We start from the raw sequence: 139991 nt of genomic DNA, 5'->3' as shown, positions 1-139991 counted from the left end.
AGGCGACGCTAATACTATAGCTAGATATCGTATCGAATTAATACTAGATCTCGAGGACCTTTATAGCCGCCTTATCGGCGACGTCGTTATAGAAAAGGCTAGTAGCGATATAAAATACCTTAAGAGGCTTCGCGATAGTCGATCCTTCTACTAGCTACGATTCGAATATCTACCTAAGGTCTAGCTTCCGAGGGACGATACTAAACGAAGGAAATAAGCTAAACCGCCGTAGATCGAGAATCCTCTATAGCGGGCTAAGTAGTAGCGAGTCTTACTATATCTTTATAAAGAAAACTACCGACTCTTACGGTAATTCCTACCGAGTACCGTAAACCTCCTCGTACTAGAATTGTTAGCCGCTATATCGGAGTACGACCGCTACTATACTACTTACTATAGCTTTCTATACCTCGGACCCTTTAAGACTATAATCTTAAGCGTACGTCTTCGCGAGTATTACGGCAGGCCTCGAGAGACTACGATAGGTAGTTAGTAGCGGGCCCTCGTTAGATCTATACCGGTACGACGCGAATAAGTACCCGGCGGCTAGGGGAGTTAGATCGAGGTCGGTTCTAGTAGAGTCTATAATAGTCGATCGCGATATTAGGTTATTATAGTAGCAATTAATAACCGCGCGCCTACTAAAGTCGTTATATCTCCGGACGTAGGCGCGTTATACGCGGCTACTATAGTTATATACGTAATGCGCGCTTTCCTTAGGATTCGCGAGCGAAGGATACCGTAATTTCGTATAGCTTCTCGAAGGCCGTAGAGGTCGATAGAGCTATAATAGCGACTAAGAGGGTCGATAGTATCGTATTTATAAGACCCTAATAGCGGAGCTCGCGATAGTAGGGCCTCGGTACCGGTCGTACGTACTAAATTACGCTTCCCGTAAGGCTACTAGCGCGATCGAGTATACCGCTTCGAGTAAATACCGCCGGATAAGGTATATACGACGAAGACGCCCTTTTCGAGACTACTATCGAAGTTATAGCTCGTCGCGGTATATACTACGACGTCTACGCCCTTCCGAATCGCTAAGGTATTAACGTTCCTCGCGTCTACTAATTAGAGGCCGCGGTTAGCCCGTTTTAAGCCGCACTAAGCCTAAAGGGGCCCTAACTTTTATTAAGTTGTTATATTTTAGACTAGTGTTTATATAGCTCGAAGAGCTATAAGTAAAGGCCGAAGAGCTATAAGTAAAGGCTAAGGCGACGAGCGGGGTAGGGTAAGCTAGATTCTAGAAGATTCTATAGCGGCTATTGCTATACCGCGCTAGGCAATAAGGCGGAAATCGTTACAAATCGCACTTTTTAAATCGCGCGCCTTTCTAATAATAACTTTAGGTATTAGAAAACACTATTTAGAAACGCTTATAGTAAGTACTATTAAAAACGCTTATAGTAAGATAGTCTAAAATATCTAAAGTAACTACTTCCGGAATACGCCTATAGTAATTACTATCCGGAATACCTATAGCGAGTACTATTCGAAATATCTATAGTAGATAGTTCTTTCTAAGTAGAAACGCTTATAGTAAGTACTATCTATAAGGCGTATAGTAAGTCTAATCTAAAACGCCTAAAGTAATTTTAATCTAAAATACTTATAGGAATTCTAATTTAGAATACTTATAATACTAAGTACTATTTAGAACGCGTATAGTAACTCTAATCGGGAGCGCTAATAGTTAGTACTACTATCTATAACGCTTATACTAAGTTTTATTTAGAACACGCTATATAGTAATTCTAATCCGAAACGTATATACTAAGTCCTATCCGGAACGCGTATAGTAAGTACTATCCGGAACGCGTATAGAAAGTCTAATTCGGAACGCTAATAGTAAGTACTATTAAGAACGCTTATAGTAAGTAGTACTATCTAAAATACCTATAGTAAGTACTATTTAGAATACTTATAGCAAGTTATATCCGAAACGGTTATAGTAAATACTACTAAAAACGTTTATAGCGAGTACCCTATATAACGCCTACTACGAGTACCCTATAAAATGCCTATAGCGAGTACTCTATAGAATATCTATAGCGAGTAGTACTATCCGGAACGCGTAGGATAAGCCTTATTTTAAACGCTTAGTATAGTTAGTTCTATATAGACCGGAACGTTTCGAACTGTTTATAGTAAGTACCTTATATAACGCCTACTACGAGTACCTTATAAAACGCCTATAGTAAGCACTCTATAGAATATCTATAGCGAGTAGTACTATCCGGAACGCGTAGGATAAGCCTTATTTTAAACGCTTAGTATAGTTAGTCCTATATAAACCGGAACGTATATAGCAAGTCTAATCCGAAACGCTTATAGAAAGTCTTATCCGGAATATAAAAAGTAAGTCTAAGTCTAATTCGAAACGAAATGCTTTTATTAAGTACTATCCGGAAGGCCTATAGCGACGCAACGCTTATAGCAAATACTATCTAAAACGCCTATAGTTAAACTATCCTAAATAGCATTCGAACTGTTTATAGCGAGTACCCTATATAACGCCTACTACGAGTACTCTATAAAACGCCTATAGCGAGTCCTCTATAGTATACCTATAGCGAGTAGTACTATCCGGAACGCGTAGGATAAGCCTTATTTTAAACGCTTAGTATAGTTAGTCCTATATAAACCGGAACGCGTATACTAAGTCTAATCTAAAACGCTTATAGAAAATCTTATCCGGAATATATAAAGTAAGTCTAAGTCTAATCTAAAACTAAATACTTATATTAACTACTACGAACTATTTATAGCGAGTACCCTATATAGCGCCTACTACGAGTACCCTATAAAACGCCTATAGCGAGTACTCTATAGAATATCTATAGCGTACTACTATCTAAAATACCTATAGTAAGTACTATTTAGAGTACTTATAGCAAGTTATATCCAAAACGCTTATAGTAAATACTACTAAAAACAGTTATAGCGAGTAGTAGTATTCGAAACGCTTATAGCGGTTACTATCCGAGATATCTATAGCGAGTAGTACTATCCGGAACGCTTTAGAACGCGCTATATAGCAATTCTAATCCGAAATGCTTATACTAAGTCCTATCTAAAACGCGTATAGTAAGTACTATCCGGAACGCGTATAGTAAGTCTAATTTAGAACGCTAATAGTAAGTACTATTAAGAACGCTTAGGCTTATAGCAAGTAGTACTATCTAAAATACCTATAGTAAGTACTATTTAGAATACTTATAGCAAGTTGTATCCGAAACGCTTATAGTAGATACTACTAAAAATGCTTATAGCGAGTAGCAATATTTGAAACGCTTATAGCGGTAACTATCCGAGATATCTATAGCAAATAGTACTATCTAGAACGCTTATAGTAAGTCTAATCTAAAACGCTTATAGAAAGTCTTATCTTAAATATATAAAGTAAGTCTAAGTGTAATCCGGAACTAAATACTTATATTAAGTACTATCCGGATTCCGGAAGGCTTATAGCGAGTAGTACTATCCGGAACGCTTATAGTAAATACTATCTAAAGTGCCTATAGTAAATAGTATTCGAACTGTTTATAGCGAGTACCCTATAAAACGCCTATAGCGAGTACTCTATAGAATATCTATAGCGTACTGCTATCTACAACGCCTATACTAAGTTTTATTTAGAACGCGCTATATAGTAATTCTAATCTAAAACGCTTATAGAAACTCTTATCCGGAATATATAAAGTAAGTCTAAGTCTAATCCGAAACTAAATGCTTTTATTAAGTACTATCCGGAAGGCTTATAGCGAGTAGTACTATCCGGAACGCTTATAGTAAATACTATCTAAAACGCCTATAGTTAAATAGTATTCGCACTATTTATAGCAAGTACCTTATATAACGCCTCCTACGAGTACCCTATTAAACGCCTATAGCGAGTACCCTATAGAATATCTATAGCGAGTAGTACTATCCGGAACGCTTATAGTAAATACTATCGAAAACGCCTATATTCGAACTACCTATAGCGAGTAACCTATATAACCTCTACTACGAGTATCTTATAAAACGCCTATTATTAGCTAGTAACCGGCCCTACACACCTGGGCTGAGTTTTGAGCCTATATAAGAGGCCTCCTTCTGCATTATAGATAGAGCACCAACCTCGTATAGCACATTGTTTATGTTACACTTCTACAATACCTATATTGCAGGGCTCTAGTCTTCAGCCTAAGCGACCGTCTTATTATCCTATTATGCTAAACATAGCTGTCCATATTGCTATGGGTTATGTTACCCTCGGTGGCCTATACTATTACTACAGGTAGTAGTAGTAGTGTTAATTTCCGTCCTTTATTAGAGCCGAAGGTAGGGCTATCTCTTTATATCTGACAGGTTCGGGTATATTGAAGGTGGTCTCTAGACACGAATAGCTATAACCGAAGCGAGGGCACGATAAGAGCCTACGATACGGACGATACCGAAGTATCTTAAGGGGCTATTACGATAAGCAGAGAAACCTCTTAATAAGGGCATCGCTTTGACCCCGAAAAGCTGCAAACCCTTAGGACTATTACAGCTTAGGGCCTAGTCTATAACTATAGCTAGCTTCTAAGGACTCGGCTCCGGGTCGAAGACCTATTTAGCACCGCTTGCTCGAGATAAGCCCCGCCTAAGGAGGAGATAGACTAATTACCTATCGGCCTTGCTTAGTTTACTAAGACTATCAATTGATAGCAAATACGGCTTGTAGGTCGGATAGCCGGGGAGTCCCCTGTTAATCGGGTAGGGCGTTCCTAGATTCGTAGCCTCGCTTAGACAGTGCTTAGCCTTCTACTAGAAAAAGAAGGCTACCGCCCCCCCGCCTAGCTAAAGGAGATACGAGCTAGTTTCTAGGATCTAGGTGTGAACAGAGATTGCAGTCTCTCCCTCCGAGCGGCTTTTGTCTAAAATCTACTAAACTAAGCTCCTAGAGGTAGTTAGGCGACCCCTAGGAGGCTAAATCCTAATGCTACCCCGGGGATAACACTAGGAGAAACCGCCTAATACACTACTCTCTCGCACAGCAACATTACAACAAACCAAACAAACCAAAGACACTAAAAATACATTTATACAGCATTCTATTTTAACTTTATATAACATTCCATTTCAGCCATTTCAACTATTTTATAACAATCGAATAAGCTCTAGCGCTAGCGAAAACGAGCATCACGAATTAGTAGAATCTTCGGAATCCGAAAACGCCCCTAATCCTATTAACGAAGAAATTAGGCGGCGACTAGTTAATATAAGTAAGCCTCCTACGCCTTCTACGCCTAAGGCGCTCTACAATATTATTATAAAGATAATAGAGAAGTAAACTGAACTTCTCTATTAAAGCAAGCGTCGCCCGCTAGAACTAGGGAGCACTACAAACCCTTTGTTCGAAGGGTGGAACGCTATAGTATATATTAAGCGCTTTAAGGAAGGCTTAGTTAATTACGAGCTCGATAGAGAATCCGACTAGTACAAGATTCGGTCCTTTACGAGGACTACCTCCTCTAAGCTTTACCGAACCCTCAAAACCCTAGTTAGCTACCTAGAAAAGGACGATAAGTCTAATACTAACTAGGAGACCTTCAAGGTAGCCTTTATAAGGGAGTATCGGGAGCGCGATAGCCGTCGCATTAAAGGCAGTCGTACGTAGCTCGAGACCCTCTGCTCGGTAAGGCGTACTAAGGATAACGACTTAAAGGGGTATATCCGCGAGTTTGTCGAGTTAGCGGACGGCATCGAACAGAGTAACCTCGAAAACTCTTAGAGAACGAGGCTGCTCCTCTAGGGATTGCCGTAGCCTATAGCTTAGCGTATCTTCCGTCGCTACAAGCTTAGCGAGTCCGATCCTAAGAGTTTTAGGAAATACAAAGAGGTCCTAGTGTGTATTAAGGCCGACATTAATAGTATAGCCGATACGAGGAAGTTTATCTACGGCGAAGACCGGAATAACCTAGCGCAGGTTAGGAAAGAGGCCTTAGGAAACAAGGGACCCAAGTTCCTTCCTAAATCGCAAAGTAGTCCTAAGACCGTAACTCCTACTATTACTAAGTACTCTTAAGATGTCGCGGACTTAGCTAAATCCCTAGCCTAGCTAAACCTAAATACGAAAGCATTGCAGCGAGTTAGGGAGGTTATTAATGCTACTATACTAGGCGATGTACTACTAGTCTACTAGGTTTTAGATCCCAACTACCCTAAAGCCCCTTTAGTAGATGTCTACGCTATACGGAAGATCCATTCTGACTTAGATAGCAAGTGCTAGATGTATAGCGGGTTTAAACATGTCTAATCGTCCTGCCCTATCTAGAAAGAGCTTCTTAAAAGGAAGCTTATTATGCAAGTAAATAGCCGATTCTACTATATAGACACCGGCGACAAGATTGATTTCGAATGGGATCGGAGAGCCCCGAAGCTGCCTTAGCTAAAGACCCTTCTAGAAAAGAAGTATAGCGGCAAGATCGAGTTTAAGGACACTAGGAACAGTACCCTCGCCGCTATTGCTAAACGAGAAACTTAGAAGGTTAGGGCAAAACAGGTTGAGGAGCGAAGCAGTAACGGTACTACTAAGCCTATTAAAGTCAACTTTGTTTCTTAGGATCCGGACGTAGTTACTAATGTTTACGCGGTTACTAAGAACAGTGTAGATGTCTACGCTGCTACGCGGTCTTAGACCTAGTCCTAAAACAAGGGCAAGAGCCCTTAGAACCCCACTCGCCCTAGTGCGGCAGCCCCTACTAGGGTACTAAAGAACAAGGCGGCCGATAAGGCTAAGCAACAGCGAGAGTCAACCGCTAAAACTAAGACTCTCTAGACAGCTACAGACCGTACTACCCGATCTAGCGCCGCACCTAGCAGCCTACCTACAGAAAGCCCAGTCGTCCTAGAGACTCTAGAGGTCGATATAGAGGATGTTGCTACTGACATTAGTAGTACCTTAGGTCTAGCTAACCTACCGGCCTATAAGCGAAAGTTATCCGATCTAAAGAGCTTTCGCTTTAATAGGTACATAAAAAAGTACGGTACTAGCCTAGCTGACTCCTTAGACACAAAGGCAAACGCTCTCTTCTAGGCTTTATAGTTCCTAGACCTTAAGTCTAATATATCTATAGGAGAGCTACTAGTATACGGTTTGCCTACTAACCTGTTCTAGAGCCGAATCCCTAACGATACTACCTTTATAAAAGACCTCGCTACCCTCCGAAGGAAACAGGGACGAGAAGACTATATCGACGTCTCTTCCCTACAGTTCCTTCCTGAATTTTTAGGTACCTAAGAGTCAGTAGAAGGCGAATCGGTAACCTACGAGAACTAAGAGACCATCGATAATGCTAACGAAGAGGGAGTTAAGGAGATAGGCCGAGGGGATAGTAATAATCCCGACCCTACTCTAGTTTTAGTTTCTATTAAAGCTATCCGATTTACTAGCTAATAGATCGGTCGAGTAGGACCTCCTCGACCTAAGGAACTTTACTCTATCCCTAATAATATAGACCTTTCCGTAGTTACCCGTTCCTTCGCCGTCGTCCCTGCTATCTATATTTAGGTTACTATCGGGAGCTATAGTTAACAGATACTAGCAATGCTTAATGATAGTTCGGAGTCACTTATTATAAGTAAGCGTTAGGCTAAACAACTTAGGCTGCTAATAAACAGAGACATTTCCCTAGGTATATAGGGAGTGAATAGAGAGGTTGCGCTAGTAGGTGCTTGCTATAATATTATAGTAGACGCCTTCGGTATATACTTTTCCTTTACCTTCTAGATTGCCGCCGACCTAAACACGCTAATCATTCTAGGTCGACTATAGTCTCGCATAACTCGTAGTATCTAGCGCAACTGCGACAATAGCTCCTAGGAGGGAACTATCGCTAACTAGAAGGGCAACCGAGTCGTATTTACTAGTTATATCGGCAATACTAGCTACAAGTCCTACGAGGATATCCTTACTGCTTCTAGACGGTCTTCGGGAAACGCTACGGCGCGGTTATAAGACCGGCAATCTGCGCTATAAGTTAGTATAGCTTAAATAGGTTATTTCTAGAGATGCGCCGCTCCGTACGTTAAGGCAAGTTTCTAGGTTCTATACTAAGAAGACGAGTGCTCGAAGCGATAGCGAGTATAACATAACGACTACCTACACCTGCTGCATAAGTTAAGGTAATAATGCTATCTTATGCATCGTTACCGGAGGCATTACTACCGGACGCGGGTCTACCCGAACTGACTAATTAGAGCGCGAGTCTAATGCTACCCCGGGGGTGTTATTACGAATCCAACGTTTTCGCCGGCGTTATAAATTAGGACTACTAGCTACACACCTATCGACTCAAGGAAACTTCTAAAGAAGTTTACGCGCTGTTTTGTTGCGCTAATCTCTAGGCCTAGCGACAAAGAGAGAGAGCTCGGGTTCGACAATCGATTAGTATACATACCCTGTATAAGAGGGTAGCTAATAAGATCAAGCCCGTAAAGGGCAGCGTATACATTACCGATAGGTCCAATCCTAGCGGAAATCCTAACTAGTAATAGAAGTGCCTTAAGTAGGAGGCGACACTACTACCTAGGGATAGTCCGTACGATTAGAAATACATTACTAAAAAGTTCTCTACTATCCCTAGGGGGTTAAGGCTAATAGAGGAGAAGCTTGCGAAAATTAAACCTAGCATCGAGCTTTCGGATCGTGAACTAGATTTGCTATACGAGCTTCTATACAATCGCGAGGCCGTATTAGTATATAACTTCACTTACCTAGGTAGGATAAATCCGGAGGTTACCCCTCCGCAGAGGATCCGAACGATCGAATATAAGCCTTAGGCCTATCTAGGTTTCAAGTTGAACCTAAGCCTACGAGGTATAGTTAAGGATATAATACGACAGCGTATGAAGGCTAGCACCTTAGAACCTTCCTATGCCTCGTATCGCAATCTATACTTCCTAGTTTAGAAGAAGACAGCTCCTAGGGAACCAAAGAAGTACCGCCTAATTAACGCTATACAAAAGTTTAATGCGGTTACGATTAGAGATACTAACCTCCCTCCGGAGACTAATAGGTTCTCGGAAGCTTTTACTAACTGTATTGTAGCCTTACTAGTTAATGTTTTCTCGGGCTACGACTAGATCCCTCTCTATCCTAATAGCCGCGACCTTACTAGTTTCGAGACACCTCTTAGGCTATATAGATAAACCACCCTTCCCTAAGGGGCAACTAACTCCGTAGCCCAGTTCGTTCGCATTATAAACTAAGTCCTCGCAGCCTATATCTCCTATATAGCGATGCCTTTCCTCGACGATATCGGCATTAAGGGCCCTAAAACCAGGTACGACAATAAAGAAGTAGAGCCTAGCATCCGTAGGTTCTTTCTCGAATACATTTAGAACCTCGATAGTGTCCTCTGCGACCTAGAGCGAGCTAACCTAACGGTATATAGGGAGAAGCTTCAGCTCCTATACAAACGAATAAACATTGTCGGGTTTGTGACTAATAAGAACGGCCGCTATCCTAATAATGTACGGGTCCTAAAGATAGTGTCCTAGCCGGATCCTACCTATTAGAAGGATGTCCGAACCTAGCTTAGAGTAGTCTCCTACTTCCGCATCTAGGTCGAGAACTTTGTATTAGTATGCAAGCCCTTATACGCCTTGCTTAAGAAGGATACTGAATTCGAATGGACCTCCGTTTACTAAGCGGCTAAGGATACGGTAACTAAGGCGCTCGTTAGCGCACCTACACTAACATCTATTAACTACTTAGAGGGTACGGGTTTAATAATTGTTGCTATCGACTCGAGCGGGGAAGGCTATAGCGAGATACTAATATAGTATAACCGTAAGGAGCTATCCTTGCGTTATCCTATTAGGTACGACTTAGGGCTATAGAAACCGATCGAGGCCCGGTACGATGCTAGTAAGCGAGAGTGCCTTAGAGTCTATAAGGCTCTAAAAAAGTTCCGACTATAGCTCTTTAGTGTATTCTTTCGCTTAGAAATCGATGCTTAGACGCTAGTCTATTAGCTTAACCGTATAGCCTCCGACCTGCTAAACTCTGCGATAGCTCGGTAGGTTACCTAGATCTATTTGTTTGATTTCGATGTCTTCTACGTTCCTAGCAAGAAGCATACTAGACCGGATAGCCTTTCTAGAAGGCCCGCTATAGAAGAGGACATCGCCGAGATAATAGAAGAAGAGGATATCGATACGGTAATTAACCGCACCTTCTTCGCTGCCTTCTATATCAATGCTATACTAGCGATTACTAGGCCTACTGCCGACGACCAACCTAGCGACTAACCTAGTAACTAGCCCGACGAGAGCCCTACTACTAACGATAACGACTAGGCTAAAGCTAAGGCGGATAAACTAGAGAGGGATAATATCCTTAATAGGGTCTACTCCGACGACTCCTATTATATCGCCTACTTCCTAACCTATGCGAAGAAAGCGCCTAGCCTATTAAAGAGTTAATACCGTCGGGTTATTCGCCATTCTCGACGATTCCTAGTTAAAGATCGAATCCTTTAGCGACAAGCGATAGTTAATGCGCCTCTCTAGCGTGTTATTAACGACCTAGCAGCCCGATAAGAGATCCTTCGTTCCGTTTACGATAAGCTCGGCTACCGGGCGGCGGAGGGCACCTTCGATGTCCTTCGTCGGCGCTACTAGTAGGATAGCGTATAGGCCGATGTCTCTCGCTACTATAAGAGCTATCCTAAGTGCAATTTCAGGAATAGCCACCGTCGGCTAGGCGAGCTGCGTATCCCCGCTGCCTAATCAGTTAGTAAGCGATAGTACGGTAATAGGGTTTATCTAAGCCGAAACAATAGCCTCTATATTATTCGGGAAGGTCTTTCTCGATAGCCTAAAGCCCATTATTTCCACAAGGGCTACGGCGCTATCAATGCTCGTAATATAGCCACCTTCCTATTTAAAGATCTCTTTTACCGCTAGGGAACGCCCTACGAGATTATCTTAGACAACGCTATAAACAATATAGCTAAAGAAGTTTAAGCACTGCTTGTTTCGTATAGGGCGAAGAACGTTCGTATCTCCCCGTACTATCCTTAGTCGAATGCTATTGTTAAGCGTAGCTATCGGTCTTTAATCGATGCCCTATCTAAGATAACTAATAGAGGGGATAGGTCCGTTCCTATCTCTACCCGCGTTCCGGCCCTTCTCTAGGCGGATCGAACTACTATTGTCGACACGACTAGACTTACGCTAGTAGAGCTCATAATTGGGAGGGACGCCGTTCTTCCTATTGAGTTGTCTTATCGTATATATAGCGTTTACGACTAGGGGTCTGTTCGTACTAGAGCAGATCTCCTTACCCTACGCGCTAAGGCTCTTAAGGACATAACTACTACTTCTTAAGAGGGTCTTGCTCGACAACGGCGCCTCCGTAAAGAGGCCAAGCAGTATTTTAATAACTATAATGCTGTTGATTAGGAGCCTCTAAAAGTTAGCGATATAGTTCTCCTATACCGGTCCGAGTTAGAGTATAGTTACTCCTATAAGCTAGCCTTTAAATAGAAAGGGCCTTATAGAGTATAGGAGGTCCTTTACGATAGTTCTACGTACCGGCTTTAGGAACTTAATAGTGCTACCTTAAAGCACTCGCACCCCCGGGCCAACCTAAAGAAGGTCGTCGAGTTAAGAGAGCCTACCCGTCCTCCCCCGACCGAGGAGGAAGTCAATGCCTCTACAGACCCTCTACCGACCTTAGATGCCTATCGAGAGGAGGATCCTACCGCGATTATAGATCCTGTTCTACCCGACAACTATACGCATCCCTAGATACATCTTAGTAAGCTATTAGGAATGACTTATAAACAAAGGGAGGGTTATGTACGTATTAATTACGCGCAGAGCATTTCCGATATTAATTCCGATAGTGAACTAGACTTCTAGCTATCTAACTCTAACTCCGAGGAGGAGCTCGACTAGTCTAGCGACGAAGACCGCCTAGAATCATAGCTAGATCCCGAGACTAAATGATTGCTTGCTCTTCCTTGCCTCTATCTGCCTTTACTGCGTTACTTCCTTACTCTTATCAATCGTTCTCCGCGCTGTTAATGCAGTACCGCCCTATAGCTTTAGTCCTTACTACTTATTCCTACGGTATTAATACTTATAGTTGTTGCCCTCTTTTGCTTTTACTTTGTCTATTGTTTTGCTCTTTAACCTTCGAGATATTGCTGTAACCTTATTCCTTTGCTCTTGTTTCCTTAGATAGAACTGTACGAGGCGTGTTTTCCTAATAATACCCCGGGGGTAACATTAGGAAAACGGCCGAACCTAACCCTCTCCCTTCCTAGCTCTTAGATAGACACAGCAACCTAGGCCGATAGCCTCTAAGAATAGGGACCTTAGGCTATTAAGCTTAGCGTTTAGAAGAAGGAAGAAGGAAGAAGGTAAACGTACAGACTACCTTTACGTGCTTGCTAATGTAAAAGGTAATGCTGCATCTATAACGGTAGTACTATAGGCTAGCGCACTAACGAATTAGCTACGCTAGGCCTAGGCGACTTGCTCCTCGTTACCGAGCATCTCTAGAGAAAAGCTAATGCTACCCCGGGGGTGTTATTAGTCCCGCTAGCTTCACTACTATAGATTTCTACTAAGGACTCGAACTAACTAGTTACATTTCGAGTACGCGAGAATCTACGATAGCTAAAGGTCAACAAAGGCGCGTAGTCGCTACTAGCAATTGGCTAGATCGATTGTTAAACTTTAGCCTGCCCTAATAACAAAGAGGTCTCGCATACAGCTTCACTTTTATATATAGCCGTTATCCGTTTGCTTCACTAGCGCGGAACATACGGACTACGTTACCTTCGTACTATATTTAAAGCGAGCTTCCTAAGCTCCTTCTTCTACTCGATTACTAACTAACTCGCTACCGCCTAACTACCCCCCCTTCTATCCGAACCCTTTAATTATTATTATTAAGCAACGAATACACTTGCAAACTCGTTTATAACCTACTTCCGCTTCGGTCGACTATGTCTTCCGGCGCCCCGAATCCGCTAGGCGCTAGCAGCAGCAACGACCTACCTGCCCCTATTAACCTAAGCCTAGCCGCCCTAGTTCCGATCGAAGCCCTATCCGACAGCGCCTTAGCTACTATAACCAGCCTCGAGTACTGCTTCTAGATCGTTACCGCCCTTAAAGACCCTTAAGAGAAGATCTAGAACGCTCGCACCCTACTACGCGTTATTAATAGGAACATTAAGAAGGCTACTATCTTAGTTGCGTACGGTATAAACAACTTGCGTTAGTCTATCGGTAAGCGTATCTTCAAGCGCAAGGTTCTTAACGATATAGATATTGAATAAGCCTTTCCTATCGTCTATAGCCTCGAGACTGCCGGTACCTAGATTCGCTTGCGCTTTAAGACCCTCGACTAGGCCTTCGAACATTAGGGAGGACCAAGCAGTCTTTCTAAGAGCCTTATTAACTTCGCCTACGGTAGACAAGAGCGTACTAAGCAGGTCTCTTCGTTCGTTAATAAGTATAAGGTCCGTCGTTAAGGCGCCGAGTATCTTTCCCGTACTATAATCTATCGTATATCTACCGCTAGTAAGAAGGTAGGCAAGTAGCTACTCAACTTGTCCTTTGCGCTTAACGACTTTACGATAGCCTACTAGAAGAAGCACTACGATGCGATTGTCTAGGTCGATCTTAACGTATAGATAACTAAGGATCTACTAAAAGAGAAGGGCTATCGTATTAATAGTGTAGGCTTTATTGTTAAGGGTTAAGAGGCTCCTATCGTTAATATCCTTAAACGCAAGGCTCTTCGCCTAGAAACCGAGGCCGATACGGCTACTAGTCTTGCGCTCGCTGCAGAAATGTAGGCTAAAGATCGTCGCTCGACCCGCAACCGTAAGGTCCCTTAAGAAGTTTAAGACGAGCGCGCTAAGGCCGAAGTAGCGCGTAAGAAGGCATTGCATACTCGCTAGGCCCTCCGTAAGGCTATTAAGAAGTACAGTACTCCTTCTAGTACCGACTAGGGTACTAACTATAGTACTAACTATAGTAACTCGGATATTAATATACTAGATGCACTACTAGAAGATGTCTCCTCTAAAGGCTCCTTTAGCGAGCGTAGAGATAGAGGCCTCTCGCCGATCCTGTTAACTAAGAACATCTATAGTTCTTACAAGGGCGACTCTATTACGCACCTTATTACTAACATCGATATAGTTCTTAAAGCCGATATAGGCAAAGCTCCTACTGCCCTGTCTATCTATTAATAGCTCGACGACCTTAGTAAGCTAGGTAAAGAGCGGTTCACTATATATGCTAACTATGTTAAGAAGGCTGCTAAGGTCTGTAGTCTCTATACTAGTGCTAAGGCGAGTGTCCTCGTCGGTCGCCTATTAAAGATTAGTCGCGAGGTTGCTAATTAGGATACCTTTACTACCCTTAAGACTAGTTATGCTAACTAGTTTCCTAGACGTCCTACTACCGCCCCGACCTCCCTAGGACTCTACGTATTCAACCCTACTAGCACTATCACTCGCGATCTCACACTAACTAAGCGTCGCTACAAGTTAATTACTAGCATTCTCGGACAAGGCACCTCCTTCGACCGCTTTCGTTAGACTAGCAATGCTATCTTCCCTCGAGTCTTCGGTTAGATACAGTCGCCTCGTAGAGCGCACCTTCCTCTTATCGTCGACCTAATGTAGGAGGAGTTTCGTATATTCTTCTAGTATATACGTAAACTGCCTAAATCTAAGTAGGAAGGCCGCAATGCCCTTCAAACCTATAGAGTAAGCAACCAAATCGTCCGTTAGCATCCCGCCTTGTAGCTCTTAGCCGTTACCCTTCGACCTGATTACGTATACGAGCTTATCTCCGTCCCTAAGCCTGCTAAGTACTTTAAGGTAAGTAACGGTGGTTATAAGAACTGCCCTACTAAGGAGACTTCTCGTCTCGGACAAGATATAGTTAAGCTCGTAGCTAGTAAGGGTGCTAGCTATCTGCGTATTAAGGTTTCTCTTATATCTAAAGATAAGACTGCCTATTTAACTATTATCGAGGGCATACACGAACTAGAGGTCTTCGAGAACTAGGTTAAGAAGCTTAATACCCGTAGCCTAGTTCCACTAAACAAGATTGGCAAGCTTACTAACAAGCACCTTACTAACGACGACCTCGGCTATATGTTCGATAGTTAGCCTAACGAAGGCGAGGCAGCTTAGTAGATCCTCAACCCTCTAAAGGAATGCGAAGTCTCTATTTAGATACTATACCTTCCGCATAGCGATCTAAAGCCCGAGAGCGACCGTATATTAATCGACCCTAGCTACTCTCGTGTCATCGACGGCACTAAGATTAAGGGCTACGACAACTTAACCGTCGCTAAGGTTGCTAAGGCGCACCGCAATCTGACCGCCCTTCTAGGTTCTAACACCTTCGTACCGTTCGCCTTCCCTACCGCTATCTTAGTCGAAGGCCTTAGTTACATTTCCGATGCCCTAGTCGGTAGAATTCCTTAGTTAAGTTACGTTGTTTAGAACGAAGTTAAACAAATCCTCTAGTTTAGTAAGGAGGAGCTTAAGGACTATCTACGCGAGTAGGAGAACGCTATATAGGAGAAAGCTGCTAATCTCCTCGTTAATTAAGCTCGCTTCGAGGTAGAGTACTTTAGTGCTAACAGCTTTAACACCTGCGGAGGAGTTTAGGACAGTCGACTAGCTAATAAGGTTATTGCTAGTAAGGATTACGGTACATTGAAGCAGCAGTAAGTTAGCGTAGTAGATTGGATGCTTAGGAAGTTGTTTTTGCATATTAATGGAATCTAGGAACAATGCTATCCCGGGGGTGTTATTGCGGAGTCTCTAAAAGATAGCCTTAGCTAAGATACCTAAGGTTACTATATAACTGTTTGTTTTAAGCGCGCAATATAAAGCGTATCTAGTCAGACACGAAGAAAGGGAGGGATATTAGCTAGTAACCGGCCCTACATACCTAGGCTGAGTTTTGAGCCTATATAAGAGGCCTCCTTCTACATTGTAGATAGAGCACCAACCTCGTACAGTACATTATTTATGTCACACTTCTATAATGCCTATATTGCAGGGCTCTAGTCTTCAGCCTAAGCGACCGTCTTGTTATCCTATTATACTAAACATAGCTGTCCATATTGCTATAGGTCATGTTACCCTCGGTGGCCTATACTATTACTACAGGTGGTAGTGGTGGTATTGGTTTCCGTCCTTCACTATAGTAAGCACTCTATAGAATATCTATAGCGAGTAGTACTATCCGGAACGTATAGGACCCTATAAAACACCTATAGCGTACTACTATTTATAGCCTATACTAATTTTTATTTAGAACGCGCTATATAGTAATTCTAATCCGAAACGCTTGTACTAAGTCTTATCCGAAACGCGTATAGTAAGTCTAATTCGGAACGCTAATAGTAAGTACTATTAAGAACGCTTAAAGCAAGTATATACTAAGTCTTATCCGGAACGCGTATAGTAAGTCTAACTCGGAACGCTAATAGTAAGTACTATTAAGAACGCTTATAGCAAGTAGTACTATCTAAAATACTAATAGTAAGCACTATTTAGAATACTTATAGCAAGTTATATCCGAAACGCTTATAGTAAATACTACTAAAAACGCTTATAGCGAGTAGCAATATTTGAAACGCTTATAGCGGTAACTATCCGAGGTATCTATAGCAAATAGTACTATCCGGAACGCTTATAGTAAACACTATCTAAAACGCCTATATTCGAACTACTTATAGCAAGTACCCTATATAACGCCTACTACGAGTACCTTATAAAACGCCTATAGCGAGTACTCTATAGAATACCTATAGCGAGTACCCTATATAACGCCTACTACGAGTATCCTATAGGACGCCTATAGCGAGTACTCTATAGAATATCTATAATACTAAGAATAAGTCTAATTTAGAACGCTTATAATACTAAGTACTATTCGGAACGTATATAGTAAGTCTAATCCGGAGCGCTAATAGTTAGTACTACTATCTATAACGCTTATACTAAGTTTTATTTAAAACGCGCTATATAGTAATTCTAATCTAAACGCTTATACTAAGTCTTATCCGGAACGCGTATAGTAAGTCTAAGTTAACTGTCTAACTCGGAACGCTAATAGTAAGTACTATTAAGAACGCTTATAGTAAGTAGTACTATCTAAATTACCTATAATAAGTAGTACTATTTAGAACACTTATAGTAAGCTATATCCGATACGCTTAGCCTTTCGAGTATACCGCCTCGAGTAAATATCCCCGGATTAGGCGTAAACGACTATATAGCCTCGAGTAAATACTATCGGATCGGGCGTAAAAGATATATATAGTATCGGAAATACTACTATTATAGCGGCGAAGCCTTACGATACGTACTACGACTACTATGTCCTCCGAACCGGTCGCGAACTAAGGAGTTTTAACGTTCCTCGGATATAGCTAATTAGAGGCGGCTTTTAGATCGTTTTAAGCCGTACTAAGCCTAAAGTAGACCTACGGTTTATTAAGTTATTATTATATTAGAGATAGCGTAACCGCGCAATACCGCCGCGAGCAAATACCGCCGGATTAGGCCTAAAAGTTAGATATACCCTTCCGGAATACTACTATCGCGGCGGCAACGCGTTATAATATAGACTCCGCGTAATACCGCCGCGAGCAAACACCGCCGGATAAGGTATATACGACAAAGACGCCCTTTTCGAGACTACTACCGAAGTTATAGCTCGTCGCGGTATATACTACGACGTCTACGCCCTTCCGGATCGCTAAGGTATTAACGTTCCTCGCGTCTACTAATTAGAGGCCGCAGTTAGCCCGTTTTAAGCCGCACTAAGCCTAAAGGGGCCCTAACTTTTATTAAGTTGTTATAGACTCCGCGTAATACCGCCGCGAGCAAACACCGCCAGATAAGGTATATACGACGAAGACGCCCTTTTCGAGACTACTATCGAAGTTATAGCTCGTCGCGGTATATACTACGACGTCTGCGCCCTTCCGGATCGCTAAGGTATTAACGTTCCTCGCGTCTACTAATTAGAGGCCGCGGTTAGCCCGTTTTAAGCCGCACTAAGCCTAAAGGGGCCCTAACTTTTGTTAAGTTGTTATATTATAGACTAGTGTTTATATAGCTCGAAGAGCTATAAGTAAAGGGCGAAGAGCTATAAGTAAAGGCTAAGGCGACGAGCGGGGTAGGGTAAGCTAGATTCTAGAAGATTCTACGGCGGCTATTACCGTACCGCGCTAGGTAACAAGGCGGAAATCGTTACAAATCGCACTTTTTAAATCGCGCGCCTTTCTAATAACAACTTCTTCTACTTACTACTACTTCTACTAACAATACTTCTACTACTACTACTACCTTCCCTAATTTAGTAACTATATCTACCTGCTATACTAGCGAGTATAGACACTCTTAGTAAGATCTCGAGCGCTACCGGTAAGTTTAACATTATCGCTAAACCTTTACAACCGCGTCGCTAATAGTATTAGTCGCTTAAGTGTTTAAGGGTAAGGAAGTTATCGATCTCGCCGGTACGTCCTCTAACGAGTCTCCCCCTTGCTTTACGAAGCGAGTTCTAGCTAAGAAGACCGGCTCTAAGAGGGTCGCGACTCTAGTAAGTCTCGTTTATAAATCTATATTGCTAGATATACTAACCCTTAAAGCTCGTCGTAGGCGAAGTCTTTATACGTTTCGTTAGTAGCGTAGTGCGCTGCCTTACCTTTAACTATACCGTCGTCCTCTAAGAGGGCGCTAAGACTATCGAGTACTAGTAGTCGCTAGGCACCTCGACTATTAACGCGCAGTCGTACGCTACCCTCCTAGGATTAGACTTTACCTAGGACTTCGGTACTAGCTCTCCTTTCGTCTAGATAGGACCTAGGAATCGATTTGCTATAGGAATCTATATCGCCGCTACTTAGAAGAACGCGATAATCTAAGAATAGTATACTAATTAAGAAGTTGAAAGTTAGAAAAAGCGAGAGGAAATAAGATAAGATATACTATCTATACTATAGAGCGCGGACCGATATATATACTCTACGGAGGTTAGTTAGCCCTCTATAAAAAATGAAATCTATAAAGTAACTTATAATCTTCTCCTTTCTATTTTTATCTCGTCTACCTGTATAATAGATATATACTAGGCCTATAATATCGGTTAGCGAAGCTAGCAATGTTTAATCTCGCGTTTCTTAGTACGTTACCGCCGTTGTTACTATTCGTATTATAGTCGGTTTGAAATGTATACCTAATCTAGTTAAGTCCGCTTTACTACCGCGACGACTTCTATACGAGCTCGCTTACTATCTGTTTTCTATATATAACCGCTTACAATCTCGCTAATACTCTCGTAATATATATCTCGAATATACTACGTCGGAAACGTAGGAGAATTAGAATATAACAATTCCGCTAGAAACTCGAAGAGTTGCTAGAGCTATACTTCGCTTATACTTCTCCTAAGTTCTTCCGCTTTCTAAGACACTTCCGGGGTAAAGTCGTATTCCTACTAGTAGCTAGCATCCTTAGTAGAGATAGTCTCTTAATATTCTAGGGTATCCTCTTCCTATTCGTACTCTATAGATAGAGGTCGAGTATTCGATTTCGAAGCCCGCCCGCTATCTTCGAATTCTAGTAATACTACTCTCTTCCGGTTATAGTTTATATAGCTAGTATAGCTCCTAGGATCTCCTTTATAAGCGCAATTACTATATAGTAGCTTTAGCGCTAGGTTATAGGAATAACGGCACGTTTCGAAATAACTACGGTTAGATTCGTAAGTTCTATATTTCGAAGGAAAGGGACAGTTTAGTATAGCGCAACTTCTAGCGTCTACGCCGAGGATATAGACTAGCGCCGCTCGCCTCGCTCTTTTATCGGTACCCTTCTACGTTACGCCTTTTCCTAGTATACGTATATAGCCCTCTCGAAATACTAGATCTCGCCCTTTACCGCTTACGATTTTCTTTGCTAGCGCGTAGTCCGTAGTTCTAGTTTCCTAAATTTTACCTTTTTAATATGCTTCTACTACTACTTATACGAACTGTTATGCGTAATCCTTTCCTACTTTAGGTATAATATTAAGGCTCGACATTGTATTAGCGCTAGGAATATAGTAGAGAACCCGAAGAGAAAGGAGGATAACTAAGAGAACTGCCGGGAACTTAGCTTATATAAATAGGAGATAGGCGGCTAAATAACAAGGTTCTCGGTGCCTCGGAGAAGTAGTAATACGCTAACCGTATTTAGGTAGCTAAACTCTATACCTAAAGAGAAAAAAATGCTAGTATAGATAGAGAAGTTTTATATATATATCTTATAGAGAATAACTACTAATCGCAGCCTAAAAGTCTTCTATATCGAAGTCGAGATCTGCGTCTTAAAGTATACTAAGGATCTTAGCTTCTTGTTTATATACGATAACCGGAGCCTTTGCCTTAGTAATATCGCCTAGCCTTAGAGTGCGAGGTAGTATTAGAGCGTATAGTATCGAGGTCGGAGTAGAGACTTAAGTATAGGATATAGGCTTCGAGAGCAATACGGGTTGTCCGGGTAGTCGCTTCTTAGAGAACGAAGGACCTAGAATAGGCGTAGTATCCTTAGAAATCTGTTAGATTGTACGTGCCGTAGATATAGAACGAGGTATCGGTATAGGTACTAGCGTAGGTAGTGTCGACGAGGCCTTAGTTAGATCTACCTACGCAATCTCCTTCGAAGGTATTATTTTAGCCGTAACTTGTATTATCTATTAGGCGTTACTAGGACCTAGGGCTAAGTTCTAGAGGTAGACTAAGGAGTCGTCTAGTTAGTATCTAGGAAGTTCTACGAATAACGGTCGGCGCAAAGTTTTCGCTAGTACTATAGTTAGCGCAGTTTCTCGCTAGCTTAGCTATCGTCCGACTCTAGTATTAACTAACGTCCTATCTTTGTCGTTACCTAGTACGAATGCCCTAGGACCCCTTTCTACCCTACGCGGAAGGCTACTATCGCTACCTACTTCGCGGTCTAGACTCGTAAAGTTTCGAGTATACTAGTTAGGCTCGTCTTCGGGTTCTATAGCGTCTCGAGTAGAACCGGTAGGCGGTTTAGCGATTTCGGGAATATACGCTCGAGGTACGTAGTTAAGTGTATCCTACGGGCGTCGCGGTTGCTACGCTAGTCTAGTAGAGCTAGTAGGTATAGCGTATATCGCTCCGCGTAATAGGACGTTCGAGGTTATACCTATAAACAGATTTCTATCCTTGAAAATAAAGTCGTAGAGACGCTTAGGTAGATATAATAGAGCCGAGCGAAATACCTTATTTAGGGAGTCGCCGCCCTACGTTAAAGCATACTTTCCGTTAATAAGTACGCGGAGGTTATATACGTCCGTAACGCGTAAGAATGCTACGAAGAATTAGCCGTAGCTAAATACGGGCCGTCGAAGGTCGATACTAATATATACTAGGGATTAACCCTAAGATTTATTTATCGTTATTGCGAAACAAGGTCGAAGCGGAAGTTAATATCGCTTAAGGGTAAACGGTAGGCCTTTGTTCGAATATATCTAGATTCGCGGTATCTAGTACACTTCCTAATTATCGTTGTTAAGCAGTTTCCGAACTTTAACCCCGAACTAGAGTGTTTTTACGACGATAACCCGCGTTCCGTTTACGAGTCCTACGGTCTTATAGATATTCCGTATAATTATTATTAGTATACCTACCCGGATCCGTAGGCAAGGAATCTAGAGCTCGGTGTTCTAGATAGATTTTAAAAGGCTTAAGATTTCCGGAGGCTAGTCTTTATCGCTAGGTAACTTCTCTATCTTATCCTCGTAGCGATATTCGCGAATTGCACTATACGGTAGGTCGTCTACGATACGTTCGTTAATCTCGTAGGCGGTATCGTTCGTTATATAAAGGATAGCTTAAGAACGATAGAATACTAGGTCGTACTTAGCCTTAATAATACCCTGTCTTAGAAAGACGAAATCGATAAGCTCGCTAAGGTCCTAGACTCTTCCGACGTATATTAGTAGCTTAATAAATCGATCGAATACGTTGTCGTATATAATATAGAGGGTCTAGCGGTAGAAGTCGACGTTCCGCGGATTGCTATCTACGAGCCGTATATTTTGCTAGAGATAGAGTACCTTAATCTTGTTCTAGATTAGGAAGGCTTTAAATGTAATCGCTATTACGTCTGCTTCCTTCGAAGACTTCTTATACTCGGGAAGCACTAGAAGAGTCTATACCTAGTCGCCGCCGAATACGACGGGGACTTTCGCGAAGAATAGTTCGTTACCCTAGCCGTTACTATCTAATTATAACTTGTAAAAGAGTCGATATATAGCTATAATATCGCGTCTATTCTATATCGCGGCTTCGTCCTAAATAACTAGATAAGTCTTTCGGATTAGCTTAGCGTCTATTATATCTTACGTAATAGGATAGTCCTACTACCCGGTATTACTTAAAGGAAGTTTGAATCGGGAGTGCGCTATACGACTACTAGGAAGCAGCTATACGGCGATACCTAAAGACGCGATATATAGCACGATAAGGCTACGTACTCTATAGGTCGCTACGAGTATATAGTATAGGAACGTCTTCCTATAGCCTCCTAGACCTTAGATAAAAAAGTGCGCCGTTAACGGATTCTAGTCGATATCGTTCGTAATATCGGTAAAGGCTCGCCTTTAACTATTATTAAGAAGGTAGGCGTTTTGTTATACGTAGAGTTTGTTCCCGTCTTCGTTTCCTATATCGACTAGCGCTTCTTCTTAAGCGATAGTATTATTACTACTACGTATTTTCGCCTACGAAGGATCGGGACTCGGTAGTCTATAGCCCGATACCTTATATCCGTTAGCAACCAATTCGGTATATAGCTACTACTTACTATAACTTTTAGTAGTAGCATTTATCTCCTTATACCTTCCTACGTAGCCTCTACGCCGCAGTTCGATATATAGATCTTTATATATATCCCTCTATAGAAGACTCTACTATCGCGTAGAGTCGGCTCCGGATATCGTATCCGTTAGGATAAGTAGTACGAATATAAGACGCAATTGTCGAGAGGTATATATCTTCTCGGCCTCCTAGAACGTATCGAGCTATTTATCTTCCGATCTTATAAGACTAGATACAATCGCCGCCGCTCGAAAGCTCTTATATATAGTACCGCTATATATCCTTAAGTCGCGGAAACATTTAGCACCCCGAACGATATAGAGCAATTTAATTAAATATAGTATCTCGCCTTTAGGACGTAGGGGCGGGTTAAGACGCGCGATAGAGTATACTACGCGCCTAGAACGTTTCTTCTACGCTTTGTTATATAGCGTATAGTGTTTTAGAAACTTAAGATACGTTAAGCGCCGGCAAGATACGTCGTTATCTAGTAGCAACGCGTTATACCGAAACTACGCGACGAGCGTAGTGCGTTATCGTCTATCGCCGTATAGGTCCGCTATCGTCGCGTTATAGTTAAATACGATATTATCCCTAGGGCGCGGTAGGTAGACGTCTAGTCGAATAACCGCGGGCTATTCTTTATAGCGCTTGCCTCCTAAGATGTTATATATCGCTATCGTAGGACTAATATATCGTATATTAACGTAGTTAGCGATCTCGTTACTAGGAATCTCGAGGTAGGTAGTCGTACGGTCGGCGCCCTTATAAATGTACTTATTAATATATTTAATCGCCCGCAATAAGCGGACCTACTCGACGTTAATATAGGCGTTAAACCGCTTTAGTAGATATAGATTGTATAGTACGATATAACGATTGTCGAAGAGGAACGCGCGATTCCTCCTCTTATTCTATATCCTCCCGTTACGGCGTCTGCGATATTTCGGAAACGCGATATTAGTTACTACCGTCTCGTCCGAGAACTCTATAGGGAATCCCTTAGAATACGTCCCTTCGGAGTATCGAGGTAACTATATATACGGGACGTATAGAAAGCCCGCGCTATAGGGTCTATAATATATATATTCCTTAACTAAGTTCGTTACGCTGCTATCCGGGTCCTCGGCTAGGCTCGGAAGCTTAGCGCGGATAAAGTTGTCGATCTTAGATATAGTATCTAGCGCTTAATCGGGCGCGATCTATAGTAAGAGGTAAAGGTAAGGGAGGCTACGCTTCTAGTATTCGACCGTCTAATATCTCGCGATATAGCGACTAAATACGTTCCTATAGCAGACCTCGTATAAAAACTCCCTAGCTTTCTAAATAAAGACCCTTATCGTAATATCCGGGCGGTCTATTGCGTCCTAATAGTCGAACAAATAACGCTTAATCTCCGGCTAGTTAGGGTTAGCTATAAACGTAATAAAGTACGTAGGGACGCCGAAGTAGCCGACGATAGCTATAGAATCTTAGTAGCACTATAAAATCTACCGATCGCCGCCGACGTACGAGAACGGGAGAACTATTCGTAGAGCTTATAGGATGCTATCGGATAATAGAGCTCCGTTCGTAGAGACGACTAAACGGTTCTACTATAGCAAACTATAACGTACGCTTCCCTCGTATTCCTCGTACTATACCTTAGTTCGAAGAACATCGTAACGTAGGTCTTCGCTAATCTATCGAGACAACTCTCGTTAGATATCGTGTTTATTCTTATTACCTAATAGTACGCGCGTACTACGCTATTTCGGTTATTTCAAGTCGTACGTATCCGCCTATACTTCTTTCTAATAGTTGCCTAGGAAAAGTAGGTCGTTTAAGTCTACTATAGTATATACGTCGACGTACAATTATTATAGGAGCCGGCGACTATAGAAGATAGTAGGAAATTAGTTTAGTCGATAGTGCAAAATGTACCTAAAGTAATCCCTAAGCGTAACGTGCCTCCTACTACGCGTACGAAACTAGTTCTTCTACGAAAACCTAGGAGTTCTAGCCGCTTAGAGAAGGACGTAATATATAGGGAAGTAGTATAGATAGTAGCGATTTATACGATATAGAGTAGTAGATACCTCTCCCGTACTTAACCGCTCTACTACTATAAAATCCCTTATTCCGCTAATAGCTTCTAGATCGTAATCCGGATAGAGGGCGGCTACTTCGTTTACAACTAGCTTGTTATATCGACGCGCGTCCTATATACCTTCGTAGACTAAACTAAGGTCTATAGCCTTAAGAACGAGGCGCCTAGGTCCTTAGGAGGATATAAACATTTCCCGAGCCGCGGCGAACTTATAATATAGCGCGTTATATTACGTAATTATCTTATATAACGCGATTATAGTGCCGTAGTCTAGCTACGGCGATAGTATAGATTTCTAGTTCCGGCTAGTATGTCTACGATCGCCGGATTTCTATATACGCCTCTTAGTAGTATATACGGGGTCGTAAAAGTATAGCTACGCGTATTAGGGATCTTCCGTCGGAGCGAAGAGACCGCCGCCTAAATAATACGCTTCCCCGTAGATCTAGAACGAACTGTATCCTAATACCCGTATATTACGCTTAGCTATAAAGAAAGTTATTGCGAGGCGGCAATTATAGGCTCGAATGTTCTCCTAGAACGTTCTTGCTTCTATATCCTTAGATAGATCTATAGTAAGTAGTCGCTATAGTAACGGAGGTAGTTTAGGGATCGGAAACATACCTTTTACCGCGCTACTACCGCAATATATTATAAATACTATACCGTTCTTGTCCGTAGAAGAAGACGGTTTGCTATCTACTCGGACGTTCGATACTTTACGGATCTAATACTTAGCTTAATAGTATTAGTAGGTATATACTATATTGCTAATATTAAGTGTTACTACCTCGTATAGTATCGAGATATACGCCTTAGGAAGAGTAGACCTCTCTAGGCGTAAGAGGTCGGCGTTAGTAGCCTACGATCGACCTAGGCTACGGTACGCTTCGGCGACCGCCGTAGGGAGGGTATTATAATCGTTTAGACGTTTAAAAGATATCCGCCCTAGAGAAGGCTAACTAGCTCGTACCTAAGGACTAGAACCGCTAGCTCTAGCCCTACTAGTAGGGGCAGTAGTAGTATCTGTCGGTATAGCTCTAGGGGTAAAAGGAAGGCTTAGTAGAAGTAGCGGTTAGATAGGCCCTAGCGACGGAGCTCTAGGCGCGATAGAGCTACTATTCTTAATTAAACTCGCAGAGTTAGCGTTATAGGAAGGCTCCGTAAATTCAACGTCTATCGGTCTAGAAGGATCGAGAAGGTCGCCGAAGTCGTAGTAATTATCGAAAGCGTCTAGACCGTATTTATTAGGGGCCTCTATATCTAGTAGCGTCGGACCTTGCCTCTCGGCGTCCTATATAACAGTGTCTCTAGATAAGACAGACTAATCGTCCTAGTTATAGTCGCGACCTATCGGACTTAGTAGAGTGTAGATACTAGAAGCGCCGCTTACTAATATAGATATAGAATCGGACCTACGACTAACGCTCGGAATTGTAATAGTAGGTAAACTCTACGCTAAATGCGATAAAGGAGATAGTATTAGACGTAATAGGTCGATAGTATATAACTCGTATATAGGCGGAGTATAGGGACGCTTAGTAGAAGAAGATATAAGAAAGAGAGAACGATCGGATAGCGTTTTAGATAAAACATCTTACGTATATAGCGATAATATACTAGGGAGGTCGCGCGTCGTCCCTAACGCCTCTAACGTATCGTTAACGATAGGACTTACTCGACGTAACCTAGGTAATAGTCCGGTAGATACGTCGTCGTACGCTAACTATAGATATATAGTATTAGAATCGTAGTTACTACGGGTAGAAAGTTAGGCTTTCTATTAAAGTTAGGGAATGTTATCGCTCGAATACTAACCTACGCGCTAATATACTACTAGAGTATAGACCCTATAGAATCGTCCGTTCTTCCTCTAGAAGTTAGATACTAGTTTAATAATCTAATAGAATTTGTATTAACGTAGTTCGACTACTAGTCTAGGAGCGGGACTAGTAACGGGAATACGGTTATACGGAAACGATAGCCTAGCGGAAGATTAGGAGATACCCGCTCTATACTTCGTCTCTTTATCTCTATACGATATCGTTTAGAACGGATTATCGTCTTATACGACGTTTATCCCTATCGATATTTTAACCGGTAACGAGGAACTAGATCTCCGCTTCGGCTTCGGCTATCGTCGCGAACGCTACAACTTAGATAGACTATCGTCCGATATTAGATTAATCGTAAAGTTAGGCGGTACGAAAGAGCTAGGTATCGCTCGCTTCTTACCTTTCCTCGCGCTCTCTATATCTAGTAGCGTAAGTATCGGGCGCTTAGATCTAGAAGAAGATAGAGTAGATAGAGAAGACATTTTAAGTAAGGAAGAGCTAAGCGAGTATGCCGTACTATAGAGTTCGAAGAATCGCGGCCTTTTATACGAAAAGCGAGGTAATTACGACGTACTATTAGTAAACCGACGATATCGAGGCGTCCTTATATACTACCTCTCGGAGATAGGGACAATTCTAAGAGCGAGCCGTTGTTTTCTCGTAGAGATCGTCGATAATATAAGCGTTAAGGTACGCCTCGGAAATTAGGATCCTAGAGCGGTATAAGGTATACGAATCGTAAAGAGTCGATATTAAGGATGTTAGTTAGAAGGGACCGCGGCTATTAGCCTACCTACCTCTAATGCTTACTAGTCCTAAGTTGTTTATAGATAGAATAGCTAGATATTCGATATTACGAAAGAAGTCTAAGATCTAGGGAGGACGAATTGCGAAGAATCGATAGCGGAGACCCTAGTTAGGAGGACCTATACGATTAGTACTTGCTTACGAATCGTAATAATTCGGAAATTAATACTAGGAAGTTCCTTTAACGGAGCTAGTTAGATTATTAGAATCCGTAGATTAGAAGATTCCTAAATCCTAAGGTAGTATTAGCGGAGTATATAGATTAAATAAAGGTTACCCGGAATACTACTCCTATACGAGCCCTCGAGATCTAGTTTAGACAAATTATCCCTAACTAGTTAATTAAATCTAGGGTATATAGTTTGCGAGAGTAGTAGGATACTCGCCGGCCGAGATTACGGAGGAGGACTAAGTACGAATAGTAGGTTCGTATAGGGTAGTTCGTATAGAGGGGAGAGAGAGAGCGAGAGTACTCGGTAGATAGGCGCCTCTTTAACCGATCCTAAGAAAGCTCTACGTTTACCGGCGTAATCTAGTCTTACGTAGTATCGATCTCGCAATTTCTCGACGCGGAAAGGCTATAGGCACCCTATAGAGCGCCTAAAGTTAGGAGACTAGTAGGATAGCTACTAGATTCCTTAGGCGTTAAGTAGATTGCTCTATATAGGTCCTACCGGGAGTACTATCCTCTAGTCGCCGATTATTAAAGAGAGATACGTATATAGCTAGGGGCTATTTAGAAAACTAGATCCTACTAGAGCTAGTAGTGTTAGTAACAGCCGATTAGAGGTATTAGGCGAGGATGCCTATAACTCGCCTTTAAGCGTCTAAGACATTAGCTCGCTAAACGATAGTCCGGCATGTCTAGAGACAGTATCGTAGGCGGCGGATATAGAGGATTTTAATATAGAAGAAGGTAAAGAAGCTATAATAGTACCTACTACGCCTAAAGGAAGGCAGATCGCGGTTAAATATATAGACTAAGCGCTAGTTAAGACTATATATTCTAGGAGGGCAATTTCGGTATTAAAGGCCTAGATTAGCGATATAGTACGTATACGCTAGCTCGGATAGTATATTCTTCGGCTTAATTTCCTATACTCGGCGCTCTTAAAGAGCGATATTCGTTCGGGTAGTATCGCGCAATTCTAAAGACCTTTATTTCGAAACCCCCTAGTCCTAAGTGCATCTCGAAGTAATATACGCGCCGCGTATACGTAGCTACCTGTTTGTTTATACACGTAACGCGATCTAGAAGTAATATATTAACGCGATTGTTAATATAAACTTAGAGCGCGATACGGACATTAACCGTTATTCTATCGACCGCTGCCCTTCTATATACTTCGCGTAGTCTAGTACGACTATTTCCCCCTCGATTTCCTTCGCCGATACTATTATATTAGCGATTAGAACGCGCGCGATAGTAGACTAGGAGAACGTCGATTTTATAGCTATTTAGTAGTAGGAGCTAAACTTCGCCGCTAAGTCGCTCTATAACGAGAATAACGGCGTTAAGGCGGAGACTAGCCCTATCTTCGATCGCCTAAGGGAGAACCGTAGAATAGGCTAGTAACTAGATATAGCGTACCGCGATAACCGCCGCTACGATATATACGCTAACGAGATCGTAATAGCGGTTAATAGAAGGATAAACGCGAAACTAGATACTAAGTTTGTAAGTGTTAGCGCTACGTATAGATATCGAAACTAGAGCTAATAGTAACTAGACGTACTAGTACGAAATAGTAGATAGCGGCGTAGTCGAGCTTACCTTTTAGCCGAAGGACGATAGCTCTCCCTACCCCTTCGATCGTTATAACTTCTTAGAGGCGGATAGCAAGATTCCGGCCCTAAAGAGATTCGTAAGTTAGCCCGTCGGGAAGGATTGCCTATTTTTAATCTCGTACTAACCTCTATAGGCTCGGATAGGTATATTAGGGCGAGCTCCGTTTCCGGACTATCGCCGTAGAAGACTACCTTCTCGCCGAATACCCCCTCCCGCTTCTCGTATACTCTATCCTCGATCCGCGGTTGCCTTCCTTCGAATTAGTAGGTAAGGTATAGCTATTCTATACCTTCGACCTAAGATAGCTAAGCTATATCTCGACTAGCGGACCTAGTACTAATCTAACCCTACCTAGCAAACAGGCCCGCCCGTTCTATTTTCTAGTAGAAGGTACTCGAGACCTCTAATATAATATTGCGTTCCGCTCTATATAAGATAGAGAGAATAAGTATCGGCCCTAGTATTAGCTAGTAACCGGCCCTATACACCTAGGCTGAGTTTTAAGCCTATATAAGAGGCCTCCTTCTATATTGTAGATAGAGTACTAACCTCGTATAGCACATTGTTTATATTACACTTCTATAATGCCTATATTGTAGGGCTCTAGTTATTAGCCTAAGCAACCGTCTTATTATCCTATTATACTAAACATAGCTGCCTATATTGCTATAGGTTATGTTACCCTTAGTAGCCTATACTATTACTGCTAGTAGTAGTAGTAGTGTTAGTTTCCGTCCTTTATTAGAGCCGAAGGTAGGGCTATCTCTTTATATCTAACAGGTTCGGGTATATTAAAGGTGGTCTCTAGGTACGAATAGCTATAACCGAAGCGAGGGTACGATAAGAGCCTACGGTACGGACGATACCGAAGTATCTTAAGGGGCTATTACGACAAGTAGAGAAACCTCTTAACGAGGGCATCGCTTTAACCCCGAAAAGCTACAAACTCTTAGGACTATTACAGCTTAGGGCCTAGTCTATAACTATAGCTAGCTTCTAAGGACTCGGCTCCGGGTCGAAGACCTATTTAGTACCGCTTGCTCGAGATAAGCTACCGCCTACCTAAGGAGGAGATAGACTAATTACCTATCGGCCTTACTTAGTTTGCTAAGACTATCAAATTGATAGCAAATACGGATTGCAGGTCGGATAGCCGGGGAGTCCCCTATTAATCGGGTAGGGCGTTCCTAGATTCGTAGCCTCGCTTAGATAGTACTTAGCCTTCTACTAGAAAAAGAAGGCTACCGCCCCCCCGCCTAGCTAAAGGAGATACGAGCTAGTTTCTAGGATCTAGGTATAAACAGAGATTATAATCTCTTCCTCCGAGCGGCTTTTGTCCGAAATCTACTAAACTAAGCTCCTAGAGGTAGTTAGGCGACCCCTAGGAGGCTAAATCCTAATACTACCCTAGGGGTAATACTAGGAGAAACAGCCTAATATACTACTCTCTCGCATAGCAATATTATAACAAACTAAATAAACTAAAGACACTAAAAACACTTTTATATAGCATTCTATTTCAATTTTATATAGCATTCTATTTTAACTATTTTAACTATTTTATAAGCAATCGGATAAGCTCTAGCTCTAGCGAAAACGAGTATTAAGAATTAGCGGAATCTTCTAAATCCGAAAACGCCCCTAATCCTATTAACGAAGAAATTAGGCGGCGACTAGTTAATATAAGCGAACCTCCTACGCCCTCTACGCTAGAGGCGCTCTACACTATCCTTATAAAGATAATAGAGAAGCAAACTAAGCTTCTCTATTAGAGCAAGCGTCGCCCGCTAGAACTAGGGAGTAGTGCAAATCCCTTATTCGAAGGGTGGAACGCTATAGCATATATTAAGCGCTTTAAGGAAGGCTTAGTTAATTACGAGCTCGATAGAGAATCCGACTAGTATAAGATTCGGTCCTTTACGAGGACTACCTCCTCTAAGCTTTACCGAACCCTTAAAACCCTAGTTAGCTACTTAGAAAAGGACGACAAGTCTAATACTAACTAGGAGACCTTTAAGATAGCCTTTATAAGGGAGTATCGGGAGCGCGATAGCCGTCGCATTAAAGGCAGTCGTACGTAGCTCGAGTCCCTCTACTTAGTAAGGCGCACTAAGGATAACGACCTAAAGGGGTATATCCGCGAGTTTATCGAGTTAGCGGATAGCATCGAACAGAGTAACCTCGAAAACTCTTAGAGAACGAGGCTACTCCTCTAGGGGTTGCCGTAGCCTATAGCTTAGCGTATCTTCTATCGCTATAAGCTTAGCGAGGCCGACCCTAAGAGCTTTAGGAAGTATAAAGAGGTCCTAGTATATATTAAGGCCGATATTAATAGTATAGCCGATACGAGGAAGTTTATCTACGGCGAAGACCGGAATAACCTAGCTTAGGTTAGGAAAGAAGCCTTAGTAAGCAAGGGACCTAAGTTCCTTCCTAAATCGTAAAGTAGTCCTAAGACCGTAACTCCTACTATTACTAAGTACTCTTAGGATGTCGCGGACTTAGCTAAATCCCTAGCCTAGCTAAACCTAAATGCGAAAGCATTATAGCGAGTTAGGGAGGTTATTAATACTACTATACTAGGCGATATACTACTAGTCTACTAGGTTTTAGATCCTAACTACCCTAAAGCCCCTTTAGCAGATGTCTACGCTATACGGAAGATCTATTCTAACTTAGATAGCAAGTACTAGATATATAGCGGGTTTAAATATATCTAATCGTCCTACCCTATCTAGAAAGAGCTTCTTAAAAGGAAGCTTATTATGTAAGTAAATAGCCGATTCTACTATATAGACACTAGCGACAAGATTGATTTCAAATAGAATCGGAGAGCCCCGAAGCTGCCTTAGCTAAAGACCCTTCTAGAAAAGAAGTATAGCGGCAAGATCGAGTTTAAGGATACTAGGAATAGTACCCTCGCCGCTATTACTAAACGAGAAACTTAGAAGGTTAGGGCGAAACAGGTTAAGGAGCGAAGTAGTAATAGTACTACTAAGCCTATTAAAGTTAACTTTGTTTCTTAGGACCCGGACGCAGTTACTAATGTTTACGCGGTTACTAAGAATAGTATAGACGTCTACGCTACTATACGGTCTTAGACCTAGTCCTAAAACAAGGGCAAGAGCCCGTAGAACCCTACTCGTCCTAGTATAGCAGCCCCTACTAGGGTACTAAAGAACAAGGCGGCCGATAAGGCTAAGCAATAGCGAGAGTTAACCGCTAAAACTAAGACTCTCTAGATAGCTATAGACCGCGCTACCCGATCTAGTACCGTACCTAGTACCGTACCTAGTACCCTACCTATAGAAAGCCTAGTCGTCCTAGAGACTCTAGAGGTCGACATAGAGGATATTGCTACCGATATTAGTAGTACCCTAGGCCTAGCTAACCTACCTACCTACAAGCGGAAGTTATCCGACCTAAAGAGCTTTCGCTTTAATAGGTATATAAAGAAGTATAGTACTAGCCTAGCTAACTCCTTAGATACAAAGGCAAACGCTCTCTTCTAAGCTTTATAGTTCCTAGACCTTAAGTCTAATATGTCTATAGGAGAGCTACTAGCGTACGGTTTGCCTACTAACCTATTCTAGAGCCGAATCCCTAACGATACTACCTTTATAAAAGACCTCGCTATCCTCCGAAGAAAACAGGGACGAGAAGACTATATTAATGTCTTCTCCCTATAGTTCCTTCCTAAATTTTCTTTAGGTGCCTAAGAGTTAGTAGAAGGCGAATCGGTAACCTACGAGAACTAAGAGACTATCGATAATACTAACGAAGAGGGAGTTAAGGAGATAGGCCGAGGGGATAGTAATAATCCCGACCCTACTCTAGTTTCAGTTTCTATTAAGGCTATCCGATTTACTAGCTAACAAATCGGCCGGGCAGGACCGCCTCGACCTAAGGAGCTTTACTCTATCCCTAATAATGTAGACCTTTCCGTAGTTACCCGTTTCTTTACCGTCGTCCCCGCTATCTATATTTAGGTTACTATCGGGAGCTATAGTTAGTAGATGCTAGCAATACTTAATAATAGTTTAGAGTTACTTATTATAAGTAAGCGTTAGGCTAAACAACTTAGGCTACCGATAAACAGAGACATTTCCCTTGGTATATAGGGAGTAAATAGGGAGGTTGCGCTAGTAGGTACCTACTATAATGTTATAGTAGACGCCTTCGGTATATGCTTTTCCTTTACCTTCTAGATTGCCGCCGACCTAAACACGCTAATTATTCTAAGTCGACTATAGTCTCGTATAACTCGTAGTATCTAGCGCAACTGCGACGATAGCTCCTAGGAGGGAACTATTACTAACTAGAAGGGCAACCGAGTCGTATTTACTAGTTATATCGGCAACACTAGCTACAAGTCCTACGAGGATATCCTTACTACTTCTAGACGGTCTTCGGGAAACGCTACGGCGCGGTTGTAAGACCGGTAATCTGCGCTATAAGTTAGTATAGCTTAAATAGGTTATTTCTAGAAGTGCGCCGCTCTATACGTTAAGGCAAGTTTCTAGGATCTATACTAAGAAGACGAGTACTCGAAGCGATAGCGAGTATAATACTACGACTACCTATACCTAATGCCCGAGTTAAGGTAATAATGCTATCTTATATATCGTCGCCGGAGGCATTACTACCGGACGCGGGCCTACCCGAACTAACTAATTAGAACGCGAGTCTAATACTACCCTAGGGGTGTTATTACGAATCTAACGTTTTCGCCGGCATTATAAATTAGGACTACTAGTTATATACCTATCGACTTAAGGAGACTTCTAAGGAAGTTTACGCGCTGTTTTATTACGCTAATCTCTAAGCCTAACGACAAAGAGAGAGAGCTCGGGTTCGACAATCGATTAGTGTCTATACCCTATATAAGAGGGTAGCTAATAAGATTAAGCCTATAAAAGGCAGCGTACACATTACCGATAGGTCGAATCCTAGCGGGAATCCTAACTAGCGATAAAAGTGTCTTAATTAGGAAGCAACATTGCTACCTAGGGATAGTCCGTACGATTAGAGATATATTACTAAAAAGTTCTCTACTATTCCTAGGGGTTTAAGGCTAATACCGGAGAGGCTTGCGAAGATTAAACCTAGTATAGAGCTTTCGGATCTTAAACTTAACCTGCTATATAAGCTTCTACATAATCGCGAAGCCGTATTAGTATATAACTTTACTTACCTAGGCAGGATTAACCCGGAGGTTGCCCCTCTATAGAAGATCCGAATAATCGAATATAAGCCTTAGGCCTACCTAGGTTTTAAGCTAAACCTAAGCCTACGAGGTATAGTTAAGGACATAATACGATAGCGTATAAAGGCTAGTACCTTAGAACCTTCCTATGCCTCGTATCGCAATCTATACTTCCTAGTTTAGAAGAAGACAGCTCCTAGGGAACTAAAGAAGTACCGCCTAATTAACGCTATACAAAAGTTTAACGTAGTTACGATTAGAGATACTAACCTTCCTCCGGAGACTAATAGGTTCTCGGAAGCCTTTACTAACTGTATTGTAGCCTTACTAGTTAACGTTTTCTCGGGCTACGACTAGATTCCTCTTTACCCTAATAGCCGCGACCTTACTAGTTTCGAGATACCTCTTAGGCTATATAGACAAACTACCCTTCCTTAAGGGGCAACTAACTTAGTAGCCTAGTTCGTTCGCATTATAAACCAAGTCCTCGCGGCCTATATCTCCTATATAGCGATGCCTTTCCTCGACGATATCGGTATTAAAGGCCCTAAAACTAGGTACGACAATAAAGAAGTAGAGCCTAGCATCCGTAGGTTCTTTCTCGAATATATCCGGAACCTCGATAGCGTCCTCTGCGACCTAGAGCGAGCTAATCTAACGGTATATAGGGAAAAGCTTTAGCTCCTATATAAACGAATAAATATTGTCGGGTTTATAACCGATAAAAACGGCCGCTATCCTAATAATGCACGGGTCCTAAAGATAGTGTCCTAGCTAGATCCTACCTATTAGAAGGATATCCGAACCTAGCTTAGAGTAGTCTTATACTTCCGCATCTAGGTCGAGAACTTTGCTTTAGTATATAAGCCCTTATACGCCTTACTTAAGAAGGATACTAAGTTCGAATAGACCCCCGTTTACTAAGCGGCTAAGGACAAGGTAACTAAGGCACTCGTTAGCGCACCTACACTTACGTCTATTAACTACTTAGAAGGTGCGGGTTTAATAATTGTTGCTATCGACTCGAGCGGGGAAGGCTATAGCGAGATACTAATATAGTATAACCGTAAGGAGCTATCCTTACGTTATCCTATTAGGTATAACTCCGGGCTATAGAAACCGATCGAGGCCCGATACGATACTAGCAAGCGAGAATGTCTTAGAGTCTATAAGGCTCTAAAGAAGTTCCGGCTATAGCTCTTTAGTATATTCTTTCGTCTAGAAATCGATACTTAGACGCTAGTCTATTAGCTTAACCGTATAGCCTCCGACCTACCTAACTCTACGATAGCTCGGTAGGTTGCCTAGATCTATTTGTTTGACTTCGACGTCTTCTACGTTCTTAGGAAGAAGCACACTAGACTAGATAGCCTTTCTAGGAGGCCTACTATAGAAGAAGACATTGCCGAAATAATAGAAGAAGAAGATATCGACGCGGTTATTAACCGCACCTTCTTCGCTACCTTCTATATTAATGCTATACTAGCGATCGCTAGGCCTGCTACCGACGACTAACCTAGCAACTAACCTAGTAACTAGCCCGACGAGAACCCTACTACTAACGATAACGACTAGGATAAAGCTAAGGCAAATAAACTAGAGAGGGATAATATCCTTAATAGGGTCTACTCCGACGACTCCTATTATATCGCCTACTTCCTAACCTATGCGAAGAAAGCGCCTAGCCTATTAAAGAGTTAATACCGTCGGGTTATTCGCTATTCTCGACGATTCCTAGTTAAAGATCGAATCCTTTAGCGACAAGCGATAGTTAATATACCCCTCTAGCGTATTATTAACGACCTAGCAGCCCGATAAGAGATCCTTCGTTCTGTTTACAATAAGCTCGGCTACTAGGCGGCGGAGGGTACCTTCGATATCCTTTGTCGGCGCTACTAGTAGGACGGCGTATAGGCTAACGTCTCCCGCTACTATAAGAGCTGTCCTAAGTGCAATTTTAGGAATAGCTACCGGCGTCTAGGAGAGCTACGTATTCCTACTGCCTAATTAGTCGGAGAGCGATAGTATAGCGATAGGGTTTATCTTAGTCGTAATAACAGCTTATATATTATTCGAGAGAGTCTTTCTCGATAGCCGGAGGCCTATTATTTCTATAAGGGCTACGGCGCTATTAATGCTCGTAATATAGCTACCTTCCTGTTTAAAGATCTGTTTTGCCGCTAGGGAACACCTTACGAGATTATCTTAGACAACGCTACGAACAATATAGCTAAAGAAGTTCAAGTACTGCTTGTTTCGTATAGGGCGAAAAACGTTCGCATCTCCCTATACTATCCCTAGTCGAATGCTATTATTAAACGTAGTTATCGTTCTTTAATTAATACCTTGTCTAAGATAACTAATAGAGGGGACAGGTCGGTTCCTATATCTACTCGAGTCCTAGCCCTTCTCTAGGCGGATCGAACTACTATTGTCGATACGACTAGACTTACGCTAGCAGAGCTTATAATTAGGAGGGACGCCGTTCTTCCTATTAAGTTGTCCTACCGTACGTATAGCGTTTACGACTAGGGGTCTATTCGTACTAGAGTAGATCTCCTTGCCCTACGCGCTAAGGCTCTTAAGGATATAACGACTACTTCTTAGAAGGGACTTGCTCGGCAACGTCGCCTTTGTAAAGAGGCTAAGTAGTATTTTAATAACTATAATGCTATTAATTAGGAGCCTCTAAAGGTTAGCGATATAGTTCTCCTATACCGGTCCGAGTTAGAATATAGTTACTCCTATAAGCTAGCCTTTAAATAGAAAGGGCCTTATAGAGTATAGGAGGTCCTTTACGATAGTTCTACGTACCGACTTTAGGAACTTAATAGTACTACCTTAAAGTACTCGCACCCCCGGGCTAACCTAAAGAAGATCGTCGAATTAAGAGAGCCTACCCGCCCTCCCCTAACCGAGGAGGAAGTTAATGCCTCTATAGACCCTCTACCGACCTTAGATGCCTATCGAGAGGAGGATCCTACCGCGATTATAGATCCTATTCTACCTAACAACTATACGTATCCCTAGATACGTCTTAGTAAGCTATTAGGAATAACTTATAAACAAAGGGAGGGTTATATACGTATTAATTGCGCGTAGAGCATTTCCGATGTTAATTCCGATAGTAAACTAGATTTCTAGCTATCTAACTCTAACTCCGAGGAGGAACTCGACTAGTCTAGCGACGAAGACCGCCTAGAATTATAGCTAGATCCCGAGACTAAATGATTGCTTGCTCTTCCTTGTCTCTACCTGCCTCTACTACGTTGCTTCCTTGCTCTTATTAATCGTTCTCCGCGCTATTAATGCAGTGCCGCCCTATACCTTTAGTCCTTACCTATTATCTGTTCCTACTAATGTTTATACTCTCGTTTATTGCTTTTAGCTTATCTTATTATTGTCTTTTGCTTTTGCCTTTACCTTCGATTAATATTGCTATAACTTTATTCCTTCGCTCTTGTTTCCTTAGATAGAACTATACGAGGCGTGTTTTCCTAATAATACCCTAGGGGTAGCATTAGGAAGATAGCCGAACCTAACCCCTCTACCCTTCTAGGACTACTTCCCTCTAGATTCCCGGACTCTAGCAACTATCCTTAAGTAATAAGGATAATAAGATACTCTACTAGAGGATGTTCCTACCCTAATTAGTACTAGTTACATAGGATACTAAGAAAGGGAGGATCCCTCTCCCTTCCTAGCTCTTAGATAGATATAGCAACCTAGGCCTATAGCCTCTAAGAATAGGGACCTTAGGCTGTTAAGCTTAGTGTTTAGAAGTAGGAAGAAGGTAAACGTACGGACTACTACCTTTACGTGCTTGCTAATATAAAAGGTAATGCTACATCTATAACGGCAGTGCTATAGGCCAATATACCGACGAATTAGCTACGCTAGGCCTAGGCGACTTGCTCCTCGTTACCGAGTATCTCTAGAGAAAAGCTAATGCTATCCCGGGGGTATTATTAGTCCCGCTAGCTTTACTACTATAGATTTCTGCTAAGGACTCGAACTAACTAGTTATATTTCGAGTACGCGAGGATCTACAATAGCTAAAGGTTAATAAAGGCGCATAGTCGCTACTAGCAATTAGCTAGGTCGATTGTTAAACTTTAGCCTACCCTAATAATAAAGAAGTCTCGTATATAGCTTTATTTTTATATATAGCCGTTATCCGTTTGCTTTACTAGCGCGGAACATACGGACTACGTTACCTTCGTACTATATTTAAAGCGAGCTTCCTAAGCTCCTTCTTCTACTCGATTACTAACTAACTCGCTACCGCCTAACTACCCCCCCCTTCTATCTAAACCCTTTAATTATTATTATTAAGCAACGAACACACTTGCAAACTCGTTTACAACCTACTTCTACTTCGGTCGACTATGTCTTCCGGCGCCCCGAATCCGCTAGGCGCTAGTAGTAGTAACGACCTACCTGCCTCTATTAACTTAAGCCTAGCCGCCCTAGTCCCGATCGAAGCCCTATCCGATAGCGCCTTAGCTGCTATAACTAGCCTCGAGCACTACTTCTAGATCGTTACCGCCCTTAAAGATCCTTAAGAGAAGATCTAGAACGCTCGTACCCTACTACGCGTTATCGATAGGAATATTAAGAAGGCTACTATCTTAGTTACGTACGGTATAAATAACTTACGTTAGTCTATCGGTAAGCGTATCTTTAAGCGCGAGGTTCTTAACGATATAGATATTAAATAAGCCTTTCCTATCGTCTATAGCCTCGAGACTACCGGCACCTAGATTCGTTTACGCTTTAAGACCCTCGACTAGGCCTTCGAACATTAGGGAGGACTAAGCAGTCTTCCTAAGAGTCTTATTAACTTCGCCTATAGTAGATAAGAGCGTACTAAGTAGGTTTCTTCGTTCGTTAACAAGTACAAGGTCCGTCGTTAAGGCGCCGAGTATCTTTCCCGTACTATAATCTATCGTATATCTACCGCTAGTAAGAAGGTAGGCAAGTAGTTACTTAACCTGTCCTTTACGCTTAACAACTTTACGATAGCCTACTAGAAGAAGCACTACGATACAATTGTCTAGGTCGATCTTAACGTATAGACAACTAAGGATCTACTAAAGGAGAAGGGCTATCGTATTAATAGTACAGGCTTTATTGTTAAAGGTTAAGAGGCTCCTATCGTTAATGTTCCTAAACGCAAGGCTCTTCGCCTAGAAACGGAGGCCGATACGGCTGCTAGTCTCGCGCTCGCTACGGAGATATAGGCTAAAGATCGTCGCTCGACCCGTAACCGTAAGGTCCCTTAAGAAGTTTAAGACGAGCGCGCTAAGGCCGAAGCAGCGCGTAAGAAGGCATTGTATACTCGCTAGGCCCTCCGCAAAGCTACTAAGAAGTATAGCACTCCTTCTAGTACCGACTATAGTACTAACTATAGTACTAACTATAGTAACTTAGATATTAATATGCTAGATATACTACTAGAAGATGTCTCCTCCGAAGGCTCCTTTAGCGAACGTAGAAATAGAGGCCTCTCGCCGATCCTATTAACTAAGAATATTTATAGTTCTTATAAGGGCGACTCTATCGCGTACCTTATTACCGACATCGATATAGTTCCTAAAGCCGTAATAGGCGAAGCTCCTACTACCCTCTCTATCTATTAATAGCTCGACGACCTTAGTAAGCTAGGAGAAGAGCCGTTCTCTATATACGCTAACTATGTTAAGAAGGCCGCTAAGGTCTGTAGTCTCTATACTAGTGCTAAGGCGAGTGTCCTCGTCGGTCGCCTATTAAAGATTAGTCGCGAGGTTCCTAATTAAGACGCCTTCGCTACCCTTAAGGCTAATTAGGCCTATACTAACTAGTTTCCTAGACGCCCTATTGCCGCCCCGACATCTCTAGAACTCTACGCGTTTAACCCTACTAGTACTATTACTCGCGCCCTTACGCTAACAGATCGCTAGAGTAAGTTCGTTACCGGTATTCTTAGCTAAGGTACCTCCTTCGATCGCTTTCGCTAGACTAGTAATACTATCTTCCCTTAAGTCTTTAGTTAGTTACAAGAGCCTCGTAGAGTATATCTTCCTTTCCTTATCGACCTAATATAGGAAGAGTTTAAGATATACCTTTAGTATATGCGTAATATGCCTAAGTCTAAGTAAGAAGGCCGCAATGCCTTTTAAACTTATAGTGTAAGCAACTAAATCGTCCGCTAGCACCCTACCCTATAGCTCTTAGCTATCGCCCTTCGACCTAATTACGTATACGAGCTTATCTCCGTCCCTAAGCCTACTAAGTTCTTTAAAATTAGCGGTACTTACGAAAACTGTCCTTCTAAGGAGTCTACTCGTCTCGGATAAGATATAGTTAAGCTCGTAGCTAGCGAGGGTACTAGTTACCTACGTATTAAGGTCTGTCTTATATCTAAGGATAAGACTAGCTACTCTACTATTGTCGAAGGTATATATTAGCCCGAGGTCTTTACGAACTAGGTTAAGAAGCTTAAGGCTCGTAGCCTAGTTCCGCTAAGCAAGATCGGCAAGCTTACTAACAAGTACCTTACCGGCGACGACCTCGACTATATATTCGATAGTTAGCCTAATAGTAAGGGGCGCAAAGCGGAGTAGATCCTCAACCCTCTAAAGGAATACGAAGTCTCTATTTAGATACTATACCTACTATATAGTAACCTAAAGACTAAAAGCAACCGTATATTAATTAACCTAGGCTACTCTCGCGTTATTAACGGTACTAAGATTGAGAGTTACGACAACTTAACCGTCGCTAAGGTTACTAAGGCGCACCGCACTCTAACCGCCCTTCTAGGTTCGAACACCTTCGTACCGTTCCCCTTTCCTACCGCTATCTTAGTCGAAGGCCTTAGTTGCATCTCCGACGCCCTAGTTAGTAGGATTCCTTAGTTAAGTTACGTTGTTTAGAACGAAGTTAAATAGATCCTCTAGCTTAATAACGAGAGACTTAAGGAATATCTATACGATTAGGAGAATACTACGAAGGAAAAGGCTACTAACCTCCTCGTTAATTAAGCTCTCTATAAGGGACAGTACTTCGGTGCTAACAGCTTTAACGTATACAGAGGAGATTTCGAGAGCCGACTAGTAGATAAGGTTATTGCTAGTAAGGATTACGGCGCGTTAAAGCAGCAGTAAGTCGGCATAATAGACTAATTGCTTAGGATTGTTTTTGTATATTAATAGATTCTAGGAACAATGCTACCCCGGGGGTGTTATTAGGAGTTTGTAAAAAATAGCCTAGCTAAGGATACCTAAGGTGCCCTATATAACTGTTTGTTTGTTTTAAGCGCGCAATATAAAGCGTATCTAGTTAGATATAAAGAAAGGGAGGGATATTAGCTAGTAACCGGCCCTATATACCTAGGCTAAGTTTTAAGCCTATATAAGAGGCCTCCTTCTATATTATAGATAGAGCACTAACCTCGTATAGTACATTGTTTATATTACACTTCTATAATGCCTATATTGCAGGGCTCTAGTTATTAGCCTAAGCAACCGTCTTATTATCCTATTATACTAAACATAGCTACCTATATTACTATAGGTTATGTTACCCTCGGTAGCCTATACTATTACTACTAGTAGTAGTAGTAGTATTAGTTTCCGTCCTTTACTAGATATTAGAGAAGGCGTAGAATAAGGCTAGCTTTAGATATATAGACTAGTAACCTAAGATATTATAGAAGTAGGGAGTTAGCGACGTATACCTAAAGGCTATTAACGAGCTAGAGTTTAGAGGTAATTAACGGCCGTATCTAAAGATATCGCGATTCCGGTAGTACCTAAATCGGTAGAAATAAAATAAAAATAGTCCTATCCTTACTATCGCCCGTATCTAACTATATGTTTTACTCTCCTCTCCTATACTCGCTACCGCCGCGAAAATTGTATCGACCGCGTACGCCGCTAATCCTCTATTTACTCTTTAGTCTTTTAGCGTCGCGAAATGCTAGTAAGACGTATCGATCTGCGCTATCCTAATAGCGAAAAGGGAGTCCCTCTTCTAAACCTCGCCTACTCTTCGCGTCGTCTCCGCTAGTCGTCTATTTACTACTTACGCTTTCGGCGTCGCGAAATGCTAGTAAGACGTATCGATCCGCGCTATCCTAATAGCGAAAAGGGAGTCCCTCTCCTAAACCTCGCCCGCTCCTCGCGTCGTCTCCGCTAATCCTTTATTTACTCTCTACTAATACTATATATACTCCTATAGCGAAGAAAGGCGAGGTCGGATAGGAGCGGCTTTCTAATACGTAACCGGAGCTAAGCGAGCGGGGACGCTTATAGCCGCTACGTAAATAGAGACCTCTAGCTAATTAGGTAGTCCTAAAGGTTATACCCTCGCTAGTTATTTAAAGCTAGCCCTAGTTAGCGAGATACCGAACTATATTCGCTTAAATATATTAGCCGACCGTACCTTTAAGGATACGGTAAAATTAGTATAAGGCGATCTACGATCTACTAGATCGTCCGGATAGGGGGTTTAATTCCCTTATTAGCTACAACTTTTTTTTTTAATTTATATAATTATCTATATTCTATAACCCTCTAGCTAATTAGATTGGTTCTAGATAGTAAGAGTTATTCGCTCGTAGTCCTTATAGAGATACGGGGTAGCGACTAGCGAGGGTATAACTTTTAGTATTAGAGGTTCGAATCCTCTATTAGCTATCCTTTTACGCTCGCGTAAGGCGGCCGGCTATAGCCGCGAATTCTAGAGTTCCTATACGTAATTTTCCCTATATCCGGGAGCTGCCGCGCTAAGCGGGAGCGGCCGCGTATTTTAGGGATACTAGAACTTTATATATATAAAAAAAAAACCCTAGCCTTCTAAGGTACGTGCTTTCTTATCTATACTAAGACGAGATAGAGACTAAAACTAAACGTATCGGTCTATCTAGGGCCTCTAACTTGTCCGGTACCGCCGCCTATTTAGAGAGCGTATTATCTTTACGCGTAGTAAGAACGAGATATAGCTTTAAATGCACCCTACGCGTCGCTACGCTATCGAAGATATCGCGTAAGAGCAAATTATAGCCTAGAGACGACAATAAGTATAGAAAGTTTGTAGACTAAAGGAGATAGATTACTCTACCTACGATACTATACTTAGGCTCCTCCGCCTTCTTTCTAAGTTACGATAGCGTCTATCTCTAGGGCGCGAGCACCGTACTTATAGTAGTCCTAAGGAAACGTACTACTCTCCCGTTCGTATATATATCTCTAGACGATAAAACTCTCTATTCCTACGCCCTATATCGAGGATTGCTATCGCGTCGTCCGTATCGATTCAAGTATAGCCGAAATTAGTAGTATTCTATACTAACTATAGCCTCCTTTTTATATCGAAGTCCCTTCCTGCCTCTACGTCGAAGAAGTCGTAGTATTTAATATAGCTATCGTTTTGCGGGAAGTCGAAGGGTTAGTTATATTATAGCAAAGCATCGATAGCGCTAGGAAGATAGATTTCCTCTAATAACCGCAGGTCGTACCTAACTAGGACCCTCTATACGAAGGTACTATCCGTTCGGCTTATTATAGTAGGATACGCGTATAGAGGAACGACGATAAAGCGATCTATACTAAACGGCTATATAGTAGTAAGCTTTATCTACGCGAATTCGATCTAGAACCGGTTAGCAAAAGCGCTATATTCTTAGGGTACGCGACGGATATATCTAGCGACAATGCCGAGGAAATAGCGAGTTAGACTTTTAGAGGTATAGTATTAGCTCGAACTCGTCGAGTTCGTCGAGCCTATTAGTATTCGTATCTAGATTAACGTAGACGATAGACCCTTCTATTTGCTCTTCCCGTTACGCCTAAGTAGTAACAACGTTAAGGTTACCGTCTAGGTACTTGTCTTACGACTACTTAGGTATAGAGATCTATAGGAGTTAGCTTTCTACTACTATATACTAGACGATATACGAGAATACGTACTACGTATTCTTCGTCCTAAGACTCCGTCCGCTAGTAGATCTTATTTGTAACTAGAGATACTAATCTCGATATATACCTAGACGGCCGGTAATCTATAACGCTATAGTATAGAGGTTTATAAGAGAAGCCGTCCTTCTTGTCTATATTACGGTTCTCGCGTACGCGGCGTAATACCTCCTTAGTAACTAGCTTATATATATCTTATAGCGCTTCTTAATATACTAGGGCCCGGCCTATAGCGAGCTATTAGCGAAGTCGTATAGAAGCGCGGAGGTACTTAATCTCGGCTATAGCGCGATTTAATTCCTAATATTAAAAGGCTCGCTACGGTATACTACGTAGAACGTCTATCTCTATAGCTCGATATTAGCGAAAGTAGCGTACGGCGACCGATACGCTAGAGACTTACTATTAGGGAGGGCTATAGTAGCTAAGACTATATAGGAGGGGCGCCTTTGTCGAGGTCGCTACTAGTAATATCGATAACTAGAAGGAGGTAGATGTAGCTACGTAGGGGTAGTCGCTATGTTAGTTATTATAGTAGTAATATTTAGACGACGCGTAACGCCGTAATATTACTATTTATGTGCGTAACCGTCGCCGCGCGCTAAGCCTGTACTAGCTAATAGGTATAAAGCGACGATATAAAGCGACGATATAAAGCGACCTACGATAATAATAACAGCCTCTTACGGCGCGACGACGAATACGCGACCTTACGCTTACTACTCTAGCTTAGATCCTACTACTATAACGTCGGCATCGTCGCTAGGGAGGTATTAGTACGAACGAAGTCGTTAAGGACTTAAGTTAAGGCGAAGGAGCTCGTCGTTTACCTCTAGCGATATAATCCGGTAAGATATATCTTCTAGAGCTATAAATTTATATTATATCGAGGGATATAAAAAGATGTCTGTTAAGCAGATAGCACGCTAAAAATTATAACAAATATACTAAGATTATCGCAGATTTCCTTCCGTAACCTCCCTAAATACTATATTCTCCCTTACGCTTAGTACTACGATTACCTATACCTTAGTTTATTATAACGCTCGACTTGCTATAATACTCCTCTAGCGGGGCGAGACCGAATAATAATAATAAAGGCTTTCGCCGGACAGGAGCGCTATATATAGTTAAAAGACAACTCTATATCGCTACCTAGTCGAAGCCTATACTATTATAGAGGAGCCGGAAATAGTCTAAGAAGTAGGTTATCTTAGCGTACTTATCGCTAAATAGGGCTAGGAGCTATACCGTCTATTCTTAATCGCGAGTAGTACTCTCTAAGAGTAAGGCGACGCTAATACTATAGCTAGATATCGTATCGAATTAATGCTAGATCTCGAGAACCTTTATAGCCGCCTTATCGGCGACGTTGTTATAGAAAAGGCTAGTAGCGATATAAAACACCTTAAGAGGCTTCGCGATAGTCGATCCTTCTACTAGCTACGATTCGAATATCTACCTAAAGTCTAGCTTCCGAGGGACGATACTAAACGAAGGAAATAAGCCGAACCGCCGTAGATCGAGAATCCTCTATAGCGGGCTAAGTAGTAGCGAGTCTTACTATATCTTCGTAAAGAAAACTACCGACTCTTATAGTAATTCCTATCGAGTACCGTAAACCTCCTCGTACTAGAATTATTAGCCGCTATATCGGGGTACGACCGCTACTATACTACTTACTATAGCTTTCTATACCTCGGACCCTTTAAGACTATAATCTTAAGCGTACGTCTTCGCGAGTATTGTAGTAGGCCTCGAGAGACTACGATAGATAGTTAGTAGCGGGCCCTCGTTAGATCTATACTAGTATAACGCGAATAAGTACCTAGCGGCTAGGGGAGTTAGATCGAAGTCGGTTCTAGTAGAGTCTATAATAGTCGATCGCGATATTAGGTTATTATAGTAGTAATTAATAACCGCGCGTTTACTAAAGTCGTTATATCTCTAGATATAGGCGCGTTATATATAGCTACTATAGTTATATACGCGACGCGCGCCTTCTTTAAGACTTACGAGCGAAGGATACCGTAATTTCGTATAGCTTCTCGAAGGCTATAGAGGTCGATAGAGCTACGATAGCGACTAAGAGAGTCGATAGTATTATATTTATAAGACCCTAATAGCGGAGCTCGCGATAGTAGGGCCTCGGTACCGGTCGTATGTACTAAATTACGCTTCCCGTAAGGCTACTAGCGCGATCGAGTATACCGCTTCGAGTAAATACCGCTAGATAAGGTATATACGACGATAACGCCCTTTTCGAGACTACTATCGAAGTTATAGCTCGTTACGGTATATACTACGATATCTACGCCCTTCCGAATCGCTAAGGTATTAACGTTCCTCGCGTCCACTAATTAGAGGCCGCGGTTAGCCCGTTTTGAGCCGCACTAAGCCTAAAGGGGCCCCAACTTTTGTTGAGTTATCATATTATTGAAATTTTAGATATGCATCTGCCACAACTCCAACTTCCACACAACAACATCTCAACAGCCACACCAACCCAAATCCCTCCTCGCGCGCGCATCCCTCTCAAACCAAAACACCCGCGATACCCATCCACCCACCATGGCGAACTACCTCGCCTCCATCTTCGGCACAGAACAAGACAAAGTAAACTGCAGTTTCTACTACAAAATCGGCGCCTGCCGCCACGGCGACCGCTGCTCACGCAAACACGTCAAACCCTCCTACTCGCAAACCATCCTCCTCCCCAACCTCTACCAAAACCCCGCCTACGACAACAAATCACGCATGAACCCGCAACAGCTCCAAAACCACTTCGACGCCTTCTACGAAGACTTCTGGTGCGAGATGTGCAAATTCGGAGAAATCGAAGAGGTGGTCGTGTGCGATAATAACAACGATCATCTGATTGGGAATGTGTATGCGCGGTTCAAGTATGAGGAGTCGGCGCAGAAGGCTTGCGATGCGTTGAATTCGAGGTGGTATGCGGCGCGGCCGATTTATTGTGAGTTGAGTCCGGTGACGGATTTTCGGGAGGCGTGTTGTAGGTTGAATTCTGGGGAGGGGTGTGTGAGGGGTGGGTTTTGTAATTTCATTCATCGGAAGGAGCCCAGTCCGGAGTTGGAGAGGGAGCTGGAACTTGCTACGAAGAAGTGGTTGAGGGAGAGGGGACGCGATCCGAGGTCTGTGACGAGGAGTCCTTCGCCTGAGCCGGCCAATCCGAGGTATTAGAGGGGGTTGGAGATTGATGGCAGAGGCGCGCAGAATTTGCTTGCCAGAATTTACGCGTCACGGGCGAGAGAGCTTACGACCAGAACGGCAAGAGCATGAGACTGCGGCGATGCTGAGGAGGACGCGCGGTATCACAGGCAATGGGAGAAGACTACGGAGATGGCATTTCTCGCTTGGACGCGCTTCAGTAAAGTGTGCCAGGGCGAAGATGCACGAGCATGGGAGGCGCAGATATCATGCTACGCGTCTGCTGTAGCCGGCGCGCTGAGCTTTCTACTCGCTGCTTGCCCATATACTCGATGGAGGTGGAGGTGGGCCGAGTCTGGAGGTGTCGCTGCTTGCCCATATACTCGATGGAGGTGGAGGTGGGCCGAGTCTGGAGGTGTCGCGCCTCTGCTTCATCGCGCAAACAGGCGCGCCCAGATGGCATATCAGCAGAGTACAGCAGAGTACAGCATTCTCCAAGAGCGAAAGCCGGGACTGGCACGAGTCTCCTCCGCATCGGGGAGAAGCAAGTAGTCACCTAAAATGAAAGATCTCAAGTATTGCAGTTATCACGCTCACTTTCAGCTCTATTTACAGTCCAGGTAATCCATTCCCCTGCGCTGTCTCGCTGTCTCGCTGCTTCGCTATTTGCTGTTGTTATCTTTTTCATCAAGTCATAGAATCTATACATTCCGGTTCTGCTGAGGACCGCTGTATTCTGTCCGTATCACACTCATCCAACTCTCATCGCCTTTTTCTCCCATCCCAGCACATCCAACTCCCATCCCCTCATTCTCCTCCTCATGTATCCTCCCTCTCTCTTCTAATTAATCGCTACTCGCATCCCCCTTCCCCCCACCATTATTCCCCAACATCCCACTCCCCAACATCCAAAGTATAACCCCCACAACCCCCGCAACCAGCACGAAAAAACTCAACCAAAAAAACCAACAAATACAACTTCGACGGGACTTTTTTTTGTTTTGCCGGTCGAGCCAGGAGTCCCTACAAAACGCGAGTCAGAACATACGCGCGAAAGAAAGAGGAGTGGGAGGGAAGATTGACGTACTGATGTTTTAATCCTGATGCGGCTTGTTCTTCGTCCAGATGGACTGCCGTGGAGAAACGTTTCCAGAAGGCGGGATCGCGGACGCCGGCCATGGTGGACGGGGTGAGTGGGTTGAGGTTTTTGCGCGTGAGGTGGAGGGTGGGTTGTTTGGAGTTTAAACTCTGGATGTGGTTGCTTTTGGGGTGTGGAATGTAGATGGTCGCCGGTATGTAGGATTCGAGATGTCGACTTCCGATTGTATTCGCGAAAATGGAGCGACGCGACGATAGTTTGTGTTGGAGAATTATGATTGATTCTGGGGTTTGGCTTTGGTGCTGGTTCTGGATCTTGTTCTTGTTGGTGGATAAATGAGCGTGGGGAGCAACGATGCCCAGTGCAGAATACGAAAGAGTGAAGTGCGATCAAACGAAAGTAGTGAGCGTGAAGTCGCGTTGAAAGAACAAGATCCAGCCTTCTCCTCACCTCTCCTCTCCTTCTTACCGAGTAACGTTTTACATACTAAAATGATCTCCTTCCAACTTCCCACCAACGGCCCGCACGAAACAAATCAATAATTATAAGCAGTTGTCAGAAGATTTTAGTGCCCGGCCGATTAGCCCCATATATAATTTCCGAGGCATTCCTTCGTAGATAACCGGATCTAAGAAGTGTTAATATTACTAGCTAAAATAGGCATTCCGCGGATGCTAGGGTCTCTAACTTCATATCGTCGAAACCTAATAGTATAGGGCCTATTTTCTATATAGGAGGTGTTGCTAAAGTTGCTATAGCTGTCTATTGTTACTATAATACTTGTTAACTTATTTAATCTAGCTCTTTAATCTAGCTCTTTAATTTAGCTCTTTAATCTAGCTCTTTAATCTAGCTCTTTAATCTAGCTCTTTAATATAGCTTATCTTATCCCTATTTCTATAACCTATTAACTACGCTATTCGCTATTTAGTCCGTTAACCTAAGGCTCCTTTATACCGAAAGAATAGTTTAAATAGGTATAGCCCTTTATAACTAACTTCTAGGAGAAACATAAGGGCGCTCGTTATAAGGATAGGTTGTCGTAGCGGACGATATACTACTATCGTTATCGGCGTAACTTTAATCGCAATCGAGAGCTAGGTATTAGTATCTATAAGGTAGAGTTTTATAAGGACCTATACGACGCGTCGATAGCTATAATCGCGGTATTCGATTAGAAGGCGGACAAGGAGCCTTATAGCTATAAGATCGCTCAAGGAGGCCGCGATTCGGCGTATAGTAATAACAATATCTATAGTTATACGATAGACTATATAGTAAGGTTAATATAGTAGATTAAGTCGTATTACAAAGCTAACTAGACTAGCTATAGGATGTAAGGGCTTCTAGTAATAGCCTCTAGGTTGTTATCGAATACCTAATAGATTAGTATAACTATAAAACGGCTTATATATTCTACCTACTAAAGGAGGGTACTAATGCAGGTCTTCTTGCTATTATTAGAGCGCACCGTGCAAAGAAAGATATTGTAAAGTAGTCTATAAAGAAGAATATAAAGAGGGTGTCCCTAACTAAGAAGGGCAATATTCGATTATAGCTAGACAACCTTAATCGTTATTTCGGCCCTCTTACAGACGATATAACAGGCGTAGGACTTTCCTATAAGGCCCTCTCTATCCGTATAGAGGCATTCTAGTATAAGGGTGTTATATAGTAGGCCGACTAGTAGCGTAAGTTACTAAATAGTAGTGTTGCTAGAGATATAGGTTCCCGTTTCCTAGCTAGTAGTGCCTTAGGCATTAGCTTTCCGGCTTTCTTCCTAACATATAAATTTCGATAGTAACGACTAACTGTCTATATACAGTTATTTCTCTTCGATGCGACCTATAAAACGTCCGACAATAACTTCTACCTATTTATAGTCTATATCCGTAATGCCTTCGGCTCCTAGATGCTAGGGGGGCATATGTTGCTATAGAGCTAGCGAGCAAAGCTTATTAAGGCTAGGCTTTAAGTATTAAAGAAATAGGCACCCGGCTAGAAGCCTATAGTAGCTATAACTAACGACTCGGCTTAAGAACAACGCGCTATTCGACTAGCATTTAAAGAGGAGGAAATAACTATGTATCTCTATTAACGATACGCTAAAGAGACCTTCCTACGACACTTCCCCGAGAAGCAGTATCTATAGGTTTAGCGGCTGTTTTCCTATGCGATTTACTACGCCCGTAGCGACGTAGAAGTTATCGATACTATCGATAGAATCGCATAGGAATTGAGAGACAAATACGCCTCGGATAAACAGGTACAATACCTCCTTAATAACTAGCGTAAGAAGTCGTATCTATAGGCGACTTAGGCACGGCTAGGAAGCCCTCTTTTAATATAGGTCCGGATAACATCGCCTCTCGAAGGCTATTACAACGCTATCAAATACGATAAGAGGAAAGAGATAGTCTAGCTGTCTATATATAGCACTATAGTCGAGCTAATAACAATTAACGCTCGATTGTTATAGAAGGCAGACCTTTAACTATACCGGGTTAGAAAATCCACTAACTTCTAGAAGGTTAAAGAGATACTATTCTTTAAGCGGCTTTAACCTCTAGCGGCTTAGGACCTTGTTAGAAAGCAGCTATTAATCGCAGAAGAGTATAAGGTAAAGGGCCTACCGACTTACTATAGCCTTATACTATATAATAGATAGAAGCCGGCTCCGGCTTACTATAACTGCCTTCCGTAGTTTTAGACCTACTTACCTTATTACTATATCCTTAGGTTCTACCTATTTGTTACGCTATTAATACTCTAGTAATAATAGGTATACGTTAATTAGTATACTAGCTTCAATTCTATAAAGATAAGCCTATATTAGAAGCAGCGAGACAGCGATTAGTTGTAGCTAGAAGGCTACGAAGATACGCGGAAGCTATAGACTATAGGAGACCTATATCTTCGTAATTTGAGGTCGTACTATAACGAGGCCGCCGAGGGCCTGTCTTAATACTTCTATCGTATTCGCGACGATAAGACCGTTAATCTAGCAGTACGCGATAGCTATATACGCGGCTTCCTTCGTAAGGTTAAGGATACGCTATATAGCCTTACTAACTACTCGATTACTAATTACTACGAAAGCGGCGCCCCTAAGGTTACCTTTATAGGTAAGCGGTTGCGGCAATAGACTTTATATCTTCTAGCGCAGCCGACGATACTAACTCGATCGATAATAATAACCTTCCGAGCGCTAGCTATAGCGCGGCCGCCGCGATAGCGACAATAGCGTACTAATTAGGCTCTATTATCGTTACCTACGCGCCCTCACCTCGAGCCGCCGCTACGTCGCGAGTCGTTACTAAATACATAGTCGGTATAGCCTATAGATATCGACTTAGTTAAAGAGGTAGATTTAACTAGCGATATGCCTCGAGCGTCGAATACGTCCTTTATCGACCTTATAACGCCTTAAAGACCTTCTAGAGTTATAGACCTTAGATTAGAGCGAACAGTAGCTTCTAAATACGACTAGATAGATAACGACGACGCGATACATAAGATAAAGGGTAAAAGAAGGACTTCTAATCGATACGGTAATAGTAGTAAGAGGCAGAGATAATATAGCGATAGCAACGGTAATAGCAACGTTAAAACAGCGACTATATATAGGCCTATAGTGCTAGCAATACGCATTAATATTAGTATTAACCTCTATTAACCCCTATCTATCTAGTCGACTGCTAGTCGACTAATTAGGCAAGCCGTCGTACTAAGAACACCCTCCTTCTTAACCCTAATCGTTACCTTAGCTAAGGCCATTCTAATCCGGAACAGGTTATACCACTATATCGGGACTCTGTCAGCAAACTTTGGTGGCTGCAGCCCAGAAGAGTGGTACACTAAAATCTTTGGACAATCGCCTCCATCTCAAATCAATCACGAATCATGAACGGCTGAAACGGTTCGTTACTCATCAACACATGCCTAAAACAGTCAACGCCCGCGAGCTGTGCATGTGAAAATCTTCTCGGTGTCCACCGGCTGGAGCACACGACGCTACAGGCTAGAAGATGAAGCGCAACTCTGCGAGCGAATGGTGTTGTGAGGTTAAAAGAAAGGAGTTGGTGGCGGGTGGGACTCGGAGATTTGATGGGTTCGGGTTCGGGCCGAGGGTTGTGAGGCTGAATGACGGGAGGACGTTTGTCTTGAATCGTGGTTTGTGATTTTGATCTTCTTTGGAAGACATGGATGGGCCTGGTGACGGTTACATAAGAATACGTTCACGAAAGGGGAATATGTGAAGGTGGTAGAGGATTGGGAAGGTGTTTGAGAAGGCATGAATTTCTTTCATGGCTGCCTCCTCGACTTCATCTGGAAAGGAAAAGACTCAAGAGGCGGAGATGCCAGAAATAATTCGTCTCTTCTGGCGACTTCGAATCTTGTAAAGGTCCCACCTCAAGCCGCGCCGGTACTTGAATGGTATCAAGTTCGGCTTTTCCCATAGGAATTGGGCTAGACGATGCCTCCAGTTCTATACAGTAGCAGGCTTCCTAGAAGCGGGCGTGGCGACCAGAGAACCTTCACCTTCAAGCTCTGCTGCGCTCCGGATTGTGCTGTACAGGCAAGTACAGCACTCATCGTACGCTGACTGACGGTAGATGTCCTTTAACCCAATTCCATTTCCAGTACCAGCTCTCTGAACAACAGTCCACAAGCGCTACTGACCCCAACACTAGCTTTCACGCAAGTCGGAATTCCTCGTTCGATGACTGATACCGATACTGATGCGCTCGGGCGGGTTTTCTGAGATTTGTGACGAAGCAGCGCAGAGCAACGTACAGATAACGTCAAGCCTTGATGTGCATTGGTCTCCCTCTCTCCAACCTCTCCACCCTCCCCGCCCCCTTCCCACGCTGCGGTCTCGAAAGATCAACCTCAACCATCGCCGCCGCTTCCGTGCCTCTCCAATTTCCATCAAGTTCTGAAGCCAAGAAACTTCGAGCACCGCCTTCAAGTTCGTACAAAGGCTTCGAATCAAGCTCATTTCCATTTTCGCGCGAGAGCTGCGGTTCAGGTTTGGAATTTTGCACATCTCCATGCTCATGCTCCGACCTCGCATGCTTGCGCCAGAGCCCGAAAGCGAGAATGAGGAGTGCGAAGACCAAAGCTCCGAAGCCTGTGCTGAGGCCCACGGCGAGAGAGCCTTGACGGTGAGAGTCCTCGTTGCTTGAAGTTGTGGGAGCCCCACCCGAAGCTGTGGCTTGTGGGTCGAATGTAGTCGTGATGGGAATTGCAGATGAGGTCCAGGAGTCCAAGTCCGATTGATCATATCTTGCAACAACGCCGGGCGCCACGCGTACATCGACTTTCACAGCGGTCAAGATATACGGTTCCTTGACGACGACCGATGTCGCCTCGCTTTGCGCACATTGTATACCTAAGACCGGTGATGTGGTCTCAACGCTGTGGATTTCCTCGAGGCCACTGGAATGCTATCTTTAGCTTGGAAGGTAGGAGTTTGTATCATGTAACCCACCTTGGACAGCATGTGATTTCAACCCAAGTTGACTGCCGACTCCCCGTGTTTGAAGTATAGCCAGACGGACAGCTCGCTGGTGAAAGGACGGCGGCCCAAGTGTAAGACGAAGCCAAGGTGGTGGTTTCAATGCTCTCATAACAAGCCGGGTCTAGACCTCGCGATATGAACGTCTCAAATCTGGTAGACCATCCGGTGCCGTCGAATACTTTCGAGCTCACTGCCCAAAAATCATCGTAACCATCTGGCGCTAGTGTGTAGATATCGTCCAAACAAGACGCTGGGGGAGTAAAGATAGTCCTCCGAGCCGTATTCGAAGTCAAAGTGGTTATAGACATCGTGCTCAAGCGTGCCATGTTCGATTGTGTCGTGATTTGGAGACTGTGGGAACAACATGACACGCACAAACACCCTGCGACAAGTGTTGCACAAAATAGTAGTACAGAAATCCAGCGTGAGCGGTACGACAGCGCAAGCAAGCGGCTACCCACCAATTCATGACCCTGATTGTGCGGTGAAACCTTCGTTTCTAGGTAGAGATTTGTTGATTATGAATGGCGTTTCCAAAAAGATGAGGTTAAGTTCTGAATTGGGATTTTCCACGTCTGGGTATCTGTAGGAAGCAACAACAACACCACCCATGCCCCAGCGCCATCGCTAAAGTCAAAACAAATCTTAAGCCCTACCCAGGCCGTAGCCATTGTTCGAAGTAGATGCAGTCCTGTGGATTTACCGGTCCGCCTTCGTGGCAGAGGTCAAGGACAGGACATCTACCGCAGGGCGCTTGAGTCAGGCCAGTGCCGACGACCTCTTCATAATCGTCGTAGTTCGCTCCAGGAGGCTTGAAGGTGACGCCTCGAACTGTGCGATAGCCCCAAGTACCCTCCCCGTTCATGATCTTCTCCAGCTTCTCATCCCAGCACAGGACGTCGATACAGCCTTGAATCTCGTGTACCGTAAGTGAGGCGGCTTTCGTAGGCTTGATGGCGTTGGATGTCACCAAGAAATTATGAATTTCCTCTGCAGTCGGGTAGGTGTGAGTTCCAGCACGATAGATGGTCTGCGAGAAAGCTTCTGGATCCAGCTTCACGGACCTTCGTTTGAGATTCCCAGCATCCTCAATATCCGCAGTCCGCTTGCGCTTCTTACCAGCTGCATCTCCATCATCCTCAACACTGATCACCGCCTGCTTCTCTTTCCTCTTCCCCTTCTTCGCATCCTTATCCCTATCCCCCCAACTCGTCTGCCGCACATGGAACACAATCAAATTCAGCAACTCGTCGCGAAAACTCTCATCCAGATCTCCAGCATCAAAGAACGAGTTGCCAATAACATCCTCGCTTGGCACCAGATGACTGAGCATGTACGTCTTCTGCGTAGGATGACGTACACTCTTGACACTTTTGATGAGGTTGGCCTTCTCCATCTTATTCACAGCCTTCTGCACGGTCTGCTGAGCCACGCCGGTGGCCTTCTTCTTGATTTCTTTCACCCATATTCCCCGATCGTGCGCTTCTTCTACAATCACGTATACCGCCTTCTCATCCCGATCCAGAGCTGTGATCTGACGTGCAGCATCTTGTGGACGCGCATTCCATGCAAGTCGGCCTTGTTGTTTGACTGTGCGGAAGAGGTTTTCTTTGGAGAGATGGGCTATCAGTGGCATGAGCTCCTTGGCGGATGACACGATTCCCGTAGCGAGGAGGTCATCTTGGGTGAAGGTCAGGCTGCGTTTGCCGTTGACGTCGATGTGGTTTGTCTGGGCGTCGGCGACGATTTTATGCAATGCTTCGGCGGCGTTGATAATCTTTTGCTTTTCGCTGATTTCTGGTTTCGCTTCTGCGTCGGGAGTCGCCATGGTGATTGACGTTGGTGTGCAGGTGCACGTTGGATGTTCGCTATCGGTCGATCATGGAGTTGTCGGTCGCTTCAGTGAAAGTGAAGAACACTGCTGTCGCATGAAGATGAACTCGAAATTCATGAGTCGAAGCTTTGGCGATCGGCAAAAGCCCATGCCAAGCTTCCGGCCCGCTTGCCGAATGCCGAGAACTTAATCTGCTTGGTGAGAGATCTTGCTCGCTGCTCGCATTCCTCCTCTCAATTCGAGCATGTCTGGCATACAAAACCGATAAAGTTGAGTGCACCATCTGTATCTCGAGAGCACCGCGTATCCCAAACTCCACCCTGTCATCGATATAGCAAGTCCGGCAGTACAATGCTAGCCTTTGTAGCCATCTCTCCCGCATCTCTCCATAGTAGCCCTTCGCAAGTTCGCATGTGATTCAAATGCATAGTAAATGTGCTTTAGCCTCAAGTCACCAACCACTCTACCACTAAGACATAAAGATCGTGTCAATCGCTCTCGAAGTCTCGCACCCTCTCTCTCCACCAAATCCCCAAGCCGCTTCTCCGATCGACTCTGTTGATCAGCATTAACAACCCGATCCAAAACCTCACAAACAGAAGTCAACCCCTCATCCCTACAAGGTCGTCCCACAATCTGTAAAGTCATCGGTTGCGACTTCCAAATTTCTGGGTCATCTATTGAAAAAAGAAAGTCAGCCAAGATTAGGCCATGTTCGAAATCTCTGACTCAACTCACAAAGCTTCCGATTCGGCCCATCAAAAGGATCATCTCTAGGCTGATACTCCAAATCCTTCGGATCCTGTTTCGCACTAATCTTAAACTCTTTCAGCGGGATAAAGATAGAAGGATAATCAAGAAGATTCCAAATCGCCGTGTATTCCCACCAAACGGAGAAGTTATGAGGGACACCTGCCATAGAGGCGGAAGGACACATGATGCAGTCGATACCGCTAGCTTCCCAAGCGTTGTGGAAAAGGGATTTGTATGTTGCGACTGCGGTGTTGTGAGCGAAGAGCTCGGGGACGGAAAGTTCTCTGGTGTGGAAGGTGTTCAGGTAGCTTGAAAACTGGGCGATAGCTGGTTCGTCGGCGGATTGGAGGATGGCTTTGTGCTCTCGGGCTCCGGTTTGAAGGTAGAGTGCCCAAGCTGTTTGGGCCGCTTGCCAGAGATCGAAGGGGAATTTGAAGTCCACGATTTCGTGCCCTGCTGCTGTGAGCTTGGCTGTTGCTTCTCCTAACGCTCGTTGGACTGGTGGGTGAGGATCTACAACGCCATCCGTGCTCCAGACGCCGATTCGTAGTTTCGAAGGCACTTGTGGTCGGTCATTCCAATATCCAATGATGGCGCTCGGGTCGTCAGGGATGGTAGGGTGCGTGAGGAGCAATCTCGAGAAGAGCTGTAAATCTTCAAGACTCGTTGCTATAGGACCTGCTGAGCATTTGATCGAAGTGTCTCCGGAAACTGTAGTTGCTGTCCCGGCCAGTGGAACACGCACGGCAGTCGGTCGCATTCCATAGCAACCATTGAAGCCAGCAGGCGCTCTGATACTGCCGCCGATGTCTGTCGCGAGAGGTGCGGCTGGAGTGCCGCGTAGTGCAACCAGTGTGCCATCGCCTCCCGAAGATCTTCCAGCTCCGAAATTAATATCATGCGAATTCAGCGTCGGGCCCCAGAGGTTGCTCACCGTCTCGAGTGCCATTCCTGTCTGAGGCATGCACGTTCGGGCAAAGATAATAACGCCTGCATCTTTCATAATCTTGACCTGCGAGGAGTCATCTAGGCATGGAGGATTGCTGACCCAAGCTGTGTAGCCCATGGTCACGACCTTGCCCTTTACGAAGTGGTCATCCTTGACTGCTAGTGGTAATCCATGCAACTCGCCGACAAGTCGCTTCATTCGTGCAAAGTCATCGTCCAGTGCTTTCGCTTGTGCTAGTGCTTCCTCAGGGAAGAAGTCTACGAGGCAATTCACGAGCTGATGTGCGATGGCAGCACGAGCGCAAAATGCCACGGTCACCTCGTAGGAGCTCAGTCGGCCGTTGTAGATCTTTTGCAGCAGTTCTGATGCGCTCAACTCTGTGATTCTGATCTGTCGCCTGGAGAGGATGCTGCACTCAAAAACACCATGTTTTGGATTTCTTTGGGCTCGAGCTTTTGCCTCGGCGGAGAGACGCCATTGCTGAGGTATGGAATCAAGTACGATGTGCTGTGCACGGGCAGCTATGTTCATGTATGATTCCAGGTGGGCGTCCATGATTGTGGAGTAAAGATAAGATAACAGCTGCACTGTCGGGTGGTTGTTGAAAGCCACGGGGAAGGGAAGTTGGGCGAGCCATTCTGCTTTCACCTACGTAGCGCGATTGACATGAGGTGACATTGGCGGGCACTTCCTACATGGAGGACACTAGCGAGGAGCTGACGACTAGTTGCATGTGCCTTATCACCTTGATCTAATCAGATTCTGCAAAGAGGTTCCTGCATTGCGCCAAAAAGTCGCAGGGTCGGAAAGCCGAAAGCGAGCTCGGCGGCCATCGGCAATCCCCGAGCTGTTCGGACGATGCTCTTTTGGGAAACAGTATGCAGTTGTTCTCACCTGACTGCCAGTACGGTATTCAGAGATGAAAGATTGACTACTGAGCGGAAGGACGAGACTATGGCATTTGAGCCTCTTTCTCGCTCTCGAAATCCGGACGGCTCAAAGTAGCACTTCGAACACGACCTTCGGAATTGACGGTAATCCGAGTGCTGTCCAGGGCCTTCGTTTGGAGTCGTCGCCTCGAGATTGGCCTCTGGGCGTGCGTTGCTGGAGCTCCTCGCAGAAGCAAAGCTCAGCCATCAAGGTAGACTTCATTCTTCAGATTCCGTAGATTCTGCAAAAATCCATAGCCGCTTCCTCCTTCCGGTATTCGAGTTGGATCCGCAGCACCGTATCTGTAGTCCATGGCGCGCGCTGGCGATATTCCAGGCTTGTGTGCCGTCGTATCAGATCTGCCTAGTGTCTTCTGTCTGTCATCCACGAGCTTTTGCAAAGAGTCCACCAGCTTCAGCCGCGCTTTCTCCTCTGCCGTTCCTTTCCACACGTCTGCCAGTGCTCGAAGGTCCGAGACACGCGCATTGGCAGTTTCCACGCCTTCTGCGCCAGTGGCCAGTAAGTCGCTGATCTCGGTACGAAGCTTCTCTGTGTACTCTTTGCCTTTTTCTTCGCGACTTCGGCTGTCATCGTTGCTTTCCGGTGCTGAGACTGAGATGAGTGACGAAGCGAGTGAGAGCTCGGAAGGGGCTAGTGGCCACTGCATGGCAGAGCCAAAGGTCTTGATGACGGTATCTAGGCGCTCTCGTACTGTGGTCAAGGTGCGAAGGCGCACGAGGAACTCTGGTTCTTGAGACTTCTCCTTGGCTTTGACATTTTCTTCTGCTTCAGCGCCCGAGCCTTCCTCTTCTGACTGATTCGTACTTGGCGGCACAAATTGCTCAATGTCTTTCCTCAGCCCATTCTGGAAGGTGTCCGCAAGGCTCACTGTCTCGCCTTTGAGCACTTCCACTTCATATGCCAATCTACTGCCACTGCGGATGATGTCATCCGTCAACTGTGTAAGACTTTGCGATAGACGTGTTGTCTGCGCGTTCAGCTGATTCAGCAGTGTCTGTAGTTGCGATGATAGCTCGGGTAATGGGAGTGATGGTGCACTTTTCCCCGAGGTTGTAGAAAGTGTAGGCAGGGCGGCATTGAGGTATTCGGCAGGATCGAAGTCTGGCTGGAGGAATGGCTGTATATTGGTGTCTGACACTTGCGGCGTCTTGGCTTCTATCTTCGACGACACCGCCATGCCAGCGGCTGTGCAGAAACTCGGCAATGATGAGGGTGAGGCATGCTATATGTACAGCAAGTGCTTCATTTCCGTCGCGCACTCACATGACAGCGCAAATTAAGCTTCTCGCTTCCGCGGGCACTACTGCGGCAGCCTGGGATGTGCCCAGTTGACTCTTTCAGTTCGCGCTTCACGTGGATGTTTGCTGCCTCGACGGTGGCAGTGAGGTGAATCACTTTCTTTGGCGGGCACAAGGCAGATCCTGCCCTCACCTTCATCACTTGACGTATCACGCTCGTTGAAAAGGTCTTGTAGGTGAGACATCTCCAAGGCAAATCCCGCCTTCTTCACCGATTCAAGGTCCGCCAGAGGCGCCTGGGTGCTGGTGCAACTGCAAGTACAACTACAACGAGCTGCATATTCCGTACATTCTTGACTGCATTCAACTCCCAGGCAACACGGCCGTCCGTTCGCCATACAAACACTGCTCACCTCACCTCACCTCACCTCACCGCCGCACCTCCGCTCCGCCCCGCTCCGCTCCGCTGCCGTGGCTGCCTGTCCAGTGTCCAAGCTTATTCTAATCCACGCGCGTTGACTGGTGGCACCCTCAATAGAGCTCAACCTCTTTCATTTTCACACACACCACCAAGCAATCGCCACCTACACCAGCCCTCATTCTGGACTCCTCGCAACATTCGCTACAGCGCCGACACTCTGCTGTCCTTCCTGGTGAACTACATCGGCGCCGATACAGCGGAAGGCCGCCGCCATGCCTCGCCGCCAGTTCGTGGCAGACCTCGAAAAGGTCAAGACTGGCACGCTACCACTCGGAATCAGCGACGTCAAGGCCGGCGAGGATGACGGCCAGGTGGAATTTCGCTTTTCTTCGGTCAAGATCACCGCTATGGTGACAGATCTTGCCGACTATCCGAAGTCTCACGAGTACATGGTTTTTGGCGATGACGACGCGCCTCGCGACATCTCTAACGCCCTTCAAGGCGTGCGAGGGACTGACCGCAAAACCGTCTTTGAAATGCTGGACATCATCTCCACCACTCTGTCGCGAGCCCAGCCCGATAGAGACGGGGACTCGCAGATGCAAGACTCTGCTTGCGACGACGAAGAAGACGACCTGCCCGAGAATGACGATAGTGACGCCAGTGACGGCTTTGATGATGGCTTTGGATCAGATAACGAGCGCTTTGGCTTCACACAGCCAACTGCAACTTCTGCAACCACCACTGCCGCTAGCCAGCCGATACCGACATCCACGCGCTTATTCAGACAGCGCATTCGAGAAGACTTGCGAGTCGCTAAAGCTGCTGGCTTCAAGGTCGGGGTTCTCGGCCACCTTCTCCATGGCAACAATTCATATGTCACCATTTCCATCCGCATTGCCAAGCTCGGCATCTCAGAGGAAGCCATGCAAGCCTGGCAGCTAGAGCCGTCAGAGTATCTCACTTTGATCATCCAGTATCCCAACGGCTACAAGACGAACGAAGAGTTTGCGGCATACGACAGCATTCGCTTAGCACCGAACATTGCCATGAGAGTCGTAGTGGGCAAGCGATACAAGCCTACTCTTCAAGAAGCCATCAAAGCTTTCACCGTCGTCAAGAAGAATGACCGAAGCAGTATCAGTGTGACGGATCTTCCGAAAGCCGACGAGCACGCCGCGGAGATCTCTTCAATCCGTGAGACCTTCATCTCCAAGCCTTTGGTTGGCCTGATGCAAGAGCGCTTGATCCCAATCATTCGCTTCCGTGGCGCGGGTCTGGACTGGCAGGGCGCAGAAAGTCATTATCAATATCAAGTCAGTTCCGCAGGAACCGCGGCCAACGCGGACATGATCGCAGACGAACACTTCGAGAGGGAAGTAATCAGCGAAGCCTTCCCCAACATCATGCGCGCTGATCACTACGCACAATATGTCGCGCGAGGCAAGTTCAACTTCTCATTCCCGCTCCTGGCCATGCAGTTCGCCCTTCGACACTTCGTACGCTGCACCGAATTCTGCCTGGTCTGCCATCGTAAACTCAACAGCGAAGTCGAAGCCATCAAGCCGTACGTGTGCGACGATAGCTTGTGCCTTTATCAATATATGTCGCTAGGTCTTGGTCCCAGCATTGAGCATGAGTTGATTGCGCAGCCCTACACTGTCGATCTGCTAGTGTCATTTTGCTATAGTAGCGCCATGTCTCGGAAGCTGAAAGACTTCCCGGACGGCCTTTCTCTGACAGTGCTGCCCGTCAATCCCAAAGCGTACAACGTCGCCGACCCGTATGCGTACTATGGCTATCGTGGTGGTGTAAAGCCTGCTACCGAGAGCAAGACCTTGGATAGTCGCGTCGACAACACCGCCTGCGAGGTGGGCTATGATCGACAGAAAGGCGAGCTGATCTTCTTTGCGAAGCCTGATGTGTGTCCGGTGCGTTCTGGAGACTGGATTGTTATTACCTCGCCCACCATCGGCGACCTTGACCTTCACTGCCGGGTGAAAGACACCTCTTTCTATCCAACCGTCTCCGTTTACCAGCCTATCGAGCTTCCGCAACAGCACCAGTCTGACGATCCGAACTCCTTAAACGGCCGACCACAGACACCCGCGAGCACTACACCGAACAGTCCGGCCATCTCGTCGTCCAACTGGGTGCAGGCCTCTTTCCAAGTCTACAACCAAGACTTCGCGAAGCTCAGCCAGAACGACAAGTGCCTGTCCATCTGCCGCCTACTTGAGACGCTGCCACCAGTGCTTGAGATGCGGGACTATCTCACCAAGACGAATTCGGCGGATCTGAAGAAGTGGATTGAGCGAATTTCACCATCCGCTCTGAGCCTGCTTCGTTGGATCATTGCCAGCAACCGATCTTGCATCATGCAAGTCGATGGTGATGAAACTGGTACGGCAAGCAATGGCAGCAAGAAGCCTGTCACGGTCTTCAGCAAATCCCAAGAGAGGTGCTATGGTATGAAGGACTATATGCAGTTCCGCTTCGCCATGGGCGCTCCAGACAAGGAGCAGCGATTCATCAACGAGGTGCGAGCTACGACCGATCGACTCGGGCTGCAATATCCAACTATTTTTGCTTGGCATGGCTCGCCGCTACACAATTGGCACATGATCATTCGTGAAGGCCTGCACTTCAAGAATGCCGATCATGGCCGCGCTTTCGGCGATGGTGTCTATCATGCGAAAGACGCTCAAATCAGCACGGGCTATTCAAATGTGGCTTCCTATGGGGGCTCAGGACGATTTTACTCATCTTGGCCAAACAGTTCGTTGCGCATCTCCAGCGCGCTTGCACTCAACGAAATCGTCAATGCGCCTGCTGAATTCACCTCCAGCAACCCATACTACGTTGTGAAGCAGCTCGACTGGATTCAGACGCGATATCTCTTCGTCAACGTCGCACCAAAGTCTGACAGCGTCAAGATCGGCGCAGATGTCAAGCCGCAGAACGCTCATCCGCAGGACCCAATCCACACTCCTAAAGGCATCAGCGATGCCGTTGTGATTCCTGCTTCGGCGATCAAGTCGAGCAAGACTGCTCGTGGTGTTGCTGTGAAGGAGACTGCTCCCAAGAACCCGAATCCGTCCAAGAAGATGAAGCTCTTTGGTAGCGCTACTGCCATCAATCCTATTGTGATCGATGATGACTCGGACGGTGCGAGCGTCGCGACTGATACCGAAGATCGGGAGATTCTGCTCGACGAGCCAGAGGTTGTTGAGCCTCCACAAGTCGCCAACGTTGACAAGAAATCGGCAGGCAAAGCAATTGTCAAGAATGCTCTGCAGACAGACTTCGTGCCCGGTTCTCTCGACTTCAAAGACCTACCACTGATGCCTTTGCCCGAGTATGCGACCTCAGCCACAACAAAGCGCCTCATGAAGGAACTGCAGAATCTCGCCAAAGTGCAGGAGTCAACATCTCCTGCCGAGCTTGGGTGGTACATCGACGTGGAGAAGATTGACAATGCATACCAGTGGATCGTCGAGCTACACTCGTTTCACACCTTTGAGAAGCTTCCACTGGCAGATGAGATGAAGAAGCAGAATATCAAGAGTATCGTTCTCGAAATCCGTTTCAATAAGGATTTCCCATTCACGCCACCATATGTGAGAGTGGTTCGGCCTCAATTCCTCACCTTCAACCAAGGCGGCGGAGGTCACATCGTGATGGGTGGCGCCATGTGCATGGAGCTTCTCACCAACACTGGCTGGAGCTCCGTATCCACGATGGAGTCTGTTCTCATGCAGATCCGGATGGCCATTGCCAGCGAGCCCTACGCACGACTCAACAAAAACGCCAAAAACGACTATGGTGTCGGCGAGGCTGCTGAGGGCTATATGAGGGCTTGTGCTACTCATGGCTGGCAAGTGCCTCCTGGTTTCAAAGAGATGGCGTACGGGATGAAGAAAGGCTCCGACGAATAGAAAGCGCTCGCGATTCGCGCAGCTATTGAATGGTCCAAGAGATGCTATCATCAGAGCCGGAAAAGAATAGAGAGACACACACATCATACAGGAAAATTATGTCGGGTGCTCATGGTTATCGGCGCGAGAGCACAGGATCGCTGAATTCGAAGCGCATTGCATTGCATGAAATGGAAAGTCATAGCGTCGGCGTTGGGAATTGTCGCTGGCTGATGGCCGGCTTGACTTCAGAGCACAGTATGAATGGATGGATGGATGGATGAATAGAAGACGCGAGTTGCTACACTCGAATCTTCCGCAACCCTGTTTCCATACACTTCCTTCGAATTTCATTATTGACTGGCCCTTTCTCTGCCTCTCTCGCCGCACTGATATGGAGGAGGCTGGCAACGCCAAGCATCTCAGCCACGACCCGAGAATGTGGAACCTCCCCATGGGAGTACTAAGGATCATTCTTGTTTCTCTTACTGTAGGATCACTTCGAAAGCCAGGCAATAAATTTACAGCCCAATTCGATTTTTCCTACTTGAGCGAATTGTATACGGATGGAACGTCTACCCGCCGGCCTATATATTACCTATTTCTAGTCCTCCCCTCAAGCTGAACGCCACGTGCGACAATGCCGTTCCTTGCTTCATGTAAAAGCACGCAATCTGCAAGCATGTGGATTCCCTGATCCTGATCCTGGTGACGACGAGCTCGTGTGTTTCTTTCTCTCCGGACCACAGAACATGATGCTGGGCTTCTTGGTGCTTCTGACGTCTTTTGGTGCCGCGAAACTGCTACCTAACGGCAAATACGAGCTTCAAAGCGAAGGCATCCGAGCACACTTCATCCCTTATGCTGCTTCGATCACAAATTTGTTCATCGAGGACATACATGGCGTGGAGAGAGACATTGTGCTAGGCTTCGACAACGCGACTCACTACAGCATCAGCAAGCTCCATCCTCACCTCAACGGCGTTCCTGGAAGATACGCCAACAGAATCAAGAATGCCACTTTCACCATCGACGGCAATCCCTATCACGTCGACGCGAACGACAACAAAGGTCTCGATACTCTTCACGGCGGCTCAGATGGCTGGGATTACCGAAACTGGACCGTCGTCACACACACTACCGACTCCATCACCTTCTCCCTCATAGATCCCGACGGCAAAGAAGGCTTCCCAGGCGAAGTCATCGCCTACGTAACCTACACCCTCACCCCCAACTCCTGGCACCTCCGCATGAACGCCCTTTCCACCACAAAGCGCACCCCAATCATGCTCTCCTCCCACTCCTACTGGAACCTCGACGGCTACCAGAACCCTCACACCCCTCTCATCCTCAACCACACCCTCCACATGCCCTACGCAAACCAACGAATCGCCATCGACGGAATCTCTATCCCCACGGGCGAAATTCTTTCGAACGAGAAATACGACTTGAATGATTTCTGGTCTTCCCCAAAAGAATTGGGAGCAAACCTCACCAACCCTTCCCTTCTCGGCAATTGCGGAACGAACTGCACTGGCTACGACAATTGTTACCTCACATCTCGTCAACGACCTTACGATTGGAAACTCAACCCCGTCGCGAACCTCTTTTCTCCTTTTTCCGGAATCCAACTCGACATCTTCACCGAACAAGAAGCCTTACAAATCTACACATGCAACAACATGAACGGTACGTCTTTCCTCCCTTCATCTTCCTCCTCCTTAACTTTTTGGGGTATTCTAGGCACCTTCCCCCTAAAATCCACCCAAGGATTCTTCAACGACCCCTCTCATCCTCGCGTCTCAAGCAAATACGGGTGTGTGGTGATTGAAGTGCAGGATTGGATTGATGGGATCAATCATCCGGAATGGGGGAGGGAGGAGAGACAGGTTTTTGGGCCGGGGGATGGGGGGTATGAGTTGAGGGCGAGGTATGATTTTTCGGTGGATAGGAGAAGTAGCGGGGTGGGTGGGGGAAGTGGGTGTTAGAAGAAGATAGGTGACGGGTGTCCTTGTTGCGCATCCGCTTCTCGATTCTGGTGCAGCTTTGATCCGAAGATTTTGCAAAGGGATACTAGTGAGATATTTAGATTAGAAGGAGAAGTTCGGGAAAGCGGCTATGTGAATGTGGAATCAAGAGTGAAGTGGTTGGTAAGCAGGAATGACTAAGATGCATGTAGAAAAAAACTACGTGTATTGAAATCTCTATACTAATGGTTCGGGCTATTGATATATAGAAATAGTCAAAGCTTTCTCTCATCATCAACTTCATCAAACTACAGCCAACAAGACTGAATACTTTCATCCTTCGCCAAGCCTCACGGGCCCGACGTGCATTGAACGCCCGGCAGCTCTCGGCCGGCCAGCCGGCCAACAGCTATATAGCTCATCAGAGCTCTATCTATATCAGAACCTCCCTCCCCTCCCAAAACAAATGCAATGGTAACAACCTCACAATCGCATACCTCTCCATCATAATCCAAAATGCCACCCCCTCCACCAAGAGTAGACGTAATAATCCTCGGCGCCGGCCTCTCCGGCCTCTCGACCGCCGTGCACCTCCATCGCGCAGGTTTGGCCGTGAAAATTCTCGAAGCCCGGGATCGAGTGGGAGGGAAGACGTGTTCGCGCGAGGTGAATGGGAGTGTATGCGATGTGGGAGCCGCGTGGATCAACGATTCGAATCAGAGCGAAATGTATGGGCTCGCGAGGCGGTATGGTTTAGAACTGATCGTGCAGAATTCCGAAGGAGAGATGATCTGTGATGAGGGGATCGGGAGGCACCGGAAGCATCCGTATGGGGAATTGAGAGTTGCGGAGGATGGGAGTGATGGAGAGGAAATTTCGGAGGTGAGGAGAGTGAGGGATGTGGTTGAGGAGATGTGTCAGGGAATTGATGTTCGGGATCCGGTGGGGAGATATGGGAAGGAGAATTTGGATTTGGATGCGATTACGTTTGAGGAGTGGTTGGAGGGGATTGGGGCGGGGGAGCATGCGAAGAATGCGATGAGAGTTGGGACGAGGGCGTTGTTGGGGGTTGAGCCGGGGGAGATGAGTGCGTTGTATTTTTTGGATTATTGTAAGTCGGGGGGTGGGTATTTGCAGATGAGGGGGGATAGGAAGCATGGGGGGCAGTATTTGAGGGTGAAGAAAGGGACGCAGGCGTTTTGTAAGGGGCTTGCTGGGGAGTTGCCGGATGATGCGGTGGTGTTGATGGCACCGGTGAGGAGGATTGAGCAGGTTGCGGGTGCGGTGAGGGTGACTTCTGCGAGGGGAGCGTATGAGGCGGAGAGGGTCGTCGTTTCTGTTCCGACGCCGTTGTACAAGGAGATTATCTGGAGCCCGCCTCTGCCTGCTGACAAACTCGAAATGGCTCGCTCTACCATGCTCGGCGATTACTGTAAATCAATCCTATTCTACAAGACGCCTTGGTGGCGCAGACATGGCTTGACTGGCATGTCGCAGTCTGCTCGAGGTCCTATTGGCGTGACGAGGGACACCAGCGTTGATGCGGATGGACACTACAGTTTGACATGTTTCTTGGTAGGGCAGCCGGCTAGAGAATGGCGGCTTCGATCGCCTGAACAGCGGGAGAAGGCTGTACTAGCGCAGATCCAGCAGCTCTTTGGAAAATTTGCAGAGGTCGACGAGCCGATCCATGTCGAGGAGCAGATCTGGAAGGACGAGCAGTGGAGCCAAGGCTGTCCATGTCCAGTATTCGGGCCTGGTGGATTGACAAAGTTTGGGGCCACGCTCAGAGCACCGATGGGTCGAATTCACTTTGTAGGCACGGAGACTGCATTTGAGTGGAAAGGTAAGTCGTCTCAGTGCGCTCGATGGGGACGATGCTGACTAGCTATGTACAGGGTACATGGAAGGCGCAGTCCGATCGGGAGAGAGGGGCGCCCAAGAAGTTCTGCTTGCCCTTGATAATGCCGCGAAGCTTTGAGGCGCTTTCTCTCAAGATATGTTCATCCATTCCCCAGCATCAAAGTTGACATCAAATTCCGGCCACCCAGAACCGCCCATGATATCTCGCCAGGTCAAGTCATTGATTGCATTTGTTGGAACGCTCGAGGCTTCGGCAGCAATCCCGTGTATCATATTCAGACATCTATTACTCAGACTGATGCAGAGCTTGTACAAAGCCTTCGCGTTGGGCCAGTAGTTAGCCAGCAACTGTGCCGGATGCAGCGTTCTTTCAAGCTGAGCACGAGCTGATACTGCACGAATCTTCGAGCCCGCCTGCAGAGCCGATCGTACTTCCTGCGCAAACTGAATCGCAGCAGCATACAGCGCTGTCGAGAAGTAGAGCTGACACTTGCGAATCAGATCTCGGGCAGCCATCGTTTCGAGCGTGGTCAGAATCGTGGAAGCCGACTCGGCGCAGATCATTGACGCCTCTGGGCTATTGCGTGCGCGATAAGTCGTCAGTTTGAGGAAGCTGTAGTAGATTCGTATCTGACAGGACCAGATATCATGTCCCACTGGTAGCCTCCACTCGACGGCCGCAAGATCTGCGGCGACATTGGGCAGATTCTCGTGCATATTTCTGGGACTATGTAAAGCTGCGATTCGCAGAGCAATCTCTGACAGATCCGACATGATTGCACAGAAATCTTGCTGGATGCTGAAATCCGCCGAGCCGCTGTAGCTGTTGAAATCCGTTTCCACGAGAGGAGGTTGATCGTAGTCTTCGTATCGTATCATGCACGGTCGTCCAAACTCCAAGCTGATGAACGCTTCTGCTTGCAATACCGCCCACCAGCACTTGCGATACTCTCTCTTGTCAAAATCCGGCATCATGCTGCGAGAGTTGGGCCCAAGATCGCGATGCATGCCAAGTCCGAAGGCCATGCGGGAGGCTTGTCCAATCCAGTGGTAGCAGCCAGCACTGACAGTATCTGAAGACTCGTCGTACCACGCGAGTAGCAGAGCCGACTGGACCAGATGCACGCGGTCATTTTCGTATCTCAGGTTGAAGAGTGTCTTTGCACGCGTAAAGAGTGTGGCGGTAACTGCTCCTCTAGATCTCACGACTTTTGGATGGTCACTGATCCTCGCTGCAGCCAGAAGCATACTATGTAAGAGAATCAGAGGCGGAGGGTTCTCCACGTCCGCATATTGCTTGCGGAAATGCTCTTGGTCTATGATGGGGAAGCCAGGGTGGATGTCGTTGAAGTACGTGTCAATCAAAGCGTCTCGCACATCTTGCGCGGGCAGACTACTCAGCTCTTGAGCAATGGTGTGGTTGAGGTAGGTGTTCGGACACATTTCCACAGCCGGTCGCCATGGCAAGGCTGGTTTGATGGACGGATAGGAATAATGGAGGCGATTCCCCGGGCCGCTTGTCTCGACCAGCTGGTGTAGATTCGCGGTCGTATTGCCTACGTACAGCGTGCGAACATGCTCTCCGTGATATACACGCCAACGGCTGGACCCGATACCACGTTCGTAGAAGGCGGTCAGATTCTCATCGCGAGCAGTGTCATTTGCCGGCTCTTGTGGGTTGGTGACGGCTTTTCCCGGCTCTGCATCCGCCGGAAGATACGGGCGAGAGGAGGACGTGACATGAGTCTTGCTGAGCGGCGAGCGGGACTGGTACACGTGCGGTCTTGTTGTGTAGGCTCAGGTCAGCTCGCGTCGCGGGCCCGATAGTGCCACGGTTCTCTCACTCGCAAGTCTTGCCAGTGCGCCGGCACGGGGAGCACGGTCCACTATCGGAGATGTCACATCGTATCTTCCTTCGCTTGCAAGACGAACAGGCTGTGCCCAGCTTCCGCCGAAAATCTCCTTCAATGGGCATGTCGATGTTGGTGAGAAGGAGAGGACGGAGCCGCGACAAGGATGTCTCGGCACCGCGAGGACATGCCAAGACATGACCTGGGCATTCGAGTGCGGAAGATGTCCTAGCCTAGCCTAGCCTTTCTTCTTCGAAGTACATAGAACCCAGGCCTATGATAGCGCTTAATAATCGAGAACTGTCAGCGAGCCCATCTCTCCCGCCCTGCCTCCTTCTCAGGCTGTATCGCTTGTAAGCCCGTACGTGACTTCCTTCATCTCATTCAGACGAAACGGCTAGAGGTTGGTGGCGATCCTGGAGTGGTGTCTAACTCCGTACATGTAGCCAACCCTATCTCTGTCAAATCATGCTGGAAATAAGGAGGGCATGAGTTGGAGCGACTGCTCATGATTTCCGTATTGAATGGACTGTGAACGTGAATACAGAATCGCCAGAGATACTCGAGTGTCTCGGTGTCTGTGTCGATGTTGAAGGAGGAGTGAAGCAGTCCGCTAGACTAGTGTCGCTGACTTGTGCTCTTGGCACCGAGTCTGTTTGGACTTCACTCTTGGCCCTGTCAACATGACCGCTGTTGAGCTCACTGATGAGCGCTGCGCAGTATCTCACCCCAGGCGCGTGCTCTTGCCATTGTTCATGGCCTAGTTCTACCTCTCACCAGCTCAACCACCGACCTTGACTCCGCCGCTCACATCTCGCCCACCCTTCCCCTCGAGCCGAACCATACCAGTTCACCACCCGTCCAACAACCGCAGGCTCGAAGTGCTCGCGCCGTGCACTCTGAAGGTACACAATATGGTCAAAGGTGAGGGGTTTGGCAGCGATGGGTAAGCTGAACGCAGTCTGAGACACTGGCAATGCTGTTTCAGCCTCAATCCAGCAGCGTATCTCATCATCTCAGCTTGATGATATGCCACATCGTGCCTCTGCTCCCGCGACCGGTTCCACCTCAAGCGACAAGCGACCTGGCACTTGGCGGCGGCCTGCGGTACATACAGTACATACACCCTTTTCACCAAGGAAGTTCTCTGCGAAACTATCCCTCCAACCGCGAGAATGACGACCATAGAATCTCCTGCAGCACCTCTGAGAGCATGCCACATACCAAAGCCGAGCGTGCTGGCATGAAGAGCACGTGATGTGGCCTGAGGCAAGAATCCAGCAGTGTGAGTTGGTGGAGAGCAAGCTTCGAAGACCAGATATACTTCCGGTAAAGTCACTCTGGTAGCGACTGTTCTCCGCCTGGGCCGACTACTCATATTCATACGTTTTTTTTTCTTTAGTTCTCTGCTCACCTTCATAATTGCCAGCCCAAAGCTGTTGGCACTGGTGAGCTTCTCGGACTTTGACACTTCATATCTTTCCGCTTTCCCAAGCGATGCCAGCTACATGCTGATGCCGACGTCTCGTTGATGAAATCTTCATTTCGCAGTCTGCCTTCTGCATCAATCGGCTTTCTCTCATCATTCCGCTGCTCCAGCGATGCTAGCTCTATGCTGATGCCGGCAGCTTGCCGATGGACTTCACTTCCTTCTTGCAGCATGGGTCATATCCTCCGCGAGACATCAAGTCCGGAGTCGATCTTATCCTGATTCTTCGGACTGGATGTATGCTTGTCTGGAACTTTGACAAAGAAGTTGACGCTCCGGCATGGAAGTGTAGATGAGGAGGAAGGAAAAAGAAGACAAATGTCTCCGAGTATATGATGACTTACCTCTGGCATGGAATGGAAGAAAAATGGGGCTTGGAGATGCTGAGTTGTGCGGAATTGCTTGATATTGCTGATATGCTGTCTTTACTTGCATGCGCAGTAGGCTGGAAGTAGTGCGACTGGTCTGCTGTTCCTCCTCATCCACCTTCCTGGCGACGACGCAGTGACGAACGCACATCTCCAGTACAACGCCGAACGGTCACCACAAGAAATCAATCTTGTTGCTCTTCTGATCTCCACACCTTCAGACGCGAGTATGCAGGCCGCCTTCTTCGCTTGCTCCTGGAACTCTGGTTTGCGAACGCCTTGCTTGCCGATGATGAAGCCAGTCAGGATGTGCATTGTCCAGTATCAACAGATGAAGTGGATGTCTCGAACTGTCTTGGACTGCGGTGTGGATGCTTGCTCACTCGCTCCTAAGTGAGAAGCTTGGAAGAGGCCTGACAGTGACCGACGTACTTGTCAATGATGGAGCCAACAAGGATGTGCATTACCAAGTCTCAACCGACGAAGCAGGTATATCTTGAGCTGTCTTGGGCTGCCGTGTGGACATGCGGTTTGCTTCAATCTTTGAGATATCCAGGATATCGTCAGTGATTGTAAGCAGACTGATTGCCAAGGAGAAGACAGTGTTCAGCATGTCGCGTTGGTTCTCCTCAAGCTCTGTATCGAGCGTAAGCTGCGTCATTCCGATGATGCCTTTCATTGGACTCATTCCGCGTTGGTTCCGGTTCTGTTCAAGCTCTGTGTCGAGCGTAAGTTGCGTCATTCCGATGATGCCTTTCATTGGACTCATTCCGCGTTGGTTCCGGTTCTGTTCAAGCTCTGTGTCGAGCGTAAGTTGCGTCATTCCGATGATGCCTTCCATTGGACCAAGTCCAAATTGAGAAGCCGGACGGCGGCGGCCTTGATTTTCCACCCAGCAGATATCCGCTTGCTTGGCGATGATGGATCCAATAAGGATGTGCGGGATCAGAAGGCGAGGTGAACGATGAAAATCCGCCGGAAGGAATGATTTTCACGCGAGGTCGTACTCACCAAGGCGAACAGCCTCTGGTTGAATGCTCGCATGATAAGCATCGACATGTGACTGCTTAGGGAACCGAAAGAGCATAATGGGCGCAATGACCTTGCAAGGACCGCACCATGTCGCGAAGCAGTCGAGGACAAGCAGAGTATCCTTCTGGGCAAGGGCTTCGTCGAAGGCAGCCTTGTTCTGGAGGTTGTGAACGCCTTGAATGTCGAAGTCGTCAACCAGTCTTGTACGCTTAGCAGGCTCGCTTTCTTCGGAAAAGGTAGCCATTGTAGCTGAAGTGACGGAGAAAGGTCTGAAGTTCTGGGTGATGGGTGATGGGTTCGTATGCTCGCCCAGACATGGTGCTGGCGGGAGTGGTTTGGAGTGCCACTTTCTCTGTGTACTGGTCCGGCCGAGTCTTTCCTTCTGGGGAGCTTCATGTCCTTCGGCGATGATGGCTGGCGCCAAAGCGGTGGTGGTGCCGTTTGTCATCGTCGTCAATGCCGAAGCTGTGAGAACATTCGGCGAGGCTGGTCGATATGCACTGGCAGCCTCGTTGCTCTTTCCGAGAGCAGTTGTACTCGTCTTAGTTCCTCTGCAAGCAGAGGGTAAGCCCTCACACCACGTCAAGGTGCGAGTACATCGTGAGGGGGATTTTTTAACGAGGTTTACTCCTCGGGCGTATGCCATGAGGGTTCAGACTCTGGAGTGGTATGGCATTGCTGGCGGACTGGTTGCGCCGGTGGCCTGGGTCGTCCGATGACATGGACTTATCGCCCCTCGCGGGCGTGTCTCCTCGTCACTCCGCGCATTGGTTCTGGAGGCCGTCAGCTTGCGTCTTTCATTTGGGGCAGCTTGGAACACAGCTTCGGCGGACGTGAGGAATGCACTTACCTGCGTCGACATCTGCCCAAGCGCACTATGCAGGTGAAGAAAAAGGTGCTGCCAGAGCCATATGTTGACTCCACCCACAATCTTGTCTTGCTACTTTTGAAAGGTATCCTCTCCGCCGCCAAAGATCCGAAATGTGTCGAAAGCGAGACGAAGTGATTCTTGCTGATCGTGAGCTTCGTCAGGCAGTGGAAAGAGCCCTCAAACTGCGAGACGGAGTTGTGTCCTAGCATCAAAGCCTCCAGCATTGGCAGCTGAGATAGCACGTCGATGTTCGAGATCGAATTGAAGCGAGCATCAATCTCGCGCAGACTGCCCAATGCCGACAAGGAAGCATCAAATGGTCCGGACAATTTGTTGTTCGTCGCCCATAACCGTTCCAGATTCGTCAAAGTCGCGATGTTCCCGCGGTATTGGCTGGTGATTTCAAAGGTGGTGCCGAAGCCCCTGTGAGGTGTTGGTCAGCTCAGGCACCTGGAGGGTTCGAGCATGATCTGAGTGATTGATGTTTGTATGGATGATGGATGAAATGGTGAAGACACGGATGCGGGAGATGCTCTTGACGAGTGGTGGTGGCTTCTGGACCCCGAGGATGACTCTCGCCGATACAAGAAGGTGTCTTGGTGTGGGTGTGAAGAGGTATCTGCGCTCACCTGTCAGCCTCTGCGCCTGCAGCTCTGAGCCTCTCCGTGGAAGGTGTGAGGGCGGCAATGTCATGGTGGCAGTGTTGAAGCTGTAGGAGGTGAAGGATGACACTTACACTCACTGTCGGCTCTGTTGAGCCTTTGAAAACCTTTTCAGCAGGCGGTGGGTCCGCTTGCGGCGGAAAGGCTCTTTGATGGCGTTCCAGGCCGCCGCCAGCTTGGCTCGGGCGGAGGGCTGCTTGTGGTCGATGATGGCAGTGGTGGAGTCTGTCCGCTTGTGTGGCGGTGTCATGATGTTGTTGTTGTTGTTGTGTACGAGTGAGAGAAGATGGAAGAAGCTGAAGGGAGAAAGCTCCAAAGTCAAGCAAGCAAGCATGCAGGCAGCTGCATTGACTTGCTTCCCGCAGCAGGACACTGGCAAGAGCTCATTGACGAGGCAACGATACCTAAGTATTAAGGGCTACAGCAACGTGCAAAGATCAAGACAATGGCATCAACGACCGCCGATTGGAATGGCCTTGACGAGGGACACAGGAAGCTGCCTTGGAAGTCAACAGCAACTGTGTCTCGAACCCCTGACCTTTAGGTGAAGGAAAAAGCAAAATAGGAGCGATGGACATAGACCGCTATATCCATCACTCCTAGGATTGGTCGACGCTCTTGCTGCCACAAATACCTTCTAAGAGTGCCAAGGCAGGACTTGTTCCCAGCACGATGTGCATCTGGACCTCCAGCATGGCAACCAGCACCGCGCCATCTCCCATCTCACGGTCACGGGGCTCCTCTTGCTGGCCCCTACTGCCATGCATTCCCTAGCGAGGATTGCAATGCACTTACTCATCCTTCGAGTACTAGTAATCGTCGGCTGCCTTCTCGTTACAACAGTGACTCGCCATTGCCTCTGATATGAATGCCGCTTAGACGGTTCCCCATTGCAGTCCACCAAAAGGTGCGCAGGGGCTCTGGCCGAAGGCCTTTTGGTTTGAGAGATAGAAACTGGACTACATGTACTCAGAGAGGCGCCTATGGTGTGATCAAAGCCGTGCTGTAACCCGGATGACAATGCATGTGGTCTCTGATATGGCCAGGCTTCTTGCACGGTATAAGCATCTCCCCTCAGGCAAGTTCGTCCTCCAATGCATGAGTAGTGATCGTTCTGTCTCCGTATTCTGCGAATGCTGCAGAGCCTACCTCAAGGGGCCGAGTATGCTCTTGCCTTCCACTTCGCCGTCTCCTCAGAGCACTCGCATAACCCGCTGCCGCCTCGTACGACAGCTTCGATCACTCCAGGCAACTGCTGGTCCAAGCTCACCGCGCTGATGAGAACTCTTCCTCGCGCCTCTTCGCTTTCTCTCCTTTTCTCTCCACTCACCTTCACCCACCCATCATGCCAGTCACACCACACACCAGACACACACAACAGCACTGCTGCTTTCAGCCTCTACAGCCTCCAACAACACGCCACATCAAGCCCGACAGTCCTCTGGCTCACATCACGGTAGACCACGCCGTCACCATCACCACCATGGCGCACAGCTCGGCGCCCCTGCCGGTACTTCATCCCCCTCTTCCCCACTCCATTCCATCGCAGCTAACATATCGCAGCCGCTATATCTTTCACTCCTAATGCCCTCTGCCGCCTCTGGGCGCACAGGGGCAACCCTCAACAACAACTCAAACATGAGCGACACGTGTAAGCGTCCCTCAGCTCGCCGTCACCGGCCTTAATCTTCATCGCTAATTCACTCGTACAGCTTCCATGTCGGAGCCAGAACGCTGCTCCACCCCCCGAAGAGAATTCTGACGATGAATTGGCAGAAGACGATTGGTGGCAAGCAGAAAAGAAGTTCAAGGAGGAGGGCCATCAGATATCACGGTAGCCAATCCGAGGTACTGGAGGTCCGGGGAATGAATGGGCATTGTCATTGTCATCGATGATCGATCCTTTGTGGAGTTCCAACTTGGATCGGGCATTTGATGTTGTTGTTGGACATACATATTTCTCGAAGTCACGATTGCTACGCATCCATCATATCACTGCCTCGTGTTTTTCATCGTCGTGCTGTCTCCTTGTACGTCGTGTCGTGTCCCTATCGCGTGCGTTGTCCTCATTACGCACTCTTATCACCAACTCCAATCACCTACACTGGAAGCTGTACACGTTGTCAAGCTTCTCTCATTTGCAATACATTTCTAAATTGCGAGACGGCAAGTGCTACACCAGTCCTCATCCCGCGTGAGGCACACACTTCGAAGTCGTCGCCCTCAAAGCAGCTGTCTCGACATCCTCGCCGAACAGCAGCTACCCACTTAATCTGTCTTTTCTCTCTTCACTTCTTTGAACATGCGGCAATCGTTCCCGATACCACGACACCGATTCACGGCAACCAGGCAGCTGACGCTGAGAAATTTCTGAGCCCGATCTCTAGCTTATGCTACAATGGGCGAATAACTTTTTGGAAAGAGCATGGGAGGCACAGGTGCGAAGTGTCAACGGCTTTGGAAGAGGGTGGATTCGAGCAGAATTGGGCAACGAGAAGGAGCATGAAGAGATTCGGGGATGATATGCGTGAGATAACGAGAAGGTACTAGTTTTGAAGAGAACAAACATGTCTTGCAAGGGATGCTGGGTGCAGATCAGGACATGTTATGAGCGCCCCTACGTAGCGTACATCTCATGCTTCGTCCAAGCGACACCATTCAAGATAGCTCCAATCATCACTCAGTCGTATTCCCACGCACTCTTCACCTGATCCGTCCCATGCGCAAGCATCCATTCCGCAGCCTTCAAGTACCCCAGTATGCAATGCCCTTGGTCGCCAAACTCAGCATGGAAGTGTCCAACCACAGCTTCCGGAAGTATATACCGGTATCCTCTCCAAGATCGAAATGCGAAATGGTGGATGTGTTGGGTCAAATCTCTGTGGTTCATGAAGTCCCAAGCGCGAATGCAGTACTGTTCATAGAGTCTGTTGAGCAGGGTGTAGTGGCCACGATCTCCAGCTGCGACGGCAGCGAATGTGATGTGCTGGATGAGGTTTCCGAGTTTTTCATCTGAGGCCCAGGTTTGAGCGGCAGGGGACGTGGAGCCGTAGGTCTTGCGAATGTGCTCTAGGATCTCGGTGAATGCTAGACTATTGATAATTCAGTTTCTCCCGCTTTTCGTGGGTCAACTCGTTTGACATGCTCGCATCGAAACGCCTCCACCCATGGAGAATCCTGTAATGATGATCTGCTTTGGCTCCCTGATCTTCCCAATCGCCAAATCGAGCGCCGCAATTGCAGTGGTGCGCATGCCATGCCACATGTCTGTGTAGAAGCTGTGCACGCGATGTCCGTTCTCGTCGTGTACTGGGTATGCAAATTCCCACCACTGGCGTCCTTTACCATCGGTCCACATGTTCTTGTACCATTCCTCTGGATGTGAGCCTTCGAAGGCAACGGTGATCTTTTGGCCAGTGCAGATGACAACTGCCCTGCGTGAGTTATTGATTCCTGTGAAGAGGTCCTGAGCTGTTAGGTTGGGGTCGGAATAGTGATTTCTCAGTGCGGTCTGAATCGCGCTGATGTCAGAGTCAAGAGAGACCCTCCAGAGTATGTCTGCTGCATCTTTGACGTCGTTCCAAGCTGACCGATTGTTCTCGAGCTTGACGAGAGGCATGAAGGGCAGCGTACAGATTGGTCGGGATCGTTGGGAAAGTGCCAGGAGGCTTCTTATAGACGCAGTCCATGCTGTAGAAGTCCGACTAGAAATTTATAGCATGCTAGAGAAATAACGAGAATCAAGGGAGCAAACCGTTGTGTCTCTTACACCGCAAAGTCTCCATGCAGAGTGTGGACTGCATATGGGAAGCCGCTCTGCGGAAGAATCCTTCAACTTTCTTTTTCTTAGCATATCTAGTGCACATCTTTGGTATAGAGAAAAGCACAGATTGCAAAGTGGTTCCGGAACGGCTTCCCATCTGCAATTCACACTCTGTAGATCGTGCTGAATGCTGACCAATGCTCCGTACGGGAATTTAGCAATGTTTCAAAAGTCATAGTAGCTCCAGAACATCTTGAGGGCGTCCATAGTTGGGATACGGTTTGAGAGTGAGTACAGTCCCTCGGTTCAGGAGATACCGCTGATGATGAAGCAAAGGAGGAAGTCTTCAGGAAGAGATGCAGTGGTCGGCACTTTCACGCTTGGCCCTGCGGGAGATCCAAGCTCTCCAGCTCAGCCCATGACGATCCCAGCCCAGCTCCAACCGACAACACCATCGTCGAGCACACTACCCAACCAACTTCAGCATATTGTCCATTGAGAGTGACATTGCATACCAGAGAGAACTCCTACTTCGCCCACCACGACTCGCCGCAAGCCCTCCACAAGCATGGCCCGCAAGGCCGACGACCTCCTCGCCGACCTGGACTCTCTGGGCATCGAGGAGCAACAGCCACCACCTGCGAATAAGGCCAAGCCAGGCGCAAAGACCGCCGCTGCCTCTGCAAACGACGAGGACGATGCACTGGCATACCTGGAGAAGCAATTGGCAGCGAAGCCAGCAGGCACATCACGCCCGTCGACTCCGCGCTTAAACTCGTCTACGACTAGCGGTACCAGCAAGAGCCCAAAGAGGCCCACAGACTATACACCTGCGACCACCCCTCAAGGCAGTAGTGAGCGAAATAGTAGCGAAGACCGACATAGAGCCACTACGGCGCAGACGAGATCCAGTGGAGAGGGCACCAGGAGCTTTCACACCGCACAAACGCCTGCAGCAGAGAATGCCGTGGCAGAGTCCTCACAGAAAGCCGCGGGCGGAGGTGGAGGCTGGTGGGGATCGATGTTCAATGCTGCAAGCGCTGCTGTCAAGCAAGCAGAAAGCCTGGCCAAGAATCTCCAGACGAACGAGGAAGCGCAGAAGTGGGTGGAGCAGATTCGCGGCAACGCGAACTTGCAATCGCTCCAGAACATTAGCGCAGACCTCAGATCACGAGCACTACCCACTTTCACTTCTCTCATATCACATATCGCACCGCCGATCTCTGCACACGAACGACTACAGATCCACACCACTCACGACATCCAGAACTACCCGTCTCTGGATCCGCTCATCTACGACACTTTTTCTCGCATCATGGCGCAAGTCGAGGGTGGAGACCTTCTAGTCATTCAGCGTGGCAGTGAATCACGGAGTCGATCGAGCAGCGACATCCAAGGCTACAGGGGCGGTGTGCTCGGGGGCGGGAACAGGTGGACCGATGGACCTTGGTGGAGAGAAGAGAGCTCCAAACGAAGTCTGGGCACGATTTCAGGCCTCAAGGAAGGCACAAGACTGGCAAGAGTACAAGCAGAGAGCTATGCAAAGGACTTCTTTGACAGCAAGGGTGGAGTTGAAGAGGCAGCGAAGCGTGCGACCGAGACATTGAGCGAGACGAACCCAGTCCGATCAAGCGACATCTTCTTAGCCATCCAAGCCGTAGCTTTCAAAGCCGACAAAGACAACTTTGCCGAGGATTCGCACGCCGAGAAGGACACGACTGTCGTCACACCCGAAGACCCCGAAGACGAGCAGATCGTCTTCGCCATATACATTCACGACCCACTTCACAGCATATCCTTCAAGGCACTCTCGCAACCTTTCCCACAGAAGTGGGCCGACTGGCTCGACGCCGAAGCCAGCGCGGGCGGACTTCCAGAGTCCATCATGGAGATCATCCAGGCCGGTGGCGTGGACCCTCGAGAATGGGTCTCGGAATGGATGGAGGAGATTTTGTCCCTGGCTGTCGGCGTCGTTGCTCAACAATACGTCGCGAAGCGTATGGGTGTAGGCGAAGGTGGGATTGGAAGGGGCAAGAAGCGTGCTGAGGAGGATGCTACTGCGGGAGAGGCGGCCAGGGCGGTATAATGTTTTGGAGTTCGGCTGGCTCGGACTGGGAATTTGTAGTAAGATACCTATGCCGATATTTGAAATGACTGACCTAATACTTATTCTCTTTTCCCGCTTTTCAGGTCTTTGGGACTGTTGATCTCGCTCTCTCAGTGGGGAGGGAGGTTCCAGCGCACTTGAAGCGTGGTGGAAACGTAGAATTTCAAGAGCCAGTGGGGCTCGAACATACTGCAGATGATACTTCGGGAAAGGCGAAAGCACAGTGGCGCTCAGATCGGGACGTAGGTACAAGGTCAATCTGGTTTGATCGAGGGATGGAGGATTAGAGGGGCCGGCTAAGCTGTGCTTTTTGCGAGTTTCGGAGGGCAATGTTGACGCAAAGGAGCAGGAATGAGAGCAGCAATGACGAGGGACAGGATTCGGTTATTTAAACCTCGTCAAGATCAGAGATGAAGTGTGACGAGGGCAAACCAATGTACAATGGCGGTCCCGTGTATACGAGATGATTTCATCTTTGATGCAGAAAGGCAGACCATAAGCTCATATGACGAAGAGGTAGTTTCGAGTGGTCACCATCTCACTCTACTTTGTACAAAAGCTGCCTGTCTCTCTACGCTGCCGCCTGTACTACATCTCATCACGCAAAGAACCCCTGCTCCATCTATCTGTACTCCGGCCTCACGAAGTCTGCCATAGTGATTGGGTCTCCATTCTCAGCATGGTGCTCATCATGTCCATGACCGTGATCATGTCCGTGCCCATCATCCGTAGGCCCAACATACTCCATCTTGTAAACAGAACCACACTCGGGGCAACGCTCAATATCGCGGGCACGAGAGATAGTAAGCCAGATGACAACGTGAGAATCAGCTGGGCAACCCGTGCAGCCGACATACTGCTCATCACCGTACGACTTGACGACGATTGGGTCCTCGAGGGTTCCTACAACACGCATGTGAGCCATTGACCGTGTCGTGGGTATTCTTCGGGACTCAATGCTTGCTTGCTTACCTTTCCGACTCGCGTCCAAAGGCCTCATGTCAAAGATATCAATCCCTTGCATCTTTCCCAAAATTTCCAGACGCTCGATACCAGTTGCTTGTTCGAGATCGGTGGGGATGGTACCGGGCTGAGCACCTGGTGGGAGGAGATCGTGTTCGCTCTTGATGTCTGTGTTCGTTCCGCGCGGATTAGCTATTGCGCCATATACCACCCCACCCATACTGGTATCTGCTTACCCTCAAATTTCATCATCTTGCCCTCGCCTGGTGCGGAGTGGCCGCTGCTCACTGTTTATACGTTAGCGATTCTGCTTCCTTCTCCTGCTTTTGCGGTTCGGTGTTTTTCGGGAGGCATTGGCGTACTCTTTTGCGCGGAGGCGGCGAAGGAGCGCTGAATGACGGGTTGGCGCAGCACAGCGCGCTTGGCGAGCGCTGGCGCGGCGCGGCGGAGGAACATGGTGGCGGTGGTGGGTGGAGTGGTGATTGCGGTGCTGCTGCTGCTCGGAGCTGTATGAGGATTGAAGGTGCAGTTCGCTGAGCTGGCGGGTGATGCCGGAGGATGACATAATAGTGAAGCCTAAGGCACAAACTTTCAGGAAGCAGCAACATCATCTGTTCTGACGGTATCTCCACTTCACCAAAACATTTCTTTCACATGCATCAATCATTTTTGACTAAGCTTCGGCAGCTCGTAAATTCATCTTGGGCGTTTCCTGGTTTCGCTATGGTATATCGACTTGGGGGAAAATTGAAAGCCAGCATGGATCAGATTCTTCTTCAAGAGCGCCTATGCCAGAGGAGATTTAGTTTTCAGTACGACCAGAGCTGCTGTCTCTTTTCGCAAAGATATGACGAGTCTTCACCTCAACAGCATAATCTCGCAGCACACAGGAAATTGATGAAGACATTGGCTCGCTGCTCTGTACGGTCGCCACTGCTACGCTTTCAGGTTTCTCCGACAGGCTTTCTGGGACTCTGAGCTTCAATCAATGCCTCCACTACCGTAGTTCAGGGCGACAGAAGGCACGTGGGAAAAAGGCTGTATCAGCGACCACACGTGAAGCTTACTCACAGAGCCCAGTCACAATTTCATCGACCTCGCACGCGGCAGCTGTGCGCCTCACCACATCATACTGGCAAACACTCACCAAATTGTGAAAGCTGAATGCTCTCACTCACATACCTCGGTACTGGGACTCGTCCTGCACAGGACGCCAGCTATGGCAGGAACTTTGACATGCCTTGCATGCCAAATCCAACATCAGTCCGAACATGACCGGTTTATCAACAAGCACTGTTTGCATCGTGCATGGCTATCGAGAGCGGTCGATTTGAACGACGCGATTTAAACCATGAACGATGCAATCTCGTACTGAAGATCCAGTGGCTGCACGAATCGCATTAATTCGTGATCCAGCTACCATCTGAATTCTTGGCCAATCACGGCTTGCCACACGTTGGATAGTGCCCTGCAGTCTGTTGGCTTGACATGGCACTACATATTATCAGGCAGGAGACACGACATGGTCACATCACGGAGAATGCCGCACTGCCCACACCAGCGCTTATGGTAGCCACCCATTACCACTCACAGCCGCGCTTCCGGAGAATGCGCACGTTATACGGAGGATCTCCATATCTCACCTTGATTGTTCATCCCAGCTAGCATCAGGGTCTGCAACTCCATTGGTTTGAACTTGGTCACTCACGACACCCCCTGATGAATAGCCTCCAGGCCCTGTGACTACTGTTTTAACTAATAGAAGAAGTAGATTACACGTATATTGATGTTCGGAGTCACAATCTACTACTCGGGCGGTGGACGATACTATTCGCTTCTCAATAAAAGATGGTGTAAGTCCGCTCCTCGTGGAGTGACGGTGTGACTTCTTCTGCCAGCTCTCAGGACATGGTTCTGACTCACGCACAGAATCCTTGCATCAACCAGCTTAGAAAGCACGACAGTCAGCAATCTGTGACAGCTGCACAGCGATACGAGCAAACCTATACTAACACCCCAAGCAATATCATCAACTTCGGTGTTGCCTGCCGAAGCACTCCTTGTTATTGATTATGCCCAAGTGCCTGTTCGGAACAGGCTACAGATGCAAACTCCCCTTCACAGCACGCAGAATGTGGTACGCACCTGGTCAAACTAGCTGAAATGCACCTGGCCAAAACTACTGAAGTTACCATAACTGTGGAATGGCAAGGCTGGACTATAAACTTTGAGCATCAAGAGGAGACCCTCAAGGAATCTGACCCCAGCCTTGCAACAACCAGTACACAGCCTAGTTATCCGCTCGCATTGCTGGCCAAACTTGGATATCACCAGTTATTATGGCCTTGGTCATCCAAACCTTGATCGTGACTATCCTTCCTAAGCCAAGCCTGTTGTAAAATCTTAGCTACAACAAATCGCGCGATCACAACTCTTGGCAGATCAGAAAAAGCAAATGAAGAATATAGCGTTCGTCTTTGAAACTCGAGGGCTCCTGTGATGCGTTCATAGCCTTATTTCAGCTTCTCATGTCGAGTTGGAGTATGAGCAACTCTTACCGAGAGCGTGACAGGCTTCTTTGCGACCTGCATGCCAACATTGCAGTATCGGCATTCCATGCAAAGCTAGACCACGTCTCATCGACGATCTACGACCTTCAGGGACAGCCAGTACTGCAACTACAGATTAGGCGGGCGGCTGCAAGGTAGCTTCCCGTCCACCATACTTCAAGGTTTGCAAGGAACTTGGAAAAACCAACATGGTCCGAGCTTTCGACAATAGAGTAGAGTTCAGCATGGTATAACCCACGACTTCGGTACTTGGGAGAAGTTACAATAACCAAGTCCGTAGACACAAAGCGCTCGCTCCTTTGCATGGAAGACTCTATCGGGAATATCACAGGAAGCTCGCGGCGATACTTTGCTGCCAAGGACCCAAGACGAGGAGGCTTGGCTATGAGAAGGTACGAGAAGGCTTCGAAATTGCACGGGAAGGCACCACGAAGGCAGATTTACAGTATACCATGGTTGCCGCAAAATGAAGCTTCCAGCGCTCGCGCCTCCATCCTCAACAAGCCATTCTGGACAAGTTCGTCCGAGGCTCAAGACCTCGGGACCTCTGAAATGTCTAAGGAGCATCCTATCAACCACCACGGAGTCTGCGGCAAGGCCTACGTGTCAGACAAAGCTAATGAGGGTGAAGCATAGCGCGGCATCAGCCATTCGGATTCGCACACCTTGACCATACTTATCGATTTCCCTTCAGTCTGCCATGGTCTACGTGGTATGAATGGTATGGTAAGAACCGCTCATCTACCGGCACGCGCCTACCGTCTCCTTTTCGAGTCTCACCGATATCAGAGATAGAGAATTCTTCAGGGAATTGCTATAGGTTCTGACTTGACCACAGATCGAAATAGCGTCCAGCAATTTTCTGCGCAAGCGAGCGACCGTCACATCATCCAAGACTTGCAAAAATTCGGGCATGAGATGAAACCAGACGATGTCTTCCCGTGATGATGACCGAAGAATCAATCGCATCGTGTGGAACGAAAGAAAAGCCAAAAAAAAACTTTGTGAATGTAAACCTATGAAACCATCTCGGATTTCAAACACCGCTGTCTCTCGACGGACGAAGTCGGAATCTCGGGAGTAGTAGTGTCGGTACACAACCCTCCAGATCCGCACACACATCTCGCACAAATGAGTTCGTGGCATAAGTACGAGGCGCGGGACCTGATCATTACGCAGAAGAAACGCAACCCGATGTCACGACGGGGGGGGGGGGGGGGGCATCTTGCCATTACCGTCATCAAGGTCTGAATGTAAATCAACGTTGCAGCTTCCTGGATTCAGCCTTCAGCGTGAAAGCTAGCCTTCACTAACACTGCCAGAAGCGGGAGAAGGAACAACGAGATATCAAGATCCAACCCTGCGTCTAACGCCTCTTTTTCTTTCGTGCGGGTATCAGAAAGAAGACTTCCCAGCTCCCGCAACATGGCTGTTTTATGGATGGTAGTGTGATTCGTACCATTAATCGGGCGAGAAAGAGATTTAATAGCTCTCCCCAACTTCACGCCGTCTTACCGAACGTTCCGCAAAAACTACATGGATTTTCTTAGTCTACTAGCTAGCATTCGCTCGCCTCTTGCAATGCAATTCCTTATCCTCCTCAGTATGAGAGTATTGACCTGCACAGATCTTACAACTCATTCCCATTTCATCATACTCAGCTTCAGCACAGACATACATACAGATAAGCATATGCGAACGGGTATGGCTTACTTTGAAGACCTGAGCACCACCGCATATATAGATACCTAGCTCAACTCTCTCTATACAGCACTTCACTTTCAAGGCCTGCAAAACGAGGTGAAACGCTTCGAGGGCTAGTTCATGCTGGAGTGAGTACCTGAAGTGAGAAAGCATTGCCAGAAGAAATTTCAAATAGTATCATGCAAAGACCAGACCCACAGGGTCCAAGTCCTACGAGACTGAAGCGCTATACTAAAACATGCTGCGCTTGAACGCTTCCGATGCAACAGGGCGAGACCGCGCTCGCCGACGGAGTGTCATAGTATTCCCCAATGCCAAACGAAACGGAGCGTCCGTAGACATTTAACCCCCTTCTTCCACATCCATGCAATGACCTAGTACGCCATGTCCCCAAACCCGCAGACCCAACGCAACAAAATCTTTGTCATCGATTTGTGATCGCCGCCCCATTCCTAGTATGACGTCTCTACCGCCAAGGACCCTTGGGCCGATTCGCAGAGCCCGGGACAATGCTACTGGCACGGGAGTGCGGGCGGCTGTTGGGACCGGTGGGTGTTTCGCGGGGGGTGTTGAAGTCGAACATGCTCTGGCGCTGGCGGATGGCGATGGGACGAGCGAAGGAGCTGGAGGACTTCTCGATGGAGTGGGAGCGGGGGGATAGGACGCTGCCACGCGAAGTTGGGTCTTCGCGACCAGATGCTACCATGCGGCGAGCTTGTCCGGCGGAGAAAGCAGACTCGGCTGGAGGCGAGGAAGCGGTGAAGGTCGATGCGGTTGGGCTGCGGCGACGTTCACGATCAGCACGGGCTTTGAGACGGTCCGCGGTATTGCCTCCCAAACTAGAGGAGCGCTTCTTGCGGGCCATCGCAGAGCGGATCTGGTGTGCTGATTCCTTGTCGGTGAAGGAGGCATCGACGTCGGAGCCATAGTGATCACTGCCACTAGCACTACCACTGGCAGAGCCGTTGTCGAAGTTGTGAGCCGACTGGTTGGTGATGGAGCGAAGCCCAGGCTGAGGTGCGCGGTTAGCGCCAATATCCCTCAGTGGACTAGACTCATCTTCACTAGAGAAAGAGCCAAGCGTAAGTGATGGTGGCGGCGGCATGGGAGAGCCATTGGTGGTCGAGTTCTTGCTCAAGAAGCCGTTGGCGAAACGACCAGTGCCAGCTTTACGGAGGTCGTGGCTTGGGTTTGGGGCAGCTGGCAGAGGGCTGGACATTGGCTCAGCATCAGCGTCAAAGCCGGCAGAGAAGTTCGGCGGGTCAATCTTGCTGCTGTCGTCGTCGGTCGAGATGGCTGTTGGAGTGTCTGGCGGCATCTTCGGCGTGGGCTGAAACTCCACCAAAGTACCCGGCTCTTCGCCATCCTTGGCATCTTCGTCCTTCCATCGCACGGTGCGCTTCTTCTGTGGTGACTTCTTCTTAGGAGTGCCAGCGCCAGAGAATGCGACTCCCTTGCGCGCCAGACCGCCGAGCTTCACGCGCCTCTTAGGACTCGCGTGCGCTCCGCGGGCAGGGCTAGAGCCTACGCGTGGTGACGATGATTGTGACTCTTCCGCGATGCGTGTCGGCACCGCTGAGAGACGAGGTGGGTTGGATAGGGAAGCGTGATCGAGGACCGAGGATCGTGAGGATGTCGACGTCCGGATCTTGTGCTTGAGTGGCGAGGGACCAAGAAGCGCCTTCTGTTTTCTGGGTGTGCCCGATTTCGTCGGCTTCACTGCTTGCGTGATCTGAAGGCCGCCGTCGGGCTTGATGATTTGGCCAGTAGCATCGAGGCAGGCTTGCATCAGCTTGCCCATAACGTCGCGGCCTGCCTGCATTGCTTCCTCCTCGCTCATGTGCAGAAGCTGGTTGATGATAGCCATGGTCTCAAACTGAGTAGTGAGCATGACCTGCATCAGCGACGCTTCACCGACCTTCTCTTGCTCGAGGACTGCAATGTGGATGTCGATCTCGGAGCGCTGCTTGAGGATCTCCATTTCTTTGAGGATGGTGGCTTCGTGGCAACTGCCCTTGTGGAAGGCCTCGTTGTTCTGCAGCTGCTGAAGAGCAAACTGGAGAGCAGTGTCGATAGCACGAGCCCAATTGTTCTTTTGCAGCTTTTGATGATAGTGCTGTCGGCTATGTTCGAGCTCTGCAAGGATGCCGGTGGCTGTTTGGCGCATGGATACCAGGGCAGCGGGTGGCTCTTCGTCCTCCCGCGTCTCGGAAACCTGGTCGAAGGCGCCCACCCATGCACTGATGGCACTGATGCGACGCTCGATTTGACGGAGTCTGCACGTGTCTCGGATGCGCTCGTGTCGCTCCCCGGCGGAGTGCTCATAGGAGGCACGGATACGCTCAATGCCTTCTTTGCCTATGTCTTCAAGCTTCACTTCGGCCTTGCGCAGCTTGTTCGCTGCCGTGTTGACTCCATCGGCGAGCTTGGCTTCGAGCTCTTCGATGAGCTGCCGCTGTTCCTCAATCTTCTTAAGGTAGTCCTTGACATGGCGGTCGACATTGTAGACATTGCGAATGCTCTTGGTGAGGATGTTCTTGGCGCGGTTGGCGTAGCGCAATGTGTTGTGCGTCTCGTCGAAGTGGGCGCTGCTTGGAGAGACACAGACAATCATCACTGTTTGACAGTTGCCGCCCAGACTGAACTTCAGCAAGCGGGTGAGCTTGGAGTTGCGATATGGAACGTGGCTCTTCTTCTTGGGGTCGCACAGCGCATTGATGCAGCTGCCCAGCGCAAGGAGGGATTTGTTGATATTGGCGCCTTCTGTGAGCCGTGGACCACGATTCTTCGTTGCTGATGCGCGCTCCGATCCAGCGAGATCGATGATGGACAGGGTGGCGAAGGTGACGGGCTCATTCACACTGGCATTCCGATCCTTCGATGCGACATTGACTTGCAGCACGGCATGCGAGCGGGACGATGTGGCGTTGGCTTCTGTCGGCGATTGAGTGCGCTTTGCATTTCCTTGAACGATCATTTGCATGACTTGGTCGACATCTTGCGGCTTGTGTGACGTGAGGCCAGCCACGGATACAGTTTGATCGGCATCCTCGCGCAGCATCAAATTCTGCCTGGCGACTGGCTTGCCATTCTCGTCAACTTGATCGTCGACCAAAAGATCGCGGATTTGCTCGTTGTATATTTCGAGATAAGAGAGCGTGATGGTCACCTCCTTGCTCTCTCGAAGCTCCTCCATCTTCTCGAACAGCTCTTGCATAGTCAGATAGATGATTCCGGGGTGTGCTGAGGTTCCGGTGATGGTATGCGTCTTGCCGCAGCCGGTCGCGCCGTAGGCAAAGACGGTCGCGTTGTAGCCATCCAAGACGCGATCGAGTAGACTTCTGGTGGTGCCTGCATACAAATCGGTTTGGCTGGCATTGTCGTCGAAGACGTGGTCAAAGCCGAATGTAGCCTCCTTTGCGCGCTTGCCTTGGGCCATCAGCTGCCGACCGAATCGTTGCGTGGGACTGTCTTCTGGAGGATCGAAGATTCTGGTCGCGCGTTAGCCAAGAACACATGCATTGAGACGAAGGGGGACTCACAATGTCTTCTCGTCGAGCACCTTGATCACATTCCGAATGCCCTTCTGGCCCAGCCGCGGCTTAGGGGCAGAAGCCAGCGAGCCTTCGCCCAAGTACACCGGCCCATCGTCGCATCTGTTCAGCTGCGCCGCCTCTTGGATCGTGAAGGGACGCACTCTCACGCATACGCTGATTGACGACGCGCCTGCGTGGCCGGCCGCATTGGCCACATAAGCCATGCTGCCTCGATTGTTTCTCCGCGCCGCGAAGCTCGTTGTTTACACGCCTTGGGCCATGCGAAAGGCGCGGCGATGTTGTGTAGAGGCTACAGTGCGTTAATGTGTTGTTGATGCGGTCGAGGATGATGTCGCGCAGCTTATCCAAGCGAGCGGTACTGTTGGCGGTCGGTGGGTGCGGTGCGGTGTGGTGCGGTGCGGTGAGGTGAGGTTCGAGGGCTGTTGGCTGTTGGTGCACTGAAACCGACGCCAAGAGTAAACGAGAGGCAGTTGCCCCAGAGACAGAGATCCATCCGACACTTTCGACTCCACTATCCGCCCCTGCGGCACCATAAGACACCTCCATAAGGCCCTGATCAATGCATCTTTCGCATATTGCGTTACATTGATCGTATGGTCTGTTGATTGTTGTGTTATGGAAACACTCGGCACCATGGCCATCGTTGTCCCTACCCTTTGGTCGCCGTCCTCGGTCGTTCTCACTCACCCAAAGCCCTGGCCATTTTCACGTGCGACCCCCGCACGCCCGTCGCGTGGGCTGAGCCAGTTTTTTGGTGTCCGTCTTCCAGCTCCATGGTACAATGCACACCCAGAGATGGCCGGAGCCTGCCTTGCTGGAAACCGCTGTGATCGATCAAACGAAAGAGGACGACGATGGCAGAAGTCCATGAAACCGTGAGGACGACGACGATGACGTGCTCGGCGTCTCCATTGCGGCATTGCGGTACCACGGCAAAGGTCCCCTGATCTGTAGCTCGAGGTGGAGGTCTATGCAGGAACAAGAACCATTGAGCGCCAACAACTCGCCTGATCCGACTCGTGTCTGATGGAATACACTCCCTTTCTGCTTTCCCTGAGTCTTCCCTGAGAATGCTCAATCACTTCAGAATGTCGGCCACGCGAAGACTATCACAGCTAGCAAGCCACACGCAGAGCAGGAGCGCTTCTACGATGAAGGAAGCGATCGTTGCGAAAGGCCCCAAGGTCACGATTCACCATGTGCCAGTACCACGAGCAGGACCAGGACAAGTGGTCACAAAGGTAGTATACAGTGGTAGCAACCCCAAAGACTGGAAGCGCGCAGCAATGCGAGATGCCCAACCTGCGAATCAAGGCGATGACATCTCAGGCGTTGTGCACGAGGTCGGCGAGGGCGTCATTGAGTTTAAGCCCGGCGATCGCGTCTTTGCCTTCCACGAAATGCTCAAGCCGGGAGGAAGCTACGCAGAATATGCTCTTTCATGGGCCGCGACAACGGCGCACCTGCCAGAGAATATATCCTTCCAAGGCATGGATCATACCATGAAATCTTGAAGTACCGTTGACTGACATACTCACAGAAGGCGCCGCGATTCCTCTCGCAGCACTCACAGCCGCTGTAGGACTCTTCGCCCGACTCCAGCTTCCGCCGCCCTTCCTCCCTCGACCGAAAGACTCAAACCCCTTACCACTAATCATCTACGGCGCTGCATCTGCAGTAGGTTCCTACGCCGTACAACTTGCAACTCGCGCGAATATCCACCCATTGCTCTGCGTCGCAGGAAACGGCGCTGCCCACGTTGAGAAATACATCGATCGAAGGAAAGGCGACACCATAATCGACTACCGAAACGGCAACGACGAAGTCGTCAAAAATCTCAAAGAAGCAGCACAAGACAAAAAGCTAGAATACGCCTTCGACGCCGTCAGCGAAAAAGGCAGCGTCCAAAACCTCGCCCAAGTCCTCGCTCAAGAAACCGGACAAGTGACATTCGTCTTACCAGGCAAGAAATACGATCTCCCAGGGAAAATCCGACACACCCTCACCACGGTCGGATCCGTGCACGGCTTCCCTGACGATCTCAAAGACTTTGGATACGTGTATTTCCGGTATATCGCCAAAGGGTTGCAAGAGGGATGGTTCAAAGCTCAGCCGCAAGAAGTTATACCTGGTGGGCTGGAAGGTGTTGAGCAGGGATTGCGGAATCTTAAGGAGGGGAGGGCTTCGGCTGTGAAATATGTTTTTAAAATCGAGGATACTCCGGGACTTACAGAGTAGGTGAGGTAGTTTGAATGCAGATATTTCGAGATTGAAGCTCGGGTCAGTTCGATGGACTCGTCGAGCAAGGGAATGGCATCTTTTATCACTTGCCTGCATCGATGTGGCTTAGATTGAAGGGAAGAAATCGCGCACTATAGAAAATAACGGTCGCGAGATCTTTCTATGCATTCAACTCTGATATCCTAGTACTACGGTATGCGAGATGAGCTAGCGACACAACTTCACAGCCGGTCAGTCAGCGTGTATCTCAGATTCAATGAAAGACCGTCGCTCGAACTCGAAGAAACGTTCCTTTACTATTTCCAGTCGCGCCGAGACACCCATCAATCCATAAATCCCGAGCACGAACTTCTCCTTGTGTGAAATAATCCCTCTTGTATGGACTAGAGGATCTTGATTTCCATCCCGAGGAGCGAATGTACGATTCGATATGATTCTACGGGAGGAAACGCGATGATCGAACCGCGACAATCAACAAGCATATATATAAATGAACCAATTATATTCTCTTGACTCTTTCTAGAACAGATGGAGAGGTTTGTTTGAACTTCGGGGTTCGATACACTTGCACAGTCAGTCAAACAAGCTGCTCTTGTATCTCTGCAACTGCTGTCATGAAAATTCGATATGTATGCGAAGCGCGAAAAGTGTTGATGGATTGATGGATCGATCGACTGAGAATACGGTGCTTCTTTCGTTGAGAGAGGCGATGGAAGTTGTTCCGCAGTGTAGTACATCGACAATGTTCTCCTGTCTTTAGCAACGTGATTTTGTCTTTCTCTTGACGACGAAGGTCGGATTGCGTGCTCGCTACGAACGTGGTGGTGGTATCCCATCCCAAATATCGATCTAATCCCTTCGCATTCAGTCAGTCGAGATGGGATGGTGAGGAGCGAAGCGTAGATTTGATTGCTTCGCTCCAGAATCAGGTCGCAATTGTTGACGCTGCTAACGAAGAAAGCGCTGAAAACAGCAGCGATCCATATCGGCAGTTATTAGGGATGCGAGCGTGAATCGATCGCTTTCAATCGTTGGAGCTGGAGTCTTGGATACACCTTCTATCGTCTTCACTGCTCGAAAGGCATCATGTCCAGTAGCCATCTCCCCTCTTTACCCTCCTTTGGGATCGCAGGTCTAGTATTCTCTTCTCATCACCACGTCTAGAAAGCTTCTGAATGCCAGCGAAGATCTTCGGGAAAGATCTACTGTGCAGCTTGGTAAGGTAGCCTTGCCTAAGGATTTCCTGTGGGATCCAGCCAGCTGGGTGTCGAATGTCGGCAAGTTGAGATCGAGACTCTTGTGAACTTTCCCGGGCTGTTGGGTCTCCAGTCGTTCGATCGAGGGATGAATTTTCAGGTGGCACGATGCAATTGTTCGGGTGACGTGCTCTGAGATTAGTGTTGAAGATCAGTGACTTGCATTCAGGTGTTCTACGATCGATCAGATGACGATGCAGGGTATTAGGGCTCGTTCTAGACGGGAAACCTGGGTCTGCCCGGGCAGCTGTGCACCGGGAGAGGAGTGATGGTTTCCAGCGTAGCAATCGTGCGGCGACTTTGACTCACAGACAGTGGGTGCTTCGTCGTCTCCGTGACACTCAGTGGCTTGAATCCTAACAAGGCGGTCTTGAGGATGAGGCCTTGAGAAGATGTTCGGGTATCTCCATTCATTCATTCGATGGATTTTCTGACCCAGCATTGCCACTGTTGATGACTAGACTAGAAAGTCTTGTGGAAGAGAGAAAGGAGAATTCGGAGGCAAGACTATAGCTGTTGATTGTTGATTGTTATAATTACCTAATCACTCACAATCACTATGATTGTGGATGTGATTGTTATGTATATAATTATATGATTATAATCACAATCAGTCGGTGTTTCTTAGGCAATCGAAGGCGATACCGCGGCGTACAAGTATCCCTTAATTTCGTCGTGTTTCTACCTCTTCCTTATACAAAATCGTATTAAGAATGGGTTAGAAGCGCGTAGAAGTAATCGAGGTAGGTTAATAGCGAATACTATTGTTAGGGCCAAAGAGGCTACACGTGATTGGCATGTAACTAGGCCGAGTGAAGCTAGGGTCTTAATGCCTCAGGCAGGGCTTGGCGCTTGGCGTTGGGCCAACTCTCCTACCTTCCTCCCTCTCCTCCTAGCTCCTTATCGAATACTACTCGTACCTACTACTACCCTATCTACCTACTAATATACCCTTCTTATACAGTATTCGATCTACCCTTTAAGGGCAGTAGCTAGATAGTCCTTATTTTAAGCTTTTAGCGGTATAGCTATAATAACTAATCTAACTATATTGCGCCCGAAGAACGGGACCTATACGTACCATTCTATCGAAACAACCGTACCAATCATTAAGTAAGGCCTTCTATATAGCCTATTATACCGAGTTAATCGCACTAAGCCGATATCTACTAACTCCGCTATATCCGCATCTTAGGGGCCTATAATATATTATTAGTGTTACCCCTTATAATAGCCGGCTTATTACGAAGCAACAACAACCGTGCTACCGCTAGCAGCGCTAGCAATAACAACGCTAGTAGCACAGTTCCCGCTAAAGTGCCTACTAAAGTGCCTCCTACTAAAGAGCCTACCGGAGAGCCTATTAAAGAAGAACCTATAATTCTAGGTAATAATCTAGAATTGCCTGTTAACGACATTCTTAATAATATTGTTAACCGACGATATAGCTAGCTAGCCTTTAGCCCCTAACTAGTAGGGAGACTCTAAGAAGCTACCTAAAACAGGCTTACTACCCTATATTAAGAATAATAGCTAAAGGATAACCTCCTCGAAATTCGCCGCCTTTAGGAGGCCCTAATAACCAATACTAAGCCGATAGTAGGCCCTTCCTTACTATTAGTCCTAATCTAGGAGAAGGATACTAAACTTAAGGACTATACTATATTTAACGGCTCTAGTCGAAAGCAATATAACGACTATATCCGTAACTGTAAGCTTAACTAACGAAACGCACTAAGGGCTCTACTAAATGACTATTCACTAGTCGTCTATACTATGCAGTACATTAACGGCGACCTAAAACGCACCTAGGATAACTATTTTAACTCCCTTAATAACTAGACTACTGTTTAGTAGCAGACCTACAAAACTATTATACTAGACACCCTTAGAAACCCTATACTAAGGCAACAATACGCTTAGGACTAGTACCTTCGAGCTAAGTAAAAGACTAATTAATCGGCTCGCTTATTTAAGGCCTATTTAAAGACCCTCGAAGACGACCTCCCGACTAAAACTGATTCTATCTAGATCTCCGAAATACGCCCTAAATTGAGATAGGAATTGGTCCTTAAGTTAGACCGCCGCCGTGTGTTTAAACAGGCCAATCTTATACGTATTCAGTTTATAGTTAAAGTCGAAACTGCCGAACGAGCTGTCTAGCTCTAGTAACGACTAGAATTAAGGATCCGACCTACTAGCAACCGTAGCAACCGTAGCCGCGGAGGAAACTAAGGTTCCTACTAAGACAATAATGCTAACAATAGGAACAGTAACGATCGTAGAAGAAGCCGTAGCCGGCGGCTATATAGAGGAGGCCGCGATAGGGGCCGTAGAAGGGGCTCGTATCCCTATAGTACTAATCGCTCGGCTAACAATAGCGGCAACAGCTACAGCAATCCCCTAACCGGACTAAAGTGCTTCAATTGTAATAGCACTAGCTATCTACTAGGCTAATACGATAAACCTAAGGACTAGGCCCGAATCGACCGTACTACCGCTAAATACCGAAAGCACCTTTCAGTAGCTAACGCTACCCCTATAGGCTAACCTTCTTATTAGTCGAAAAAAGAGTAAGCGCTGCACTAACTATTAGCCTTGTACGGCGTAAGACTATCGACATTGTGCTAGCTATTATATGTACCTGTCTCGTATCGGATACGTATAGGACTAACTACAAGACTAAGGTTATACTAGATCTAGGAAATTCAGTTAGTGCCCTTATTAGCTATCGCCTAGCTAAGCAATTAGACCTTCGATAACTGCTTAGGACTAACCTGCTAACCCTTGCTTAGTTTAATAACGCTCGGCACTTAACCTATAGGGCCTACTATGTCTATATAGCCCTAAAGGACGACCTCGGCAATAAGCGCCTACTAAACTTTACTGCCTACGCGGTAGACATAGACAGCCTCCTATCTAACATTGTTATTAGCAACCCTGTTCTTAAGTACTATGCTATAGTTATAGACTTAGGCAGCTAGCAATAGCGATTTAGAATCGCTCGGAAAGAGGATATTAAACACATCGATATTAGCGAGTGTCCTAATAATATTAGGGTCCTATTTATTAGTAACCTAATACTAGCCTCCGCCTTAGCTAATCTAACTGCCGACCTGCTCGGTAGTAATAACGATAAACTTGTGCCCCCTAATAGCATAGACCCTAAATAGCTTAAGCGTATACCGGAGCCTATTCGAGAGACCTATATTAATATATTCAAACACTACTTAGCATCGACGTTGCCTATGTTTAAGGAGACGGATTATAAGATTGACATTATAGAGGGCAAGGAGGTTCCTTTTAGCCCCCTCTATAACCTTAGTAAACGAGAGCTTGCTATATTGCGTAAGTACCTAGAGGAAAACCTAGCTAATAGCCGGATACGGTATAGTAACAGCCCTACTAGTGCCCCTATCCTGTTCGTACTAAAGAAGGATAGTAGCCTACGCCTCTATATCGATTATCGTAGGCTTAATGCTGTTACTATTAAAGATCGCTGTCTACTTCCTCTTATTAATAAGACCCTCGATCGCCTTTCTAGTGCTTACTACTATACTATATTAGATATTAAGGATGTATACTATCGCATCCGCATCCGTAAGGGTAATAAATAGAAAACAGCCTTCCGTACCCGCTATAGCTATTTCGAGTATCTAGTTATACTATTTAGGCTAGTAAACGCCCCTACAATATTCTAGTCCTATATCAATCGGGCCCTATTAGGCCTATTAGATCACCTCTATATAGTTTACCTAGATGACATCCTAGTTTATACGCACTTACCTAACATTGCAGAACACTAGGCTATAGTACGAAAGGTCCTCGACCGCCTATAGGCCTATAGCCTATATTGCAAGCCTTCTAAATACACCTTTGCTACTAAAGAGGTATCCTTCCTTAGCTTCCTCGTGTTAACCGAGGGTATTAAGGCTAATCCTAATCGGATTAAGACTATTACTAAGTGGCCGACGCCTACTAGTATTAAAGAGCTTCAATTATTCCTAGGTTTTGCTAACTTCTACCGTCGATTTATCGAAGGTTACTCGCGGCACGTAATGCTACTAACTAAGCTTACTAAAACTAAGGCTAACCCGACTAGAGAATTCAAATAGACTAATAGAGTACAAGCCGCTTTTAACGGTCTAAAGCGACGCTTTACTAAAGTCCCCTTGTTATACTATTTCGTGCTAAACAAGCAGATCCGAATTAAGACTAACGCTTTACAGTTCGCTATATCGGCTATTATGTCCTAGCAATTAGATAATAACTATTACTAGTACCCGATTGCCTTCTTCTCGAGGAAGATAATTAATATAGAGCGTCGCTACGAGATATATAAGCAAGAGCTCCTAGCTATTGTCGAGGCCTTTAAGTACTAGCGCTACTATCTCGATAGTGCTTAGTATACTATTCAGGTCTATACAGACTATAATAACCTCCGTAGCATTACTAAGGTTACTAGGGTTATAGGTCGATAGGCTAGATAGGCCGTCTACCTCGCTAGGTTTGATTTTGATATATTATACCGGCTAGGCGTAAGTAACCCTGCCGATAGCCTATCGAGGCGACCTAATTACGACAGCGAAACCTAATACATTAATTCTTTGTTTCTAACCCTGCAGTATAAGATTGCTATAGCCCGTATTGTTAATAAGTAAGCGTAGGATAAGCAGCTTACCGGACTCCGCGACGGCTTGAAGTATGTTAATGCTCTTGCTATATTAATAGTACGTATTAAGGCAAGAGCTAAGGATATAGATAGGAGAAGTTATAATAACTCCCTAGTCGATATCGCTATATACAGTAACAGCGATCAAAGCACTAATGCAGTTAATCCGGCTACTAGTGCTATTAGATGCATACAATGCGTACCTCGTTTAATAGCGAGGGTACTATTAAATAACCTTACAAATAGGGATAGTCAATCGTTTATAGATAAGCTGTTACGGGCTTAGTAGAGGGACGCCTTTGCTACTAAACGTATAGACAAGCTTGTAAGTAGGCGAAAGACTCGATCTAGTAAGAGTAACAACTAGTCGATCGATAACAAAGGTTATTTAAAGTTTAAGGGCAGATACTATGTCCCCGCTAAACATTCGATCCGATAAGAGCTTCTTAAGCAACACTATAATAGTAAGCTTGCCGGTCACTATAGTATAGAGAGGTCGTACGAGCTACTATTGCGCATATACTACTAGCTAAATAGTAAGCGGGATATAAAGGACTACGTAAACACGTATGCCGTATATTAACGAGTCAAAGCACTAAAGCACTTACTATTTAGCGAGTTGTCTTCACTCCCTATTCTAAAGAAGCTATTTGCTAAGCTTATAATAGATTTTATTACAGGCCTCCCGCCTACTAAGCGTAGGGGTAGTAAGGATATATATAATGCTATCCTAGTTGTCGTAGATCGGTTTACTAAGGGCGCTCGTTATATTCCTACCCGAAAGGATTAGACGGCTATTAACCTAGCTAAGTCGTTATAGAACAACATCTTCTATAGCTATTAGGGAACCCCTAAGGGGATAGTCTCCGACCGGGGCTCGACATTCATATCTTACTATTAGAGTAAGATTTGCCTATAGCTAAGACTTAAGCATCGCCTATCTATAGCATTCTATCCGCAAATAGATAGTTAGACTAAAAGGCAGAATGCTACCCTATAGCAGTACCTGCGTAGTTACATTAACGAGAACCCTAACGACTAGGTCAACCTCCTATAGCTAGCTAAATTCGTATATAATAACAGTGTCTACTTATTAACCAAGGTGTTACTATATATAGCTATAATAGGCCAGAACGCAGCTATGCTACAAGATCCCCTATCGCTCGAGGCCGAGCGTAAGGAAAGGGAAGCGTATCAAGTACTAATACCTAAGACACTAGCGGCTATTAAGAGGGTTTAAAAGATGCGAGAGATTCACGCTAAGATAGCTAACAAACTAGCAAAGGCCTAGGCCTATTAGAAGGCCTACTATAATAAACACTATACGCTAATAACCTTCAAATAAGGCGACATAGTTATGCTTAGTACGAAGAACCTCCGCATCCGCAAACACTTACTACCTAATAGCAAAATACGCCCTAAACTAGTACTAAGGTATATTAGTCTATTCCGCATTTGAGAAGTTAAGGGCTCCTCCGTATAGGCCTATTAGTTATAGCTTACTCCTTATTACACTATCTATAACACCTTCTATATATCCCTCCTTAAGCTATATTACTATTAGGACTAAAGAGGTTATACGTAATTAGTATGTAACTAGGCTCGAGTGAAGCTAGGGTCTTAATGCCTTAGGCAGGGCTTGGCGCTTGGCGTTAGGCTAACTAGCCTACCTTCCTCCCTCTCCTCTTAGATCTCTATCGAATACTACCTGTACCTACTACTACCCTATCTACCTACTAATATAACCCTTCTTATACAGTATTCGATCTACCCTTTAAGGGCAGCAGCTAGATAGTCCTTATTTTAAGCTTTTAGCGGTATAGCTACGAATAAGACTAATCTAACTATATTGCGCCCGAAGAACGGGACCTATATATACTACTCTATCGAAGCAACCGTACCAATCATTAAGCAAGGCCTTCTATACGGCCTACTATACTAAGTCAATCGTACTAGACCGATATCTACTAATTCCGCTATATCCGTATCTTAGGGGCTAATAATACATTATTAGTATTACCCCCTATTATAATAGCCGGTTTATTACGAAACAACAACCGTGCTGCCGCTAGCAGCGCTAGCAACGACAACGCTAGTAGTATAGCGCCTACTAAAGTGCCTACTAAGGTTCCTGCTAAAGTGCCTCCTACTAAAGGGCCTACTACTAAGCCTGCTAAAGAAGAACCTGTAATTCTAGGTGACGATCTAGAATTGCCTGTTAATAACATTCTTAACAACATTGTTAATCGACGATATAGCTAGCTAGCCTTTAGGCCCTAGCTAGTAGCGAGACTTTAAGAAGCTACCTAAAATAGGCTTACTGCCTTGCGCTAAGAACAATAGCTAAAGGATAATCTCCTCGAAATTCGCCGCCTTTAGGAGGCCCTAACAACTAACACTGAGCCGATAGTAGGGCCTTCCTTACTATCAGTCCCAGTCTAGAAGAAGGATACTAAACTTAAGGACTGTACCGTATTTAATAGCTCTAGCCGCAAGCAGTACAATAATCACATACGTAACTGTGAGCTTAACTAACGAAATGCACTAAGGGCCCTACTAGACGACTATTCGCTAGTCGTCTATGCTATGCAATACATTAATAGAGACCTAAAGCGTACCTAGGATAACCACTTTAACTCCCTTACTAATTAGACCGCTATTTAGTAGCAAACCTACAAAACTATTATGCTAGACACCCTTAGAAACCCTATACTAAGGCAACAACACGCTTAGGACTAGTACCTTCGGGCTAAGTAAAAGACTAATTAATTAGCCCGTTTATTTAAGGCCTATTTAAAGACCCTCGAAGACGATTTGCTAGCTAAGACCGACTCTATCTAGATTTCCGAAATACGCCCTAAATTGCGATAGGAATTAGTCCTTGAATTAGACCGCCGTCGCGTATTCGAACAGACCAATCTTATACGCATTTAATTTATAGTCGAAGTCGAAACTACTAAACGAGCTATCTAGCTCTAGTAACGACTAGAATCAAGGATCCGACCTACTAACAACCGTAGCAACCGTAGCCGCGGAGGAAACTAAGGTTCCTACTAAGACAACAATGCTAACAATAGGAATAGTAACAACGACCGTAGCAGAAGCCGTAGCCGGCGGCTATATAGAGGAGGCCGTAATAGGGGCCGTAGAAGGGGCTCGTATCCCTATAGTACTAATCGCTCGGCTAATAATAGCGGCAACAGCTATAGCAATCCCCTAACCGGACTAAAGTGCTTCAATTGTGATAGTACTAGCTATCTACTAGGCTAATGCGACAAACCTAAGGACTAGGCCCGAATCGACCGTACTGCCGCTAAATACCGAAAGCACCTTTTAGTAGCTAACGCTACCCCTATAGGCCAACCTTCGAAAAAAGAGTAAGCGCCGCACTAACTGTTAGCCTCGTACGGCGTAAGACTATCGACATTGTGCTAGCTATTATACGTACCTGTCTTATATCTAGGCCCGATACTAACTATAAGGCAAAGGTTATACTAGACCCCGGAAATTCAGTTAGTGCCCTTATTAGCTATCGCCTAGCTAAGCAATTAGACCTTCGACAACTGCCTAGGACTAACCTACTAACCCTTGCTTAGTTTAATAACGCTCGGCACTTAACCTATAGGGCCTACTATGTCTATATAGCCCTAAAGGACGACCTCGGCAATAAGCGCCTACTAAACTTTACTACCTACGCGGTAGATATAGACAGCCTCCTATCTAAGATTGTTATTAGCAACCCTGTTCTTAAGTACTATGCTATGGTTATAGACTTAGGCAGTCAATAATAGCGATTTAGAATCGCTAGGAAAGAGGACATTAAACACATTAATATTAGCGAGTGCCCTAATAATATTAGGGTCCTGTTTATTAGCAACCTAACCCTAGCCGATCCGACGGCCGACCTGCTCGGTAGTGATAACGATAAACCTATACCCCCTAATAATCCTAATTAGCTTGCTCGCATACTAGAGCCTATCCGAGAGACCTATATTAATGTGTTCAAATACTACTTGGCATCGACATTGCCTATGTTTAAAGAGACGGATTATAAGATTAATATTATAGAGGGTAAAGAGGTTCCTTTTGGTCCCCTCTACAACCTTAGTAAACGAGAGCTTGCTATGCTACGTAAGTACCTAGAGGAAAACCTAGCTAATAGTCGCATTCGATATAGTAACAGCCCTGCTAGTGTACCTATCCTCTTCGTGCTAAAGAAGGATAGTAGCCTGCGCCTCTATGTCGATTATCGTAGGCTTAACGCTGTTACTATTAAAGATCGCTATCTACTTCCTCTTATTAATAAGACCCTCGATCGCCTTTCTAGTGCCTATTACTACACTACATTAGATATTAAGGACGCCTATTACCGCATCCGTATTCGCAAGGGCGATAAATAGAAGACAGCCTTTCGCACTCGTTATAGGCATTTCGAGTACTTGGTTATGCTATTCGGCTTAGCTAATGCCCCTATAACATTCTAGTCCTACATCAATCGGGCCCTTTCGGGCCTATTAGATCACCTTTGTATAGTTTACCTAGATAACATCCTAGTTTACATACACTCTCCTAACATTGCGGAATACTAGGCTATAGTCCGTAAGGTACTCGATCGCCTAAGGGCCTATAGCTTGTACTACAAACCCTCTAAATACACCTTTGCTACTAAAGAGGTGTCCTTCCTTAGCTTCCTCGTATTAACCGAGGGTATTAAGGCTAATCCTAATCGGATCAAAACCATTACTAAATAGCCTATTCCTACGTTAATTAAGGAGCTATAGTCGTTCCTCGGTTTTGCTAACTTCTATCGCCGATTTATTAAGGGCTATTCGAGGCATATAATGCTACTAACTAAGCTTACTAAAACTAAGGCTAACCCGACTAGAGAGTTCAAATAGACTAACAGAGCACAAGCCGCTTTTAACGGTCTAAAGCAGCGCTTTACTAAAGTCCCCTTATTATACTATTTTGTACTAAGCAAGCAGATCCGCATTAAGACTAACGCTTTACAGTTTGCTATATTAGCTATTATATTACAATAGGCTAATAACAATCACTAGTACCCGATTACCTTCTTCTCGAGGAAGATAATCGATGCTAAGCGTCGCTACGAGACCTACGAGCAAGAGCTCTTAGCTATTGTCGAGGCCTTTAAGCATTAGAGCTATTACCTCGATAGGGCCTAATATACGATACAGGTCTATATAGACTATAACAACCTCCGTAGCATTACTAAGGTTACTAGAGTTATAGGTCGATAGGCTAGATAGGCCGTCTACCTCGCCGGGTTTGATTTTAATATATTACACCGGCTAGGCGTAAGTAACCCTGCCGATAGCCTATCGAGGCGACCTAATTACGACAGCGAGACCTAATATATTAATTCTTTGTTTCCAACCCTATAGCATAAGATTGCTATAGCCCGTATTGTTAATAAGCAAGCGTAGGATAAGCGGCTTACCGGACTCCGCGACGGCTTAAAGCATATTAATACTCTTACTATATTGATAGTGCGTGTTAAGGCAAGAGCTAAGGACACAGACAGGAGAAGTTATAATAACTCCCTAGTCGACATCGTAATATATAGTAACAGCGATAGCACTAATGTAGTTAATCCGGCTGCTAGTGCTATTAGATGCATATAATACGTACCTCGTTTAATAGCGAGGGTGCTATTAAATAACCTTGCAAATAGGGATAGTTAATCGTTTATAGATAAGCTATTACAGGCTTAGCGGAGGGACGCCTTTGCTACTAAACGTATAGACAAGCTTATAAGTAGGCGAAAGACTCGATCTAGCAAGAGTAATTAGTCGATCGACGATAAAGGTTACTTAAGGTTTAAGGGCAGATACTATGTCCCCGCTAAACATTCGATCCGACAAGAGCTTCTTAAGCGATACTATAATAGTAAGCTTGCCGGTTACTATAGTATAGAGAGGTCGCACGAGCTACTATCGCGCATATACTACTAGCTAAATAGTAAGCGGGACATAAAGGACTACGTAAACACGTATGCCGTGTGTTAACGAGTTAAAGCACTAAAGCACTTACTATTTAGCGAGTTGTCTTTACTCCCTATTCTAAAGAAGCCATTTGCAGAGCTTATAATAGACTTTATTATAGGCCTTCTACCTACTAAACGTAGGGGTAGTAAGGACATCTTCGATACTATCCTTGTTATAGTAGATCGGTTTACTAAAGGCGCTCGATACATCCCGGCACGGAAGGATTGGACTGCTATTAATATAGTAGAGGCTCTGTAGAGCAATATCTTCTATACCTATTAGGGGACCCCTAAGGGGATAGTCTCTAACCGGGGCACGACATTTATATCCTATTATTAGAGCGAGATATGCCTACAGCTAAGACTGAAGCATCGGCTATTAATAGCCTTCTATCTATAGACTAACGGTTAAACAGAGAGGTAGAATGCTACCCTATAGCAGTACCTGCGCAGTTACATTAACGAGAACCCTAACGACTAGGTCAACCTCCTATAGCCTATAGAATTCATATATAACAATAGTGTACACTCATCTACTAAGGTTTTACTATACATAGCTATAATAGGCTAGAACGCCGCCTTACTATAAGATCCATTTACCTCGCTCGAGGCCGAGCGTAAGGAAAGGGAAGCGCGTTAAGTACCCGAAACACTAGCGGCTATTGAGAGGGTTCAGAAGATGCGAGAAATCTATACTAAGATAGCCGAGAAGTTGACAAAGGCTTAAGAGTACTAAAAGACCTACTACGACAAGCACTATACGCTAATAACCTTTAAACAAGGCGATATAGTTATACTAAGCACTAAGAACCTCCGCATCCGCAAATACCTATTACCTAATAGTAAAACAAGGCCCAAGCTCGCACTAAGATACATTAGCCCATTTCGTATCCGAGAACCGAAGGGTAGTAGTTAGGCCTATTAGTTATAGCTTCTACCCTATTATACTATCTACGACACCTTCTATGTATCCCTCCTTAAGCCGTACTACCTACGCGAAGGGGATAAAGCCCCTACAGAACACGAAGACATACTAGCGGACGGTAAAGAGCTATAGTCTATAGAACGTATCTTATAGCACCGGACTAGGTAAGGCAAGAAGGAGTACCTGCTAAGATAGCAAGACTATCTACCTAAATAGGACTCGTAGGAAGCTGAAGGTTCCTTTAAAGACATAACCGAGTTGTTAGATAAGTATTAGACTAGTATAAAGAACAAGAAGAAGGCTAAGGGCCTATAATGTCGCCTAGGAACAATGCTACCCCCGGGGTGCTATTAGCTAACCAATTAGAGGCCGGCAAACTAGGATAATAAGACTACACTACTATAGTGAACGCGCGCCGAGTGTTAACAAGCGCGCTATAACGCGTTAACTATCTACTGCTCTTTTAGGAAACCGCCTCTCTACTAACGCGCCCTATAAGGCCCTTCTCCTAGTATTTAGGTCTCCCTCTTGTTCCCTTATTCTATCGAGGCCTCGAGGCCTAGGCAATTAGCGAGGACGGCGCGGCCGGCGCGGCTATATTAGTAACGGTATTGCGGAGTATATTGTTAGCCGAAGAAGGAAATCGAAAGCAAGGTAAGGTTAGCGCTAAGACGACTAGCGCCGCTATTATTAACATTACTTGCTATTATCGCTACGCCTATAGATATAACCTTACCTATACTACGAGCCTAAGGCACCTTAATCAAACTTTGATCAAAACTTTAATCAAAACTTTAAGCCGCTTAAAGGATTAAGCGACTAATAGACTAGCTAACTAAGGGCAAAACTATAGAGCTAAGCTAGCCGGGGTCGATCTTGCGGACAATAGGTTACTCCTCGATCTATCTAACCCTTCAAGCGAGGCGAACCTCTACTACTACACTTATAATAGCCTTTACCTATAGAAACTAGACGAGCTGTGTTTTTTAAAAAGATAAGATAAGATTGACACTTGAAGGCTACTAAACCTAACCAATTAGGGCTAGCGAAACTACGAACAATAATAGCCCCCGTAATAATAAGAACAAACCCTCGGAGCGGACATTTCTAGGTCTTTTAAGAGTAGACGCAAAGAACTCGGTACGACATTACTTAGAGCGGAGGTAGGGCTACAATACCTCGTACGTCTACCTATTATAGTAGGGAAGACGCGCTCGTATTATAATTAGTCGATAGCCCTTAATTCTTATAGCTTTATATCCCTTTACTTTATTATATACAAGGATAGCGCAGTTAGAGTTAGACGTTGTATTAGAAGTAAGGTTTAATATAGTTACATAATCAGGTAGTTAAGTGTTTAATTCAGCGCGGACTAAGAAGCTTACTAGACCTGCTAAGTTAGTAGCGATAGAGGTTAAGAATAGAACATAGACCGGCTACGAGGGCGCGGCCTTTAGAAGGGAAGCGTATATTAGGACTAAAGAGGTTATACGTAATTAGTATATAACTAGGCTCGAGTGAAGCTAGGGTCTTGATGCCTTAGGCAGGGCTTGGCGCTTGGCGTTAGGCTAACTAGCCTACCTTCCTCCCTCTCCTCTTAGATCTCTATCGAATACTACCTGTACCTACTACCACCCTATCTACCTGCTAATATAACCCTTCTTACAATTACCTACGCGAGGGGGATAAAGCCCCTACTAAACACGAAGACATACTAGCGGATAGTAAAGAGCTATAGTCTATAGAACGTATCCTAGATTATCGGACTAGGCGAGGTAAGAAGGAGTACCTCCTAAGATAGTAAGGCTATTTACCTAAATAGGACTCGTAGGAGGCCGAAGACTCGTTTAAGGATATAACTAAGTTGTTAGATAAGTATTAGACTAGTATCAAGAACAAGAAGAAGGCTAAGGGCCTATAATGTCGCCTAGGAATAATGCTACCCCCGGGGTACTATTAGCTAACTAATTAGAGGCCGACAAACTAGGACAATAAGACTATACTAGGCGCGCTACGACGCGTCTATTAATTAATCGCATACTCTTTTAAGGACTCTACCTCTTTACTAACGCGCCCTATAGGTCCCCCTCTTATTCCCTTATTCTGTCGGGGCCTCGAGGCCTAGGCAATCGGCGAAGACGACACGGCCGGCGCGGCTATATTAGTAACAGTGTTACGGAGTATATTATTAGTCGAAGAAGGAAATCGAAAGCAAGGTAAAGTTAGCGCTAAGACGACTAGTACTGCTATTGTTAACATTACTTACTATTATCGCTACGCCTATAGATACAACCTTACCTATACTACGAGCCTAAGGCACCCTTAATTAAAACTTTAATTAAAGCCTTAAGCCTGTTAAAGGTTTAATCAAAACTTTAAGGCTAAGTCAAAACTTTGACTAAGTTAAAAGATTAAGCGACTAATAGACTAACTAAGGGCAAAACTATAGAGCTAAGCTAGCCGGGGTCGATCTTGCGGACAATAGGTTACTCCTCGATCTATCTAACCCTTTAAGCGAGGCGAACCTCTACTACTACACTTATAATAGCCTTTACCTATAGAAACCAGACGAGCTGTGTTTTTTGAAAAGATAAGATAAGATTAACACTTGAAGGCTACCAAACCTAGCTAATTAGGGCTAGCGAAACTACGAACAATAAGAATAATAACCCTCGGAACGGACAAACCCTCGGAAGCGGATATTGCTAGGTCTTTTAAGAGTAGACGTAAAGAACTCGATACGATATTACTTAGAACGGAGGCAGTGCTGCAATACCTCGTACGTCTACCTATTACAGTAGGGAAGACGCGCTCGTATTATAATTAGTCGAAGGCCTTCAATTCTTATAAATATATATCACTTTATAGTTTATTATATATAGAGATAGCGCAGTTAGAGTTGTATATTGTGTTATTAGAGGTAAGGTTTAACATAGTTACATAATTAGATAGTTAAGTGTTTAATTTAGCGCGGGCTAAGCAGCTTATTAGATCTGCTAAGTTAGCAGCAATAGAGGTTAAGACTAGGATAAAGACCGGCTACGAGGGCGCGGCCTTTAGAAGGGAAGCGTATATTAGGGCCAAAGAGGCTATACGTAATTGGCATATAACTAGGCCGAGTGAAGCTAGGGTCTTAATGCCTTAGGTAGGGCTTAGCGCTTAGCGTTAGGCCAACTCTCCTGCCTTCCTCCCTCTCCTCCTAGCTCCTTATCGAATACTACTCGTACCTACTACTACCCTATCTACCTGCTAACATACCCTTCTTACAACTGTTTATTGCTATAGCTAATCGTATAGCTGTTAGATAGCGAGTTAGAATCGGAGGTAGAGGTTCTTATCGATACCTTACTATCGCTACTACCGCTGCCGCCGCTATAGACTTAGACTTAGCCTATCGACAAGAAGCCTAGCAATAAGAAGTCTATCGCCAATAGTGTATCTAGCGCTTCCGAGGAAGAAGAAGAAGAAGAACCGGTTGCTAAGAGGCTTCGTAAGAACCCTAAGAAGACGGTAAAAGGTTAGGATTAGCTTAATTAATAGTATAAGGAAATAGAGGCTTAGTAGGCTGTTATAGAAGGGTTATTACAAGAGTCTCGCCGTATACTAAAGGAATACGAAGGTATAGAACACCGACTAATTACGAAGAATGCCGAGCTCGACGTCTTTACTAAGAAGTAGGAGGCTTTCGAGAATTATATCCGTAAGAAGGGCAACTATATAGCCGTATATCTAGGGGACTGTCGCTATAAGGTGTATAGCGAGCGTATACTAAGGATAGAAGAGAGGGCGAAGCACTTTAGGTTTCTTAACCCCTACGCCTGCGACCCTTGTCTACTATATATAGGCGAGGAGTGTAAATTAAAGGTCGAGCTCGCTATATAGCGTACTCGTAACGCCTTATATATCGAGGCTGCCGTAAAGGAGTATATTAGTAGTATTGTAAAGGATTAGAATATAGAATAGTAGGAGTTGTTAGTATTCTAGTTGCTTGCGCGCCTACCTGTTCCTATTAATTATATTATTTAGGGTCTTTAAAGCCTAATAGGAACCTCCGGAGTCGACTAACCGAGCGGCCTCGGCTCGCGCCTTAAACCTTAGTAAGCCCTATTAAACTCAAATTTTCTAAACCTCTATCCTTTTATAACTTCTACTATTTCCTTACTATAGTAGAAACACGCAAAAACCCTAAGCCTTTATAACGGCTCTTAGAAAACTTCCGTAAGGGCTAAGAAACACAACGGGAAACGTAGGATAGGCAACGGATACTATTTACCTAAGATTCGAGCGATCTAAGCGACCTCGAAGATAGCGAAGCCGGAGAGGTGCCAAATCCTACACTACTGCTACCAAATCAACCTATATAACCTCCTTAGCTAATACCTAACCCATTATTCCTTCCTATACAGTCCTTCTCGTCCTTAGCAACACCTACGCAACCGATACCGACACCTATACTATCTAAGAAGCGAAAGAGAGCTAGTAATAGGCGTAATCCGGAGTTGTAGTCTTATTCGAGACCTCTAAAGAATAGCGAGCCTAAGAGGGTTAAGAACAGCCGGTACCGAGTATTCTACTATAGATACTATAGTAATAACGATACAGAGCGCTTTTAGTCTCAATCTAGCAACGCCGCCGAGCACCTATTCTATAAGCATCAAATTATCGTTAGTCGTATAAAAGAGAAGGATAATAGCAAGAAACAGAGCGTAATCGACTTCTTAGCTACTATTAGGAAGAACGTAGATATTGAGGCATAGAAGACCGTTAATATACTAAAGAACGCAGCGGATAAGAAGACCTTTAGATACGCTCTTGCTCGCTTTATTACAGCACTTAGTGTCTTATATAGTGCTATTATAACGAAGGAGTTCAATAACCTAATACTAGCAGTCAACCTATAAGCTAAATACGTACTTCTACGCTTATATACGACCCTTTTTAGCTATATTCTTTACAACTTCGAGTATTAGCGAGAGCGCGTTAAACAAGCCTTATTAGGCGCCTTAAGCTGTATCTACGTTAGTACTAATATATAGAAGGCTTAGTATAGTAGGAAGCACTTCTAGGCTATCAATTGCTAGTATATTAACAATAAGGGTAAGTTAGTTCAAGTACTACTAGATTTTCTACCGCTTCTAGTCGGTTCTTATATAGGCGACTTCCTCGCGCTACTGCTTATTAATAGCTTCAAGGTCTTTAATATAATAGACAAGATCGGCTAGATAACGGCTGATAATAGCTCTAACAATAAGACCCTCTATATAGCCGTAGAGACCTTCATTTAAGCAGAAGGCTATAGCTACTTCCGGAAGCGCTATCTACGCTATATTAGACACATTATCAACCGGATAACGTAGGCATTTATATTCGCTAAGAATAAAGAGTCTACCGAGAGCGAGGAGTTTAAACTGTCTATAATAGACTCGGATAGCGATATAGTGTCTATCTCGAAGTAGCTAGACATAGACGTAGACTCCTTTGCTAAGCAAGGTCTATTATAACGGCTATTCTTACTCGCTAAGCTTCTACGCTAGAACGACAACTTTAACGTATTTAAGGAGGTATATAAGGCATAGCCTTCACTGCCTACTATAACACCTAAGATTCTAGGTAAAACACGCTAGAATAGATAGCTCCTTATAATTAAGGAGGCACTGCAAACGAGGCCAATATTAAATAGCTTCTTCGATAGAATGCCGCACTTAAGGGACGCTTAGCTTACTACCGAAGAATGGTCTATTCTATAGCATACTTATAACTTCCTTATACTATTCAAAGAGGTCACTCTTAAGCTACAAGGCTACGCAGTGATACTGAATTAGTACTAAGAAGCTATAGAGTATATAAGAAGCTACCTTACTCGGTTAGCGGAAGACAACACTCGGCGTTAACCTCTTATCCGTTTAATTCAGCTAGTAAGACAGCTATTCGATAAATACTATCGACTTAACTAATAGACCTGCGTCTATGCCGCGGTAGTCCTTCTATATCTAACTCGAAGGCTCGCGTAGTTGAATAAGTGCTTAGCAATTGATATAGACGCCGCCTTATTAGAAGCTAGAGGTCTATAGCAAGACTACAAACAACGCTATAGACATAGTACTCCTCACTTAACTTCTAAGCGCAACCTCGAAGGTCTTACTAACCTAGAACGGTAGCAAATACAGTTATAAGCCGACCTTGTTGCTAGCGACGAGGATGCCTTCGAAGCCTTTATCTATAGACTACCGATTAGCCTTCCAATCGTCGGCAAAAACTATAATAATAGGCCTGTTTCTATAATACTAATTAAGTAGTAGATACAGCAACAATCGGCTAATCTAGCACTCGCACGGCTTGCTATCGACCTATTGTCCGTATTCGCTATATCCGTAGAGTCCGAGCGGACCTTTAGTAAGAGCCGGCGTACGATATTATAGGAGCGGTTATTACTTAGTAGTAACACTATCCGGATAAGTAAGTGTTTAAAGAGTTAGCAGTCTATAGGCCTTGCTCACATGCTATTAGAAGGGCTGTATTTACTAGAAGGCGTAGAGCACGAAGATAATGTATTAATAACTGCTAACAATAACTATAGTCTTTGAAATAGTACCCTTCTTAACTATAACGCTTACCACTACAGTAATTACATAATTATAGCGATTGTGATTGACGATTAATTACTCACCTGAGATTGTGATTGTAATAACGGTTAGGTGATTGTGATTAATCAACAATCAACAGCTATGGGCAAGACATAAGCGTCGCTCGCTCCACTAAGTCTGACATGCACACTCTACGATCCGGGCCAGACGAGCAAAAGCATTCTCTTACCAGTGCTCGCCGAGTGGTAGCCAAAGATCGACGGCTGGGGTATTCACATGAGATGCCAGGGTGATATTAATACATCGCAGACCACAACAAGCTGAGAAAGATGCTTGTCACCCTTCTGAGATGAAGGCATGAGTCCTTATCAGTGACTATGACATCTCGATTCTCGACCACCATCTCCAACGACTATAACATCGCACCAGGGGCAACAGGCAAGACTTGCCGTCTGATGACAAGTCCAGAAGTCCCGTAATAGAATAAGCTGTGATGGCGTGTTGGTGATCTTCTCAGCAGCCATGAGGGTTTGTTTAGGCATCAACGGAGCATGCTACTCGACCAGATTAGGATCCAGACAACAGTCTTTCAATAAAGGGGCTTGTTGCTCCAATACCACAACGTTGCCAAATGCAGTAATATCTCTCCAGCGGTCAGTCATTGTCTTTCGAGATGCAAGTTCTGATGATATCGCTCGAGCAGACTTGTAGTAAAGTGTCTAGATACGACGACTGCGTGTTTCTAGTGACCCACGAGGACCACAACGTGTCGGTGTCGCCAGCACACAGGGCTTGTTGGAAAGCGCAGGGGTCTGGTCTGGTGTCTGTGCAGGGCTCGAGGCTAGTTGACTGCTAGATTGGTTAAGCAGCAACCTTCCTTGAGATGGTAAGTAGTGTTACAGTACTACCTTCCCCCCAAACTTTTCCCGTTTTCCGATAAATCATAAATCATGTCCAAATCTTGAGTTCACGACCCGCACATGTGGAGAACGCTTACTACAAGGATGCCATACGGCAAGCGGAGTCGAGTCCATGACACTATTAGACAAGTCATACGACCCAGACCAGTCATCACCCACGAACGTGCCCCGGTCTCGAGCATAAACCGACCACCACGCCTTATAGACTCACCGCACAACGTGTTCGTAGCGTGGTCCAGACTCACTACTAGACACGTTTGTTGGACTGATGATGAACAGGCCAAGAAGCGATTTCAAAGTTTCGGTGGTCCTCTCTACACCCTGTGGACGAGCCTCCGAGCCCTGCGACTGCGGTTCTGAAGCAGATGATACCCGTACATATTATCAAGTTATCCGGAGTGACAAACTACCACATAGGCGGCGGAGGCTGACGATTCGCTGGTGGTATGGGTCTCCAAAACAGCGTTTTGTAACCGATGTGCGTTCCTGTGCCTTCATCATGCTGGTCGGCGTTCGACGGCGCAAGTAGTGAAGATGGAATAGGCTCGCAAAGTTTCTGAAAGTGCTTCATCTTCTGCAGGCACGTTTTCGGCTAGCGATTCAGGCAGTTGAACCCACCCAGGGCAACAACGTATTTGGGACAACAGCAAGCAGTGAACGGTGCCAGTCGTTCGTGGAGCGACCCTTGTTGGCCTATATATGTATACATAACTCCCTGGACTTGGCGTGATCCGTCGCCAGCAACAACAAGCGGCGCCTATGAGATTTCCTCGTTGCTAGTCAATCGATGGTAGTTCCACAGATTATTCTCAGCCCACAACTGGGATGCACTCGCCATCGCCTCGTGTCTAGCAGGTGGCATACAAACAAACAAATCTGCGCTTTGACATCACAACGGTCGTGACGTACGTTGTTTTGGGAATAGTTCCGCTTGATGACGGCCATGAACCTTCTTTTCATGACATGTCGCCGGGCTGGGTGAACGGCATACCCGCAAAGCTTCCGGACTGTTGGTAAATCAACCATGCATGATAGAGCGCTCGCTACTGATACCCTGGGCCAACCATTGTGTATGTATTCACGAAGGAATTCTTTCGAGCTGAAAATCAATGGAAGAGTTCCGTGATCGAAGGGAACTTCAGTAGTAAGTTGCGTTGCGGCTGGCAAATACCTACATGAAGACATGTAACCTTTGATGTCGTTCAAGCATAGCCGGAAAAAAAAAGTACATTTGTAGTCTAGTCAGACTGTTCCTTGCTGAGAATCATTCAATTGATAACAACGTGGACCAAGAATCATCGACTCCTTCTTGCGGTCAACACGGGAGAGAAAACAGACGCCGATCCCAGCTGCAGCTACAAGCGTTGAACGTACTGGTCCTGGCCCCATGACGAGGACATTTCCGTCGTCAAATCCCAACGTAAGACAGGAATAAGAGGCACACCGTTGCGACGCACGAGAGTGGGTTGATCTTCTCGATAGCAGGCGGAGAAAGTCGGATGCATCGTCGGTGGCAGCTCGGCCAGGTTTTGCACCTTTCAAGGCTTCTTGTAGAGGTTGTTGTACGAGACGTGGATGGAGTTTGTGGATGCGATTGGTGGTTTGATGTCGCTCTGTGGCTCACAGCGCTTCAATCTTGTCGCGGTGATGGCAAATACAGGATTGTCGATCCAGAACGGAGAGAGGGTGCCTCCTGAGTCACTCCGAGTGGTCACTGGATTTCTTTTCGCTTCGGGTTTGATGACTCCAAGTCGCAATAAGACTTGCTCGGTCGTTTCGGGATGCATGATGTGGTGGTCGAGCATTGTTCTTGTTGGCAGGTTCTTGGAATTGACGACTGCTCACTCTTTGCCTGTCTGCGTGTTCGTGTATGAAGATAGTCGAAACAAAGTACGATCACGAGTGAAGAGTTCCTACCACATCCGTCTTAGTGAGGCAGAACGAGAGGTATTAAAGGTTTCAGTAAAGCCCTTGTCAGACTCAGGGATGGGTCTCGATTGAGGGAGACTGGTCAGCGTTTTGCTTGAATGGCTTCTGGGATTTTGTTTGTTGGTGAACCTGGGCCCTGGGGCGTTCATGCCGTCGGTCGTACTGGTCTTGAGAAGGGTCACATGCGAAATACTTTGATCTTCACTGGGACCGACGCAGGCTCTACGTGGCATGGGTGGTATCGGCCTGGTCACTCTTCCAACGTCGTGGTGTTGTGCAAAGTCAGATTCACATGCTTGCATCGTCGTGCGTCGCTGGCCTTGCAGTGCGTTTTCGGCCGACATGGTCGATCCCTGCAAGGGCCGGTCGATGACTAGGAACAGTACATGCCAACATCGCCATCGAAGGCTTGACTTGCTATACGGTTTAATCACCCTCACGCAGCCAGCAATGGCCGGGCCGTCGCCATTGTGACCAGCATGCCGGTGCTCGCGCAAGCAACCGTAATCGAGGCAGAACCAAAAGGCTTTCGATTCGGCACATATTCTACAAGCAGCGCGCGGGCAGCACAACACCTGTTTTCGACGGATTCGCACGCATTGCATTCCCGTCGTACATTGGCGGCGCCATGCAAGCTGGGACGGGGCAGCACGGCGTCATCGTCCTGAATCCCGCCCGACGGCCATCATTACCATCGGGCACGAAGTCGGAGACAGGGCCGGGTGAATCGCTGGATCTGCCTGAAAGCAATGATCCCGCCACCATACGAAAGATTGTCCGGCGACAAGCGGCGCTCGCATCGGCAGGCCGGCGGAAGGCCACCATCGCCGCGACGCACCACAAGCGGACGGCCACTGGACCTGGACGGCGGGATGCTGCTGGCTCACACGCACACGCACACGCATCTGGAGGGAAGAGAGTCAAGCAAGAAGCCCCTGAGCCGGGCTCGACGCTCGCATTCCCTCCGCGCACGCCTGTGGAAGTCGGCGCCGCGCGCATCGACCCCTTCTCGTCACATGCCATCGACTTCGACGTGGTGAAGGATCCGAACGTGCTGCACTCGCTGTTCAACCTCTTCATGACGCATGTCGCGCCCCTGCTGGACCTGCGCCTGCCCACGCAGCACGACCGCCGCTATGGCCGACGATACTCGTGGCAGACGGAGCTGCCGCACATGGCCTTGTCCAGCCCCCCGTGCTTCTGGGCGCTGATGCTCGCCGCCGCCGCGCAGGTCGGCGCGAGAAACGCGGCAGACCCAGGCTCGTCGCTCATGACCTTGGCCTTCCGCCACATGGCCATTCGCAGCATCAACAAGCGGCTCGATGCGCCCGCCCAGAACTTCCAGAACGACTTTGGCCTCCTGATCGGCATCGCCATCCTGGGCAGCTGGGAGAAGTGGTGGGGTTCTCAGGACGCCTGTCGAGCCCATTGCGACGGCTTGAAGCTGCTGCAATCGCACTTCAAGGAGGACGAGCAGCCACACGATCTCTTCGCCCAAATCATCAGCTTTGCCAACACCTTTGGATCAGGCGTCACCCCCGAACCCTTCGAGGAAACGACCAGGATCTTCGAGCTGGAGGCCGACGCCAACATCGGCTTTGCGTGGATCTCGGAGAGGACGTATCTCGACCGGCGCCTGGTCCACGCAGTATGCAGCTGCCAATCCATCGAACGCATGCCCTCGGGACCCTCCAGGAGCCAGGCCATCCAGACTCTCGCCTCCTCCATCACGTGGTTCAACACGAAGCCCCGAGTTCGCGACCTGGTCACGACCAAGGAGACCGACAAAGAAGCCGACCGAATCAACCTCGAAATGCATATTATCCTCCAGGCCACCGGCATAGCCATGCTGAATCATCTCGCCGGCGGACCAGAAGAAGCCGGCACGAATGAAGTGGACGTGGCGGGAATGTGCGATGAGGTCGCAGACCTGGGCCGTAGCGTGTCGTGTCTGCCGCTGTATGACCAGCTGCTCCTCTGGGCCATGGTGACTGTATTCGCGCTGAGCCGCCATTATCCTGACGCCGGACTAGCAATCATACGCACGGTAACGACGCGGCTCCAGATTCATGTCCTCCCTCTCGACGCCATTGAGACCTACATGGAAGCCTTCGTCTTCCTCCACACCGCACGCGCCGAGTATCATCAACTGCTGTCGCTGGTCATGACGGAGACTCTCGATCAAAGTGCTCCCGACCGTGGCGCGCAGAATTCCCCGGACAATGAAACGCCGTCCTCTTGCTACACGCAATGAAAGTGTCCGGACCAGATCAAACAAAACCACGACATATTCGACGGCCCCTCGCCCAAACGGAAGCGGCAGAGGTCCTCGACACTCTGAATGTGCTTCGTAGCTGCCTGAACCACGAGTAGACCAAATTGAACGGCTACGGGAGAGGAGGTCATGGGACCTCTGCTACACTTTCGCAGCCACGTACGCGCAGACGACCCGTTCAAGCCGCGAGAGATATACCATACAGGGAAGAAGGCCCGTAGCAGGGCCTCGGTCTCGGCCATTCCATACGTGTCGTTGTGCAGACGTCTCCTCGCATCCCCAGACGACTTGCCTTCACCATGGCGGATTCGTGATGGCAGCAGGTAGCATGCTCGCATGTCGTGCATAGCATAGCATACATGAGGTGCTTGCATAAAGTCGTAAGAGTGGAGCCATACACCTGGATGATGGCGAACTGCTCTTCACGGACAGACAGTAGGGGCAGGAAACGGCGATCTGGACGCAGTCTGCATGGCTTGGCGAGGTGGTGTAAGCGTATAGATGATTGACCATATACTCAGAGAATCCTGTAGATGGCAAGCTGCATATTAATTCTCGAAGTTGGGACTTTGCAAGCGGGGACATTACTGCAACAACTTAGGTCTCTAAAATGAGCACGAGCCTCACTTGACATACCTCTCTCTCTCACAATCATATCTCCCGCGGCTCTCAACATGTGTGCCAATGCCAAACTCCTTGCCAGGCGAGATAAGTATGTTCTACTGACCCCAGACACATCGCCACCGGGCATTGTTCACCACACGGCTTGTGAACACTGTCGAGCGGCTCGCATGTATTCTACGAAGACAAGCAACCCCGAAAGATGCAAACACTCATCAACCCTCCAAGGAAGAAACATCGATTGCATGAGGCAAGAAATCTCTTACTGTACACCAACTTCGCCTGGAGATCATCACCCGAACACCAGCACAGTTCGAGACTTTGACAACACTTCTTCCTTCGTATAATGAGACAATTTGCATTTGCGGTCTCGAGATCAGATGTCTCTACGACGCGACTCATCCTCACTGCAAACGAGGTCAAAATTACGTTTCCGAGAGGCGACGAGCAATCAGGCTCTGGACGCTGAAGGAAGACTATCGCACGGAAGATTTGCGGATCCTGCAAATTCCGTTTTCGGATCTGGTGACGAATCGAGTACTAGGCCCCGCCCCGTTTGCTCCTTGGACTTCAGGGAGCGGGTATGGAAGTACTCGCCAAGATCCTGCGCTCTTTCCGCGCTTGACGTGGAAGTGTTTATGAGGGGTTGACTTTGCAGAGAAGTGGAATGGAGCGCTCATGAGCAGCACACTGGTCTGTCACTTGAGTCGTCGTCGACGTTTGTGCGCGCCACTGGAAGATCTTCACCACGTCTCATATGGCATCGCAAATCCAAGGAAACTTCAATCACAAGTGCTCTGAAGGGTTGAAGCATGACGAAAGAGTCCATATGCTCCAGAAGCTGCCCGCTAGGCTTGAGACTCGAAGAGAGGAGTTGACGAAGCCACCGGAGAATCAAGTGCGGTTCGACTTCCGCGCCTTTTACGTGTTGCCGCATCATCTGATTGCCCTGGCCCCCGAAAATCCAAACTCAAGCACCTTTTCGACATCTCGAACCGAACCGAGATGGAGGATCTTCTGCAAGACTGCCCGGAGATATTCACCCCATTGAGCCCCTGAGGCGGCAATTCGTTCGCAGCTGCGGCATGTCGTCGGATCACTCCCGCTGGATATTCTAAAATGCTCGCTGCTGTCCACTGGGTTGTACCGGTCAAACATCATCGAGTCCCTGTTGCAATCTCTGCCGCTCAGAATACAGGACATCCATGATGAAAGCCATGTCGTTGGCAACAACTCCAAGCTGAAACCTTCTTGATGGATGATGATGATGACAGCGCTTTCGCAACCAACCACGATGCGACAGTCCATGTTGGACATCGTGAATCTGACCTCGAATCATGATGGATACCCCTGCTTCGGCAGATGCAGGCTTCTCGTGATCTCGATTCCCACACTCGATCGATCTTCGCCTGAACACGATAAGTTCACAAGGCTGAGACAACCGAATGCCGACCCTGCTTCTTCATGCAATGACGACCAACCAGGTCAGTGTTGTTCCTCAACGACTAGAATATGATCCCAGCCTCATCTTCATAGGCACTTCCATGTCTGGCTGCATCTCTCGGTGCCGAGGATTCCGCTGTCCCGAGATCAGCTCTGCGATGGGCATTGGGATGCGCCGTGCGGATGCAGATGTATGTCAGGCCGCGGAGATCAGGTAGCGTGAAGAATGAATTGATGAGATGGTGGCAGCGAGTGTGTATGTATGTAGGTGTAGGAAGGAGGGTTTCCACCACGTCGGGGATCACGGAAGTGCGACTGTCGCTGTCCGTGCATCTTCTAGACCCCTGCATGAAGAACTGATGAGATGAGATGGCATCGAAGAGCTTATCTGATGAGCAGGGAACACCGCAAAGAGACTCCAGCATGATGGCGGCACCACAAGACGCTATCCATGATCCATCATTGGCTGCCCCGTTCAAGAAGCAGATCTTGGTGCCGAGGCCATGCATGCGATTTCTTTCAGGGGGCGCGGAGGTGCAATATTTCACCCACAATCTACCGCTCGATCGGTCCCTCGGATCGTGAAAGAGGCTGTACCTTGAAATCAACTGACTTCGGCATGGACCGAGGATGCCGATAAGTGAGGAGCAACAAGGCTGGGGGTTCCCTCCCGATGGGCACGTCAAATGCAGGCATGTGCCAAGTCGGCTTTGAACTGGCTTGTACATACGTACCACATGAACCCGACGAGTTGACGACCGCGAGCAGCGATGTCCTTGCTTCGGGGATTGCGTCCCCTCGTTTTGACGCACTGTAACATTGGCATGCCGCATCGTATTGTACGGCTCTGTATTGGCTGCGCCGGGTGCTTCGATTACCGGATCCAGTCATACATACACAACCATGCCTGCTTTCCACCGCAGATCGGATCGCCAGGAGCATCGTCGCCGACTCAATCTTGCGGATGGAAAAGAAGATGTGTGAGAGCATCAATGTCCTCGATTCTTTTGAATGAAGTTCCTGGAATTGTCGAAAGCTCGCGCTGCTGAAGTCACGTCTCTGGACGAATTCTTTCCATCCGACGTCCTTTCTTTCTCTCGCTTCGGCCACATTAGCTTCTGTGGGCGTCAAATCTGATTCCTGCTTGCGTTTTCTCCAGTCCAAGTGATGTGATATGGTACTGTCCGCATGAACTGCCATCGCACCGTCATCCATCGTCTTCAGCGCCGAGCGCTTTCAAGGCTCTGTCGGCGGTCGCACATCTTCCAACCTCAACGAACTCGCCATGTGCTTCTTCTCTGCAGGCTGCTGTCGTATCGTCTCGGAAGCTCTCGAGCCTACGTCGAGGAATCGGGCGGTGAAAGCGGTCGTTCACGGTTCGAGGTCTCGCCTTCCAGAGCGAATGGAAGTGTGGGCGGGTGGGTCGTCCGTGTTGAATCAAGTGGCTGTGAGCGGATCATGTACCGAGAAATCTGAATCTGAATGTATCGTAGCAACTCATCCAAAGGAGTCTTCGTGCTGTCGCGCCTCTGCCCTTCGAATGCGGCCTGTAAACAAACGCGAGGGCCGCGAATGGTGGCTGGCAATCAGGTGTTTTGGTCGAAAGTCCTTGTGAGAAGTGAGCTCAGGTCAAGACTTGGACAGCGACTGGGTAGGAAAGAACATGGCGAAGAAGTTCAATGGCGGAGCTTGTTGACGGGCGGCGTCTGGTGATGGCGCACGCTTCTCGCAGACTCTTTAAGCATCCACCAGCTGCTGCGACGCAAGGAAGAACGATGGACGATGGCGCTGATGTGATGCTCGCACCTGTGACTGTTCACCATCTCCTGATATGCCGTTCCCACGACCAGGTTCCACAATGATAGCACTGGCCTTCCTTTAACGCGTGCGACGACATTACGGCCTACCAGGTCAGCGAAGACTCCAGCAACATCTACTCAAGACAAGCATCGCCAGCAGATCCCTCAAACCCACACGCACAAGCCCCCCTCCCACACAGCACCCACCCACCTACTCTCGAGGGCGGCGGCAGCGATATGACAACGACACTCTTCTCCAAGCAGCGGGCCCACGAGGCCAGCAACATTGATGAAAAGATGTGAAGGTTCCAAAAACTGAGTGAGAGATGGAGCGCAAAGCACCAAGCATCGAGACCAGCTCGATCGGCTCGAAAGCCGTCCTGGCACTTCACACATAAAAAAATAATTATGAAGAAGAAAAGGGAAAGGAAGGAAAAGAGCGGAAGAAGGGGCTTTTGTAGACGCTGAGCACGGGCCTCAATCAGGTGATGATGTTGTGGTTTCGTCATCAGGCTGCGGGTAGGCAACGGCGGTGTCACTACACTTCACTTCACTTCACTTGAGTGGAGGAAATGGTGTGGCGAGACCGTTTGGGGTTGTTGTGGAGGTGTGACAGGAGAGGAAGCTACAACGATGCGTTCCTTGGACACTTTTGTCATTGCGGGACTGTATAGGATCAATATCGATGCTACGAGCTGCGGAATCGGCAGGATCGAAGAAGTGCCTTTGCAGGGTTATTTATCGTCAAGCTGTTGATACAAGGCGAACAAGAGCTGGCTTCTCAATGATACACTTCGACACCTCGGGATCGCTGGAGTCCAAGAACACGCTCGAGGTGAGCTGAGAAGGTCAAACTGGGCAGCAAATCCCTTCTGGGGCGAGGGATTGTTCGCATCTCACGGCGTCGACACAGGCCTACACGCAGCCGCATCGAAGGGTTCCGAGAGGTGGTGATGTCCAGAGTGCTCTCCGCATCGGTCGAAACCAGACCTAGAGACCACTATCACGATAAGGGGCAGGGAGGGAGACCACACAAGAATGCCCGACTTCTTGCAAGAGCAGCGAGCAGCGATCTCCAGATCTTTCCGCACGCGTTCTCAAAGTCTCGCTCGGTTCCAAATGAACCATAATCTTTGGCTCATCGTTTTGCGGCTCGGAATAAGGGATGGGAGATCTAGCAATACGCGCTCAACGTCGATCCATTTGAGACTGAACTACTGCACAACTCCCGCGTGGGCGTGATAGCCACGTCGACAAAAAGCAGCCACGCGAGCTCTCAAACAAGCCGCCCTTCAAGAATACGAAATTCTACCTGAAGCAGGTCAACTTCGACTGCACCACCGAGGAAAACGAGGTCGAGAAGATGGCGCGCGGCATAGGTTCGACTGGCGTTGAGGGAAGACACGCACGACGAGCCCAGGTACGATACAAAAAGACAAATACCTGCTCACGCTACCACTACCGGTACAGAAGAAGAAGCTGCGAGAGCTTGAGACCTGGAAGTCCGCTGCAGCTAAGGGGGAGCAGCGCAAGCTCGACATCCCGAAAGATTTCTGCGGTACCAAGCTGCGGCTAAAGAGCGAGGGCAAGTTGGAAACAAGACCAACAACTTTCAACCGTTGCTTGAACTGGAAAGTGGAGCTGGGTATCATGCGTGGCAGGCTGAATGCTGACCAGAGGAGGAGTACTGCAGGAGCCCAAGGGGACGAGGAGGTCGTGATTACGATACCAATATGCTCTTCACGTTGAATGCTCGAGACCACCCTGCTGTCGACCAGCGCTCGAACTATGCGGCGGAGTTGTGCTTCACGGCTGCTGACCACGCTGTGAGCTTCAGTAGCATTATGCGCCCCTGAAGGTGCTCGAGACTGGGACGGCCACCATTCATTGTTGCAACTGTACGGTGGAGTTGTGCATCACGAGCCCGGGGCAGATAGCCGGCTTTGGCAGCAATGCTCGCTCTACGTTGATGGTAGATGCGCAAGATTACATTACGATCTACGACTTGCCGACCATCGATCGAGCTGAAGGACCACCGCTGCTGCCCCGGTAACGGAGTTCAATAGCAATAGGCGCTCGGCGTGAGTTGCTCGAGCCTAATCGGCGGTGTGTTTCTCGAAGTGTACGGCGGGCGCGATCGTATCCTGTAAGAGCCCAACGGTCGAACTTCGTACCTGTAAAGAATTGATCCTCTCTCAGAAACACCGGGTCCGCCACCACCACTCCACTAACAATTCCGTCATCCCTACTCAGTATCATCGGCATCCTCGTTGCTAGCGAGATCAATCGAGCTAAGTCTTGCATCGTCAAGCACTAACGTGAACTTCCAGAACGCTGAATGCAATCCATCATGATCGTGAACATCCAAGTCCTCCACTTCAACCGCCAAATCTTCCGCTTCTCGTGGGCTATGGAAGTCGAAAGCGTGGTCTTGAGCCTCGCCCTCGCCCTCGCCCCCAAACCTCCCTCTCCCATCACAATCGATATCTGAACTCCATGTTCTTCCAATCCGCCACATCCCTAAACTCAACATCGCTCTCACCAACGACGCCTCCCTCATATCTACTCGAAAGGGGCATGCCGTGGTCGCCTCGGTGGACCGCTTTGTTGACGTTCAGCCGAGACATCGTGCGGATGGCGTCGTAGTTTCGTACTCCGCCAGGGACCTCGTAAGGGTGGCAGAAAAGCTTTGCGTGCCACGGGTCGGGGAGGCGGACACAGAATTCTTGCTCGATCCAGTGCGTGTCCACCGTACGATACAGAAACCAACAGAACTGTGGGAGCTGGTAGAATGTCGCCCAACTGGTGTAGTCTCCCGCCTCTTACCCGTTCACGATGGCGCTTTTTTGTGGCCTCATTGCAATGCGGCGTGAGGAGTTGCGGTCACCCGGATCGAGGAGTGGAAGAGCGAGGTTACGCTCTGCCAGGAAATGTTGGGAGCGTATGCATTCAATTTCTTCTTATCTTCAAAGATTCTCTTTAACATGATCCGCCTCAAACAACAGGAGCACCACAGCTTACGATAATCCTTACCTTAGCCGGGAGAGAATTCAGAGAACCCTTCGCCGTGATATTCCCAAGACAGAAACCAATAACAAAGCAAAGCTGAACCTTCCTCGTGACCTTTTTCATGTGACCGGCATGGCTCACTTCGACCCCAGAAGAAAACCAGATCCAATGCCATCCATCAAGTACATTTCCGCGAAATTTTCCAGCTTTGTTGTCACCACCGAGAATGAGGAGGATGACTTGGATTCAACGCATGTTGGATGTTCCAGCAAGATACGTATGTGGCACAAGCGATTGTGACGATGGACAGGAGTGCAGTGCAGTGGCTTTGGAATCTTGACCGAAATGTTTTTGATGATTGTGGATTGGAAATTGTTGATAATACCATTAAGGTAGGGACCGAACTTGCTGTTGCATGTACGACGAGGAAGAGAAGCCACGGCGAAGCATTCGATGAGCTGGGAGAGTTTGAAATGTTTGTTTTCTTTTTTTCACGGAGGCAGGCGCTGAATGGCGCAGAGTTGTTTCTTTGTGGGTTAGGCGGGATGACTTGGGGAAAGAAGAATGTTAGGATGTCGAGAATACAGGTTACGAGGCCGAACGACGGTTAGGAATATGATTTGCCAGCTGTAGAAGGTTTAGTTCTTGACGTGTTGGAAGCCGAATGATATCAGGCTGCCAAAGATTGTGCCTATTCCAGTTCCGAAATACCCGATTCCGACTCGTAGAGGTTGTTCGTGTCGTTTGTAACACATGCTAGTAATGATAATGAGGCTAGCTGTCACGGATGTTTCGAAGACTCTGAGCAGAACTCGGGTTGTGACCTTGCAGGCGCTTGTTAACGCCCTAGAGGAAGACCATCGTTCCAAGATATTTCGCTGTCAGTAAATGTTGCATGCCGTATGCGTGAGGAAACTCGAAGGCAAGGTAAGAGACGTAGAAGATCAGAGCCAAGGTTACTGAATTGAGATTTTGTCATGCCGGCGTTCTCTTGCAAGCCCATGACGTTGGCATCATTGATGAGTGTCTTGTCGAGGTATTGTAGGCAATAGCAGCACTATATGAGCGGCATGATTATGAGGTCAGTCTTGCGGACCAGTCGCTTCTCGTATTCCGCTGTGATCCCAGGCACATCGCATTCATGGTGGAGGAAGCTGAGTGCTGCGTCAGCATTTTTGGTATTGATGTCCTTGACCTCGATATCCTTCTCTTTGATTGAAGACGACATGTTTGACCTCATAGAATCGAGACTGAAATATCAGAATTGATGGTGTGTGCTTTGGCTGATCTATTGTCAGTCGACGGCTAGTGACACTCCGCGACATCATGATGAGAGCATCTTGGACATCGCTGACCCAGTTGAAGAGGTGTCCTTCGATCAGCATCCGGTATCATATCGCAATGGATGTCCTCGCTTACGTATCCTTATCTGGCAGCTGCTTTAGTCCGCTGGGTTCCTTGACTGCTGCTGTTGATAACGGGCAAAGTGTGGCGACCATGTGGGATGGCCGATCTTTGACACATAGTTGATCCTGACTCGAGTCGAGGGCTACAAGCACGATTTCTGGTTGTCCGCTGTACTCAGGAGAAAGGAGACAATGTGACAGTTGCTTGAACACATGAGAAAAGAGATCCGGATGCAGTATACCCGGTGATGCCATGTTTGAAGAAATCTGGGCACGGCTATTGGTTGCCAAAACGCTATCTCAACGAGGAGGAAACGGCGAGTGAATCGGAGAATGAATGAAGCTTTCCATCAGGAGCAGTTGCGTTTAGGTTGACCACTCCAGGTAGAATTCCAAACCGCTCTCGGCGAAATTGGTGTACGCGAGAGACTGCCATTCACTTCAGCGGCTCGGTTCACTTCAGCAGCTCGGAATCATGTGGACATAACTCCTGGATTCCATAGCGCTCGCGCAAGACCTCAGCGATTTTCACTCGGGCGGCAGTGTAGAATGCCTCTCTCCGAAGCTCACTGGCTTGATCGTTGTCGGTATGATAAAAGTCGAAGACAGCTCCGGTTTCGATGTTAACGAATTGGTACTTCTCGTTTGAGGCGGAGTCCCAGCTTCTCTAGGTCGGCCTCATACTTGGGCTCTGGTGGCGGGCGCTCGCAGCGAAACATGGTGATGGCGGTGTCAGCCAGTTCGACAAGTGAGCAACCAGCAGTGGAACACCCAAGTGCGCTCTTGACCCCATCGGATCATCAGGTCTGTCATTACGGATGAGAGCAGCTTAGTCGCATAAAGCATCGGAAGGCAATCTGCTTCCGAGGTGTAACGCAGATGGGAATCACTTGACTTGCTTCCGAGTTTCGTGCTCTGGTGGAAGATGGCTCGAATGCATCAACTGCCGCGGACTCTGGGATCTTGAAGAGAGGTGGAGAGAGTTGTGTATCCGGGTGAGATTCAAGCACACTATCACTTGGCTTGCTCCGAGAGGTTGCAGCTACCCAAATCTGTGCTCCACGACGCGAAGAGCGCAGAAAGCTTCTTACTCAAGAGCCGTCATCTGCTTCGGTGTTGTCCTCTTCACTGTTCTCCTCCTCTGTAGTGAGCTCGCCGGACTCTTCCGAATCATCGGTCCCAGTATCAGCATCCCACTCTACCTCACCAAGATGAGCAGCCAGCCGGAAACGACCGCGATGAATATTGTAGCCATCAAGCCTGAGGTCACAGAGCTTGCCCTCCAGAATCAGCCCTCCGGCATAGTCTTGAGGCCCAAGGTCTTCGTGGAACTCGATATGCTGCCAGGCAAAACCTTTTAGACGTAGTGAGTTGTGCAAGGCCGGGTATGCTGCTTCGAGAAATGGGATGCAATCTTGCCTCTCCGAATGACATTGCTTGTGCTCTCCCCGCTTGGGCTCTTCAATGCGGGAATGTTTGTAGGCAATATACAGATCAAGCTCTTGCTGATCCCAGCTGTAGTAGCCAAAGGACCCACTCCATACAGCCTCGAACCCAGGCTGGTCTTCTATCACCTCTTCAATGTCTGCCTGGACCATGTTTCCTCGTGGGTGTTGAGAACGGGCGTCGGTCCTGCTTCGAAGAAGGAAGCGGGCATCTTTATGACATCGTTGGCGTATGAGCTCTTGGCGCCAGTCGCAGAGTGTGGGGACGTCGTCGAAGTAGAACGTTACGGGAGGATACTCTCTCTTCAAGAGCGTCTGCACCTCGAGGCGTGTCTGGCGATTGAGGAGCGGAAGGGCGAGCGATTGTTCGAAGTCGAAATTTGGCGGAAAGTCATCGTATGGGTGCACTGGTGGCTCAGGAAGGGCGCCGTACACAAATCGATATATCTCTTCGCGGAGCTCTAGTGGGAGGGCCAAGAAGGTTGCTTCGAGGCGTGTGTCATGGTCAGCGGAAGATCGTTTGGACATGTTTGTGCTGTTATGTGATGAATTGTTGTTGCTTTGTTGTTCCATTGAAAAGCGGAAGTTCTATGTGGATCTCCTGCATGTCCGAGGCCCCCGTTCCTGCCGCCTCCTCTGCGGGTAGTTCCACACATGTATTTCACTGTCACCACAGAACTCACTGCTCCTCCTTGAGACGAACTTCGCATCTCTTCAACAATCTTGGTCATAGCTCCCGTCGTGCTGGCTACACACGCACTGCGTGTCCGTGGACCTGGCATATCACATCAAAAACTGGTCGAAAATGCGAAAGTACGCTACTCACTGGAACTTCTTGTAGGTAAATCCTGTGTTGTCGCACGCGGCACGACATTGTGGACTCTGAACGACGCAGTTTGGCTGTGTTGCTGTCTGTCCGCCGTCATCTGTAATCGCTGTACATCCCCAAGCTCCCTTCGCTTTACAAGCTTTGATATCTGTGCAAGTACATCGAATGCCACCAATCGTTGCCGAAATGGTTGATGCGAGAGCGATAATGGTAGTAGCGTAGACAAGTATCGACGGCATTGTGGTCTTGCTAGTTGACGACTGGAGAGGTCAGGTTGTATTGAGTACTCACGTTAGAAAGACGCGACCGCAAGCACTATTCGTACTCGTATTTATCAGGCAAACAACACTTCACCCTCGAACCAACAATGAAACTTATACTAGGATAGACCTCCTTATTACTAAAATTAGACCCGCACAGCCATCCACACATCCCAGGGCGTGTAAGGTCAAATATAGCCTACGTGTCTAAAAATTAGACCAAATAGAGCCTATCTCGTCTCGGCAGTTTAGTTCGTCGGGTCGAAGAATAGGCCTACATTGAGGCCCTGTTCTCTTTCGTAATATATAGCATATTATCGTCCATTAATATGCTTAATATAGCTGTTCTTATAGATAATATAGTATTAACTCTAAGCTACCTAATCTCGCTGCTCGCTGCCTACTTCTAGTAGGTATAGGCGCATTTTAATAGCAGGATTAAGCAGAGTTAACTAGCAGAATCGTAATACGCTCCAGGCGTATTGCAGTACACTTTTGCTAGGGGTTGCTACTAGCTTAGCACCTATAGACCTTCCGAAAGTAGTATAGTAGCTATTAGAAGCTCTTAACGCGCCTAAGTCGCGATTTCGAGACGCGTAGTCGCCGTAGTATATAGGGAGGTATATAGACGAAGAGTCGCTGTTTCTCGAGCGCCTATTTAACGAGACGGTTACGGCGGTTATTAAGGACTCGGTAGAGGCGATAATAGTGCAGAAGATAGCTATTTCGTAGGTGCGGCGGAGCGATCGTATTGCGGCGAAGGAACGACGAAGACCGGTCGGCAAGGCGACTGCGTTAGTAGATCTATAGCGAGGCAAGAAGTTGACAAATAAGTGTCTATTTAGACCGGAAGAATATAGTCTAGCGACGACTCGACTGCGGCAACCTGTTCTGCGCAAGTTAGTCGATTATCTAGTAGATAAGGGGCTTAGTAGCAGAGGCAAGGTAAAGCCGGAAATAGCGGTAGTAATATTCTTAGATTATTACGCGCACCGGACGACTTATCGCCAGTTGCGCCGTATCTATTAGTTGTCGACGAGCGCGGTTAGTAAGGCTATTAATCGAGTAACGCGGTTACTGTGTTGTTGTTACAGCGACCTTATCTACCTGCCGGACGAGACCTTAACGCCGCCGCCTTAGTATTGCGACGATACTAAATTCTAGCTATTCTTTGCTAGTTGTCTCGGTACGCTAGATGGCTCTTACGTGCCTATTAAACCGAAGAACGTGAATCTAGACAACTATTGTAATCGCAAGGGCGGCGTGTCTTAGAACGTGTTAGCGGTGTACGACTTCGAGATAAACTTCGTCTATGTCCTCGCTAGTTACGAAGGGTTAGCAAACGATATCGAGGTAATAGACCTAGCAGTAAGCAAAAGCTTCTATATACCTAAAGGCCGCTATTATCTCGCAGATAGCGGCTATTCGAAGAACAATCGCCGTATTCTCGTGCCTTATCTAAAGATACGGTATTACCTTCGAGAGTTTAATACTACGCAGACGAAGCCTCGTACGAAGGAAGAGCTGTTCAACCTCCGCTATGCTTAGTATCGCAACGTTATTAAGCGCATATTTAGCATCTTGAAGATGCGCTAGACTATCCTTAAAGACGGTCCAAACGCAGGCTATAAGATCTATATAAATGCTCGCTTTGTTAATGCTTTAATTGTCCTTTATAACTTCATAAACAAGAACGGACAGCACTGCTTAACAGAGCGCTAGAATTGGAAGCCGGACGATAGTAACGCTCGTATAGACAACGCATATAGGTATAGAGCCGACTATGAGATAGAGGCCTTCCGTAATAGGGTCGCTAAGGCAATGTAGCAGCAGTACTATGCGATTGTCCGTTAAAGGGGGTCGTTATAGGTAGAAGAAGTTGTTATAACCTTCGGATTTGTTACGCGAATTCCTTAGATGCACCGGTATACTGCCTAGTATTATAATGCTTAGATTTTGGTCGATTTAGTATAGGGAAACTGGCTATAATCCCCGCTAAGACTACTATTCGATACGCACACGCATTTTAATAGTTTGTTGATAGAAAGAATTTAATAATTAGGCGGGGTCGTATTCTCTAATAATTAGACTCGAGGTAGGGTTGGAGATACTAACAAAGCGCGAAAATACTAGCTCGATGCTAAGCTATGCATGTAATCGAGAAGCTCACCAAACCTCTACTAAAACTAAGACTTCGGAATAGCTTGAAATCCCACTAGTATTATCGGACCTATCTACTATACTCTGCCGACAAATATAACAACCCCGCTAAGCCTAGCGCTAAATCCTAAATACTGCAGCAGGTTCAGTGTTATAATACACTACGAATATCAACTATACTAGCTAAATCGTTGCATACTAGGTAATAGCGGTCTAGAGTAGTACCCTTGCGACTCCTGCTAACTATAATAACTATACTAAGGTGTTAGTGTTAAGTAGTATTGCGACGACGAGCTTCTATACGAAGGCGTTGCAGATGGGCGTAGAATATACTAGCTTTAGGGAGCCGCTATTGCCTCTCGCTCTTCCTTCTTGTTCCTTTCTTTACGCAACTTCTCGTCCAACTAATACTCGACAAAGCTCTAATCTGTATCGTTAAAGGCAATAACATCCTTACAGTTTATCTTGCTAGCTAGAACCTGCGTTCTAATTACGTATTTGTCCGTATTCACTAGCTTCTCGTACGCCGTAAACAACTTTAGTCGAGTTAACGCAACTATACGCTCGCTCTGCGGCGGTTCCTATACTCGAGAGCGTACTATTCTATACAACTCGATAGCGCGCTTAAGATTAACTGTATCACTCTAAGCCTTAGAAGACGCGGTCTCTTTAACCTTAGTTACGACCTCTTTGCGGTAGGTGCGCTTCCTCGTAACACTCTCTAACTTCGACGACGAGGCGGCGGTAGTAGAAGACTCGCGCATAGTAGCGGCTTCTGCGAGTCTCTATACTAACTTCGCTCGTATAGCCGCCTGCTTCTTATTATCCGTAGTTTCTATACTACTCTCGACATTAGATCTATCGCTTCCGCTATCCTTACTATTAGAAGCGCCGCCGCTATTATTACTATCCTTATTAGATCTAGAGCCGCTATTACTCGAGACGACGACTATGCCGTAAGCCTCCGCCGCCTCGTCCGTATCCGCCTCCTTCTTAAGCTTAGCTGCCTCCTTCGCTATCTCACTAGTCGCTAAATTGTCCTTCTATACGTATTTATAGACATTATATAATAGCGGCAACTTGCGCTCGAATGGCCTACATTTCTTATACCTCTTAAAGTGCTCTGCCTCCTTCTCGAGCATACTAGTTAGCGCCTTACCTTCGAGGAAGGTCTAACCGCTTAAGTGTCTACAATAGACCTTGTACCTCTTATAGCGCTTCTTCAACTCCTTTACCTAGTTTGCGACCGCGCGGAAGTCGATAAGAATACCAAACTCGGTAGTAAGGGTCCTCGCACAGTCGCCTAGGTGTTTATCTTTAAATCTATTAGCTTCTATTATCTTCTTCTCGTCCTTTAACTCCTTTACCAACTCGCCTAAACGGACTAATATTCGCATATTGTTATTGCGCTATAGCACCGCCTTTTTACGCGTCGTATTCGGGGCCTTCTTCTTCGTAGTAGACGAGCGCTTACGCTTCTTCGACGCGCTATTCGGAGAGCTATATTTATTCTTCGTAGACACCTTCTTCTTATTAGACGACTTTGGAGCCATCGTTGCTATACAAATGGACCATTAAAAGAGCATAGAAATGGACACCTTCTATACGCGCACTACTAACTAAGGTTAGTGCCGCCGCTAAGGGCTAGAAAGCTTAAAAACTAGTCTTGTTCTCATTAATAATATAGACAATATGCGCTGGTTAAATCGACCTCATTAATCTCGACTAATATGCTATATATTACGAAAGAGAACAGGGCCTGATGGCACTTTTCCACTTCGGCCCGCCCCCGAGAAATCGCGAAACGGTCCCTCAGTCGCAGGGTAACAGCCCTGCCCTATCAGCGCCAAGCTTAGCTGATGTATATATTCAATATTTTCGGTCTCCCAACCAGCCAATCAACTCAGTTGATTTCAGGCCGGCTGGCTCAATGGGTTAGTCTATCCTCATCAAAACCTGCACTTCACACTGCTAACTCCCACAAAGTAGAGTGCTTGACTACGATTCCTTGCGTGATCAAGAGGTTGCAGGTTCGAGCCCTGCGTCGGTCACGATCTTTTTGCTTTTTGATTGTAAGCTGGGAAGTTTCCTGGGACTGGCAACTTGGGATGAAGTCTTGTGAGAGTAGTTGATCCGTCGTTAGGCTTGTCAATTAAATTTTTTTTGGCCCTCTATGTTCAAATTTGCCTTACAGTTTCTCATAATCAGAAGTTGAAAGACGTTCTATGCCCCGTCCCCTCCAGTCTTACGACTTTCATTCTACGATGCATCCGAAGGTCTCATTACTTCGTGGCTCGATCAATGTCGTCGCGCCTATGCTCAAAATTTAGCGAGTTTTCTCAACATGATCAAAAGTCCTCCACGTTGAAGATACGGATGACACGACAGCATTCCCAAGGTCGCATTTCAGCTGTTTCAACTGCGGCAATCAGGCCAAGTCCGTCCAGATCGGGCAGATTGCCCTGAACAGCGTATTGCATAGATTCAGAGAACACTCACGAGGGTGGATGAGGACATCAGTGTACAAGAAGTCTGAACGTGCTGGCTTTGTGATCAGGTCGAAGGAAGATTATGGGATCAAGAGCCATCGTGAGGATCTGTGGCCAGTCCTTGCTGCATCACCTGGCCAGGCTCCAGAAATCTTACGGAAGTACGAATATCCAGGCCTTGAGACGATGGCGTAGTCCATGGAGCTGAGAGGAGCACACCGAGTGGACTAGTGAGCCCCAAGACCCTCTTGTCGCTGTTCACCGAGCTTGCTCGATCAGTAGCTCCGTTGCAGGATTGCCTGTGTTCCCACCCGAGTTCGATCAAGACAGCGTGCTTTCCGGGACTTTAGGGAAGTTTCTTCGTGAGCGGTCAACGCTTCCACAAAACACGCATTTACTGCCACCATAAGCGCTCCTGGCGAGCAATTCTGCAATGCGAGAATTGTGCGAGCATGGTATGGGTGCAAACTTCAAAGACCAAGAGTCGATCCGTGAACCATAAAATCCAGAGGTCCGGACGGGCGGGCTGCGAGGAGATTTTTGCTTTGCACAATACAATCGAGTGTACCCAGTGCAGAAGATATCATCACTTACCGCAGCTCTTTCGCATCTTCGGTCCGTGGGCTACTACCCAGCCACTTCTTAAACCAGGACTGTGCCTGAATCGGCATCCGCTCGATCTCACGGACGCGAGCACGCGCAGCCTCATCTTCATAGAGGGGATTGCCGCTCAAGTATTTTTCGGTCTGTACATGCCGAGCGAGGAAGTGAGAAGTGCTCAGGCTTGCATAATGGAGCTGTTCGAAGTCTTTGCCATCCTGAGGCGCGTGGTGGCATAATCGGAGCCACAAAACATCCTGTGTAGGGCCCAGACCAAGACGAAGTATTGTATTGACAATCCATTCGGTCCTAAGCTGGGGCTCCGTCAAGGCCTTTATCCTGTGTACTCATTGTGATGTTCAGCAAGAAGATGCAGAAGGAAAGAGAAGTTGCATCGTTGATCCATCCGCGCCAAGCCTCGCAGACAGGGTTTCACGCGTGCCCTACGAATTGCTTCAAAGATATTATGGGTATGGCTGATGTACGGTACTCTGGTGTGCTCAGGGTATCAGATCTGCCACCTCATAAACGCCAGCGTCCGAACGAATTGCTTCCAGTGCTCCGTAAATCCAGAAAACACCGGCTAAAATGTGCTTGTAGGCGGCTGCGCGTGCCTACTAAGTGCGAGCGAAGCTTTCGCACTCCGCCGAGCTAATAGTATAGCGCCGTCGTTATCGTATTAATTACTTTTGCTAGCGAGAAGGCAAGCTATTAGTATCTATAGAGTAACTTAGGCTAAAAAGGCGTGTTAGTAAAGCTATTAGTATCTATAGAGCAACTTAGGCTAAACGGGCGTATTAGTAAGCGTCGTACTACCTGCATAATCGGCGTAAGCGATTACGACTATAAGCGGCAAGCCGCTTATAATCGCGATCTGTGCTTACGGCTCTATAGTAGGTAGCCTAAGTAAAAGTTATAATAAAGAAGGAATTTAGGGCAACCTATATTAAATGTTTAAACTAATTCTTCTATTTATCGCTCCTAAAGTCTTGTACTTTATCGCTGTCTAGGAAGTCTAGCGAACCTATTAGAGTAGCTAGATCGATTAGAGCCTACACAGTTAGATTAACGGCTACTAGACCCGCTTATATATTAGCGGCATGCTAGCGTTAGAAGGCAGTAAGGGCTTCCTAGCGCTTATACTCGAGTATAGCTTCTCGCTAGCGCTGTTACGCCTCGTAGGCTACATATCGGTCGGCCTCGGCTCTAGTATACTTATCGCGAATAGCTTCCTAGAAAGCGGTTATAAAGGCCTTAGGTTCTAGTAGCTGTCTGCTCTAAGCAGACCGAGCGTAGACATAGGCCTTATTATCGATTTAGTCGTAGATAACCTAAAGGTATCGACGTCGGAGACCCTAATAGTACGGATAGAGATCCTAAGTATAGGCAAGAATTTGTTTACTAGCAAGATAGAAGATAATATACTCTATAACTAGAGGCCCGCAGCTATAGGGATTAGGCTGCTATATAACTGCATTATTAGCAGTCTTAATATAAGTCTAGGTAGCTAGCTTTAGCTAACGAGTATTCTATGTATACGGAAAGCAAGATAGGAGATTAGTAAGGGCGGTAATAAACCGGCCTCTAAAAGGACTAATTGTACGCTTGCTATTAATGCTACCCTATGTGTTCTACGTCTAGACAATACTATTAACGGGATCAATTAGTCTAGCGATAAAGTATAACGTAGAAAAGTATATAGCGGAAACACGCCTAATCTCTATAAACCCGAGTTTAAGAAGGTATACAAGTAGTATATTAGTATTAGGCTAGTGCTAGACTCGCGTATGTTTAGTCTTATAAGCATCCTACTACTTAGAAGAAATAGGCTTGTTATTAGATACTATCGGGAAGTCAAAGTCTGCGATTACTTTAACGGCTATACGGAATATATCGATGCTATATTCTATACTATTTACAGTCTCTACATACTACACCGATTCTTAGTCTCCGTATATAGGCGTAATAAACTAATAACCTAGAAGTAGGTAGGCATTAAGGCGTACGAGTTAGTCGATGTCTTCTGCTATATACTAGGCAAGGTAGTAGTCTAAGTTATCCTCTTCCGGATATAGAGCTATGCGTATATACGACCTTAGTAATATAGGAAGGATCCCTCGCTTCTTAAAAGGGAACTGCATATTCGGGTTAACGCTTAGAGGATAATTACCGTAGACTGCCTCTTTACTAAATTCTATAGCAAGATCGGTAATGTAATATATCGGATAGTCGACGGGATACTTCTATATAGTCTAAAGACACTCCTTGCGATTAATAGTAGAATCGCGCTTAGTAGGATAAAGCGCCTCGGTTCTAAATATATCCTATAGTATAGCTTCTACTTCCGGATCGCGGAAGATGCTAGAACGGTAGAGTTAGCAATAGAAGGATATAGCGAGAGCAATAACATCCTTTAAGCGATTGTCTAGGTCGGTATTAGAAAGTGCTAGTTTATCTTTCGCGCGGCGATTAGTAAGATCTACTAATTTATCGTTATTAAGGTCTGCCGCGCGTCTAGGTATAAGTATAAGCGGTATAGCGACGACGCGGGCAGAAGGCTCGCCCGTAGCGCCGTTAGGGGGCAATATTGCTAGATTAGTAGTATATAACTGCTACTAAAGACGTTGCTTATAATACTGCAGGTTATAGACAAAGCGACGGTTCTCGAGAGCCTCTTAGTAATAACTACGGACGTAATTCGCCCTATATAGCGGCAACGGCTTAGGGCTAACGTTAGATAGTAGGTAGACGTAACTAGAAGCTAATTCAAAGCCCTCCGTCTCGTTATCGCGAGAATCCGAAGTAATCTAGCGTTAGTTGTTGCTACTAAGACTAAGACTATATAGGAGAGCGTTAGAGAAGCCGCTAAAGTCGAAGAAACGAGAGCTAGGCTATAGCGATATAGGAGGGTTAGGTAAATACTAGTTGCGGCGTCGTAGTTTATCTACTACTCTTATACGAGGAATAGCGCCCTTAGTAAGCTCGTTCTAGAGGCAGTCGTAGTCGAAAGCTCCCTCGATTATTAATCTACGGAACTCTTTTACTCGTAAGAACGCAATATAGGTTAAACTAGATAAGAACTCGGGACCTAGCTTAACGACAGCGCGGTTTAGCGTTATACCCTAAGCCTTATATACTATTAAAGCATAGGAGACAGTAAGTAGAAACTGTTCCCGCTAATCGCTCTCTATACTATCTACCGCGCGGCGTATATAGAAGATAGGTAGAACTATTCGATTGCCGATACGGAATAGCCTAGGGGCGCCGTCCTTTAACCTAGAGAAAGCGATAAGGAGACAGCGAGGTAGCTCTTAGCGCAGGTTCTTTCTAGTAGTATCGGGCGACTAGACGATATCGTAGAGAATCCCCTAATAACTATTAACGAGGCCAAATTCGGTCTATAAATTAGTAAGGAGCATAACCTTACAACTAATAGAGACTTTAAGCTCGTTCTTAAGATTATAAACGTTCTTAGAACCGACTGTCGAGACATCGGGACGGTTATAAGAAGCAGGGATTAGAAGGACGGGGTTGCCGATATTACGGAGCCGCTAGTAGTTTAGCTTATTTACATCGGCGTTTATAAAGTAGATGCAGATAGTATCGTCGAAAGACGAGATCTCGTCGATACTTAGGACACTAGTTAAGCGTTATATAAGAGTCTACTAATAATTGAGGCCGACGTCGCTACTCCGGATAGCTACGAGAGTATTACGAAAGGCGACCTAGTCCGGATTACTACCCTCCTGCCTCATGTTTGCTTTAAGGACTAGCGTAGTACTAAAAGCGTAGTATATCGCTTAGCCGGCGATATTCTTAGCGCCTTTAGGCCGAGACTGGAATAGTAGCTAGGCGAATACTAGTACGAGCTAACAAAAGTCGCCGAAGATAATAATACTTAAGCTACTAAACGGTATATCCTAGTTGACTAAGAAGCATTAGCGTAGGCGCTAATTAAGCATCTATAGCAGCTTTAAACCGATTATAGACTTTTTATTAATAATAAGATACTAAACGTTACGAAGGAAATTCTGTATTCGGGTTAAGCGAGCACCTTAGAGGTCGTTTAAGGCGCCTTTAACTAGCAGCTTAAATGCCGAGTAAAGAGTAGACCTATTAATATTGCTCGCGGCGGTGCTAGTAGGAGCAGTACGAAGTATCGGATTGCCTCCTAGGTACCTAGAGTCCTTAGCTATACTCTAGAGTCGGGCACACATTATTTAAATTAAGAAGGACTTTCTAGTTCTACCGGCTCCGTCGACATTGACTAGTAGCTACGGAGGAGGCTAATTAACAGTCCTATCTCTAAACTAGAGGAGCTAATAAAAGTAGTTAATAACTATATTAAAGCCTTGTCGCTAGTATCGGTTAAGCTTATTAAACTATCGGGTAGACTAAGACATAACTTCTATATTAATAGTACCGTATGCCTCTTTCTTAGCTTAGTACTAGTCCTAAGAAGTGTCGTAGATATCCGGATAGTTTTCTATGTATTTAGCGATACGTAGCTCCTAGTAGGCGGCTCTATTAACTTCGCGGTTACTAATATTATCGGGATCTTTATTACGAATGCTAGGATTAGGGTCTAGTCCGTATAGAGCATCAAAATTAGTAGGCTTACTAAGATTCTGTAGTTCTAGATCGATAAACTAATTATTATCGTTACGATTAATGTCTTAGAGGTAATCGTAAGGATGTAGGGAGTAGCTATGTTTATCGATATAGTTCTAACGGCAATATTGTTCGGCTATAGCCTAAGAAGTAAACTCAATCTCAGGCTCTTTAGGGAATTGGTATAGGCTCTCTACCGAGCATTGTAGTACCTCGCAGAAAGGATAATGCATCTAAACCTTTAGGCGTAGGTACTCCTAGTGTTTAGGCTTGTTAGGTATTAATAGATAGCATAGGAAGTAGTTAATAAGGCGACGGTCTCTATCTACGTTCTTTAGCTTGCAAGGAGGTCCCTTATACTAAAGATTCTACTTAGTTAGATACTTAAACAACGACTCGCGCTCGGCGTCTATTGTATCTAGTCGCTATATATACTTCTAAAGCGCTATTCTACTAGGGGCTCGACGCGGCTAACTATTGTCGTCTACATTACCGATATTAGCTATCGTATCCTGTTCCTAGCTATCGTCGAGCGTAATAGGCCTAGTTTGTTTAGACTGCGGGCGGCAATCTAAATTGATTACAGTCCGACTACCCTTCTAGAGCGGAAGGTGCAGATTAAGGTATGCGACTTGCTAAGTAGGCTAATCGCGCTTAGTAATTAAGATGTTTAGTAGCTTAGCAACTACAGACAAGAGCGGCTTATTATAGTTAGTAAGAGGAAGAAGGCCCTTTATAATGTCGTCGTATAAGCGGCTCTTTACCTCGGTCTTGCTATAGTATTTAAGGATATACTATATAACCGTATAAAGAGTAGTATATAGCGTAATATCGCAATTCGCACGCTAGGCTATCGACATAACGCGATTAAAGTGGTTTAAAAAGGAATCGTTATAGGCCGCTATAAAACTAAGATGCCGGTTGTTATACTTATAATTGATATCGGCTTAGTCGCGATACTTTCGAGGGAAATAGAAGCGATAACAAGGTTCGCCTTCTAGATCGTCTTTACGCTTAGCTTAATAGTAGTCGCTATAGATATAGCGCTAAACACGGTTAATAATGTCCGCTAAATCTTCCTAGGTATTATACAACTCCTTAGTACCGCTCTAAATAGTAGCGCCTTATCTAAGATCTCTACTAGGCTCTAGATTTAGGGCAGTAATATGTACCCCCTATTGCTATACAAATTCTTAACGTGCCTAAGGTATATCGATACCTAGCTTAGGCAAATCGTACTAGAGGAAGAAGTAAATATAATAGCTACTACGATTCTACTACTTATAGCGATACTAGTAGTCGATAACGTTGAACTTAGGCTTAAGGACCTTGCTAAGTAGGTGCTTAAATCGCCGAGCAATGTATGCATCTACGATATAAGGATACTTACGAAGGTTCTCGCGAGCTATCTTAATACGCTTATAAGGACTAAGTCGCTTCTAACGGTCGTATCTAGGTATAAGCCTCGTAAGAGAATCCTACTAGAGGTTAGCTATACTAACTATATAGAAAAGGTCCGGCTTGCCTAATGCTCGAATATAGGTCTTAAGGTTAATATAGCGACTATTCTAATACGGTCGAGTACTACGAATTTGGCCGCCGACACGTACGATAGAATTAACTAGCTTCTAAGCTTCTTTATCCTACGGATCGGTAGCAAGTACGGCCTCTAGTATGTCGGCCGTAACCTTAAGTCTATCCTTCTAAAAGCGATTAGAGAAGAACGTAGCGGCGTTTAGGACGTAGTGTCTTATACTCTTATTAAACACAAAGTACGGCTACCGCTTATAGCTAGCAAACCGACTGTCGTAGTAACGTATATAGTAATTAATAGTCTGCTAGTACGATATAGAGCGTAGGCGGGGCTAATTTAGATTACTTTTTCCCTACGGTAGGAGGGCTAGAAATGCTAATGCTATAAGCGGATATAACCGATCTAGCTTATTAATTAGAATCTTTAAGTAATTAGGCTATGTAATATACGAAAGCTAAATCGGTTGATATATATAATTAATAATATCGTTAGACGTATAGCTATCCTTACGACAACGTCGCAACCGGTCTCTTAACTGCTTAACTACGTAGTGCTTAGGATATAGATTAGGTATAGTAGCGTATTCGTAGCCGAGGTCCTTATTAGGGTCGGGGATGCTAGCGCCCTAAGTCGGACCTTAATAAGCTCGCGGTATAGGAATGGCTGCCGGTAGTAGTAGAGCCGGATTTGTATAGAAGTAATTAATGTAATTAGCCCGATTACATATACTACTATTATCAAACTGCTAGATAGGGACTAGCTCCGGTCTATTAACTCTACCGATATAAGAAAACTAGTTACGGGTACTAGTATAATCGCTAACAATATAGTATCGCTACTCGCGAGCCTAATTATTATTAAGAGTCCCTGTCTAGTAGTACTAACACTCTAAACTGTCGTAACTACGAGCTATATTAGGTCGTAGATAAAAACAACTAGTATAGGTAAAGAACTTCGGGCTAGGAGGCGGATAATCGTTAGCGGGAGGTGCGGTCTCGGTATACTCTACAGATTCTAACTTATCCTAGATAGAGTTATTATTAGGTAGCTAGGATAGCGCCTAGAGATTAATATTAATGTCGCGATAGTAAGGATTATTCTCCTTTAGCTAGTTAAGGGCGCTTAATACCTTTCTACGACGGACATAGAAGTCTTCGCGGAATTAGCGGCGCTTACGCTCTTAATTATAAGCGAGTGCCGGCTCTTAGTTTCTATTGCTATTGTCTTGATTAACTTGATCGGCGGTAGGCTGCCTCGGCCGTAGAATAACTAAATCTAGCTCTCGAGGTATGCGAGGCAGCTTGTAGTATACTATAACAACATCCTTTAGGAAATTGCAAATGTGCCTACGATACTGCTACTACTACCTACGGACATAGAATATAGACATCTATATATAGACTCGGGCGATTAGTAGTTCCTCGGCAGTAGTAAGACCTACGAGGTCCTTAGGGATATAACTAGGGTCTATATTATTGCCGTTACTAAATAGAAATGGTTCGCTATCTTTAATGTTCCTATTACGAGCGATATACCTCGTACAAACACCGTCTCGGTCTAGGTTTATACTAAACTAGCGCTCCGAGCATCTGCTATAAGTGTATAGTCTATTACTATCGAGTGCCTCGTAGAAGTCGTAAAGTAGCTGCTTATTACCCTAATTAATCGCCGGGGCAAAGGATTGCTAATCTATAGGTACTAAAGGGGGCTCTTAATAATTCTCGAAGCGGGTACGGCGCTCCTACTA

The 139991-nt window shown here is 46.5% G+C and overlaps 26 protein-coding genes and 1 non-coding gene across 27 annotated transcripts; 13 read left to right on the top strand and 14 right to left on the bottom strand.

The window, feature by feature from the left end:
• Positions 1–47180: 47180 nt before the first annotated feature.
• MYCFIDRAFT_85447 (uncharacterized protein) lies at positions 47181–47810 on the top strand (the record flags this gene model as incomplete). The annotated part of the gene is made up of 1 exon (XM_007928597.1): positions 47181–47810. The coding sequence occupies one exon, from the start codon at positions 47181–47183 to the stop codon at positions 47808–47810; it is 630 nt and encodes a 209-aa protein (XP_007926788.1).
• Positions 47811–54943: 7133 nt separating this feature from the next.
• On the bottom strand, positions 54944–56036 carry MYCFIDRAFT_203692 (uncharacterized protein; the record flags this gene model as incomplete). Its single annotated transcript, XM_007928596.1, has 1 exon — positions 54944–56036. The coding sequence occupies one exon, from the start codon at positions 56034–56036 to the stop codon at positions 55053–55055; it is 984 nt and encodes a 327-aa protein (XP_007926787.1). The 3' UTR covers positions 54944–55052.
• Positions 56037–56588: 552 nt separating this feature from the next.
• Positions 56589–58491, bottom strand: MYCFIDRAFT_47042 (uncharacterized protein; the record flags this gene model as incomplete). Its single annotated transcript, XM_007927639.1, has 2 exons — positions 56589–56911; positions 56973–58491. 2 exons carry the CDS (start codon positions 58489–58491, stop codon positions 56589–56591), a joined length of 1842 nt encoding a protein of 613 aa, XP_007925830.1.
• A 574-nt stretch (positions 58492–59065) lies between these two features.
• Positions 59066–60064, bottom strand: MYCFIDRAFT_47048 (uncharacterized protein; the record flags this gene model as incomplete). Its single annotated transcript, XM_007927640.1, has 1 exon — positions 59066–60064. The coding sequence occupies one exon, from the start codon at positions 60062–60064 to the stop codon at positions 59066–59068; it is 999 nt and encodes a 332-aa protein (XP_007925831.1).
• Positions 60065–60818: 754 nt separating this feature from the next.
• MYCFIDRAFT_164748 (uncharacterized protein) lies at positions 60819–64797 on the top strand (the record flags this gene model as incomplete). Its single annotated transcript, XM_007928595.1, has 1 exon — positions 60819–64797. One exon carries the CDS (start codon positions 60819–60821, stop codon positions 64482–64484), a length of 3666 nt encoding a protein of 1221 aa, XP_007926786.1. The 3' UTR covers positions 64485–64797.
• A 421-nt stretch (positions 64798–65218) lies between these two features.
• On the top strand, positions 65219–66451 carry MYCFIDRAFT_47083 (uncharacterized protein; the record flags this gene model as incomplete). The annotated part of the gene is made up of 2 exons (XM_007927645.1): positions 65219–66152; positions 66207–66451. 2 exons carry the CDS (start codon positions 65219–65221, stop codon positions 66449–66451), a joined length of 1179 nt encoding a protein of 392 aa, XP_007925836.1.
• A 495-nt stretch (positions 66452–66946) lies between these two features.
• Positions 66947–69351, top strand: MYCFIDRAFT_154161 (uncharacterized protein; the record flags this gene model as incomplete). The annotated part of the gene is made up of 2 exons (XM_007928593.1): positions 66947–68276; positions 68329–69351. The coding sequence occupies 2 exons, from the start codon at positions 66947–66949 to the stop codon at positions 68409–68411; spliced, it is 1413 nt and encodes a 470-aa protein (XP_007926784.1). The 3' UTR covers positions 68412–69351.
• Positions 68270–69351, bottom strand: MYCFIDRAFT_211376 (uncharacterized protein). The gene has a single exon (XM_007928594.1). It carries the CDS (start codon positions 69317–69319, stop codon positions 68423–68425), a length of 897 nt encoding a protein of 298 aa, XP_007926785.1. The 5' UTR covers positions 69320–69351; the 3' UTR covers positions 68270–68422.
• On the bottom strand, positions 69350–69736 carry MYCFIDRAFT_47077 (uncharacterized protein; the record flags this gene model as incomplete). Its single annotated transcript, XM_007927643.1, has 1 exon — positions 69350–69736. A coding segment is annotated over one exon (387 nt), but the record flags the coding sequence as incomplete, so codon positions are not given.
• A 2228-nt stretch (positions 69737–71964) lies between these two features.
• On the top strand, positions 71965–72961 carry MYCFIDRAFT_175032 (uncharacterized protein; the record flags this gene model as incomplete). Its single annotated transcript, XM_007928592.1, has 7 exons — positions 71965–72053; positions 72085–72266; positions 72299–72365; positions 72395–72458; positions 72487–72518; positions 72549–72566; positions 72604–72961. The coding sequence occupies 7 exons, from the start codon at positions 71965–71967 to the stop codon at positions 72959–72961; spliced, it is 810 nt and encodes a 269-aa protein (XP_007926783.1).
• Positions 72962–72991: 30 nt separating this feature from the next.
• Positions 72992–73631, bottom strand: MYCFIDRAFT_175031 (uncharacterized protein; the record flags this gene model as incomplete). Its single annotated transcript, XM_007928591.1, has 2 exons — positions 72992–73568; positions 73609–73631. 2 exons carry the CDS (start codon positions 73629–73631, stop codon positions 72992–72994), a joined length of 600 nt encoding a protein of 199 aa, XP_007926782.1.
• A 25-nt stretch (positions 73632–73656) lies between these two features.
• MYCFIDRAFT_175030 (uncharacterized protein) lies at positions 73657–76388 on the bottom strand (the record flags this gene model as incomplete). The annotated part of the gene is made up of 17 exons (XM_007928590.1): positions 73657–73757; positions 73792–73882; positions 73909–74326; positions 74354–74498; positions 74533–74612; positions 74646–74937; positions 74994–75098; positions 75163–75202; positions 75237–75335; positions 75407–75714; positions 75747–75779; positions 75809–75895; positions 75922–75964; positions 75989–76098; positions 76145–76185; positions 76215–76226; positions 76270–76388. 17 exons carry the CDS (start codon positions 76386–76388, stop codon positions 73657–73659), a joined length of 2124 nt encoding a protein of 707 aa, XP_007926781.1.
• Positions 76389–76431: 43 nt separating this feature from the next.
• On the top strand, positions 76432–77176 carry MYCFIDRAFT_175029 (uncharacterized protein; the record flags this gene model as incomplete). The annotated part of the gene is made up of 3 exons (XM_007928589.1): positions 76432–76450; positions 76478–77092; positions 77145–77176. 3 exons carry the CDS (start codon positions 76432–76434, stop codon positions 77174–77176), a joined length of 666 nt encoding a protein of 221 aa, XP_007926780.1.
• A 69-nt stretch (positions 77177–77245) lies between these two features.
• MYCFIDRAFT_136419 (uncharacterized protein) lies at positions 77246–78184 on the bottom strand (the record flags this gene model as incomplete). The annotated part of the gene is made up of 3 exons (XM_007928588.1): positions 77246–77652; positions 77707–77764; positions 77876–78184. 3 exons carry the CDS (start codon positions 78182–78184, stop codon positions 77246–77248), a joined length of 774 nt encoding a protein of 257 aa, XP_007926779.1.
• Positions 78185–78896: 712 nt separating this feature from the next.
• On the top strand, positions 78897–80414 carry MYCFIDRAFT_47049 (uncharacterized protein; the record flags this gene model as incomplete). The annotated part of the gene is made up of 1 exon (XM_007927641.1): positions 78897–80414. One exon carries the CDS (start codon positions 78897–78899, stop codon positions 80412–80414), a length of 1518 nt encoding a protein of 505 aa, XP_007925832.1.
• A 521-nt stretch (positions 80415–80935) lies between these two features.
• On the bottom strand, positions 80936–81897 carry MYCFIDRAFT_89362 (uncharacterized protein). The gene is made up of 4 exons (XM_007928587.1): positions 81761–81897; positions 81635–81685; positions 81408–81566; positions 80936–81338 (listed from the first exon to the last, which is right to left on the bottom strand). The coding sequence occupies exons 1-4, from the start codon at positions 81852–81854 to the stop codon at positions 81058–81060; spliced, it is 585 nt and encodes a 194-aa protein (XP_007926778.1). The 5' UTR covers positions 81855–81897; the 3' UTR covers positions 80936–81057.
• A 310-nt stretch (positions 81898–82207) lies between these two features.
• On the bottom strand, positions 82208–83084 carry MYCFIDRAFT_175025 (uncharacterized protein; the record flags this gene model as incomplete). Its single annotated transcript, XM_007928586.1, has 10 exons — positions 82208–82260; positions 82287–82370; positions 82397–82464; positions 82502–82558; positions 82589–82627; positions 82658–82691; positions 82749–82821; positions 82852–82873; positions 82897–82984; positions 83042–83084. The coding sequence occupies 10 exons, from the start codon at positions 83082–83084 to the stop codon at positions 82208–82210; spliced, it is 561 nt and encodes a 186-aa protein (XP_007926777.1).
• Positions 83085–83117: 33 nt separating this feature from the next.
• MYCFIDRAFT_207843 (uncharacterized protein) lies at positions 83118–86944 on the top strand (the record flags this gene model as incomplete). Its single annotated transcript, XM_007928585.1, has 25 exons — positions 83118–83137; positions 83195–83215; positions 83257–83271; positions 83297–83438; positions 83496–83679; positions 83733–83764; positions 83806–83867; positions 83910–83963; positions 84003–84067; positions 84107–84159; positions 84185–84573; positions 84600–84788; positions 84817–84909; positions 84953–85033; positions 85077–85107; positions 85148–85213; positions 85239–85260; positions 85291–85354; positions 85384–85416; positions 85447–85670; positions 85740–85768; positions 85806–85813; positions 85848–85873; positions 85942–86006; positions 86051–86944. 25 exons carry the CDS (start codon positions 83118–83120, stop codon positions 86108–86110), a joined length of 2028 nt encoding a protein of 675 aa, XP_007926776.1. The 3' UTR covers positions 86111–86944.
• Positions 86945–86984: 40 nt separating this feature from the next.
• MYCFIDRAFT_47040 (uncharacterized protein) lies at positions 86985–89432 on the bottom strand (the record flags this gene model as incomplete). The annotated part of the gene is made up of 3 exons (XM_007927638.1): positions 86985–87247; positions 87344–89163; positions 89215–89432. Coding segments are annotated over 3 exons (2301 nt in total), but the record flags the coding sequence as incomplete, so codon positions are not given.
• A 948-nt stretch (positions 89433–90380) lies between these two features.
• On the top strand, positions 90381–91467 carry MYCFIDRAFT_188527 (uncharacterized protein; the record flags this gene model as incomplete). Its single annotated transcript, XM_007928584.1, has 2 exons — positions 90381–90717; positions 90770–91467. The coding sequence occupies 2 exons, from the start codon at positions 90381–90383 to the stop codon at positions 91465–91467; spliced, it is 1035 nt and encodes a 344-aa protein (XP_007926775.1).
• A 502-nt stretch (positions 91468–91969) lies between these two features.
• Positions 91970–93525, bottom strand: MYCFIDRAFT_175021 (uncharacterized protein; the record flags this gene model as incomplete). Its single annotated transcript, XM_007928583.1, has 8 exons — positions 91970–92034; positions 92078–92433; positions 92542–92578; positions 92626–93030; positions 93066–93130; positions 93162–93239; positions 93275–93283; positions 93515–93525. The coding sequence occupies 8 exons, from the start codon at positions 93523–93525 to the stop codon at positions 91970–91972; spliced, it is 1026 nt and encodes a 341-aa protein (XP_007926774.1).
• An 18516-nt stretch (positions 93526–112041) lies between these two features.
• On the bottom strand, positions 112042–114363 carry MYCFIDRAFT_175019 (uncharacterized protein; the record flags this gene model as incomplete). The annotated part of the gene is made up of 16 exons (XM_007928582.1): positions 112042–112155; positions 112184–112240; positions 112267–112320; positions 112353–112426; positions 112453–112591; positions 112653–112675; positions 112707–113024; positions 113083–113091; positions 113118–113213; positions 113279–113369; positions 113406–113643; positions 113670–113690; positions 113735–113747; positions 113777–114171; positions 114204–114309; positions 114339–114363. The coding sequence occupies 16 exons, from the start codon at positions 114361–114363 to the stop codon at positions 112042–112044; spliced, it is 1773 nt and encodes a 590-aa protein (XP_007926773.1).
• Positions 114364–114391: 28 nt separating this feature from the next.
• MYCFIDRAFT_175018 (uncharacterized protein) lies at positions 114392–116136 on the top strand (the record flags this gene model as incomplete). Its single annotated transcript, XM_007928581.1, has 2 exons — positions 114392–115961; positions 116021–116136. 2 exons carry the CDS (start codon positions 114392–114394, stop codon positions 116134–116136), a joined length of 1686 nt encoding a protein of 561 aa, XP_007926772.1.
• A 29-nt stretch (positions 116137–116165) lies between these two features.
• MYCFIDRAFT_175017 (uncharacterized protein) lies at positions 116166–119562 on the bottom strand (the record flags this gene model as incomplete). The annotated part of the gene is made up of 19 exons (XM_007928580.1): positions 116166–116184; positions 116213–116369; positions 116398–116625; positions 116657–116706; positions 116732–116757; positions 116783–116836; positions 116870–117062; positions 117089–117115; positions 117145–117334; positions 117362–117628; positions 117661–117676; positions 117703–117737; positions 117760–117827; positions 117856–118116; positions 118166–118810; positions 118840–118913; positions 118946–119335; positions 119363–119439; positions 119478–119562. 19 exons carry the CDS (start codon positions 119560–119562, stop codon positions 116166–116168), a joined length of 2862 nt encoding a protein of 953 aa, XP_007926771.1.
• Positions 119563–119584: 22 nt separating this feature from the next.
• MYCFIDRAFT_207841 (uncharacterized protein) lies at positions 119585–125233 on the top strand (the record flags this gene model as incomplete). Its single annotated transcript, XM_007928579.1, has 41 exons — positions 119585–119622; positions 119667–119692; positions 119726–119753; positions 119778–119952; positions 120013–120200; positions 120226–120278; positions 120371–120386; positions 120414–120621; positions 120664–120838; positions 120863–121044; positions 121080–121139; positions 121166–121280; positions 121322–121555; positions 121579–121727; positions 121760–121950; positions 121974–121982; positions 122023–122061; positions 122101–122196; positions 122232–122495; positions 122525–122749; positions 122776–122800; positions 122829–122842; positions 122907–123191; positions 123221–123476; positions 123522–123539; positions 123571–123640; positions 123671–123729; positions 123761–123816; positions 123859–123933; positions 123977–124138; positions 124173–124180; positions 124209–124218; positions 124247–124317; positions 124356–124363; positions 124398–124409; positions 124437–124510; positions 124540–124637; positions 124671–124793; positions 124820–124959; positions 124988–125064; positions 125093–125233. 41 exons carry the CDS (start codon positions 119585–119587, stop codon positions 125136–125138), a joined length of 4158 nt encoding a protein of 1385 aa, XP_007926770.1. The 3' UTR covers positions 125139–125233.
• Positions 125234–125488: 255 nt separating this feature from the next.
• On the top strand, positions 125489–126260 carry MYCFIDRAFT_203687 (uncharacterized protein). Its single transcript, XM_007928578.1, has one exon. It carries the CDS (start codon positions 125744–125746, stop codon positions 126224–126226), a length of 483 nt encoding a protein of 160 aa, XP_007926769.1. The 5' UTR covers positions 125489–125743; the 3' UTR covers positions 126227–126260.
• Positions 126261–130979: 4719 nt separating this feature from the next.
• Positions 130980–131061, top strand: MYCFIDRAFT_t41. The gene has a single exon. It is a non-coding gene; the product is annotated as a tRNA-Arg (tRNA).
• Positions 131062–139991: the final 8930 nt, after the last annotated feature.

Source organism: Pseudocercospora fijiensis (genome assembly GCF_000340215.1).
Source record: "Pseudocercospora fijiensis CIRAD86 unplaced genomic scaffold MYCFIscaffold_4, whole genome shotgun sequence".
Taxonomy (NCBI): Eukaryota; Fungi; Ascomycota; class Dothideomycetes; order Mycosphaerellales; family Mycosphaerellaceae; genus Pseudocercospora; species Pseudocercospora fijiensis.
The sequence above is the reverse complement of the archived record's forward strand: the minus strand, read 5'-3'. Positions and strand labels throughout refer to the sequence as shown.

Bases quoted from the DNA above. Each gene is read 5' to 3' on its own strand.
- MYCFIDRAFT_89362 (XM_007928587.1), bottom strand. From the start codon at position 81,854: ATGTTCCTCCGCCGCGCCGCGCCAGCGCTCGCCAAGCGCGCTGTGCTG. The intron at 81,567-81,634 runs GTAAGCAGATAC...GAACGAACACAG, and splicing joins CAAGATGATGAAATTTGAGG to ACATCAAGAGCGAACACGAT. The intron at 81,339-81,407 runs GTAAGCAAGCAA...TGCGTGTTGTAG, and splicing joins TTTGGACGCGAGTCGGAAAG to GAACCCTCGAGGACCCAATC.
- MYCFIDRAFT_203687 (XM_007928578.1), top strand. From the start codon at position 125,744: ATGACATTGCTTGTGCTCTCCCCGCTTGGGCTCTTCAATGCGGGAATG.
- MYCFIDRAFT_211376 (XM_007928594.1), bottom strand. From the start codon at position 69,319: ATGGCCTTCGGACTTGGCATGCATCGCGATCTTGGGCCCAACTCTCGC.